Source organism: Triplophysa dalaica, chromosome 10 (genome assembly GCF_015846415.1).
Source record: "Triplophysa dalaica isolate WHDGS20190420 chromosome 10, ASM1584641v1, whole genome shotgun sequence".
In the NCBI taxonomy this organism is placed as follows: domain Eukaryota; kingdom Metazoa; phylum Chordata; class Actinopteri; order Cypriniformes; family Nemacheilidae; genus Triplophysa; species Triplophysa dalaica.
In genome coordinates, this window is record NC_079551.1 from 16,864,406 (window position 1) to 17,002,421 (window position 138,016).

The 138,016-nt window shown below is 39.9% G+C and overlaps 17 protein-coding genes and 1 long non-coding RNA gene across 21 annotated transcripts; 4 read left to right on the forward strand and 14 right to left on the reverse strand.

Annotated features, from left to right (window-relative positions):
- Window positions 1-1,535: 1,535 nt before the first annotated feature.
- Window positions 1,536-10,069, reverse strand: vtg8 (vitellogenin 8). Its single transcript, XM_056758300.1, is given in 32 exon segments — window positions 1,536-1,682; window positions 1,684-1,705; window positions 1,786-1,944; window positions 2,053-2,218; window positions 2,308-2,402; window positions 2,500-2,594; window positions 2,672-2,855; window positions 2,947-3,073; window positions 3,142-3,280; window positions 3,399-3,541; window positions 3,620-3,826; window positions 3,918-3,971; window positions 4,379-4,644; window positions 4,744-4,954; window positions 5,119-5,242; window positions 5,328-5,607; window positions 5,681-5,867; window positions 6,282-6,401; window positions 6,487-6,582; window positions 6,653-6,777; window positions 6,851-6,948; window positions 7,129-7,346; window positions 7,443-7,646; window positions 7,750-7,875; window positions 7,969-8,134; window positions 8,208-8,365; window positions 8,538-8,688; window positions 8,810-8,958; window positions 9,043-9,204; window positions 9,288-9,536; window positions 9,638-9,809; window positions 10,026-10,069. Coding segments are annotated over 32 exon segments (4,773 nt in total). The 3' UTR covers window positions 1,536-1,606.
- A 334-nt stretch (window positions 10,070-10,403) lies between these two features.
- Window positions 10,404-14,861, reverse strand: LOC130430669 (uncharacterized). Its single transcript, XM_056759817.1, has 9 exons — window positions 14,816-14,861; window positions 13,774-14,121; window positions 13,635-13,700; window positions 13,483-13,578; window positions 13,030-13,350; window positions 12,088-12,306; window positions 11,900-11,987; window positions 11,534-11,588; window positions 10,404-11,458 (listed from the first exon to the last, which is right to left on the reverse strand). Exons 1-9 carry the CDS (start codon window positions 14,859-14,861, stop codon window positions 11,273-11,275), a joined length of 1,425 nt encoding a protein of 474 aa, XP_056615795.1. The 3' UTR covers window positions 10,404-11,272.
- Window positions 14,862-15,540: 679 nt separating this feature from the next.
- LOC130430283 (sialoadhesin-like) lies at window positions 15,541-19,795 on the reverse strand. 2 transcript variants are annotated; one of them, XM_056759323.1, is made up of 9 exons: window positions 19,661-19,795; window positions 19,366-19,451; window positions 18,354-18,695; window positions 18,056-18,280; window positions 17,604-17,924; window positions 16,708-16,917; window positions 16,502-16,592; window positions 16,352-16,412; window positions 15,541-16,261 (listed from the first exon to the last, which is right to left on the reverse strand). In XM_056759323.1, coding segments are annotated over exons 1-5 (942 nt in total). In that variant the 5' UTR covers window positions 19,663-19,795; the 3' UTR covers window positions 15,541-16,261; window positions 16,352-16,412; window positions 16,502-16,592; window positions 16,708-16,917; window positions 17,604-17,637. The 2 variants fall into 2 exon arrangements, with proteins under 2 accessions (XP_056615301.1, XP_056615300.1); XM_056759322.1 differs by having other exon boundaries at window positions 16,502-16,601.
- Window positions 19,796-20,091: 296 nt separating this feature from the next.
- Window positions 20,092-24,305, reverse strand: LOC130430430 (uncharacterized). Its single transcript, XM_056759544.1, has 9 exons — window positions 24,211-24,305; window positions 23,916-24,001; window positions 22,893-23,240; window positions 22,601-22,819; window positions 22,146-22,469; window positions 21,248-21,457; window positions 21,045-21,135; window positions 20,903-20,963; window positions 20,092-20,812 (listed from the first exon to the last, which is right to left on the reverse strand). Coding segments are annotated over exons 1-6 (1,041 nt in total). The 5' UTR covers window positions 24,213-24,305; the 3' UTR covers window positions 20,092-20,812; window positions 20,903-20,963; window positions 21,045-21,135; window positions 21,248-21,395.
- Window positions 24,306-33,691: 9,386 nt separating this feature from the next.
- LOC130430452 (uncharacterized) lies at window positions 33,692-36,310 on the reverse strand. Its single transcript, XM_056759566.1, has 5 exons — window positions 36,061-36,310; window positions 35,639-35,986; window positions 34,629-34,743; window positions 34,330-34,384; window positions 33,692-34,218 (listed from the first exon to the last, which is right to left on the reverse strand). Exons 1-5 carry the CDS (start codon window positions 36,110-36,112, stop codon window positions 34,021-34,023), a joined length of 768 nt encoding a protein of 255 aa, XP_056615544.1. The 5' UTR covers window positions 36,113-36,310; the 3' UTR covers window positions 33,692-34,020.
- Window positions 36,311-39,038: 2,728 nt separating this feature from the next.
- LOC130430268 (uncharacterized) lies at window positions 39,039-42,500 on the reverse strand. The gene is made up of 8 exons (XM_056759303.1): window positions 42,302-42,500; window positions 41,514-41,861; window positions 41,229-41,429; window positions 40,816-41,139; window positions 40,476-40,684; window positions 40,033-40,138; window positions 39,829-39,895; window positions 39,039-39,734 (listed from the first exon to the last, which is right to left on the reverse strand). The coding sequence occupies exons 1-5, from the start codon at window positions 42,375-42,377 to the stop codon at window positions 40,524-40,526; spliced, it is 1,110 nt and encodes a 369-aa protein (XP_056615281.1). The 5' UTR covers window positions 42,378-42,500; the 3' UTR covers window positions 39,039-39,734; window positions 39,829-39,895; window positions 40,033-40,138; window positions 40,476-40,523.
- Window positions 42,501-58,665: 16,165 nt separating this feature from the next.
- On the reverse strand, window positions 58,666-61,378 carry LOC130430671 (extracellular serine/threonine protein kinase FAM20C-like). The gene is made up of 8 exons (XM_056759818.1): window positions 61,109-61,378; window positions 60,068-60,156; window positions 59,809-59,924; window positions 59,550-59,730; window positions 59,292-59,401; window positions 59,138-59,219; window positions 59,004-59,063; window positions 58,666-58,912 (listed from the first exon to the last, which is right to left on the reverse strand). The coding sequence occupies exons 1-8, from the start codon at window positions 61,376-61,378 to the stop codon at window positions 58,666-58,668; spliced, it is 1,155 nt and encodes a 384-aa protein (XP_056615796.1).
- A 4,368-nt stretch (window positions 61,379-65,746) lies between these two features.
- On the reverse strand, window positions 65,747-69,150 carry LOC130430672 (extracellular serine/threonine protein kinase FAM20C-like). The gene is made up of 11 exons (XM_056759819.1): window positions 69,082-69,150; window positions 68,379-68,759; window positions 67,973-68,148; window positions 67,789-67,867; window positions 67,149-67,241; window positions 66,890-67,005; window positions 66,631-66,811; window positions 66,373-66,482; window positions 66,219-66,300; window positions 66,085-66,144; window positions 65,747-65,993 (listed from the first exon to the last, which is right to left on the reverse strand). Exons 2-11 carry the CDS (start codon window positions 68,753-68,755, stop codon window positions 65,747-65,749), a joined length of 1,521 nt encoding a protein of 506 aa, XP_056615797.1. The 5' UTR covers window positions 68,756-68,759; window positions 69,082-69,150.
- Window positions 69,151-71,181: 2,031 nt separating this feature from the next.
- On the reverse strand, window positions 71,182-73,028 carry dnal4b (dynein, axonemal, light chain 4b). 2 transcript variants are annotated; one of them, XM_056759352.1, is made up of 4 exons: window positions 72,922-73,014; window positions 72,283-72,362; window positions 72,086-72,169; window positions 71,182-71,885 (listed from the first exon to the last, which is right to left on the reverse strand). In XM_056759352.1, exons 2-4 carry the CDS (start codon window positions 72,352-72,354, stop codon window positions 71,721-71,723), a joined length of 321 nt encoding a protein of 106 aa, XP_056615330.1. In that variant the 5' UTR covers window positions 72,355-72,362; window positions 72,922-73,014; the 3' UTR covers window positions 71,182-71,720. The 2 variants fall into 2 exon arrangements, with proteins under 2 accessions (XP_056615330.1, XP_056615329.1); XM_056759351.1 differs by having other exon boundaries at window positions 71,186-71,885; window positions 72,283-72,365; window positions 72,922-73,028.
- A 2,249-nt stretch (window positions 73,029-75,277) lies between these two features.
- nptxrb (neuronal pentraxin receptor b) lies at window positions 75,278-79,364 on the reverse strand. Its single transcript, XM_056759027.1, has 5 exons — window positions 78,505-79,364; window positions 77,236-77,470; window positions 76,722-76,963; window positions 76,472-76,651; window positions 75,278-76,379 (listed from the first exon to the last, which is right to left on the reverse strand). Exons 1-5 carry the CDS (start codon window positions 79,195-79,197, stop codon window positions 76,146-76,148), a joined length of 1,584 nt encoding a protein of 527 aa, XP_056615005.1. The 5' UTR covers window positions 79,198-79,364; the 3' UTR covers window positions 75,278-76,145.
- A 756-nt stretch (window positions 79,365-80,120) lies between these two features.
- On the reverse strand, window positions 80,121-82,957 carry polr3f (polymerase (RNA) III (DNA directed) polypeptide F). Its single transcript, XM_056759127.1, has 9 exons — window positions 82,750-82,957; window positions 82,329-82,446; window positions 82,172-82,239; window positions 81,973-82,040; window positions 81,781-81,893; window positions 81,341-81,484; window positions 80,959-81,066; window positions 80,668-80,859; window positions 80,121-80,470 (listed from the first exon to the last, which is right to left on the reverse strand). The coding sequence occupies exons 1-9, from the start codon at window positions 82,803-82,805 to the stop codon at window positions 80,393-80,395; spliced, it is 945 nt and encodes a 314-aa protein (XP_056615105.1). The 5' UTR covers window positions 82,806-82,957; the 3' UTR covers window positions 80,121-80,392.
- Window positions 82,958-83,419: 462 nt separating this feature from the next.
- Window positions 83,420-84,367, reverse strand: LOC130430184 (uncharacterized). The gene is made up of 3 exons (XR_008907741.1): window positions 84,150-84,367; window positions 83,816-83,925; window positions 83,420-83,479 (listed from the first exon to the last, which is right to left on the reverse strand). It is a non-coding gene; the product is annotated as an uncharacterized LOC130430184 (long non-coding RNA).
- dzank1 (double zinc ribbon and ankyrin repeat domains 1) lies at window positions 83,835-88,361 on the forward strand. 2 transcript variants are annotated; one of them, XM_056759176.1, is made up of 20 exons: window positions 83,835-83,943; window positions 84,039-84,189; window positions 84,267-84,396; window positions 84,487-84,547; window positions 84,625-84,728; window positions 84,810-84,898; window positions 84,984-85,101; window positions 85,544-85,657; window positions 85,739-85,831; window positions 85,913-86,035; window positions 86,121-86,276; window positions 86,354-86,576; window positions 86,647-86,750; window positions 86,882-86,965; window positions 87,053-87,143; window positions 87,222-87,307; window positions 87,381-87,464; window positions 87,592-87,719; window positions 87,821-87,895; window positions 87,984-88,361. In XM_056759176.1, the coding sequence occupies exons 1-20, from the start codon at window positions 83,835-83,837 to the stop codon at window positions 88,153-88,155; spliced, it is 2,295 nt and encodes a 764-aa protein (XP_056615154.1). In that variant the 3' UTR covers window positions 88,156-88,361. The 2 variants fall into 2 exon arrangements, with proteins under 2 accessions (XP_056615154.1, XP_056615155.1); XM_056759177.1 differs by lacking the exon at window positions 85,739-85,831.
- A 3-nt stretch (window positions 88,362-88,364) lies between these two features.
- On the reverse strand, window positions 88,365-92,490 carry kat14 (lysine acetyltransferase 14). Its single transcript, XM_056759175.1, has 10 exons — window positions 92,232-92,490; window positions 91,896-92,017; window positions 91,538-91,659; window positions 91,260-91,441; window positions 90,715-91,134; window positions 90,056-90,633; window positions 89,752-89,885; window positions 89,178-89,353; window positions 88,910-89,100; window positions 88,365-88,812 (listed from the first exon to the last, which is right to left on the reverse strand). The coding sequence occupies exons 1-10, from the start codon at window positions 92,488-92,490 to the stop codon at window positions 88,639-88,641; spliced, it is 2,358 nt and encodes a 785-aa protein (XP_056615153.1). The 3' UTR covers window positions 88,365-88,638.
- A 141-nt stretch (window positions 92,491-92,631) lies between these two features.
- On the reverse strand, window positions 92,632-93,619 carry LOC130430182 (protein PET117 homolog, mitochondrial). The gene is made up of 2 exons (XM_056759181.1): window positions 93,424-93,619; window positions 92,632-92,781 (listed from the first exon to the last, which is right to left on the reverse strand). The coding sequence occupies exons 1-2, from the start codon at window positions 93,517-93,519 to the stop codon at window positions 92,632-92,634; spliced, it is 246 nt and encodes an 81-aa protein (XP_056615159.1). The 5' UTR covers window positions 93,520-93,619.
- A 2,383-nt stretch (window positions 93,620-96,002) lies between these two features.
- rrbp1b (ribosome binding protein 1b) lies at window positions 96,003-106,589 on the forward strand. The gene is given in 27 exon segments (XM_056759182.1): window positions 96,003-96,120; window positions 98,164-98,902; window positions 98,996-99,144; window positions 99,231-99,353; window positions 99,454-99,618; window positions 99,703-99,821; window positions 99,945-100,098; window positions 101,120-101,258; window positions 101,435-101,538; window positions 101,702-101,739; window positions 101,827-101,929; window positions 102,010-102,044; window positions 102,122-102,159; window positions 102,162-102,208; window positions 102,320-102,412; window positions 102,597-102,689; window positions 103,372-103,461; window positions 103,548-103,637; window positions 103,800-103,892; window positions 103,979-104,050; window positions 104,162-104,254; window positions 104,345-104,428; window positions 104,509-104,574; window positions 105,245-105,328; window positions 105,801-105,881; window positions 105,963-106,106; window positions 106,209-106,589. Coding segments are annotated over 26 exon segments (3,039 nt in total). The 5' UTR covers window positions 96,003-96,120; window positions 98,164-98,196; the 3' UTR covers window positions 106,245-106,589.
- A 658-nt stretch (window positions 106,590-107,247) lies between these two features.
- Window positions 107,248-113,829, forward strand: aars2 (alanyl-tRNA synthetase 2, mitochondrial (putative)). The gene is made up of 22 exons (XM_056759174.1): window positions 107,248-107,510; window positions 107,815-108,003; window positions 108,220-108,365; window positions 108,434-108,625; window positions 108,708-108,852; window positions 109,005-109,150; window positions 109,267-109,375; window positions 109,453-109,491; window positions 109,676-109,790; window positions 110,133-110,260; window positions 110,400-110,544; window positions 110,970-111,139; window positions 111,228-111,341; window positions 111,543-111,683; window positions 111,765-111,902; window positions 112,022-112,125; window positions 112,227-112,335; window positions 112,440-112,565; window positions 112,654-112,764; window positions 112,850-112,933; window positions 113,234-113,347; window positions 113,436-113,829. The coding sequence occupies exons 1-22, from the start codon at window positions 107,253-107,255 to the stop codon at window positions 113,616-113,618; spliced, it is 3,006 nt and encodes a 1,001-aa protein (XP_056615152.1). The 5' UTR covers window positions 107,248-107,252; the 3' UTR covers window positions 113,619-113,829.
- Window positions 113,830-120,327: 6,498 nt separating this feature from the next.
- Window positions 120,328-136,590, forward strand: vasna (vasorin a). The gene is made up of 2 exons (XM_056759178.1): window positions 120,328-120,558; window positions 132,415-136,590. Exon 2 carries the CDS (start codon window positions 132,428-132,430, stop codon window positions 134,510-134,512), a length of 2,085 nt encoding a protein of 694 aa, XP_056615156.1. The 5' UTR covers window positions 120,328-120,558; window positions 132,415-132,427; the 3' UTR covers window positions 134,513-136,590.
- The last annotated feature ends 1,426 nt before the right edge of the window (window positions 136,591-138,016 follow it).

Consider the following 138,016-nt stretch of genomic DNA (forward strand, 5'->3'; position numbering starts at 1 on the left):
TGTCTTGTACTTATTCTGCCAATTTGTATAAATTAGAGTTTTATCTTGAGGCTCATTTATAAAACATGCCCACGGACTGGTATAATATAAATATACGGATAAGTTGGCAATACTCAAACATTTTGAGGTAACTTGTTGCCTCAACATTTTTGAGTTTTAGAGGTCATTGGTTTAAGTAAGCAGAACTTGAATTACAAACTCAAATATGTATAACGGTTAAGTTAAAGTTCACACCAAATCTTAGTAAATTCAACTTTTTATTTAAAAGTTTTTTTAAAAAATGTTTTATTTATTAATTTATTTATTTTACATATTTCTTATTCAAACACTTCAACTTTTCTTCGACTGCTCACTGGGAGAATACACATGTTAGGGGTCAAATGTAGCTTCACAGAGTCTAAGCACATGCACCACTCTTCTAAACAATGGTAACCACAAAACTGAAAAATATGTCTAATTCTTCTAAATATCTAAGAGCAGTGAACATTAAACACTAACAAGTCTTTAACTTTAATAAAAACATTTTTTTTTACTCTCCTAATGCAGTCTGATGCAGAGCATGCTGGGAATTGGAAGTCCTTCTTGACCAATTGTGTTGAATTAACTTGTTTAAATTAAGTAAATTGAACAAGGAGTACATACTTTTTTTGAGTTTTAGTGAAAACTTCAAGTGAATCAAAAATAATCATTGTACTTCACTCAAAAGTAAAAGAGTGTTTTTGGAACTTAAAATATAAGTAAAATTAAGTTTATGTTACTTAATCTGTTTGATTATTTTGAACATTTGGGTTTACAGTGGAAAATATATAAGCGCTCTTCCTACTGTTTTGTCTGTATAGCCTATAGGAGTACGCCGTGTTATAGTTTTTAACAACCGATATTTAGTTGTTTTTATTTATCTGCTGCTTTGCTGCTTGAAAAACGAAATCAACCTTAAACTTTGTTTTTGTCATATAGTTCAGAATTTGAGAACTTGAGCAGCATTAGTAAACAGTACGTGTAAATATAAAGAAATGCCAAATCACATGAAAGTTTTTTTTTTCAGACCAGAGACCATAATCGTGTCATACTTTATTTTATTATGGTTTTAAACCTTTTTTCATAGTTCATTCTTACTTTTGGAAATCTAATTGTTTTATGATTACTATTATTATTATTTGTGTTGATTCTAGAAATAGTAATTTTTGTGATAATCAACAGGAATATATAACCACACACATACTCAAGTTCTCAAAGATCTAACTTTTTCTATGTACACAAAAGGCCTATTTCTCTCAAATATTGTTCACAAATCACAAATCTTGGAGCTTGGGAAGGGGAGAAAGCCGTTTTTTGCAATTCGCAACCTCACAATTAAATTCTGCTAAAATGTATACCTTTAAAGTAAAAATTGATACAAATATATATTTTATTTAACATTTAAAAAAGCTTCTAACATCTTGCTGATTCAATTTATTCAGACGGAGATTAAACACCTTTTCGTTCACGGCATATCATTTGTAACAGGACTACATCATGAGTAATATAATGCTTTTTTTATTACACGTTATATTGCCTTATAAAGAAAACCCTCAAATATGCTTTCAGAAACTGACATAATTGCAGTTTAGACACAGCCTTTAGTGCAACGGCAGGCCACGTGAGCCTCGGTTTCCTTTAGATCTTCATTATCATGTTTGGATTTCAGGATGATTCAAGCTGGAGCCTAAAAACAAAGCATCAAATTATTGTTAATGATAAACAATTATATAAAAAACTGAGGGTAATTTTTGGGGGAAGTCTTACAAGATGTCATGCAGTTGTATCTAAGAGTGATATGGCGGCTTCTAACTGGTGTACAGCCGGGCAGACAGCGCAACACAGGTTCAACAAAGTCACATTTGGAATTATATCCATCCATCATCTGCCTCTCGAGTTTCACAGTTTCTAGTCTCATGTGACACTCTAGGAGACATAGGGCAAAATAAATGGTCCACATTTTGTTGTTCGAAAACATCCTTATTAATACTATGCATGGTTGTTACGTACAGTAGTAAGTATCCAAACACCTACGGCGAGTAGCAAGACAGCTTTCAGCAGTGAGTACCCATGAATGGGCAAAGCTCATTGGGCTTTTTGTCAGATAGCCAGTGGGTGTGCGGTATTCCTGTTTTATTTCTCCATCTGCCTTTCCACAAAGACCACAAGTCTGTCCCCTCATCCAATCTGCAACAAAAATCTACAGAACAAGAAAACTTCTTTTTTATCTTCCTGTACATTTCATGGCAAAGAAATAACAAATGTGTTGACAGTCCAAATCCGGCTTACCCTCCACTGGCCAGTGGCATAAAAGACCTCTTGAAGACCATAGTCAGGGGCATGGAGTGAGATACCTTGACCTTTCTTTACAATCTGTATGTTTCCTACATCAAAAAAGGCCTATTAAACGCACATGCAAAGAAAACAGTAGAGCAAATACAACATACTTGAAAACCAAATGAACATGGAGATGAATATAACCTGTTGAGTTCTTGTATGAAAGATGGTTGATGTGTATTTCAGTTCCATTAATCTGAATCTTTATTGCATTCTTTTGGTAAAGCAGCTCAACATCGCTGTCGCAAAAAAGAAAAGTGATTTTGCAATGATTTCATTCTTTATAGAATTAGGGACCCCAGTAAGCTGGACTTACATGCTGGCCACCTTAATGTTCAGGTGTCCGTGCTCAGAAACGTTATCCTTTCTCATTAGGACCATGAATTTATGCTCTGGAGTACAATCTTGAGCCAGGACTTGGTAACAGGAATGTGGAGCAACATATTTGTACTGCTTGTTGTTAAATGTGGTCAAGGTGTTTCTTATCATACTGCATTTTGCTAAATCACAAGATGAGTAGAACCTTTAATGTACACTTTTAAAACATTACAAGATTAAGAGAAAAGAGAAGTATCACTGCACTTAACTTACCTGAACTAGCAACTACATAAAGTCTCCAAATGATGCCTGTGAAATCTTGTTCTTCACTGGAATATATAGCCTCACTTGTAAAAGGCAAAGCAATAGGTAGAACCAAGCCTGACTTTGACAGGGTCATCTGAAAATTCACAAGTTTTAAAACGATGTCAAAAATCAAATCAATTATAACAATGGATTGTTACTTACTGCTGGCATCTTGATAATGATGTCTAGGGTTTTTTCGGTTTGGATTAACATGATCAGTTCTAACTGTTTTCTAATATTTTTCGCATCGCTAATGGAAAATCCAGTCATTTGTGCCGCTGCAGGAATGTTATTGGACAACCTTGAAAAGGAAAGAAATGGAAGAGGATCTATTCTTGCCATGAGAATATCGGTACAATAAAATGGAGTAAAATGGTTGATGGTACAACAAATGTTGATCAGATGTGAAAAATAAAAACCTCTTGGCATAGGTGATGAGAAGACTGGGCATCTTTCCATACTTCACTATAAGATGGGCCAAAGGACTTGAATCAGAGTGACCAGTCTCTACTCTGATGGATGCTGAATATTGTTGACCCTGTGCACCCCAGGCAATATTTGCCTAGATAAAAGTAAGTTTTCTATGTATCATTATAATGAGAAGGGGTTGCTGAAACACAAAGGCTATGAATTTTCTTACGGCAGCTTTGCACTTGCTCAGCAGAACGGCATCAACAATCATCTTCCAATTGTCCTTCTCTGCGATGGAGGCCACAATGATCTGCACTCTCGAGGTGGGTTTGTCCAAATAAGCAGCAACCTGGTATCCCATCAATTTGTGATCAACTCGTACAACTTGTGCAATGATAGCAAACAGTAGAGGAACAGATCCCCCAAGAAATCTTCCCTACAGTTATGTAAAGACACATTTTAAAGAGGTGTATTCGCCACTTTGAAAGATGAAATGACGATTTGTTAATCAAGTAAAGTAATCATACCAATTCCTTTGAATTAATAATACAACTTTCACTGTTTTGTCGATTGGACAGCTCCTGAAAACAAATAAACTCTTTATTGTGATACATGTACAAAATATCTTCATGGAACATGATCTTGACTTAATATCCTAATGATTTTTGGCATAAAATAAAAATCGATAATTTCGACCCATACAATCCATTTTGTCTTTTACTAAAAATGTTCCCGTGCTACTTAAGACTGGTTTTGTGATCCAGGGTCACATATATTTTCTCCGCAGTGCCGATGCATTAATTTTAAATCTGTAGATTCAATGAACTGAACTATATAAGTACTAGTAATATATGTATGTGAATTGAGCTGATAAGGGCCATTTCAAAATAAGTAATTTTGACTTTGAAATCATTGTGTTTCTTTAATGGAATTGTTATGTATTGTGTAAATAAACTGAAATGGCCTTGGTGATTATGAGAAGACTCACTTTGGACAGATGAGAGTTGGTAGATCTACTAGAACTGCTAGTACTGCTGCTGCTGCTTTTAGGGTAGGAAAAAGTTTTAGAATTGAAGAACCTGGTTGAGTTGATCTTCCTTTGCCCATTCTCCAGGATTTCCCACAGTTTCTGCAGTATGCTCCTCCTTACTTTAGGGGTTTCTGTAATAGCATTGATCTCTTTAAGGAGCATCTTAGCTGCTCTCGGGCCCACTTGGACTTCAAACTCTAGACCCTCAACAGCAGGACCATTGGCTGTCAAAAAAAGGTACCACTGAAGCCAAATACATTACAGTTTTCATTGACATATTTACATGTACGTACATTAACATTTGTAAAAGTTTGGAAACTTGCCTCGAGCTATTGTAATATGTACTCCATGGTGTCCAATCATGTTATAAAGGGCTGTGTTTTGGATAAACGCAGCATTACAGGACATGACCTCAATGCATGCCTTGATTCCAATGTGAGGGAAAGTAGAGCATAGAGTTTTATGAAGTGGAGCACTTGTCCTCAATTCAGATTCCATAACAGGTAACACACCAGATCTATCTGTTTCAGATGTCTATTTAAACAGGGGAAAATAAGACAATATTACAAATATTTTTGTTATAGATCTGCTATTAACAATCCATTCATTTGGCAGTTTGCGCTGCTTGAGAAAAACAAACCATTACATTAACTAGCATTCTCTGCTAGTAAAGCCACATCATATAACCACATTCTTACCAAATCTCCATCAGAACCTGAAGAGCCACGAGTTTCTTGCACAACCACTCTCTCTGGTACTACTAGTATACTCCTTTCAGCATCAACCTCCTCAATGTTTCCAGCTGCTGCCGACATATTAAAACTAATGTTGAACAAAAAATAAAATGAAATGAAACATCCGTTACACTATGTGGATAAAGATATGTTTTTAAAACAATACTCTATACCGTGCAGTTGCAACATGCACCGGAAACACAACAGGAAAGGCCTGTATCTTGAAGTTAGCCTTTGGGATGTCAATCTTTGCCTCCACTTTCAGTGGCAAAAATGTGTGGATTGTTCCTCTAGCAATTAAATTAGCCCCAATAAATCCAGTGTTCATTCCCATGACAGCAAGTGTCTCTAATGCAACTCTTGGTGAAACCTCAGCAGTTAACTTCATGTCTGTCTTCATCAGATGGGCCACACTGATGCTCTCAGTTACAGGTGGTGTAATGATAGCCTTGACTGGACATAGAAGCAAGTTTATGTTTTCTATTTGTACAGTAAATCAAATTATGTGCTACTAAAACTGGTTTACCTTTCAGATTAGCAGCCACAACAGCAGCAGTGTACAAACCGAGCTCCAAGGGCACACCGGCTGCTGATGGGAAGATTCGACGCACTTCTGCTATCAGTAAGGGCTTGGCATATTGAAGGAAAATGCCGTTCTGCAAGGCTTTGAGAGCTCCAACAGCCAGCTCAGATAGATAACCTTTAGAAGCAAACTGTAGAACGTATTTTAATAGAGATTACAGTAATCATAAAGTTTAACCAAAAACTTAACATAAACAATTCTATAGACCACTTCAGAGAATGTAAATAACACTAATCCAACGCTGGTCCAAAATAACTTCCTGTTTCATTTTTTTCACACTACACAAACGTTTGAACAAAATACAACCATCAGAACATGTATGATGAATTTAATATGTTAAATGAATGTCTTTACGATTTACTGTACTAAACTAAAACCGCAACTGCTTCTGCACCAGTGTTTACACCTTGCAAAGTGGTCCATAGAGTTGGCAAAAAGAATACATTGAACTACTAGTTAGAATTTATATTTCTAACATTAGAAAATATTTGCCAATTAATGAGTGATTGTAGTACGTATGAAATCACATGGCCATAATATTTACCTGTGTTGCCTGATCCACAACTGCTTTGTCAACATCTAAAAAAGCTATCTCTTGTCCAAAGACTTTCACATAGATCGAGCCCAGGGGCTTCTTGTTTGGCAGGGCCTTGAACCCCTTTAGCTGCAGTGTACCACAATAAATATACAAGAAAATATGTCATTTTAAAAAGGCATAAACAAATTAGGTGCATTAAATATTTACTTACTGCATTGAGTACTTGTTTCATCTTAACCCGCCAGTCTTCATTCAGGAACTGAGATTTCAAAAGAGCCTCCTGAACTCCATCAGTTCTGACACCAACCTGAATGTAACCACTATTGTGAGGTAATGCTGAAATTAGTAATATAGTCACTGTTTCCGTGGCTACGTACCTCAATGACATCAGCTGCAGCTCCAGCCAAGTAAGCACGGACTTTGGCTACAACAGCTCTGGGCAGGTTGGTGGCGGCATCGTTGATGATAAAAGCACTTCCAGCAGCTCCAATCATTAGGGGATCTAAACAAGGAAACAAATTTGTTAACTTAGATTTCAAAGAAAGCCATTAAGTGACACCATTAGAATTGCTTACACTGATAACCATCCAAGAGAAATGCCTTGCTGTATTGGTAGCTGAGTTTGTCCAGTTTTGGACTTAACATCTTGATAGCAATATTGCAGGCCACAGCACTGAAAGGATCAAAAATGACGTGGATTAATCAAAATTATTAATGTTGTCTCTTTGCTAAAAATTGGGTTTTTGAGACATGCGGCCATTATAATCTTTGCTGTTTATGAACATAAATAGAATTTACTTACAATAACAATCTTATGAGCTGTATTTTAGGCATGTGTTTAGTGTAAACTCACACTGTAGCAAGGTCTGGAGAAGCACTCTTCGCCAAAGCTTTGATATGAGAGTATGCAAGGCTGGCCACCTGTAAATTTGTCTCCTCCTGCAAAGTACGTGCCAAAGTAGTCACCAGACCGATGCTTGGCTTCGTTTCAAAAAGAGCAATCCACGAGACCATGCGCAGCTCTGGGTGGAGATCTTTGTTCAAAAAGATCGGTAGAACTACCCCTTGGACCTTAAACACAAAAACAAATGCACGTAGTGCATAGTGCAAACCCACATGATGTGGATATCATCATTCGCCAGTTTAATAAAGCATAGCATGACTAACCTGTTTGTGTTCTTTTTTGGCAATGACTTTCAGAGCCAAAATAGCATTAACTTGGACTTTTAATGGGAATGCAGATGTAGATAGAATCTTCACGATGGGTTTAATGCTAGCAGGTTGACCAGCATTGCCCAATACCTTGAGAATCAGTGTCATTGCGGAAACATCAGCCTTAGCAGTCACCTCAGCAGCAATGTCATGAATGGGCTTAAGGAAAAAGAGGAATTTTATTTCCAGTTTTATCTCAAAAATTTACACTCATATGACAAGTCAAACAAATCATTTAAATTACAAAACAATCTTTTTTTACCTTCAAAAGTTCCTCTGGGCATACAGGAGCTTCAGCACAGTACCTGGCAATCATTGTCCCATAGCCAAGCATCGCAAATTCACGCACACCTGGTATTTGTTGAACCTTTTGACTCAGAACCAGACCCTACACAGAGGTTTACAGAATATAGGATGTTATCTGGCAAGCTAAGTAAGGAGTTTAATCTTTGAGGTAATATTTAGGTACGAGTATACGCACAGAGTACATCTTAACAGTATCCAAATCAGCAGTGACCGTGTGCACCATGGGCAAAAGGGCCTGAGTAAACTCCAAGATGGAAAGATCACCTGCTAAGAATGTCTTCTTGATGAATTTTAATGCAACGAAGGAGCCAACCGAAGGAACGGCTTCTAGGATCCATTTCCTTAGAAGATTTATAATTGAGAAACAATTCGCAAATTACTATTCTAGACTGCTTACGTTTAACTGGAATGTACCTGAAATTTGGTCTGTTTTTGAACTGAGCCCAGATTCCTTCAAAATCATCCAGACTTCCAAAACGCATAAACTGGATAAGCCTTATAAATTTTAGAGGAACATCTCCATGGACTTCTTCCAGTTTTGTTGTAGCAAGATGATCCAGAGAATCAACAATCTTTATGAAAACAATTATTATGCAACTATTAATAATATAATAAAATATAATATGATGTAACATAATAATGACATTTAAATAACTAAATATATGTAGAATGTTAATATAAAATCTGGAGACAATAATAATTTAGAAATAAATAAATGTTAAGTGGTATCTGATATATTCTCACCTGAGCCTGGGGATTACTGATTCTCATGGGCTGAATGTTGCTCCAGAGAGTCTCTGTGCTAAATTCATATTGTAAAGATCCACGTGCTAAATATTCAGCGCTGATTGGATTTATGTGAGTTGCTATACTGTCTAAAAAACTCAGGGTTTGTCTAAAATATGAAAAATAAACATAAACATTGTTTGTTATTTGTTATATAACAATCTATACGTTTGCACAAAAGTTGAATAAATTCAAAATAGAGTATGCAACCCGATGTAAAACAGACAAACCTAATTTCCATTTGGGTAGCATCCCCGATCTCAGTTAGAAGTGGAAACCGATGGATCTCTTGAACCCTTGCTTCAGTGATCTGAACACCATAGGGAGTCTGATTTAGGATGTAGTTGTAGGTTGCAACTCCAGAAAGGCTCCTTACTTCCTATTTGGGGTCAAATCCAATGTTTCGAAAATCAACAATATCTGAATTGAACGGTTTACATTTAGAATAAGTTCTTAGCCTGACCTCTTGACAGTCAATGCAGTTTTCCATGTATGTCAAGCCAACATCCTTTACTATCCTCTCATGGCAATGTGTAAGATCTTTGGACTTGGTGACGTCAATATTGTTTGTCTTTTCATTTTCACCGATCAGATATTGAGTCTTGCAGATGCCTTGAACTCCAGCCTTATCGGAAACAAGACAATGCATTAAGACCACATAATTAAAATCTAGATCCATATTATTGAACTGTATTCAGCTGATCTCACTTCTTCAGTCTCATAGATGTTCTCAGTGTTCTTGAGGTTGAGCTGAAGAATGTTCAATATTCCCCTGTGCAAGTTGACTATGGTGGTTGGAACTTCTGAAGGAGCGAATATTCCTCCAACCGCACCATTTTTGTACTCAAACTTTATGGGAATCTGCAGCTGAGTGGCAAGTGCTGATGTGAGCTTTGTAGGAGAAAAAGCATTTGTAGGCCAGATTCCACTGTATTCAAAAAACTGAACATGTGAAAGCTGGAAAAAATGTAGTTGAACTATTAGGTACTGCTTTTCTAATTTAAAGTCAGTAAGAAAACAAATCTTTGTGTCGACCCTTATATGTCGGTTTCGGATACCTTAAACAAGTATGTATTTTCAGACACAGCACTAATGAACACTTTGGTGTTGATCTTGATCCCGGCTTTGGCCAGACCCTCTTGGTGAAGACCAGTGAAGAGCAAAGCCTCATATTTGTACACATAGGTCTGAGTACCTGCCAACACAGGTACTAAAGGCACAAAATGTTGAAACACAATTGAAAACACAAAATAATTTTTTACTGGAAAACTCAAAATTTAAATTACATTTTACAATTTGCTTACCAAGATTCACACGATGACTTGCTATAATATCAATGAAAGATTAAAATTAGTTTCGCAATAAGTATTGTGTCAAATTATATTATGATTATTAAATCCTATGATTTAACCTTATAACTCTGTCTTAGGTTGTAGAGAACAGTACTTACCCACAAGGGCTATAGTCAGAGTCATGATAACAGCTCTCATGGTCAGCGGTCAGGCAAAAACACTCGAGTAATGTGATTTAGAGTCAAGCTTTTGTTGGCATAATACTGATAGTGATAGTCATGATGTATGATTAACCAGAATCAGTCTGTCTTTTCTCTGGGCAGCTTACTGGTCTAACATAGAAGTGCATGAAAGACTTACTTGGACTTTAGTGCAGTTACCTGCATTTACATCTAGAGGGAGACTTTTTAATGTTTTATTCAAAATAACAGTAATTTGTATATCATATACAGGCAGCAATACTACTTGCATTCAGGAAATGGGAAAACATTGTACAGTTTTTAAAAATGCAAACGCTGTTGTCAAAGTTGGCAAGCATCTTTTAATACTTTTTATTGGTCAAATGTTTAAAACTCACAAACAAACATAAAGATTAACATAGTAATGATTATATAAAACAATATAGTAATGATTTATTAAACAATAAAAAATAATGAAATATTGACATACTGCATTAGGTTTCTGTCCGACAGCGAAGAAAATAATATATATATGTTTGCGAAAAAAATCTGCATCTAAAAATGCTACTTTGCATGTTAAGCATACACTCACACAGGTGAATTCATTAAATAAGAAAAAAAAATTTTTGCTTATTCACGGGATCTGTATCTCACTAATGTGTGAGTTTTTTAAGGATCTATTGACAGATATGCAATATAATATACATATCAATGTTTTCAGATGTGTTTAAAGTACTTACACAACAAAGCGTTATGTTCTTATTACCTTTACATTAGCTATTTCTATATACATACATGGCCGGTCCCCTAACATAGAATTCGCCTAAAGGAGTTGGAGTGGTGGAGTGAGCCAATGGTTGCAATTCAAAATCTCACCGCCAGATTCCTCTAAATTGTACACACTAGAACTTTAAGGATTGACGATTTAGGTAATATTTACAAATCCACACAATCATTATAAAAAATATGCATTGCTGTGTTAATATGTTAATAAATAAAACAGAAAGTAAAATAGACTGTAGTCGTAGCCACTTGTCGTACACGATTTGCTATCGGCTATTGCTAGTGAAAAGTGCTGAAAATGCTTTTAGCTGATATCTATGCTGAAAAACACGGAAAGGATGTGTTTGTTTTTAGTTTTTGGTGCATGCTTGGGATTGTGCATACAACACAGATAAATAGCAATAACAAAAGATGGCTAAGATACGATTGCAACAGTTTGTCAACTGAAAATTACAGAGGCGTACTGAACATCCTCTTTTTCTGTGGTGTCTGTGGACTCTACAGATGCGTGCTTCGTTTTGAAGCCTCCAAAGTTAATGCTGGAATAATGAATATCCTGATTTTCGTTATTTTCTTCTTTATGCGCGGGCTTAGACGGTGCAGCATTACTGTACACTGACTCATACTGAAGTAAAAAAACAAAGTAAATATGAGAATACATACTTGTGTCAACTAAAATGTTTTTGTCAGGCATTATTACCTGTGCCTCCATCTTGGTGTCCTTCTGGTTTTTAGACAAGGTATACTTTCTTATCCTTAAAAAGAAATAGATCGTATTATGTTTTTAAACACACTGTAAGAATGTTCGGTGAACAGCTTTCTTTTAGCATCTTTCATTTGAATAAAACACATTACAAATGATAATGGTCGTGTATTTTTCTGATTTTGAGAAACATAACTGTTTGCTTCAACGGAAGAAAATCTGACCTTTGTCACAAATCACAATCTCAATGAGCCAGACACGTGTACATTTTATGTCATAATGTTTTTGCGTTGTGTTCTTATATTTAATCTATACATTACATGTATTTCTAGTTTTCTGTAAAACCAATCTGTTTTTACTGACCTGTACCACAGGATTCCTATGAGTGCAATAGTCAGAAATACAGACAGTGTGACCACAATGCTTCGTAACCATATGAGCTTCTGTAGAACTGTGTGTGATCAATTCAAAAACAAAATATACATCAACTACATCCTGACACATAAAGATTTTGAACGAAAACGCATGATGTTTGATGAGGTCTTTGTTACCTGAGATCTGTATGGCACCACATGAATACCGTTGTATCTCCTCTCTGCTGGCTGAGTTCAGGTACAGCTTGTTTAATAATGTGAATCCATCTGTAACCTGTGTTCCATTCTTATACCAGATGTATGTGTGTTTGTTATCCAGAGTGCATTTGGTTGAACAGTGTAATATCACATTTTCTCCATCTACCGCAGGGTCTGGACTGCTTGTCACCTGTGTATCTAAAAAAATAAAAAATGAGTCATGAACTACTTTATGTTGCTGATAATTTGCTTAGGTGGTACAGCATGGCATGAGCAGTGGTCATGGGTTTGATTCAGGGAAAGAATAATGTACTCTGAACACATTTTCAAACACATTGGATAAGCCTTTAAACACAAAAAGAGGAAATAAAGCTGCAAGAATGAGTGTCTTAGTCTAAGCTGTGCTGCTTATTGTGGCCAAAAATTGACTGCATAGACAGGAAGAGAGTGTCTGACTGACAGTGACAAACCTCAAGTTTCATTTTTACTGAATGTGATGTTTGGAGCAAATCTTAATTTAAGTCTTACCAGGAAATCATGTGAAAAATGGTAAGATCATGTCCTTTTATGAATAATACTGTACACTCACACTACTAATCATACAACAATGACAATAACCCATTTAGTAGCCCAACTCATTAACTCAACATTTGCAATTATTTGCTATTATAGTTTACAGTAAAATACTTCTGTCATTCACAATCCAGAAATAATTTCATCAAATTTCTAAAACATGTGTTTCAGTCTTTATATGATGCTTCGGTTGCACAATATCCTCATGCATAGACATTTCTACTCAAACACAGCTTATACCAGCTTCTATTTTAGATCTTGAGTGCTGGTTTGGTGCCGCCTAAACCTGATCATCCGCATGTCAACCTTGGAATGCAGCTTCATAAACCGTTCATTACAAGCAGTTACCTGTAACAGTAAGAATGACTCCAGGTGAACCAGAATATTTGCCTCCTGATGTGTTAGTGATGATTCTGAATCGATATTCTCCAGAGTCGCTCGTCTTGACATCTTTGATTCTCAGTGTGTTTTCATCATACTCCACACGACCAACAAACTGCTGCTCCTCACGCAGATCCAAGTCAAAATTTGAATAATGCCAGAATGTGTTCACTACTGTATATCCAGTGGGATGTGAATATGAAGAGTGAATATCTACTGTTGATCCCACTAAAGCACAAACTCTTCTAGATGTGTAAGTCACATCCCAACAGCTGCTGTTAGACACACCTGAAATAGACATAAAATAACATCTGTAAAATTTACACTCACTTTAAAAAATCTGTACAATCTTAAAAATGGCTTATCAAGCAGAACTATAATACTTGATCTTTTAAAAACACTTTTATGATTTATACTCACACACAGAAGTGGAGGGGTTGTGTTCACCAGACTCAGAGCAGGAATAGCTGTCAGCGTTTCCTCTGGATGACACTAATATGTTTTTTATGTGTAATACTTAATTTTTTGTCCATTCTTGTACCAGTCGTAATTAGATCCAGATTTCAGCTCACAGGAAGAATCACAGAACAGTTCTACTTGCTGCCCTCTAGATTGAGGAATCATCTTCACCTGTAAAACTAAAGGAGTAAAAACATACATTACACAACAAATGAAAAAACTTTAACACACTTGACCAGAATCTAAATGTACCTGTGACTGTTAGATTGACTGTGACTGAGCTGATGTGTTTAACTCCATCCTTCATAATGAACATGAGCTGATATTCTCCAGAGTCGCTCTCTCTCACATCTGTTATTGTGAGATCTGATGGGTAGTAATATAACCACTGCTTCACTCGTCCTGAGTAGTCTGAATCTAACCTCAAATCTTCAGGTTCTTTCTTTTCTCTCCAGTTTTTACTTTGTTTCTTGTTAAACCAGAACATAGTTTTGATGTCTCTGTTTGTGTAAGAGCACCTCAGTGTCACCTCTGTTCCCCTTACAGCACAGATGTTCTTTTTAGTACAGGTTACAGAAAAGCTGTCCAATGTCAGGGACCCTGAAAAAGAAAAAAAAGATTTTCATAACATGTTGTATCATCATTTAAGTGTTCATGAACACAGGAGAGATTCTCTATTCAGACACTCTATTATAAATATAAGCGTACAGATTCACCAAAAAGCTACCAAAGCAGCAATAATTAATGCATAATGATATTTAAAAATAAATAGATTTCATAAAAAGAATATATGCGCAGCATTTAAATACTATTATTTTAGGGAAATAATACATTACATTTAAATTTTACGTTTAGTATTTTAGTAGACGCGTTTATCCAAAGCGACTGTATAAGTTGGGTTAACAATCGAAGCAATTGGGTCAACATCATGACAACAAAAAGCATAAGTGCAATAAAACATGTCTCACAAAGCCTACTACAGTGTACAGAGCTAAGTTTGTACTAATGTACTAAGTTGTGCTAAGTTTACTACTTTACATTCAGTACACTCAAGTCAGGTAAGTTTTGTTAGTGATCTGTGGAAACTGAAGTAATGAAAAGTAAAATTCCTATGTTTATTAAAGTTGCTTCACTGAAACACAGAATGGAATTAAAAACATTGATATGTTAAAATAGATTAAACTGGTCCACTTCACAAAAATATCATAACCGCACAGTCACTGTCAAGACGTAATTCTCGACCTTAGATATGTGAAGAAATAAGAAAATATCTTCTGTTTAATAGTGATCATACCTTGAATGTGTAACAGCAGAATGAGTGACGAGAGTCTGAAGTTCATGATTTTACGTTGTAGGATCTCACATACACTTTTATTAGTCCTGTGGAAAAACATAACCGCCATGTACAGTAGTTTCATTGTGACAACTGAGTGTTATTACAGTTCAGTTTTTAAAGTAAGTGTGTTATTACAGTTCAGATTGCCTTTTTAGAGTAAAACCTACAGTAACACACAACTGTTATGACAACAAACATTCTTAAAAACATTTATTCTAGTGTTACAGTAATAAAAAGATGAACAATACTTACATGACATGTTGCTGTGCAGTTTTCTGTGTTAAAAGTGACTTCAGTGGTTCAAAGTGGTAGATAATCTGCTGATCTTAGTTCCTTCCTTTTTTTACTAAAGCTGGTGTAAAATATCACTTGCTGTCAGTTTTACCGGAATAGTGAATGTACCGTTAGTTCATGTTATTCAGGCTTGCTTCAGTGTATTTGCATTAGGTGCAGCTGATCAATGTCAACCAATAGGGATAACACATACCAGAACTCATGGTAGCTTTTTTATCTATTGTGTGAAACAACTAAGTGGGAAGTAGGCTCTATGATGCCAGAGTTTTCATTTTTGAGTAAACAATCCCTTCAGACTTTACCAAACGACTAAAAAAACCTGGATGAACATGTGTTATTTGTGTGGTAAAATGCTTGACAAATACAGTAAACACAGATACTTTTCAACATAAGATAATGAGTAAATTTAATTCGAAAATCAGCCAAAAATCAGGTAATACACATAACAATTAAGCAAACATCTTGGACATGTAACTCAACATGAAGTTTAGTCTTATTTAAATAAGAAATAAGAACATGTACTGTAAGTCAACATGGACTATTAATCCGTTTTAGTTAAATCCAAATATTCGTATATTTCAATTCTTTGCCTGGCTCCGTTCTCATTACATGTTCTTCAGACATACAGTATGTCAAATTTTCATAGAGGCATGAACTTAATAAGCAATAGCCTATATTTGCAACAAAAAATTCATGATCTCATATTAGGCCAGACATCCAAATATAGTGAAAAATAAAGCTTTATTAAAAATGTATATATGTCCTCTTACTGTACATTTATAGTAGCATGAGGAAATCAAACCTTCAGAAAGATAAACCTCAATTTTGTGTTTTGATCAGACATTGCAACATAAAGACTTTTTGACAGATGTTTCTGTTTATCCAGTACTGACGCAAGACTTGAATGAAGACTTCTATGATTAATTCTATTTGAGAATTGAGATGTACACTGAGAAATCATTTATTATCATTGCATCAGGGATGTTGCTGCTGAAAGCTGTCGCTAAGTGATGACGTCATCACCATGAGTTCTGCACACAATGAGATCACTGCAGCACTTCTGATGGACAGACAGCTTATCTACACAGAAGACATGTGAAGTGCTGGAATCTAAAGATGACAACCAAGGAAACAGAGTTATAAAATGCGAGAGAAAAAATATATATATCTGGAAGTTTCTCTATTTTCAGAATGTCTCACCTGTTCATTTTTGACATCAGATCTGTTTTTAGATGTTGTTTTTTTCATGCTGATGAAAAACCTGTATGATAACCACTAACACTTTATTGTTCAGACTCTTACAATCTGAATTCACAATAACAAGTGTATGTTATGTAGTTTTTTACTTACCACATCCACAGAGCTCCTATAATAAGAAACTGAGGCAGGAACACCAGCAGACAGACTGTGTATTGGACAAATGCTGAGCTGTCCATCGTTTCTTTAAGTGCTGCACAGTGAATGTGACTCAGTGATAATGTCATAAATAACTATTGACAAATCAGCATGAAGGACTTAAACTATTTCATAATTAACACTATAGCACATGATGTTACCTGTGACAGCACATGAATACCGTTGTATCTCCTCTCTGCTGGCTGAGTTCAGGTACAGCTTGTTTAATAATGTGAATCCATCTGTTACCTGTGTTCCATTCTTATACCAGATGTATGTGTGTTTGTTATCCAGAGTGCATTTGGTTGAACAGTGTAATATCACATTTTCTCCATCTACCACAGGGTCTGGACTGCTTGTCACCTGTGAATCTGAAAAACAATGAATGAGTCATGAACTACTTTATATTGCTGGTCATTGCTTAGCTGGTACAACATGGCATGAGCAGTGGTCATGGGTTTGATTCAGGGAAAGAATAATGTACTCTGAACACATTTTCAATCACATTGGATAAGCCTCTAAACACATAAAAAGAGGAAATAAAGCTGCAAGAATGAGTGTCTTAGTTTAAACTGTGCAGCTTTTTGTGGCCTACAATTTTTCATAGACAGGAAGAGAGTTTCTGACCGACAGTGATCAACCTCAAGTTTAATTTTACTGAATGTGATTTTTGGAGCAAATCTAAATTAAAGAAGGTCTTCCCAGAAACGCATCTGACAAATATAAAATCATCTCCCTACAAGACATTAACTCATAACTCATGAACTCAACTTCCGCAATTATTTGTAATTTTTCAAGAAAAGACTGCTGTCATTTAACATCCACAAATAATTTCTTCAATTTTCTTCAAATCATGTGTTTTAGTCTTTATAAGATGCTTTATTTGCACAATATCCTCATGGAGGGACATTTTTGCTCAAACCCAGTTTATACCAGCTTCTATTTTAGATCTTTGACTTGTGACTGTTGGTTTTGTTGCCGCCAAAAGATGATCAATCCGCTGGTAAGACTAAGTTAAGAATGCAACAATAAAAAAACATTTATTATAAGCAGTTACCTGTAACAGTAAGAATGACTCCAGGGGAACCAGATCATTTGCCTCCTGATGTGTTAGTGATGATTCTGAATCGATATTCTCCAGAGTCGCTCGTCTTGACGTCTTTGATTCTCAGTGTGTTTTCTTCATACTCCACACGACCATCAAACTGCTGCTCCTCACGCAGATCCAAGTCAAAATTTGAATAATGCCAGAATGTGTTCACTACTGTATATCCAGTGGGATGTGAATATGAAGAGTGAATATCTACTGTTGATCCCACTAAAGCACAAACTCTTCTAGATGTGTAAGTCACATCCCAACAGCTGCTGTTAGACACACCTGAAAGAGACATAAAATAACATCTGTAAAATGTACACTCACTTTAAAAAATCTGTACAATCTTAAAAATGGCTTATCAACAGAACTATAATTCTTGATCTTTTAAAAACACTTTTATGATTTATACTCACACACAGAAGTGGAGGGGTTGTGTCCACCATACTCAGAGCAGGAATAGCTGTCAGCGTTTCCTCTGGATGACACTAATATGTTTTTTGATGTGTTATTGTTATTGTTGAATCTATGTCCATTCTTGTACCAGTCGTAATTAGATCGAGATTTCAGCTCGCAGGAAGAATCACAGATCAGTTCTACTTGCTGCCCTGTAGATTGAGGAATCATCTTCACCTGTAAAACTAAAGGAGTAAAAACATACATTACACAACAAATGAAAAAACTTTAACACACTTGACCAGAATCTAAATGTACCTGTGACTGTTAGATTGACTGTGACTGAGCTGATGTGTTTAACTCCATCCTTCATAATGAACATGAGCTGATATTCTCCAGAGTCTCTCTCTCTCACATCTGTTATTGTGAGTTCTGATTGGTAGTAATATAAACTCTGTTTCACTCGTCCTGAGTAGTTTGAATCTAACCTCAAATCTTCAGGTTCATTCTTTTCTCTCCAGTTTTTACTTTGTTTCTTGTTAAACCAGAACACAGTTTTGATGTTTGTGTAATAGCACGACCATGTCACCTCTGCTCCCCTTACAGCACAAATGTTCTTTTTAGTACAGGTTACAGAAAAGCTGTCCAATGTCAGGGACCCTGAAAAAGAAAAAAAAGATTTTCATAACATGTTGTAACATCATTTAAGTTGTCATGAACACAGGAGAGATTCTCTATTCAGACACTCTATTATAAATATAAGCGTACAGATTCACCAAAAAGCTACCAAAGCAGCAATAATTAATGCATGATGATATTTATATTATATGTGCATCATTTAAATACTATTATTTTAGGGAAATAATACATTCAATTTAAATTTTACATTTAGTATTTTAGTAGACGCGTTTAGCCAAAGCGATGTATAAGTTGGGTTAACAATCGAAGCAATTGGGTCAACATCATGACAACAAAAAGCATAAGTGCAATAAAACATGTCTCACAAAGCCTACTACACTGAACAGAGCTAAGTTTGTACTAATGTACTAAGTTGTGCTAAGTTTACTACTTTACATTCAGTACACTCAAGTCAGGTAAGTTTTGTTAGTGATCTGTGGAAACTGAAGTAATGAAAAGTAAATTTCCTATGTTTATTAAAGTTGCTTCACTGAAACACAGAATGGAATTAAAAACATTCATATGTTAAAATAGATTAAACTGGTCCACTTCACAAAAATATCATAACCGCACAGTCACTGTCAAGACGTAATTCTCGACCTACGATATGTGAAGAAATAAGAAAATATCTTCTGTTTAATAGTGATCATACCTTGAATGTGTAACAGCAGAATGAGTGACGAGAGTCTGAAGTTCATGATTTTACGTTGTAGGATCTCACATACACTTTTGTTAGTCCTGAGTAAAAACATAACCGCCATGTACAGTAGTTTCATTGTGACAAATGAAGTGTTATCACAGTTCAGTTTTTAAAGTAAGTGTGTTATTACAGTTCAGATTGCCTCTTTAGAGTAAAACCTACAGTAACACACAACTGTTATGACAACAAACATTCTTAAAAACATTTATTCTAGTGTTACAGTAATAAAAAGATGAACAATACTTACATGACATGTTGCTGTGCAGTTTTCTGTGTTAAAAGTGACTTCAGTGGTTCAAAGTGGTAGATAATCTGTTGATCTTAGTTCCTTCCTTTTTTTACTAAAGCTGGTGTAAAATATCACTTGCTGTCAGTTTTACCGGAATAGTGAATGTACCGTTAGTTCATGTTATTCAGGCTTGCTTCAGTGTATTTGCATTAGGTGCAGCTGATCAATGTCACCCAATAGGGATAACACATACCAGAACTCATGGTAGCTTTTTTATCTATTGTGTGAAACAACTAAGTGGGAAGTAGGCTCTATGATGCCAGAGTTTTCATTTTTGAGTAAACAATCCCTTCAGACTTTACCAAACGACTAAAAAAACCTGGATGAACATGTGTTATTTGTGTGGTAAAATGCTTGACAAATACAGTAAACACAGATACTTTTCAACATAAGATAATGAGTAAATTTAATTCGAAAATCAGCCAAAAATCAGGTAATACACATAACAATTAAGCAAACATCTTGGACATGTAACTCAACATGAAGTTTAGTCTTATTTAAATAAGAAATAAGAACATGTACTGTAAGTCAACATGGACTATTAATCCGTTTTAGTTAAATCCAAATATTCGTATATTTCAATTCTTTGCCTGGCTCCGTTCTCATTACATGTTCTTCAGACATACAGTATGTCAAATTTTCATAGAGGCATGAACTTAATAAGCAATAGCCTATATTTGCAACAAAAAATTCATGATCTCATATTAGGCCAGACATCCAAATATAGTGAAAAATAAAGCTTTATTAAAAATGTATATATGTCCTCTTACTGTACATTTATAGTAGCATGAGGAAATCAAACCTTCAGAAAGATAAACCTCAATTTTGTGTTTTGATCAGACATTGCAACATTAAGACTTTTTGACAGATGTTTCTGTTTATCCAGTACTGACGCAAGACTTGACTGAAGACTTCTATGATTAATTCTATTTGAGAATTGAGATGTACACTGAGAAATCATTTATCATCATTGCATCAGGGATGTTGCTGCTGAAAGCTGTCGCTAAGTGATGACGTCATCACCATGAGTTTTGCACACAATGACATCACTGCAGCACTTCTGATGGACAGACAGCTTATCTACACAGAAGACATGTGAAGTGCTGGAATCTAAAGATGACAACAAAGGAAACAGAGTTATAAAATGCGAGAGAAAAAATATATATATCTGGAAGTTTCTCTATTTTCAGAATGTCTCACCTGTTCATTTTTGACATCAGATCTGTTTTTAGATGTTGTTTTTTTCATGCTGATGAAAAACCTGTATGATAACCACTAACACTTTATTGTTCAGACTCTTACAATCTGAATTCACAATAATGTTGTGTAGTTTTTTACTTACCACATCCACAGAGCTCCTATGATGAGAAACAGAGACAGAAACACCAGCAGACAGACTGTGTATTGGACAAATGCTGAGCTGTCCATCGTTTCTTTAAATGAACAGTGAAAGTGGCTCAGTGATGATGTCATAAATAACTATTGACAAATCAGCATGAAGGACTTAAACTATTTCATAATTAACACTATAGCACATGATGTTACCTGTGGAAGCACATGAATACCGTTGTATCTCCTCTCTGCTGGCTGAGTTCAGGTACAGCTTGTTTAATAATGTGAATCCATCTGTTACCTGTGTTCCATTCTTATACCAGATGTATGTGTGTTTGTTATCCAGAGTGCATTTGGTTGATCAGTGTAATATCACATTTTCTCCATCTACCACAGGGTCTGGACTGCTTGTCACCTGTGAATCTGAAAAACAATGAATGAGTCATGAACTACTTTATATTGCTGGTCATTGGCTTAGCTGGTACAACATGGCATGAGCAGTGGTCATGGGTTTGATTCAGGGAAAGAATAATGTACTCTGAACACATTTTCAATCACATTGGATAAGCCTCTAAACACATAAAAAGAGGAAATAAAGCTGCAAGAATGAGTGTCTTAGTTTAAACTGTGCAGCTTTTTGTGGCCTACAATTTTTCATAGACAGGAAGAGAGTTTCTGACCGACAGTGACTAACCTCAAGTTTAATTTTACTGAATCTGATTTTTGGAGCAAATCTAAATTAAAGAAGGTCTTCCCAGAAACGCATCTGACAAATATAAAATCATCTCCCTACAAGAAGACATTAACTCATAACTCATTAACTCAACTTTCGTAATCATTTGTAATTTTTCAAGAAAAGACTCCTGTCATTTAACATCCACAAATAATTTCTTCAATTTTCTTCAAATCATGTGTTTTAGTCTTTATAAGATGCTTTATTTGCACAATATCCTCATGGACGGACATTTTTGCTCAAACCCAGTTTATACCAGCTTCTATTTTAAATCTTGGACTTGTGACTGTTGGTTTGGTGCCGCCAAAAGATGATCAATCCACTTGTAAAACTAAGTTAAGAATGCAACAATAAAAAACATTTATGTTAAGCAGTTACCTGTAACAGTAAGAATGACTCCAGGGGAACCAGATAATTTGCCGTATGATGTGTTAGTGATGATTCTGAATCGATATTCTCCAGAGTCGCTCGTCTTGACGTCTTTTATTCTCAGTGTGTTTTCTTCATACTCCACACGACCATCAAACTGCTGCTCCTCACGCAGATCCAGTGAGTAAAAGTTTGACAAATGCCAGTATGTGTTCACTACTGTATATCCAGTGGGATGTGAGTATGAAGAGTGAATATCTACTGTTGATCCCACTAAAGCACAAACTCTTCTAGACGTGTAAGTCACATCCCAACAGCCGCTGTTAGACACACCTGAAATAGACAAAAAATAAAATCTGTAAAATTTGAACTCACTTTATAAAATCTGTACAACCTTAAAAATGGCTTATCAACAGAACTATAATTCTTGATCTTTTAAAAACACTTTTATGATTTATACTCACACACAGAAGTGGAGGGGTTGTGTCCACCATACTCAGAGCAGGAATAGCTGTCAGCGTTTCCTCTGGATGACACTAATATCTTTTTTGATGTGTAATACTTAAATTTTTGTCCATTCTTGTACCAGTCGTAATAAGATCCAGATGTCAGCTTGCAGGAAGAATGACAGATCAGCTCTACTTGCTGCCCTGTAGCTTGAGGAATCATCTTCACCTGTAAAACTAAAGGAGTAAAAACACAAATTACACAACAAATGAAAAAACTTTAACACACATGACCAGAATCTAAATGTACCTGTGACTGTTAGATTGACTGTGACTGAGCTGATGTGTTTAACTCCATCCCTTATAATGAACATGAGCTGATATTCTCCAGAGTCTCTCTCTCTCACATCTGTTATTGTGAGTTCTGATGCGTAGTAAGTGGAGCTCTGCTTCACTCGTCCTGAGTAGTCTGAATCTAACCTCAAATCTTCAGGTTCATTCTTTTCTCTCCAGTTTTTACTTTGTTTCTTGTTAAACCAGAACATAGTTTTGAAGTTGATGTTTGTGTTAGAGCACCTCAGCGTCACCTCTGTTCCCCTTCCAGCACAAATGTTCTTTTTAGTACAGGTTACATTGAAGCTGTCCAATGTCAGGGACCCTGAAAAAGAAAAAAAATATTTTTATAACCTATTGAAACATCACTGAAGTTGTCATGAACACAGGAGAGATTCTCTATTCAGACAGTCCATTATAAATATAAGCGTACAGATTCACCAAAAAGCTACCAAAGCAGCAATAATTAATGCATGATGATATTTAAAAATAAATAGATTTCATAAAAATAATATATGTGTAGCATTTAAATACTATTATTTTAGGGAAATAATACATTACATTTAAATTTTACATTTAGTATTTTAGTAGACGCGTTTATGCAAAGCAACTTATAAGTTGGGTTAACAATCGAAGCAATTGGGTCAACATCATGACCACAAAAAGCATAAGTACAATAAAACATGTCTCACAAAACCTACTACAGTGTACAGAGCTAAGTTTGTACTAAGTTTACTACTTTACATTCAGTACACTCAAGTCAGGTAAGTTTTGTTAGTGATCTGTGGAAACTGAAGTAATGAAAAGTAAAATTCCTATGTTTATTAAAGTTGCTTCACTGAAACACAGAATGGAATTAAAAACATTGATATGTTAAAATAGATTAAACTGGTCCACTTCACAAAAATATCATAACCACACAGTCACTGTCAAGACGTAATTCTCGACCTTAGATATGTGAAGAAATAAGAAAATATCTTCTGTTTAATAGTGATCATACCTTGAATGTGTAACAGCAGAATGATTGACGAGAGTCTGAAGTTCATGATGTAACGTTGTAGGATCTCACATATACTTTTGTTAGTCCTGAGTAAAAACATAACCGCCATGTACAGTAGTTTCATTGTGACAAATGAAGTGTTATTACAGTTCAGTTTTTAAAGTAAGTGTGTTATTACAGTTCAGATTGCCTCTTTAGAGTAAAACCTACAGTAACACACAACTGTTATGACAACAAACATTCTTAAAAACATTTATTCTAAAGTAACATTAATAAAAAGATGAACTATACTTACATGACATGTTGCTGTTCAGTTTTCTGTCTTAAAAGTGACTTCAGTGGTTCAAAGTGGTAGATAATCTGCTGATCTTAGTTCCTTCCTTTTTTTTTACTAAAGCTGGTGTAAAATATCACTTGCTGTCAGTTTTACCAGAACATTGATATAAAAATAGATTTTAGAAATCATGTATATATTTTGTCCACAGGAACTAGCATAATGGAAAAGACAAATCTGGCCACATCTTTGAATAGACATAAAAGGGAAGTAAAACTGCCAAATTATTATGCAGGCCATAAGATTAGTGATCCATGGACTACTCCTTGGGAAAACGTGGGATGGTCCCTAGCAGGTTTGTTTACAGGAACCGGAACTACTGTTGCTCTGAACAAAATTAATGGTCTGGCATGGCAAGTTCTTTCTTTGGAAAATGACACAGCACAAGCTTTAAACTTAATCTCTAATGAATTAAAGAAAATGAGAGTTGCGGTCGTGCAACATAGACTTGCTTTGGATATATTAACAGCAGAGAAAGCTAGGAGTATCTTGTTGTTTTTCAATTCCAGATTATGTAGACAATGTCACCGACGTTGTGAAGCACATGAGAGAATCAGTTCGTGAACCCACACCGGTAGATGCAACATGGTTTCAATGGTTGGACAGCCTATCCGGGGGATGGGGATATTGGATAACCGGTACAGTAATTCCAGTTGTGATGACCATCTTAGCCTTGTTATTATTTTTGCCATGCATGTTGCAGTGTTGGTCGGATGTGTTAAAAGATTTGTTACTTCCTTTACAACCAAAGGAACCGATCGAATGATGTTAGCAAAAAGAACGACTGACGTCAACCAGGCTATGCTGGTTAGACGCACATCTAAAGGTTATCGTCCGAAAGATCAGAATCAAACTTGGGGATCCATATTTGATCATAACAGCGATACGGACGAGGATGATAATGATTGTGTTCAAACACATGAGTTAGAACCAGAACCAATACCGGTGATAGAAGAACCAAGAAATGTTGATGGACGTGACAATGTAATGGAAGGAGATAATGGGCTTGACGATTCGGTAATTGAGATTGGCACGGTAGATGATGAAGAGTAGATATAATTATGTTTATGTTTTTATTGAGGGTGATTGGTGTTGTTATGTTTTTATTACAAATCAGTCCGATTGATCTTTTACCTCAAAGAGCAGCTTGCAAACCAGAAAACCACATAAAAATACGCAAATGCAACTATCCTTTTATTAAAAATTTTGTATTAACCTTTTGTACTACTCTATATATATTTGTTCTTTAAAGGGACACAGGACGGCTTGTAAGACCGTTGGTCTGAAAGTGCCCATTGTGAGAATCTGGATTTCATCCTGTCCTCCACAAATACTGCATCTGTGTTTATTCCAATATTCATCATATGTATTCATTCCTTTATTTTATTATTCACTTCTATTCATAATATTTGCTCCTTACTTTCTTGTTGTTTAACCTCGTTGAAAGTTGTATCGGATCTTATGCTGTCTTATGTTGATATAAGCATCTGTTGTTCTCCATATCAAGGTTCCTAATGATGCCTATGGACGATTGTTTTGTTATTGTAATATTAAATATGTAATCATATCTGATTGTTCAGGAGGAAAGATTAAACAGAAAGTCTGGTGATTTTCCACTGTTTTGGTGGTTTTATATGACGCCTCCTGGTGCAAACTTATAAGTATTAGTCCTAAAATAATAAACTTTGGACTCTGATTGAACAAGCACTTGTGTCTGTGTCAAACTTTGTCTCCAGGATCCTGAATACTCTGTGTGTTCCGTCGACTAGACTCTTCAACCGTATAATATTGTTAAGACAAGGGGACATAAGAAGTTTACATTCTTTCACAGACTGTGTATTGGACAAATGCTGTACTGTCCATCGTTTCTTTAAGTGAACAGTGAAAGTGGCTCAGTGATGATGTCATAAGTAACTATTGACAAATCAGCATGAAGGACTAAAACTATTTCATAATTAACACTATAGCACATGATGTTACCTGTGACAGCACATGAATACCGTTGTATCTCCTCTCTGCTGGCTGAGTTCAGGTACAGCTTGTTTAATAATGTGAATCCATCTGTTACCTGTGTTCCATTCTTATACCAGATGTATGTGTGTTTGTTATCCAGAGTGCATTTGGTTGATCAGTGTAATATCACATTTTCTCCATCTACCACAGGGTCTGGACTGCTTGTCACCTGTGTATCTGAAAAACAATGAATGAGTAATGAACTACTTTATATTGCTGGTCATTGGCTTAGCTGGTACAGCATGGCATGAGCAGTGGTCATGGGTTTGATTCAGAGAAAAAATAATGTACTCTGAACACATTTTCAATCACATTGGATAAGCCTCTAAACACAGAGGACATAAAGCTGCAAGAATGAGTGTCTTAGTTTAAACTGTGCTGCTTATTGTGGCCAACAATTGCCTGCATAGACAGGAAGAGAGTTTCTGACCGACAGTGACCAACCTCAAGTTTAATTTTTGCTGTGATGTTTGGAGCACATCTTAATTTAAGAAGGTCTTACCAGAAACGCATCTGACAAATATAAAATCATCTCCCTACAAGAAGACATTAACTCATAACTCATGAACTCATCCTTCGTAATAATTTGTAATTTTACGTAACACACATGACCAGAATCTAAATTTACCTTGTTAGATTGACTGTGACTGAGCTGATGTGTTTAACTCCATCCTTCATAATGAACATGAGCTGATATTCTCCAGAGTTTCCCTCTCTCACATCTGTTATTGTGAGTCTTGACTGAAGATTAGAGATCTGCTGCTTCACTCGTCCTGAGTAGTCTAAATCTAAATTCAAATCTTCAGGTTCTTTCTTTTCTCTCCAGTTTTTACTTTGTTTCTGGTTAAACCAGAACACAGTTTTGATGTTGATGTTTGTGTAAGAGCACCTCAGTGTCACCTCTGCTCCCCTTACAGCACAAATGCTTTTTTTAGTACAGGTTACAGAAAAGCTGTCCAATGTCAGGGAACCTGAAAAAGAAAAAAAAAGATTTTTATAACCTATTGATCACTGAAGTTGTCATGAACACAGGAGAGATTTTTTTGTTCAGACCATCCATTATAAGTATAAGCGTACAGATTCACCAAATACATTAGCCACTTTTGTTGGAAGTCAGGCACTTCAGTTTTCAAACAGAAAATGTAAAATCCTGCTTCTGGAGAACACTTGAAACAATAATCTGTACCAAAAAACTGTACAAAAACCCACTTGACCTGTAGCTAAATAACTTTTTTTTTTTTCTTTTTTTTTTTTCATGTTACAATGATTTTCCAGCAGCATTTAAATACAATTATAACAGGGAAATAATACTACTGTACATTCAGTACACTCAAGTCAGGCCATTTTTGTTAGTGATCTGTGGAACCTGTTGTAATGAAAAGTATAACTTATAAAATTACGTCAGCATTAATGGAATAGCATTGAAATTGTTTTCAATTTGTAGCAATAAACAATGAGGTATCCAGCAAATCGCAAGTCCAGTACGGTGTACCACAGGGCTCAATCTAAGGGCCTCTGCTCTTCGCATTATACATGCTACCTCTAGGAGATAAAATAAAGCGACACGGAATTAACTTTTACTGTTATGCTGATGAACTTAATATTTCCTCGAAGCCTCATGAAACACAGCAGTTCCATCGAATAATGGAATGCATAGTCGATTTAAAAAACTGGATGAGTAACAATTTTTTACTACTGAACTCGGACAAAACAGAAGTGTTACTTACTGGACCGAAAACCACAATACGTAACAACCAAGAATACTGCTTAACTATTGACGGATGCTCCATAAAATCCTCATTGTCAGCTAAGAATCTTGACGCCAACACCTGTAAAATTGCATTTTTCCATCTTAAGAATATATCTAAACTACGTCATGTGCTGTCACTGTCAGATGCAGAGAAATTAATTAATGCATTCATGACATCAAGACTAGTTACTGTAATGCACTTTTAGGTGGTTGCCCTGCAGGCCTATTACAAAAACTGCAACTGGTTCAAAACGCGGCAGCTCAAGTTTTTACATTTACAAAAAAGTATGAGCATATTACCCCGGTTCTGTCAACCATGCACTGGTTACCTATAAAGCATTGCATTAACTTTAAGATCTTGCTTATTACCTATAACGCCCTACATGGTATAGCGCCACAGTATTTGAGTGAACTTCTATTGTATCACAGTCCTCCATGTGCATTACGCACTCAGGCGTAATTTCAGTTGGTTACACCTAGAATTTCAAAATCAAGTGCAGGTTGTAGATCCTTTTCTTATCTAGCGCCTAAACTTTGGAATATTCTTCCCTGCACTGTCCGGGAGGCAGACACACTCTGTCATTACATTCACATTTAGGCATTTGGCAGACGCTTTTATCCAAAGCGACTTACAGTGCACTTTATTCAGGGACAATCCCTCTGGAGCAACATGGAGTAAAGTGTCTTGCTCAAGGACACACTGGTGGTGGCTGCTGGGATTGAACCAGCAACCTTTGATTTACCAGTTCAGTGGTTTAACCCACTAGACCACCATCTGTCATTTAAATCTAGACAAAAGACGAATCTTTTCAATCTTGCATACACTACACATCCATAATAATCTTTCTCAGAGGATTTAGGCTGCATTATTTAGATCAACCGGAACCAGGAACACAACCAACAACAACTGATGTACTTGTTGCATCAACGAGTGCAGAACAGTACTCTACTCTCAGCTTGTCTTGTTTCATTGTTCCAAGATTTTCGCAGGATGCAGGTAATGCCCAGACCTGATGGCAGAGCGGAGAATGGGAAGTGGTAACCTGACAAGAGCTGAGATGATAGAGCTGGATAAAGGACGCGGCAACTTGACACTTAGTAAGTTTATTTATTTTTATTTAGCCTTGTTGTGCAAGCACTGTTGAGCTTGTGCAGAGGCAGCAGCTTTTGCCAGAGGGGAACTGGAATCCCCTGATTGGGCCTGGATTCTCCTGAGGTTTTTTTCTCGATTGGAGTTTTGGGTTCCTTGCCACCGCTTGCATACTGTTTGCCTGGCCGGGGGGGCTGCTTTAGAATTCAGAAGTTTTACATAATAAATATTGCATATATGAATTTATAGTCCGTTTAATATTTGACCTGTGGTTCTCTCTGGTATGTATGCATTGTAGTAGAGTAGGCGGGGCGAGACCGTGGTTCGAGTCCGGTGAGTAATTGTGAATTAGCGCCAGCTGTGCGCACACCGGGCTCGAATCACGTAGGAGATGGGAGCATAAAAGGAACGAGCGACCGGACCGTCGAAGAGAGAGGACCGGGCCCGAACTTATGTTATGTTTGTATTTATATTATGTTTTGTTCGCCGGCGGTCGTCCGTGAGGGGCCGCCGGCTGTTATATTTCTTTATTAAATGTTTAAATGTTTGCCGGTTCCCGCCTCCTTCCTTCCATTTTATTGAGATTTGTTACATTGGTGCCGAAACCCGGGAGGAAGGAGAGACATGCTGTCGGAGAGTCCTCGCCGCCGAGTGGCCTCGCGGTGCCGGAGAGTTCGGGCAGCGCGGACGAAGGGCGTCCGCCAGTGGCTGCCCGAAGCGGTGGCTCTGGGGAAACGGAAGTGCACAGTGCGGCCACCGTCAAAACTTCGGTGGAACGGCGACCTTTGCTGCCGCGCCCCTGGGTCGAGGTGGGGTGGCTTTCGTCCAAGTGGGAGCGGGGGGGTTGCCGCCGTCCGCCAGAGGCCGGAGCCTGTGTCCGTCCCCCGAGGGGGAGGAGCAGGGGGCGGAAGTGCCGGGTGAGCCACCGCCTGCCAGAGGCCGGAGCCTGCGTCCGTCCGCCCAAGGGGGAGGAACAGGGGACGGGGAACCCGCCCCGACTCCCGGATAAAGGAGGAGCCACCGCCGGCCGCCAGGGGGCGGACGGTCGAGCCGTCCACCGAAGCCCCAGGGCCACCGCAAGGCACCGCGAAGGAGAGTACTCCGGCTGGTTGAGGAACGAGCGGCAGCATGTCGGGGAACCGGATTTTTTTTTTTTTTTCCTCTCTCCCCTCTCTCTTTCCGGTCGCTCCGAGGGCTCCCGTCTCCGTTGTCTCGTCTCGTCGCTGCATACCCCCCACCCCACCCCCCCCGAGGGAGGGGGAGGGAGCTTGCACAGTCGCGGGGGTATCCCCCGGCCTGTGAGGGGTGATGGGGGTATGTAGTAGAGTAGGCGGGGCGAGACCGTGGTTCGAGTCCGGTGAGTAATTGTGAATAAGCGCCAGCTGTGCGCACACCGGGCTCGAATCACGTAGGAGATGGGAGCATAAAAGGAACGAGCGACCGGACCGTCGAAGAGAGAGGACCGGGCCCGAACTTATGTTATGTTTGTATTTATATTATGTTTTGTTCGCCGGCGGTCGTCCGTGAGGGGCCGCCGGCTGTTATATTTCTTTATTAAATGTTTAAATGTTTGCCGGTTCCCGCCTCCTTCCTTCCATTTTATTGAGATTTGTTACATGCATATTGTGTGTGTGGAGCATTTGTTTGTCTGTCTTTTGTGTTTTCACCTTTTTCTTCTTTCTTGTTTTACAGGTATATGACTTTAATTGTTTTACTTGTAGTTAATATGTCTCATGTACAGCTGCTTTGTAACAATGAAAATTGTAAAAAGCGCTATAAAAATAAAGTTGAGTTGAGTATTTTTATTAATGTTACTTCACTGAAACACAGTGTTTGGAGAATGGAATTAAAAACATTGATATGTTAAAAATCATTTAACTGTTGCACTCAACTTCACAAAAAATTCACAATGACGCACAGTCACTGTCAAGACGTAATTCTCGTCATTAGGTATGTGAAGAAATAAGAAAATAGCTTCTGTTTAATAGTGATATTACCTTGAATATGTGTAACAGCAGAATGAGTGACGGGAGTATGACGTTCATGTTTTTACTTTGTAGAAACACATAAATATAGAAAACAACATATTTTAATCCTGAGAAATAAACTTAACAGTCATTTAGTTTTACGTGACACTCAATTTGTCTGTTCTTATTCAGATATATACCTCATTATAGTAAAATCTAAATTTATACAATAATGTTATGATGACAAATAGGTCTATGCTTAAAACAACATTTTAGCCTAAAGTTACAGCCCAGTGAAGAGATTAAATGTATACATAAATGTGAAGTTCTCTGACTTGAAGTCGCATAAGTTTGTGAAGTTCTATCAGTGTCATAGGCTGGTATGATCTGATGATCTTATTTCCTTCCTTTATTAAATGATCACAGAGAAAAAAATAGATCTGGCGTCTTCCACAGAACTGTGTGTTAAAATAGAGTCTGAAACTTTTTCAAATAATGAGGTTATTAATTGGAAGTGAGGAAATGGTTGGTATAAGTGGAGCTTAACCTTCAGACAATGTGTTCGATGACTTCAGCATGTCAAGTTAAATATTAGCGTATTAATTATATTAATACTTGATACAAACCTGTATTTTTTTTATGACTCAATTGCATTTTTGGCAAAGCCTTGCTGTGTGACCAACCATACAGTGAACTGACTGTGATGTCTCCCTGCTTCTCCACACACTGAACACGAGGCAGGCAATCTTGCGCTGCGATGGCAAGCTTGTTTTAAAATTGCAAAACCTCATTCATTACTTTTTTATCTTTATAGTTCAGTATATTAAGATCATGTTCTTTTTTTACATTTATACATTTAATGGGTCGCTTTTATCCGCAGTGCATTCAAGCCGTACATGTATGTGAGTTCATGGGAATCAAACCCACAACATTTGCTACTACTAACACAATTCTCTACAACTGAGTTATTGTGACACATTTTTTACTTGAGTAAAACTGAAAGGGAAAAAATCAAAACGACTGGTGTAGCTATTACAGACGTAAAGCTTACCCATAAAATTATACGGTGGCCGCTAGGTGTCACTGCGCTGCAACAGAAGAAAACACATGCAAACACAAAAAAACACAAGCAAATTCAGAACGCATCTTCATTAGTTTGGCTACACGTGCCCTGCAAATACTCGCAACACAAACAAACACAGAAACGCGCTGCAAATTCTCGCAACACAAACAAACACGGAAACGCCCTGCAAGCTACACGGACGACAACGGAAGTGTTTCCGGGGGACCCCAAAAAACTGATGCACCTGATTGGGACGCGCTTCATTTTGACTGTTCAAAATCGTTAGTGGAGTTGTCAGCCACATTGACTATGTCGACTAGAATAAGTTGACAAGTTTTTAATCATTTTTTCAAACCTTTAAACTTTTTTGTAGTGGCACTTGTTTAAGTAAGTCGAGCAGCTACTGTACGTCTCATAGTTTTTGTTAAACTGTTCAAATCGACAGGCTAATAATATCCTACGGACGTACGTTGAGAAAGTAAAAAATAAAGTTATAAAGCAATTACTTTCAATATGGCTGACAACACTAACGAATTTGAACAGTCAAAGTGAAGCGCGTCCCAATCAGGTGCATCAGTTTTTGCCTTTCCCCAGGAAACACTTCCGTTGTCGCCTGTCCAGCTTGCAGCGCGTTTATGTGTTTGTTTGTGTTGCTAGTATTTGCAGCGCGTTTCTGTGTTTGTTTGTGTTGCGAGTATTTGCAGGGCATGTGTCGCCAAACTAATGAAGAAGCTTTCTGAATTTGCTTGTGATTTGTTGTGTATGCATGTGTTTCCTTCTGTTCCATCGCAGTGACACCTAGCGGCCACCTTAAAATTCACTAGTAGAGGTAGCTGCAACCTGAATTCTGATCAAGAAAAATGCATGCATGCAAACACACATGTATCTGTGTTTTATGGTCACTTTCCATCGATGTATAGTTGGTAATGATTTTAATGCTATGCAAACTGTATATTGCATTATTTTGCCTCAAACCAAACCATTACAGAAATCGTTCTGGGACCAAAGACTGTTGAGCAATAACACTTACTCATGAGATGTTTCATACTTTCCATGATTTGTTTTCATAAATTCTGATTTCATCAAGTTATGTTTGTTTACTATATTTCTAAAAAGCATACGTTTTGTTTGATTTACACCGAATGAATTCATTCAAACTCACGACCACTTACATTTCCCATGAAGTCAGGTTCTCCAGGTTTTTTTGGGGGTCAGAACCTTTTTTATCAAAACAATTTGTTACATGAAATCTCCCATTATGACTTAAAATGTTTGTATTTCCTTTATTATATCTTAAAGGATTTCAGAACAACGTTTATTTACAAGAGTTCATTTAGGCCACAAGCTTTAGCAAAACCAACCTTACGGGAAATAATAACTATTTTACCAGGTGGGTAATTCGTATGAATAAGTACGTTGTGATTCACACAAAAATGTACAATTAAAAGGAAAAAGCATTACTGAAGCCCCTCCCCTAACACCACCCCTAGACCACTGGCACCAAAGCAAATCTTTCAAAATGTACAAATAAGATTGTTTGTGTTAACCGAATAGCTACCTTATAAAATAGTTACATTTTATGCTGTGAGACTGTGTTGGGAAATTGGCAGTGTGTCATAAACATTTTGATATATAATTACTGTTCCTTTTTCTGTTTATAAGAAAAATCTAACTTTTCACAACTCATGCATCATATCTCATTTTACAAAGAGCAAACATGACCATTTACATTGTTTTGATCAAAAGCATTTTTAATCATATGCCAGACCATAAATCAAGCTACATACACTACAAACTTCTCCTATTTGAAAAAGGAAAATACAGCAACTGATGTAATAGTTGCAGTTGCCTGTTGAAAGTCCCCCAAAACAAGGACTTTATTCTACGTTCATTTTACCTTCACAGTGGCATAGTGAACATCTTCCGCTGATGAATATACAACAGTATGGGCAGAGGATGTGCTCTTGTTAGACTGCTTGAAACTAACACTTGAATAATGAAGGTTTTGCTCCTCTGAGTCAGGCTGATGTGTGAAGTCAGACACTGTGGACTGAGGTGCAGCATTACCCGAAGTAGTCGGCCGAGGCTGAGATTCAGGCCAGAGAAATGCAGATTAAGAAAATATTATCAGTATTTCAGTGTCATACACAACACACAATTCTTAGGAAAAGAGTCTTAACTACATGTGCGCGGTCACCTGAACCTCGGTGTTGTCACGTTGAGATGAATTACGTTTTCTCCTCCTCAGGAATCTGTTTAAATGTGGGAAAAAATATTTGTATGTTGCCTTTTCGAATAGAAGTTAATGTACAGAATATCAAAAGCCCAAGTATTAAAACTATCAAGTATTGAGTAACAAACTATTGTTAAGGTATGCTCAACAGTGTATTTTACTTTCTCAAAAAAAAAACTGTTTTAAGGTTGAGTGTCCCTGCCAGGAAAAAATCTCAACCAAAATAAAAGGGAATAAAATATAATGAAGGACTTAAACATTACCTGTACGTCAGGACTCCTATGACAGCAAGAATCAGTAACATAGACAGCATCGCTATAGTGATCTGTGTTCTCATCCTCTTTTCTGAACTTTCAACATCATCTTTCCTGTCGTTATCTGGGTATTTTTAAAGACATGAACCATAGGGCAGAAGTTCAGATATTTTCATTTTCAACTCTAGAAGATCATCTTAATAATAATATGTTTAATCTATGTAGCCTATAGCGTCTTTGCAGATCTCAGTGATGCTTCACAATCAGGTATAATAGCATGAAAGTAAATGTAGTAGAGTAGGCGGGGCGAGACCGTGGTTCGAGTCCGGTGAGTAATTGTGAATTAGCGGCAGCTGTGCGCACACCGGGCTCGAATCACGTAGGAGATGGGAGCATAAAAGGAACGAGCGACCGGACCGTCGAAGAGAGAGGACCGGGCCCGAACTTGTTTGCCGGTTCCCGCCTCCTTCCTTCCTTTTAATGGAGATTTGTTACATTGGTGCCGAAACCCGGAAGGAAGGAGGCGGGAACCGGCAAACATTTAAACATTTAACCAATTAATATAACAGCGGGCGGCCCCTCACGGACGACCGCCGGCGAACAAAACATGAACATAAATATAAATACAAACATAACATAACATAAGTTCGGGCCCGGTCCTCTCTCTTCGACGGTCCGGTCGCTCGTTCCTTTTATGCTCCCATCTCCTATGTGATTCGAGCCCGGTGTGCGCACAGCTGGCGCTAATTCACAATTACTCACCGGACTCGAACCACGGTCTCGCCCTGCCTACTCTACTACAGTAAACAATCAGTCAACCATAATGAAATAATATCAAATCAAATAGTGTGTATAAGTCACAAACAAGAGCCACTTCGGTTTAACAGCGATTACACATAACAGAGATGATAAAAGCAAAGCATATTAAGACTGATAATATTGGGAAACCGGTTTTAAGACTTGAATTCATAAATGGATTCATTACAAAGACCAGAGACAGAATTGAGATGTAGATTCACCTGTGACTGTTAGATTGACTGTGACTAAGCTGATTTGTTTAGTTCCATCATTCATAATAAACATGAGCTGATATTCTCCAGAGTCTCCCTCACTGACATCTCTTATTGTGAGATCTGATTGACGTGTAGTGATCCTCTGCTTCACTCGTCCTAAGTAGTCTGAATCTAAAGTCAAATCTTCAGGTTCATTCTTTTCTCTCCATTTTTGACTCTGTTTCTGGCTGAACCAGAACCCCATTTTAATGCTGATGTTTGTGTAAGAGCACATCAGTTTCACATCGGTCTCACTCACGGCACAAATGTTCTTGGTTTCGCAGATCACATGTATGGGCTCCGATGTTAGAATGTCTACAAAGGACAAAAAGGACGTTTTTGATGAGACAACAGAAAAAAACTACTATTAACACATATAAATATCTTACCTTCAACGTTCATCAGCAGAATCAGTGAAATGAATGCAGAGTGAAAGCCCATGTTTTATTGTGTATAACCTGACATAAATAGGACTCAATATTTTTCTTAAAAACACTTGCCCTGAAAAAAATACAACAAAATAATAATGATCTTATTCTTCTGTCAAACACACATCAAGTTGAACGATTCTAACAAGGCTGTTACTGTACAAACTGTTGTGTATTCATAAAACTTAAAGCAGTCAAACTGACGATTTTGTTTCTTTCCGGATGCGAGTCACACCTCTTCCACTTTATGGGCCCTATATCGTACATACGGCAATGTGGCGCAAGGCTTTTAAAAGCAAATGTGCGCACTTTTGTGGTGCACATGGGTGTGCTGGTCTAAAAAAAGAGGTGTGATAAAGCCTATTGTAGGCGCTTTGCAAATTTGAGGAACTGAAAATAGATAACGCAATAAAGACCAACTCAAATCGGGTCTAAAGTTATTGGCTCTGTTGGACTTTGAGTGCGCAGTTCACCATCACTCACGTATTAAAAAAACACACGCAACGTTGCTCTTTTATCACTTTTATTCAAGCTTTTTGAATCATAACGACAGCATATGCTTAGTGCAATAGAGACTTAACAAACACGTTAACGTAACAACGTGGTGACGTCACATTAGAACCGTAATACCTTTAATTGAAAAGAATAGGGAATTCGGCTGATGACGTAATACAATAATTAAGAGTGCAATACTTTAACAGGCTAAATATGATTTGGGTTATTTAAAGTGCGCGTTAGTAATATGCAAGGAGGGTACACATCACTCGAACATCCTGCAAATATAAAAAAATAAATGGACTACACTGTAAAAAATTATCATTGTGTACATAAAGATAAAAAATCCGGCTTGTCCTGCAGATGGTGTGCTCGTGCGCGAGAAGATGCATTTCCTCTCAGCGTCAGGTCTTTACTCTTGCAAATTCCGCCGTGTCAATAGCAGAACGCAACTGGCTCTTAAAGTGAATGAGATGAGACTTTGATTGGTTAACGTAGTTTTGACGTTAAACTATTCCGTTTCCCATTGTTAAACTAGCAAAAGTGGATTCAGACACACCCTTGCACATGCGCCGTGCGCTTTATATAGGGCCCTATATTTCCTTGACTTGGGCCTTTATTTTGTGATTTCCAGTCTATAAAAATGATTTGTTTGTACCGACACAGGAGACCAGCAAAGAACAGTAAACCGTGTTGTGTTTTGTCATGAGCACATGAAGGAATTGCATTCACTGATAGCATCATACTCAAAGCTAAACACATTAATAAATTAGTACATTCACATAAAATCACATCGTCTTATTAAAGTTCCGGGTAAATAAAAAAACATAAAACTATTATCCTAAGTATTCAACAGGTGAAACAATCAAAACCATCTGTGAACAAAATTCTGAAAAACCATTTCTATTAGGCCAACTGCATATGAATTTGTGACTTTCCCTTTAAAACGCAAAAAGTGTAGGATTAGAGTATTTAAATGAATCAGCCAACGCAATTTATTAACATTTGCGCTTGTCAAGAACTGTATAATATTATCGTTGTTCCATTTGCGATTAGTTGGTAAATAAATATCATTGCAACATCATCATGGCTCCAAAAGTCTTTCTGGTAGAACTGGTTGTGTGAACTCAATGATACAGTAATCTGACATGTGTTTGGGTAAACTGCTGTAACGAGGTTCAATAAAAGGAAGGAAGGAAGGAGGAGGGAACCGGCGAACATTTAATAATGTTTTAATAAAATAAACAAACAAAAACACTGAAGTAAAATGCCGGCAGCCACCTCACGGTCGACCGCCGGCCAAAAAAACATACATACAAACTTAAACATGTTCGGGCCCGGTCTTCTCTCGTCAGCAGTCCCGTTTCTCTCATCCGTGAGATATCCGGGACCGGTGTGCGCACAGCTGATTCAAACTATCAATCATGCCATGTGCTCCGTCTCACGGCTCTCGTCACATCTTCCTTACCACATACCCCTGTCGCCCCTTACAGGCCAGGGGTACAACCGAGAATGTACCTACTTCCCCCCCTGGGAGCCAGTCTAGGTCTGTTTCCCCGACATGCTGCCGCTCATTCTCTACCCAACCGAGAGGGTCTCTCGGGGCTATGCCGCGGTGCTGGACCTTCGGTGGACGACCTGATCCTCCCCCGCCTCCTGGCGGTTGGCGATGGCTTTTTGGCTCAGGGCAGCCGGTAGGAGTGTCCCGCTTCCTGCTCCTCCCCTTATATTGTGGACGGCAGCACGCTCCGGCACACTGCGAGCGGTGACCACTCCTCCGCTCCCTCACCTTTAACTGTAGCCATCCCACATCGGCCCAGGAGCTCCCCGTCCCAACCGAATCTTTACTCCAGCACCACTGCCTCGGGCAGCTGCTGGCGGACGTCCCTCATCCCCAGGCCCCTCCGCAGCGGGGAACTCAGACAGCATTTCTCTCCTTCCTCCCGGGTTTCGGCACCAATGTTACGAGGTTCAATAAAAGGAAGGAAGGAGATGGGAACCGGCAAACATTCAATACGTTTAATAAAATAATAACAAATAGACAGCCGGCAGCCCCTCACGGACGACTGCCGGTGACACAAACAAACCACAACTAAAATCCAGGCCTGGTCCTCTCTTCTCGACGCTCCGGTCGTTCGTTCTCTCATGCTCCCGATCTCCTCCGTTATACAAGACCGGTGCGCGCACAGCTGACGTTCATTAACAATACTCACCGGCCTCGACTCACGGTCTCGCCCCGCCTACTCCACAACATCTGCATTATTTTATATTTTTATTAAATGTATTCAATTGTATTTCTAAATGTATGCTACAAGCTTTGGGGAAGAGTTCTTTCACTGGGAAATGGCAGTGTCATAACATCATTTTGCAATATTATTTTCAGGAGCGTATTTTTTCATCTAACTCAAGACGGATTTCTTTTCAATAATGCAATAAATGTGTTTGTTTATTGTTTTGTTTGCAGCAAAGTACAAATTACATTACATGAGTTTTTACATTGTTATCCAAAAACTTTTAACAGCATTTTTCAACATGTGACTGAACATTGCCATAAACCAATCAATATGCAGCACATACTTAAATAATGGAATAAATTGAAAAAGATAATACAGTTAATAACTGATACGGTTGCCTGTTGAAAGTCCCTTTAAATAAGTAATCTTGGCAATGTCTACGGACATTCAAATACAGTTTCAATCTGCTTCAGGGAAAGACCTTATACCAAACATGAATATGTTGAACTTTAAAGCAAAGCACATGCAGTTACAAATAAAGAGATACGCTAAATAAGAAGATAACTAACCAAAAAAATCTATAAACATGAACATAAAGGCCCACCATAAAATACCACATAAAGCCTTTCTGGAACTCTTCCTCTGGTTATTAAAACTACCTGTATAGACTTCCCTAGAGATCAGGTATCGGTCATCACAGAATTAATTCTAAGTTAACTTGACAGTGGCATACTGAACATCTTCCATCGATGAATATATAGCAGAAGTGGTGGAAGACATAGTCTTGTCAGAATGTTTGAAACTAACACATGAGTAATGAAGGATCTGTTCCTCTGAGTCTGTCTGGTGGGTGGAATCAGAGACTGTGGACAAGGGTGCGTTGTTATCCAATGTAGATGGGTCAGGCTGAGATGTGGGTTGTAAAAGTGCAGAAGGTAAAAATATAAATGAAAATCACACTTTGTAGGGAATGAGTGCATGTGTGGTCAAATGTTCTTACCTGTACAGATGCATAAAGTGTATTGTCATGGATTTGAGATGAATTACACTTTTTTTTTCTCAAGAACCTTTAAAGGAAAAAAATAAAATATGTAAATAATGGGAAGAAGTAGTTTTATTTTACCTTTCAAAATAGAACTTAACGTAACTTTAATGTAAAAATGATAATTTATTGATACTAAAACATTTTGGAAGGAGCCTTTACCTATACGTCAAGACTCCTATGACTGCAAGCATCAGTATCACAGACAGCATCACAACAAAGATGGTGATTTGTGTTGGCAAGCTCGGATCTTGAGCTAGATTCCTGTCTTGGTTGTCAGGGTTTTAAAAACATAAAGCATGAGGCAAGCGGTCCAACCTGATCTCACAAGAATTTGCATGTATTTTATGAAGTGGCTTATTCAATCATTTGAAAAAGCAATACTGAACCCCTCCCTTAACATAACATCACAGGTGTAAAAGCAAATCATACTAAAATTAGTTAGCATTACTTAGCATGAGATGGCACAAATTAATACGAATTACCCACTTCGTAAAATGGGTACGAATTCCCATGAGATTGTGTTGGAAAGTCAGTTTCTTTTAGAATAGTCATAACTGGAAGTCATTCTAGAGGATCATCTTAATGCGTATATCATGTGTTACCTCCTACAGAACATGAATATTCTTTCAGCACATCTTTGTTGACTGAGTTCAGGTACAGCTTGTTGGATAGCTTGAATCCATCTTTACCGGCTTTCCATTCTTGTACCACAAGAATGTAATGTTGTTATCCAGAGTGCATTTGGTTGAACAGCTTAATATCACATTCTCTCCTTCTGTCACAGGGTCTAGACTGCTTGTCACTTTCGTATCTGTAAAAAAGAGCGGTATGATTAAAATAACCTTTTGCTGCGGGCAAGCAAAATAAGTTTCTAGTTGCAGTTTCCTGAAGAAAGGCCCTTCAAAGTTAGTTCACTCAAGCGTCACTTAGCAGTTACTCTACCTGTAACAGTAAGAATGACTCCAGGTGTACCAGAAAATGTGCCATCTAATCTGTCCGTGATCAATCTGAATCGATATCCTCCAGAGTCGCTCATCTTGACGTCTTTGATTCTCAGTGTGTTCCCCACATACTCCACACGACCAACAAACTGCTGCTCCTCACGCAGATCCACAAATTTAAAGTTTGACAAATGCCAGCTTGTGTTCACTACTGTATATCCAGTGGGATGTGAATATGAAGAGTGAATATCTACTGTTGATCCCACTAAAGCACAAACTCTTCTAGATTTGTAAGTCACATCCCAACAGCCGCTGTTAGACAAACCTGAAAGTGTCACGTATACTCATGTATATTATATATAAAGACACATATAAAGTACTAATGCAATATAAATATTCAGATTTCACACTCACACACAGGTACAGAAGAGATTTTAAAATCTCGAGAGTAATCACAAGAGTAGGCAGCAGGTTCAACTGAAACTAAATTAATATATTGTCCATCTTTTTTCCAGTAGACATACTGAGGCCTTGAGGTCAAAGGGCAGGAAGTGTCACAGGTCAGATATTCTCTCTGGTTTATCACCCCTGTTCGGTTTAACTTCACCTGTAGGACTGCAGAGAATAAAACATTGAGAACATTAACATGACGAATGAAGATACTTAATCCACTGATCGTAAGTGAGACTGTAGATTCACCTGTGACTGTTAGATTGACTGTGACTGAGCTGATGTGTTTAACTCCATCCTTCATAATGAACATGAGCTGATATTCTCCAGAGTCTCTCTCTCTCACATCTGTTATTGTGAGTTCTGATGGGTAGTAAGTGGAGCTCTGTTTCACTCGTCCTGAGTAGTCTGAATCTAAAGTCAAATCTTCAGGTTCATCCTTTTCTCTCCAGGTTGCTCTCTGTTTGTGGCTGAACCAGAACATAGTTTTGATGTCTCTGTTTGTATAAGAACACCTCAGTGTCACATCGTTCTCCCTCAAAGCACATATGTACTTGTGTTCACAGGTTACATATAAGCTCTCCAATGTTAGAATGTCTACAGAAGAAAAAAGGTCACATTTTAGATTAGGGTCCATTTTTTACTGTCTATTACAGATATCTACGACTTTTGCCTCAATAAAGTCCTAATTACAATTTATAAGGTAAGGGTTCAGGTATCAGGAAGGATTAAGGGATGTACGGTCTTGCAGAATAAGGTATTCATATATGTTTTAATAAATAACCAATATGCATATTAATAAGCAAGTTGTTCCTTCGTTTAGTTAGTTAGTTTGTGTACTTTAAATTGAAATGTAACCAATCCCACCTCACTTACATTTCAATTTACGTGGTTTAATATTGATAGGCTTTACTCAGTTACTTACCAATAATTTCGGATTTCAATTCACTTAAAGCAAACAATTTATATTGCAACTCATTTGCATAACAATGCAACATGCGAGCAAAGCTACAATCTATAAACAATAATGATCTTACCCTCAATGTTCATCAGTAGCATCAGTGATGTGAATGCAAAGTTAAAGTCCATTCTTTTACTAGTGTATAATCTCATTTAAAATGCAAAATATGTGCGTAGAAAATGTTTGACCTGAGGTAGCACAATACAATAATAATTAAAACGTCCTTTTATTCTCAATCATGCGTCAAGTAGAAAGATCTCTCACAAAGAAGTTACAAATGTGTCGTAATTTAAAAGACTAGCAGTCAAAACGATGATCTTATTTCCTTCCTTATTTCAAGTGGGTGCAAACAACACCCCTCCACTTTTATTTCCTCATCACTGGGCCTCATGTTGTGGTTTTCAGTTTATATAATCCCTTGTACATTTCTCCCCTGACTCACTAGAAAACCTGTGTTTATGAGCTCTTTTTACATGTTGAAATTTGAAAAAACGTGGTTATCTAGTGACTACAGCTAAATACCATTGAGTAAATAGCCATAGATCAACCTGATCATCACACACTTTTAGTCAAATAATGAAATTGAAATCTTAAAAGAAGTGTCAAGTAAGGTTTTAATCCTTGGAAGGACAGGCAGAGGATACCTTCAACATCAAGACCTAGCACACAGCATTAAGTATATTCATAAAGTACAAATTCTGAACAAAACCGATGAAATGTATAATTTTATTTAAAGACAAAATCCAGAAAGATCTGTTCCAAGGCCAATAACATGTATGTCTGTCCAAATGGTGATTCACTGTGAGCAGGGGCGGAGCCAGCCGATTTTGCCGGGGCTTCAGCCCCGGATGTTTTGAGTGTAGCCCCGATTCCCGAACGAGAAAAAAAAGAAAAAAAAATCCCTTTTTTTTTTTTTTTGAGCCTATGTAAACCCGCGAAATCATAAGTTGTCCTATTTGCGCTTTGGCTTTGCACGTACTGCATAGTGCATACAGCCTGTAAAAATAGACCTTAAAAATAATCTAGCCTAGAGTATAGGCTACATTTCTTTGCTGTCGTTTCTTCCTGTTGAATATCCAGCAGGTAGGGGAGGAGCTAGCAGCAAAGTCAAGTGTCTGAGAGAGTGTTGTTAATAACGACAGACAGCGGGCAGGAAAAATGAAGCAAACGAGACTTTGGGGATTTTTTGGAAAGAAGTCAGTGGGTAAGAATTCATTTTTTTTAATCCTTTAAATCTAAAGATCATCATCTGGATGTCTTCTTTCACTGTATGTCTATTTGTTTAACTAGCTATTAGGGTACTAGCATCACTTGTATGTTACTAGCATCTGATAGAAGTTAGTAGGGGTGTGTGCCAAAAAATCGATTCACAGAAGAATCTAGATTCTCATTTGCAACGATTCAGAATCGATCTGAAATGTCCAATAATCGATTTAATAAATTAATTAGGGCTGGGCAAATTAACGCGTTAACGCGGGCGATTCATTTTTTCAGCTTAACGCATTAAAAATATTTAACGCAAATAACGCAGCGTCCGTTTTTATATCCATTTTGCTTAGCGTTACATGATCATCACGCTTATTCATGTAAATACTTCCAAGCGTGACAAGACACAAGAGAACGCGCTGTATGCCAATGTCCTGTGTGTGTGTGTGTGCGTCTTATGTCAGCTAATCAAGGGACACACACACACACACACACTCCACGCACAGACAGACTCGCGTCAGTTTCCTGCTCACAGTTGCTCACCTGCTCGAGTTCTCTTTTGCTCTTGAACAAACAATAAAATAGAGGATTTTGAGTATTCTCATATCAGGAGTCATAATTAGTTAAATAACGTCTTAAATGAACTTAAAGAGTTGTGAGGAAATGAGATGCGCGGGACATCGCGTGAGATGCGTGGCTGTTCTTAAAGTGACAGGAGCACTGATGATGCCTGTCATTAATGTTCATCACAGAACAAGAGAACAGAGAACGGGAACGGGAACAGAGCGGGAACAGAGAAAATTGAAGCTTTAATGATGATTCATCTATATTTAATTACTAATAATACTAATCATTACTACTAATGAGTAGCAATTGAGAACCAGACTGTTTTTGATAAAAGGCACTTTCCTGAGAATTGAACTTAATAAATGTGAAAAAGACACTTTAATGTCTTCGTTTGTCATTCTGTATAGCAAAGCAGATGAGAGTAGATCATGATCAGAAACCCGATTAGAAATCATTATGGATAAAATCGAATCGTTTTGAATCGAAAATCTTTTTGAATCGAAAATCGATTATGAATCGAATCGTGGCCTCAAGAATCGGAATCGAATTGAATCGTGAGATGGTAAAAGATTCCCACCCCTAGAAGTTAGTGATACTAGCAAGTGATAGAAGATTGCTCAATCCATGCTCAATCAAATATAAAATAATGTGATCATCATCAATTATTAAACAGTGTGTAAATCAAAAGTAAAAAACAAAATAAAACGCTTAATATTACCAGATGAAATGAAGGGTAAGTTAACCCACAAATAGCCTAGAAAACTACTGTCTGTGAAGGTTTGGACTTTGGACTCGATCTACTCCATCTGTGTTTTTATTATTATTCTGAATCCGTTCTGAATCTGATACTGACTGTAATAAAAAAAAAAACCTCTTCGAGTGATCCCTGTATTTGCATTAAATGTTCTGGGCTAAGCCCCGGATGTCCTTCAATGCTGGAAACGCCCCTGACTGTGAGTGACCTCAAGTTCATAACTAAAACTGAATTTAGCACATAACAGGACAGTAGTTAGTTTATGTTTAGTTATTATGACCTCACAATTTTTTTTTACAAATAATTTCAAACACAAACAGCACTCAGTATAACATTATTTATGAATATTTCCCTGAACACTTTTATTACCATTTTTGTTACTTGATGTTCCAATTTTCTGCAACAATATATGCAACATGAACGGCAGTTCAACCGCACTTATCAGAAATGTATTTTTTTTGCACAGCTTTACAAAGCTTAGAACCTTTAATGAAACTTTTACAAATGCTTTCAATCATCTATGAAACTGACCGAGTCACCTGACTTCAGTAAGGAGGCTGAAGCCCTACTGCGGGCTATAGGAGTAAAGATGTCATCTAGAAACCTTTAATACAGGAAATATATTCATCTTCCATTTCCAGTACATGCACATATGCAACAATTGCTCACTTAACAAATAAAGAAGTCAATAAAGCTTTTTTTAGAACATGAAAGAAATACATCTGGCTAAACAAAACACCAAAATGTTGCCAAAAGACTAGTGCTGCTAAAGAGTCTAGTTTTTTACATTAAATGTACAGTGGATGACACTAAATATAAAAACCCAATAAATAAGTTTACTAAAGATGTAATAATGCACATTATACTAACTGAGCCATTATTATTCCACTATGTGAATTTACTGTATTATTGTGTACATGCCACCAGTTCTTGAAGAGACAGCAGATGCAGACATATGAGACATCCAAATCTAAGAGAGGTGCACAAATATTATAATGCATTAGAAATGGATAGCTTTAGATAATACAGTAAAACCATTTTGGCAATAGTTGCATTAAAGAAGATATAAGTAGATCTTACCTCTTTGTTTTTGTCATCAATATGGTTTTTGGATAAGACGTTTTTAATAAAAAACCTGTGGGACCGTATTTAAATACATTTGAGTACTCTATATTACTCAATGTTATGCCATTTTTACGTTTAATTGTACGTAATAATTTTACTCACCACACCCAGACAGCACCTATAATGAGTACTTGAACCACAAACACAATCAGAAAGATCAGAAAGTCAGAATGAACAGACACCAGACTTTCCACTGGTCCTTTGAAACAAAGAAATAAAATATGGGACATGAGTTGGCACTCACGATTAACTAAAAATAATCAATGAAGAACGTGTCAATTTCAAGTGACATTTTGCACTAAAGCACAATAGATCTGTGTTACCTACAGTACAGGAATATTCTTTCAGCACATCTTTGTTGACTGAGTTCAGGTACAGCTTGTTGAATAGCTTGAAACCATCCGTTACCGGCTTTCCATTCTTGAACCTAAAGAATGCTCCTAAACTCTTTGTAAGTCGCTTTGGATAAAAGCGTCTGCTAAATGTCTAAATGTAAATGTAAATGTAACTAACATGATCTAAAGGAAATGGCTTTACTCTATTTACTATCAACACAATATTATTAACACAATGGTTATCTTTAATTTTCATAAGTAGAATCACTGATATGAATAGAAAGTTAATGTCCATTCTCTTACGATTGTGTATAATCTGACATATATAATACACAGAAATGATCTTATTCACAAATCAAGTAGGCCTACAAAGATGTTTAACAAGAAAGTTGCAGTACTGACAAAACTGTTGTTCATATAACACTGTTGCAGTCAAACTTATTCTTAAGAATGATCTTATTTCCTTTTATTCTAAAGCTGGTGCAAGCAACACCTCCTCCATGTCATGTTTCAGCGTCACTGGTCTTCATTTTGTGGTTTCCATTTCATATAAAGTCTCTTAACATGTCTCCTGTTTGTTGACTCACCAGAAAATGTGTAGTGTTTGTGTTTTGAGGCTTTTGTTTGCATCTTCAGTTAAAGAAATAATAAACTTGTGCCTTGCTTTTAATTACCCATGGATGCTAATCATGCACGCTGATTAACTTTAAAATGAACTTAAATCCTAAAGGTATGCACAATTGAAATGAATATTACAAAAAATACACAAGCATTAAACCAGTGTCATAATGATGGCAAAATAAAGGTTACATTTGACAGGTCCATCATGTCTTAACAAGGGTTACAACAAGTTCTTGGTTCTAAGGACGTTAGTTGCATAGCAGTATGGCCAGCACATCTGCGTCATCAAGAATCTGTGTTTTTTGTGGGAACCAGGCAACCAGCACCACACCAAACACTTTAACTCAAATAAAGGAGTTGATAAAAATAAACCAATTTAAATAGGTTAGCTAGTTTCTCTGAAATGAAATTTGGCCCCCACCCTTCTAAAAGCTTATCCAGACTGATCCAACAAACGCCAACAAACTCTAACATTCTGAATTCTCAGAACAAACGGGAGACCTACAAAGAATCTTCAAGAAGGAATTGCAGTCATTCTCATTTCAAACCTGTATGACTTTTGTACGACTATTCTGCAGAACACAAAAGCAGATATTTCGAAGAATGTTGGGAACCGTACAGCGGTGGTACCTTTCTTTCATGTTTTTTTCTACATTTTTACTTCATTGGAGGTACTGAATAAAATTAATATATATTATATTTTTTGTCCTTTTATTTCATTTAAAGCTGTTTTGAAGCTTGTAACAAAATTGTAAGAAGCACAATATAACTTAGATTGAATCAACCATAAATCAACGTATCTTAAACAGGAAGGAAATTCTAAACCATCAATGGACAAAATCCAGACAAAGTTGTTCCATGACCAATAAAGTTGTGTCTGTTCATGTGGCGATTCATTGTTGGTGACCTCAAGTTCACAACCTGACCTTAACATAACAGGACGATACCCATGCAGTTCATGCTTCATCATTATGACTTCATAAATTAACTCTTAGTACATTAAGCCCATAGTTTTGGACAATTTCAATGCCATACAAAGTTTATGAAGTTTTGAATCTTTAATAAATTTGATAACTTAAGAAACGATTCAAGTCAAATGACATCAATACTGTTATGTATATTTACTTTCATACACTTCTAAAATTAATTGATCAAAAACGACTTAAATTGCAGGTTTATTTCCTTTGCATTTTACCACAATAAAAGAAAAACGTTGATTTTATACCCTTTTTAATAAAAAGGTGCAGGTGCTTAAAGCAGAAAAAACACATTTCATAAGTGACTTTGTTGTTAGTTAAAATGACCAAGAGGCAGCACTTCAGGCCAGACGGGTAAACTGGGGGTCACCTAGAGACTTTAATACAAGAAATTTATACATTTTCTAATACACATGTGCACATATGCAGTAACTGCTCACTTAACATATTAAGCAGTCAATACCATATGGACACAAAATTTGCACAAATTGTAAAAAGTAATACTTGTGATACGCTGTATACAGCAGAAATGTTTTAGAGTTGGTGTTTTATTGCACAATAATAATAAAATGTACTTTTGCAGACTATGCAAACTGATAATAATAATTGTCTAAGTGTATGTGATATTACTGCATTATTGTGTTCACGCCACGGTTCTGTTGGAGAGACCTCAGATGTACTCGCAGACATATGAGACATCTGAATCTGAGATAGGCAGACAAATATTATAATAAATGAAAAATAAATAACATTTTATATTGTGAAAACCAATTTGGCCATGCAGTCCAAAAGACATTACTAGGAGTTCTCACCTTTTCATTTTTGTCATTATTCTGGTATTTAGACAAGATAAATATTTTCAAGAAAAACCTGTGGGGCATATTTCAATACTAAATTCATTTCAATACTGTATATTTACTCCAAGTTTTGCAATTTTAATGATTATCAACATTATTTAACTCACCACACCCAGACAGCTCCTATGATGAGTACTTGAACCACAAACACAATCAGAAAGTAAGGCACTACACTTTTCACTGGTTTCTCTAAACACAAAGAAATTCAATATGAGACACAACTCAGAAATAAACTAAACATAATACAACAAAAATAAAAATGTAAAGTTGAACCAAACAACATTAGAACTTAAACACAAATTGTCTGTGTTTCATGTTTTATCACCTACACACATTCTGTATTAAACCACATTATAAAATGTGTTACCTCTCTTATCTATGACGGTGCATGAATATTCTTTCAGCTCATCATTGTTGACTGAGTCCAAGTACAGCTTGTTTAATATCGTAAATCCATCTATTACCGGCTGTCCGTTCTTGTACCACGAGAATGTCATGCTTTTATCCAGAGTGCATTCGGTTGAACAGCTGGTCAATGACAGCTGGCTAGCTCAGGCCCTGGCTTCACATTTCACAAGCACTAACCTGTAACAATAAGAATGACTCCAGGTGAACCAGAATATGAAGTGTTAGCGATGATTCTGAATTGATATTCTCCACAGTCGCTCATCTTGACGTCTTTGATTCTCAGTGCATTCCTCACATACTCAACACGACCAGCAAACTGATGCTCCTCACGTATATCTATGAATCTCTCGGGACGAGAATGCCAGAATGTGTTCACTGTATATCCAGTGGGATGTGAGTATGAAGAGTGAATATCTACTGTTGATCCCACTAAAGCACAAACTCTTTTGATGAGACAACAGAACAGACACAATAAACAGTATAACACAATAATGATCTTACTTTTAATGTTCACCAGTAGAACGTCTTGGTTACGTATGTAACCTCAGTTCCCTGATGGAGGGAACGAGACGTTGTGTCGAGAACGACAGATGGGGTTCGCTCCTGAGAACCTATCAACTCTGACTACTATAGAAAAGGCCAATGAAATTTGGCGAATGAAATTTGCATGCCGGGCTCCGCCCCCGGATATCCGGTATAAAAGGAAGCCGGCGTGCAGCATTCATTTACCTCTTGTTCTGAAGAGCCTGAGAGCCTCCCACAACTACAACAGAAACGATACAGGTTTGTGGCATAAGGGACACAACGTCTCGTTCCCTCCATCAGGGAACTGAGGTTACAGACGTAACCAAGACGTTCCCTTTCTGTCGGTCTCTCGACGTTGTGTCGAGAACGACAGATGGGGTTATCAATGGAAAACACCACAAACGTGTATCGCGTCACAACCTCAGCGAAGCGACGGTAACAAGCCGGGGCGTGTCAGCTCGAAGCTTTCGTGAAGCTTGTAACCTTCCAGTGTGGTGGTCGGGGGGTTCCAGAGCTTTCAGGAGAAAGATGGGAACAGCCCTGACCGGTAACCAAACACGGACGGGGCCTTAGCTCTCTATAGGCGAGAGGCCGTCCGGCTCGGTTTACACTGGGAAAGCGCAACTCTTAATAGAGAAGCGCTGCAGAGGCCACCTCCTACCCGTGGGGAGGAAAATGGTGGGGAAAAAGTATGGTCTCGTCCTAGGAGGAGAACGCATGGAACGTGCGGACTGGAGTTAACCGTGAGGTGGAGGTCCACCTGGAGAAGCTCATGGGTTACCAAGCGTGGGAACCATTGTCATGAGGGTATGGCAGACGGAACAGCCCTCGGTGGGGGTGTTACTGCGTCTGATAGCACAGGTCCGGTTAGAACTATGTGAGATAGGTCATAAGGTTTCCCGGCCTAAGGGGGAAGGCTGCTCTGCCCAGCCAACCCCCAGGAGTGCTTGCTTAGTGATGGAAGGAATGCCTGTTCTTAACCAGGGTGTGGGTAAGAAAGAAGGCTGGTGAGGTCCCAATTTTCTTAGCCAGAATGGGTAAGAAGAAAAGGGGATAGATAGCACACTGACCCAACCTCGGGGAGGGTGGGAAGGTGCTTTCGCAGGCATACGCCCTCCCGGATGTCAATCCTACATGTCGCCACGTAGGACGTGAGCTGATACCGGGTTTACGCGAAGATTGTAAAACCTTGCGAAGGTGGTGGGCGTAGCCCAACCCGCAGCTCTACAAATGTCTGCCAGAGACGCGCCTCTGGCCAGTGCCCATGAAGTGGCTATACCCCGAGTGGAGTGAGCCGTAACCGCCAATGGGCATGGCAAATTCTGTGATCGGTATGCGGTAGTAACGGCATCTACGATCCAGTGCGCTAGTCTCTGTTGACAGACAAAGAGCTGATCAGAACTGCGGAAGCTCTGAGTGCGGTCCAAGTAGAGGCGCAGTGCGCGTACTGGACACAACACAGACCGGGTTGGGTCTTGCTCCCCGGTGGGGAGCGCCTGCAAGTTCACCACTTGGTCCCGAAAGGGAGTAGTGGGAACTTTGGGCACGTATCCGGGCCTGGGTCTCAGGCGAACGTGAGAGTAGCCAGGGCCGAAATCAAGGCAGTCCGGGGACACAGAGAATGCATGGAGATCCCCTATCCTCTTAAAGGATGCGAGCGCCACAAGAAGAACCGTCTTAGTCGTTAGGTGAGTAAGATCGGAAGCTTCAAGGGGCTCAAAGGGGGGCTCGGCTAGGCCCCTCAAGACCACGTTAAGGTCCCATGAGGGTATGGAGCGGAGACGAGGCGGGTTGCGTCGTCTTGCGCCCCTTAGGAACCTAGTGACCAGGTCGTGTTGCCCTAGAGACCTTCCGAGCACTGAATCGTGATGAGAGGCGATAGCGGCTACATACACTTTCAGTGTGGAAGGGGAGATGTTAGTCTCCAGTCTCTGTTGTAGAAAGGACAACACGATCCCGACCGAGCATCTCTGTGGGTCTTCTCCTTGGGAGAGACACCAGGATGAGAAGAGGCGCCATTTGTAGGCGTATAACCGCCTAGTGGATGGCGCCCGTGCCTGTAAGATGGTTTCAGCCACAGCGGGGTGTAACCTACTCAGGGTCTCCTCGTCCCGTCCAGGGACCAGACATGGAGGTTCCAGAGGTCTGGCCTGGGATGCCAGAACGTGCCCATCCCCTGAGAGAGCAGGTCCTCTGTCAGGGGAATGGGCCAGGGGGGAGTTGTTGTCAAGAGCATCAGCTCCGAGAACCAAGTGCGGTTGGGCCAGTAGGGCGCAACCAGTACCACCTGTTGCTCCTCTTCCCTGACCTTGCACAGGGTCTGTGCAAGGAGGCTCACTGGGGGGAAGGCGTACTTCCGCTTGTCTCGTGGCCAGCTGTGCGCCAGGGCATCCATGCCGAGGGGGGCCTCGGTCAGGGCGTACCAAAGCGGACAATGGGTGGTGTCGCGGGAGGCAAAGAGGTCTATCTGTGCCTGTCCGTACCGCACCCAAATAAGCTGGACTGCACGAGGGTGGAGTCGCCACTCTCCGCAGGGTGTGTACTGTCGAGAGAGCGCGTCGGCTGTCTCGTTCAGTACGCCTGGGATGTAGGTGGCACCCAGGGAGCGGATCACCTGCTGACTCCACAGGAGGAGGCGTCGGGCAAGTTGTGATAGTTGCCGTGAGCGCACGCCACCCTGGCGATTGATGTACGCTACGGCTGTGGTACTGTCCAGGCGAACCAGTACGTGCTGACCTTGCACTAGAGGCCGGAGCCTTCTCAGTGCAAGCAGTACAGTCCACAACTCTAGGCAATTGATGTGCCAGCGCAGTTGGGGGCCCGTCCAGCGCCCCGCTACCGCGTGCCCGTTGCACACTGCACCCCAACCCTGCAGCGAGGCGTCCGTCGTCACCACGACGTGCCTCGTGGGCAGCCCGAGGGGAACCCCAGCTCGGAGAAAGGTCATGGAAGACCAAGGGGTTAGGGTGCTTCGACATACAGGCGTTACCACCATACGCCTGCTGCCGGTGTGCCACGCCGTCCTCGGAACACGACTCTGTAGCCAGTGTTGGAGCGGTCTCATGTGCATCAATCCGAGGGGTGTTATAGCCGCGGAAGATGCCATGTGTCCCAGGAGCCTCTGAAATAGTTTCAGGGGGACCGCCGATTGCTTGAACTGGTCCAAGCAATCCAAGACTGACTGGGCGCGAGCTGCGAACAGCTGCGCCGACATGGTGACAGAGTTGAGTTCCATACCGAGAAAGAGGATCGTCTGCACTGGGGAGAGTTTGCTCTTTTCTCGGTTGACCTGAAGGCCCAATCGGTCTAGGTGCCGGAGCACCATGTCCCTCTGTGTACACAACAGATCTCGCAAGTGCGCCAAGATAAGCCAGTCGTCGAGATAGTTGAGTATTCGCACACCCCTCTCCCGGAGAGGAGCGAGGGCGGCCTCCACGATCTTCGTGAAGACTCGTGGAGACAGGGACAGACCGAAGGGGAGGACTTTGTACTGATATGCTCGACCCTCGAAAGCGAACCGTAGGAACGGTCAGTGTCGAGGAAGAATCGAGACATGAAAGTAAGCGTCCTTCAGGTCGATTGCCACGAACCAATCCTGACACCTGATAGATGTCAGGATTCGCTTCTGGGTTAGCATCTTGAAGGGCAGCTTGTGAAGGTGCCTGTTCAGGATACGTAGGTCCAGAATGGGGCGCAACCCTCCGTCTTTCTTGGGAACGATGAAAACCGGGCTGTAAAACCCGCTGAACATCTCGGCTAGTGGGACGGACTCGATCGCCTGTTTCGCCAGGAGGGTGGATACCTCTGCCCGAAGCACGGAGGCGTCTCTGCCTCTGAGAGAGGGGGAGATGATGCCCCGGAACTTGGGAGGGGCCCTGGCGAACTGGATCGAGTAGCCGAGACGGACCGTCCGCATTAGCCACCGAGACAGTGTGGGCAACCTTAGCCAAGCTCCCAGGGACTGTGACAGGGGGACCAAGGGGACGGCCTGTTTCACCATTCCCACGGAGGGTGGTTCGTTGGCGGGTGGAGTCAACCGTGTGTCGCCGGGGCTTCCCCGGAGGGATGGTTGGCTCCACCTGTTTTCCTGCCTGGCGGGACAACGGCACGCACTGTCGGGTCGAGAGTGGTGACAGCTGTCGGATGTGTGCGGCCTCACACCTCACCAGGGTGTGAGGTCGGATCGCCGAGCACAGTCCGGGGGAGTGTGCGAACGGCTGGGGTGAACGCGCGGGGGAAACAACTCTCTTTGTGAGCAAGTGGGCGCCAGGCCCTGATAAGGGCCCGGCTTTGGAAACGAGGCAGGATTCGTCCCATACCGACCTGTCAGAGGTGGAACTGTGACGGTCGGGCCAGATGTTGCTTTCCCCGGCGTCTTCTCGTCAGGGGCGCTTCCTGGAAGGCTGCTGGCGAGGAGGGGGCCTAGCCTTCGGAGTCCTCTTCCGGGGTGCAGCCTGGGGGTGCGCCTTAACCGGTGTCGGGTTCGAAGAGGCCCTGGGCTGTCGGGGAGCAGGAGGTGCGCGGGAAGTCGAAGGCCGGGGGGCCGTCGATTCACGGCGCGGTAGAATGTGGCTTATCGCCTCAGTCTGCTCCTTGACCGCCGAGAACTGCTGTGCGAAGCTCTCGACGGTGTCCCCGAACAGCCCACCCTGCGAGATGGGTGCGTCGAGAAAGCGTACTTTGTCGGCGTCATTCATACTCGCAAGGTTAAGCCAGAGGTGTCTCTCCTGGACCACCAGAGTGGACATCGTCCGACCCAGGGCCCGCGCCGTCACCTTAGTCGCCCTTAGAGCGAGGTCAGTGGCGGCGCGGAGTTCCTGCATGACACCCGGGTCGGCCCTACCCTCGTGGAGTTCTCTCAACGCCTTGGCCTGATGGACCTGCAGGATGGCCATGGCGTGGAGAGAGGAGGCAGCCTGGCCCGCAGCACTGTAAGCCTTCGCCACCAGAGAACCAGAAGTCTTACAGGCTTTGGACGGGAGACGAGGTCGGGTCCTCCAGGTGGCAGCCGTTTGCGGGCATAGGTGCACAGCAATGGCACGCTCCACCTGGGGGACTTGACGTAGCCCCTGGCTGCCCCACCATCGAGGGAGGTGAGGGAGGCGGTGCTGGTCTGCGAGGAACGAGCCGTGAGAGGGGCGCTCCAGGTCTGACACAGCTCCTCATGCACCTCCGGGAAAAATGGAACCGGGGGTGGGCGTGGCTTGACACCACGTTCCGACCCCAGGAACCAAGTATCCAACCGGGAGCGTTGGGGTAGAGGCAATGGCGTACATTGCAGCCCAATGCTGGCGGCAGCCCGGGTTAGCATGACCGACATCTCGACTTCTGCTTCCTCCTGAGCTCTACCCCCCGGGGGGGGGGAGTTCGGAATCTTCATTGTCGGATGTCGGCATCTCTCCCTCCGATGCTGCGATCGACATCTCATCCGCTCTGCGATCCGTTGCCGAATGCGCAGAGGAGGATCCAGACGGTGTGCCACCGCTGGGTGGGGAATGGCCAAAAGAGCGTGCTGGGGTGCGAACGGCCCGTGAGCGCTTGGCGGGCGGGTTTGCGTCCGCAGAAGTCCCCAAATGACTAACGCCGCTAACCGGTCCGGAGATCTGGGTTTTAGCCACAGATGTCACGGCCCGGGTAGCAGACGAAATGTTGGCTGGTTCCTGTAGGAAGACAGCCAACCGTGACCGCAACTTTTGCATGACGATCTGCCCGCAGTGCGGGCAAGATGCGTCACTGAACGCTGCCTCGGCGTGCTGGACGCCCAGACACCTAATACAGCGCTCGTGTCCATCCCCCTCCTCGATGAGGGTACCGCACCCAAGAGAACAGCGGGACATGCCACGCTGTAGAGTTGTTAGTCCTGAAAAGGACTTTTGTAGAAATTAGCTCTGACACCACTGGAGCCGCCGAGACACCCAGGGGAAGATCGCTGCAGGAGGGACGATCCGCTGGGACAGGTCTTAGATCCGGCAGTGTAGTTGTAGAAGAAGAAGAAAATACTTCAGTTTTTGTACTCATGAGTCGATGGCTCTGAAGAACAAAAGGTAAATGAATGCTGCACGCCGGCTTCCTTTTATACCGGATATCCGGGGGCGGAGCCCGGCATGCAAATTTCATTCGCCAAATTTCATTGGCCTTTTCTATAGTAGTCAGAGTTGATAGGTTCTCAGGAGCGAACCCCATCTGTCGTTCTCGACACAACGTCGAGAGACCGACAGAAAGGGAATCAGCGATATGAAGGCAAAATTAAAGCCCATGCTCTTACTATTATGCATAATGTGATATAAAGAGTACACTAAATGTTTAGAAATCCAGAAGAGCAAAACAGCAATAATTCTGACAATATTCTCTTCTTAATCAACAAAAACAAAAAAGATTTTCAAAAAACTTACAGCGGTGTATTACAAAGGTCGTATTTCATCATAAAATCGGAGGCAAGCAAACTCGTGATCTTATTTCCTTCCTTCCTTAAAAAAACAAGTTGTAGTTAAACCGAGAGGGTTTTTATCCTCTCTACTTTTCTGTAACTGTTTTGTAACATGATCTAGATGTCCATCCATCCATCCATCCATCTTCTTCCGCTTATCTGGGGCCGGGTCGCGGGGGCAGCAGTCTAAGCAGGGATGCCCAGACTTCCTTCTCCCTAGACACTTCCTCCAGCTCTTCCGGGGGGACACCGAGGCGTTCCCAAGCCAGCCGGGAGACATAGTCCCTCCAGCGTGTCCTAGGTCTTCCCCGGGGTCTTCTCCCGGTGGGACATGCCCGGAACACCTTCCCGGGAAGGCGTCCAGGGGGCATCCGGAAAAGATGCCCGAGCCACCTCAGCTGGCCCCTTTCGATGTGGAGGAGCAGCGGATCTACTCTGAGCTCCTCCCGAGTGACCGAGCTTCTCACCCTATCTCTAAGGGATCGCCCGGCCACCCTGCGGAGAAAGCTCATTTCGGCCGCTTGTATCCGCGATCTTGTCCTTTCGGTCATGACCCACAGCTCATGACCATAGGTGAGAGTAGGAACGTAGATTGACCGGTAAATCGAGAGCTTCGCCTTGCGGCTCAGCTCCTTCTTCACCACGACAGACCGGTACAGCGTCTGCATTACTGCAGAAGCTGCCCCGATCCGTCTGTCAATCTCCCGCTCCATCCTTCCCTCACTCGTGAACAAGACCCCCAGATACTTGAACTCCTCCACTTGAGGCAGGAACTCTCCACCTACCTGAAGTGAGCAAGCCACCCTTTTCCGACTGAGAACCATGGCCTCAGATTTGGAGGTGCTGATTCTCATCCCAGCCGCTTCACACTCGGCTGCAAACCGTCCCAGTGCATGCTGAAGGTCCTGGTCTGATGGGGCCAGCACGATGACATCATCCGCAAAGAGCAGAGATGAAATCGTGTGGTCCCCAAACCCGACACCCTCCGGCCCCTGGCTGCGCCTAGAAATTCTGTCCATAAAAATTATGAACAGAACCGGCGACAAAGGGCAGCCCTGCCGGAGTCCAACATGCACCGGGAACAAGCCTGACTTACTGCCGGCAATGCGAACCAAGCTCCTACTCCGGTCGTACAGGGACCGGATGGCCCTTAGCAAAGGGTCCCGAATCCCATAGTCCCGGAGCACCCTCCACAAGATGCCGCGAGGGACACAGTCGAATGCCTTCTCCAAATCCACAAAACACATGTGGATTGGTTGGGCAAACTCCCATGAACCCTCCAGCACCCTGGAGAGGGTATAGAGCTGGTCCAGTGTTCCACGACCGGGACGGAAACCACACTGTTCCTCCTGAATCTGAGGTTCTACTATCGGCCGGATTCTCCTCTCCAGTACCCTGGCATAGACTTTCCCGCGGCGTCTGAGAAGTGTGATCCCCCGATAGTTGGAGCACACCCTCCGGTCCCCCTTCTTAAAAAGAGGGACCAAGATCTAGATGTTGCAATGTTAATTTCTCTCTCTGTGTTTATATGTTTATAATTTAAATGAATACTGAAATTTATTAAACTACAGTATTATATATACAGTAAATTGGGTAGGAAGCCCCTTGGCAAGAATCAACAACTTCGCATGCATCCGAGAAGCTGTTGCTTGCACAAAAGAAACCTTTGCACGCTTTAAAGAAACTTTTGCTTGCTCCGAATGTGCTCCTTGAATGTGCTAGCGTTAATTGAAGCAGTGACAGTGCCAACATTAAAAATCTAGTTAGCTAATTTAATTTATTATATTATAATAAATGTAATACGTCTCTGCTCTCTAATCTAGTATCTCCATATTTTGTGATTTTTATATTTGGCATGAATCATTATTAGTAGCCATCCTTTATGTCTGTTAATGGGTATGCAAACTTTATAACGAATAAAAAGTATTAAAAGTATTCGTAAACTTTGACAACACAGTATTCTTCATTTAAAAAATAACATTCCATTCCATTCCATTCCATTTCCGAACTACCTCGGGTCACGGGGAGCCTGTGCCTATCTCAGGAGTCATCGGGCATCAAGGCAGGATACACCCTGGATGGAGTGCCAACCCATCGCAGGGCACACACACTCACTCATTCACTCACGCACTCACACCCTACGGACAATTTAAATAATAACATATTTCTCTTATTAATTTCCTGAAAAACAGTAAATTTGGACATTCAAATTCTGGAGCTGGTTGAAGGGAACTTTTATCAGGTATTACTTCAACAAACTATGCTATTTATAAACTCAAGTCTAGGAGAATTTATCTATATGAGGTTACGCCAATATAGATGGTTCGATATACAGTACATAGTTTAAATAGCCAATAAGGATAAAAAGTGTTCCAGTTTGAAATATCTATGTTTATTGCTTAAATAAAAGCTATGCTGATTGGCTGTTGCTCGTTGACGGATGTTAAAGGGTCTTTAAATATTAAGCAGTATATCTCATCCAAAATCAACAAAAATGTAACAGCAGTCATTGATATACAAAAAAATACAATAACCTTTATTTCATCAATACTTCTTTGGTTAACCACATTTGCAAGTCGATTTGGATAAAAGCGTCTGCTACATGACTAAATGTAAAAGATTTTAGTGGCACATAATATTAGCCATTGTAATCGGTGATGTCATCATATATAACGTCACTGTCCCATTGATGCTGCTGTAAACAGTCATGAATGGTTTGAATGACTGTTGCTAGGCGACGGTCGAGAGCAGATAGATGTGGCTCAGTGAGGAGTGGGGCCACGGATGCAAGGGGATCTTGAGACAAAGAAGCACGGATGACGTCACTCAAGCGATACTGGGGGAGAGAGAGCAGACGTAAACGAAGCAAGGTCGAACGACGAACCCTGAGAAAGTGAGAGAGAATATGATCAGATGGTTAAATGGAAAGTTTGGTTTCATTAGACACATATAACGTGTTACCGATGCTTGTTTTACCTGCAACATTGCTCAAGGGGAGCCAGTATAGAGGGTTCATCTTTAGAATAACGTCCAAACCTACAAACACACAGATCAACTGTACAACTCAACCTGTGTTATATCTTACTCTCAGCTATTGACTGAATACTCACGCTCTTCCGTTGTCTAAGTGTATAAGAAATGTGTCATTGCCAAACTTCTCAAATGTTTCATAGTGATGTCTATCCATGTTACCTGAGGAAGGTAAAAATAAAATAGCAAGCAAAGACATCAACAGGGAACAATACAAGAAAGTGTAAGACTTACTCATGAGAAAATCAAGAATGCTCATGTCTATCAGATCCACCAATCGTGTGCCTTGATCATATGGAGGAGTTGTTTTCACTGAATCACAGTAGTTGGAGTCCGTCTCCCACCTGACACAATAATAACCATCAATGTGTTGTAGGTGCTGTCCCTACAGTAAATAAATAAATGTTCCATTGTTCACCATATCACGTTATCTAAAAAACAATGCATTTATAGCCAAACCCAGATATTAGATAACTCAAACACATCACCCACATTGCCAGCTTGCTCCGGCTGTAGGACCGTTTCCACGGGCTCCGCCAGGAGCGGCGAGTTGCCAAAGACAGGTCTGGCAACATAGCGGCCATAGAGCCCTCTATCATGTGTGGACGCCCACAGATGGCATGCTCCGGAGAACAATAATAAGAACACTGGCCATGAAAACACCAATTTCCAGCTTCAAAAAAAGAAAACAATCTGATGTATCAAAACGACAACAGTTGAAGATCTAGAACACCTTTTTGGTAAAACAAACCTGGGGAAGTATAGAAAGTTTTGACGAGTTTATGATCTGTGGTGATGTCTTTGATCTCTTTAATTATATTGACAAGTCTTCCGACCACCGGAGGGATTCTTCTGAATCCCAGTATCCTTATCGTGAAAGAATGCATATGATAAAGAGGCTTCTAAACATCATATTGGGATAGCACTCGTACTTTGTATCTCAATGCAATTTAATCACATGTTTTATGTACAATATATTGTCAAACACTAGTATGAAGCGTTAATCTTACCTGTCCAGGTGGAACGCTGAGATCTCTGCATTGTGCCTCTCAAAGTCAGAGAAGTAGTACAGATTCACATCGGTCTCCTCATCGCGATCCTGTCTTCAGTTACAAAAGTTTTACAAAAATATTAAAGCTTTGTAAAAGCTCCAATTTGTAACCTTTTTCGCTAAACGTAAACAACAAGTCAGTTTTTTAGAAAGGAAATTAAAAAGATGATCAAAACTGATGAATTATCTCCTCCGCAAAAATGCACAACGTCAGGTTTCATAAACCGAGCTGTCGGTTATAAGTTCCATAAGGTCCAGAATGGGGCGCAACCCTCCGTCTTTCTTGGGAACGATGAAAACCGGGCTGTAAAACCCGCTGAACATCTCGGCTAGTGGGACGGACTCGATCGCCTGTTTCGCCAGGAGGGTGGATACCTCTGCCCGAAGCACGGAGGCGTCTCTGCCTCTGAGAGAGGGGGAGATGATGCCCCGGAACTTGGGAGGGGCCCTGGCGAACTGGATCGAGTAGCCGAGACGGACCGTCCGCATTAGCCACCGAGACAGTGTGGGCAACCTTAGCCAAGCTCCCAGGGACTGTGACAGGGGGACCAAGGGGACGGCCTGTTTCACCATTCCCACGGAGGGTGGTTCGTTGGCGGGTGGAGTCAACCGTGTGTCGCCGGGGCTTCCCCGGAGGGATGGTTGGCTCCACCTGTTTTCCTGCCTGGCGGGACAACGGCACGCACTGTCGGGTCGAGAGTGGTGACAGCTGTCGGATGTGTGCGGCCTCACACCTCACCAGGGTGTGAGGTCGGATCGCCGAGCACAGTCCGGGGGAGTGTGCGAACGGCTGGGGTGAACGCGCGGGGGAAACAACTCTCTTTGTGAGCAAGTGGGCGCCAGGCCCTGATAAGGGCCCGGCTTTGGAAACGAGGCAGGATTCGTCCCATACCGACCTGTCAGAGGTGGAACTGTGACGGTCGGGCCAGATGTTGCTTTCCCCGGCGTCTTCTCGTCAGGGGCGCTTCCTGGAAGGCTGCTGGCGAGGAGGGGGCCTAGCCTTCGGAGTCCTCTTCCGGGGTGCAGCCTGGGGGTGCGCCTTAACCGGTGTCGGGTTCGAAGAGGCCCTGGGCTGTCGGGGAGCAGGAGGTGCGCGGGAAGTCGAAGGCCGGGGGGCCGTCGATTCACGGCGCGGTAGAATGTGGCTTATCGCCTCAGTCTGCTCCTTGACCGCCGAGAACTGCTGTGCGAAGCTCTCGACGGTGTCCCCGAACAGCCCACCCTGCGAGATGGGTGCGTCGAGAAAGCGTACTTTGTCGGCGTCATTCATACTCGCAAGGTTAAGCCAGAGGTGTCTCTCCTGGACCACCAGAGTGGACATCGTCCGACCCAGGGCCCGCGCCGTCACCTTAGTCGCCCTTAGAGCGAGGTCAGTGGCGGCGCGGAGTTCCTGCATGACACCCGGGTCGGCCCTACCCTCGTGGAGTTCTCTCAACGCCTTGGCCTGATGGACCTGCAGGATGGCCATGGCGTGGAGAGAGGAGGCAGCCTGGCCCGCAGCACTGTAAGCCTTCGCCACCAGAGAACCAGAAGTCTTACAGGCTTTGGACGGGAGACGAGGTCGGGTCCTCCAGGTGGCAGCCGTTTGCGGGCATAGGTGCACAGCAATGGCACGCTCCACCTGGGGGACTTGACGTAGCCCCTGGCTGCCCCACCATCGAGGGAGGTGAGGGAGGCGGTGCTGGTCTGCGAGGAACGAGCCGTGAGAGGGGCGCTCCAGGTCTGACACAGCTCCTCATGCACCTCCGGGAAAAATGGAACCGGGGGTGGGCGTGGCTTGACACCACGTTCCGACCCCAGGAACCAAGTATCCAACCGGGAGCGTTGGGGTAGAGGCAATGGCGTACATTGCAGCCCAATGCTGGCGGCAGCCCGGGTTAGCATGACCGACATCTCGACTTCTGCTTCCTCCTGAGCTCTACCCCCCGGGGGGGGGGAGTTCGGAATCTTCATTGTCGGATGTCGGCATCTCTCCCTCCGATGCTGCGATCGACATCTCATCCGCTCTGCGATCCGTTGCCGAATGCGCAGAGGAGGATCCAGACGGTGTGCCACCGCTGGGTGGGGAATGGCCAAAAGAGCGTGCTGGGGTGCGAACGGCCCGTGAGCGCTTGGCGGGCGGGTTTGCGTCCGCAGAAGTCCCCAAATGACTAACGCCGCTAACCGGTCCGGAGATCTGGGTTTTAGCCACAGATGTCACGGCCCGGGTAGCAGACGAAATGTTGGCTGGTTCCTGTAGGAAGACAGCCAACCGTGACCGCAACTTTTGCATGACGATCTGCCCGCAGTGCGGGCAAGATGCGTCACTGAACGCTGCCTCGGCGTGCTGGACGCCCAGACACCTAATACAGCGCTCGTGTCCATCCCCCTCCTCGATGAGGGTACCGCACCCAAGAGAACAGCGGGACATGCCACGCTGTAGAGTTGTTAGTCCTGAAAAGGACTTTTGTAGAAATTAGCTCTGACACCACTGGAGCCGCCGAGACACCCAGGGGAAGATCGCTGCAGGAGGGACGATCCGCTGGGACAGGTCTTAGATCCGGCAGTGTAGTTGTAGAAGAAGAAGAAAATACTTCAGTTTTTGTACTCATGAGTCGATGGCTCTGAAGAACAAAAGGTAAATGAATGCTGCACGCCGGCTTCCTTTTATACCGGATATCCGGGGGCGGAGCCCGGCATGCAAATTTCATTCGCCAAATTTCATTGGCCTTTTCTATAGTAGTCAGAGTTGATAGGTTCTCAGGAGCGAACCCCATCTGTCGTTCTCGACACAACGTCGAGAGACCGACAGAAAGGGAATCAGCGATATGAAGGCAAAATTAAAGCCCATGCTCTTACTATTATGCATAATGTGATATAAAGAGTACACTAAATGTTTAGAAATCCAGAAGAGCAAAACAGCAATAATTCTGACAATATTCTCTTCTTAATCAACAAAAACAAAAAAGATTTTCAAAAAACTTACAGCGGTGTATTACAAAGGTCGTATTTCATCATAAAATCGGAGGCAAGCAAACTCGTGATCTTATTTCCTTCCTTCCTTAAAAAAACAAGTTGTAGTTAAACCGAGAGGGTTTTTATCCTCTCTACTTTTCTGTAACTGTTTTGTAACATGATCTAGATGTCCATCCATCCATCCATCCATCTTCTTCCGCTTATCTGGGGCCGGGTCGCAGGGGCAGCAGTCTAAGCAGGGATGCCCAGACTTCCTTCTCCCTAGACACTTCCTCCAGCTCTTCCGGGGGGACACCGAGGCGTTCCCAAGCCAGCCGGGAGACATAGTCCCTCCAGCGTGTCCTAGGTCTTCCCCGGGGTCTTCTCCCGGTGGGACATGCCCGGAACACCTTCCCGGGAAGGCGTCCAGGGGGCATCCGGAAAAGATGCCCGAGCCACCTCAGCTGGCCCCTTTCGATGTGGAGGAGCAGCGGATCTACTCTGAGCTCCTCCCGAGTGACCGAGCTTCTCACCCTATCTCTAAGGGATCGCCCGGCCACCCTGCGGAGAAAGCTCATTTCGGCCGCTTGTATCCGCGATCTTGTCCTTTCGGTCATGACCCACAGCTCATGACCATAGGTGAGAGTAGGAACGTAGATTGACCGGTAAATCGAGAGCTTCGCCTTGCGGCTCAGCTCCTTCTTCACCACGACAGACCGGTACAGCGTCTGCATTACTGCAGAAGCTGCCCCGATCCGTCTGTCAATCTCCCGCTCCATCCTTCCCTCACTCGTGAACAAGACCCCCAGATACTTGAACTCCTCCACTTGAGGCAGGAACTCTCCACCTACCTGAAGTGAGCAAGCCACCCTTTTCCGACTGAGAACCATGGCCTCAGATTTGGAGGTGCTGATTCTCATCCCAGCCGCTTCACACTCGGCTGCAAACCGTCCCAGTGCATGCTGAAGGTCCTGGTCTGATGGGGCCAGCACGATGACATCATCCGCAAAGAGCAGAGATGAAATCGTGTGGTCCCCAAACCCGACACCCTCCGGCCCCTGGCTGCGCCTAGAAATTCTGTCCATAAAAATTATGAACAGAACCGGCGACAAAGGGCAGCCCTGCCGGAGTCCAACATGCACCGGGAACAAGCCTGACTTACTGCCGGCAATGCGAACCAAGCTCCTACTCCGGTCGTACAGGGACCGGATGGCCCTTAGCAAAGGGTCCCGAATCCCATAGTCCCGGAGCACCCTCCACAAGATGCCGCGAGGGACACAGTCGAATGCCTTCTCCAAATCCACAAAACACATGTGGATTGGTTGGGCAAACTCCCATGAACCCTCCAGCACCCTGGAGAGGGTATAGAGCTGGTCCAGTGTTCCACGACCGGGACGGAAACCACACTGTTCCTCCTGAATCTGAGGTTCTACTATCGGCCGGATTCTCCTCTCCAGTACCCTGGCATAGACTTTCCCGCGGCGTCTGAGAAGTGTGATCCCCCGATAGTTGGAGCACACCCTCCGGTCCCCCTTCTTAAAAAGAGGGACCAAGATCTAGATGTTGCAATGTTAATTTCTCTCTCTGTGTTTATATGTTTATAATTTAAATGAATACTGAAATTTATTAAACTACAGTATTATATATACAGTAAATTGGGTAGGAAGCCCCTTGGCAAGAATCAACAACTTCGCATGCATCCGAGAAGCTGTTGCTTGCACAAAAGAAACCTTTGCACGCTTTAAAGAAACTTTTGCTTGCTCCGAATGTGCTCCTTGAATGTGCTAGCGTTAATTGAAGCAGTGACAGTGCCAACATTAAAAATCTAGTTAGCTAATTTAATTTATTATATTATAATAAATGTAATACGTCTCTGCTCTCTAATCTAGTATCTCCATATTTTGTGATTTTTATATTTGGCATGAATCATTATTAGTAGCCATCCTTTATGTCTGTTAATGGGTATGCAAACTTTATAACGAATAAAAAGTATTAAAAGTATTCGTAAACTTTGACAACACAGTATTCTTCATTTAAAAAATAACATTCCATTCCATTCCATTCCATTTCCGAACTACCTCGGGTCACGGGGAGCCTGTGCCTATCTCAGGAGTCATCGGGCATCAAGGCAGGATACACCCTGGATGGAGTGCCAACCCATCGCAGGGCACACACACTCACTCATTCACTCACGCACTCACACCCTACGGACAATTTAAATAATAACATATTTCTCTTATTAATTTCCTGAAAAACAGTAAATTTGGACATTCAAATTCTGGAGCTGGTTGAAGGGAACTTTTATCAGGTATTACTTCAACAAACTATGCTATTTATAAACTCAAGTCTAGGAGAATTTATCTATATGAGGTTACGCCAATATAGATGGTTCGATATACAGTACATAGTTTAAATAGCCAATAAGGATAAAAAGTGTTCCAGTTTGAAATATCTATGTTTATTGCTTAAATAAAAGCTATGCTGATTGGCTGTTGCTCGTTGACGGATGTTAAAGGGTCTTTAAATATTAAGCAGTATATCTCATCCAAAATCAACAAAAATGTAACAGCAGTCATTGATATACAAAAAAATACAATAACCTTTATTTCATCAATACTTCTTTGGTTAACCACATTTGCAAGTCGATTTGGATAAAAGCGTCTGCTACATGACTAAATGTAAAAGATTTTAGTGGCACATAATATTAGCCATTGTAATCGGTGATGTCATCATATATAACGTCACTGTCCCATTGATGCTGCTGTAAACAGTCATGAATGGTTTGAATGACTGTTGCTAGGCGACGGTCGAGAGCAGATAGATGTGGCTCAGTGAGGAGTGGGGCCACGGATGCAAGGGGATCTTGAGACAAAGAAGCACGGATGACGTCACTCAAGCGATACTGGGGGAGAGAGAGCAGACGTAAACGAAGCAAGGTCGAACGACGAACCCTGAGAAAGTGAGAGAGAATATGATCAGATGGTTAAATGGAAAGTTTGGTTTCATTAGACACATATAACGTGTTACCGATGCTTGTTTTACCTGCAACATTGCTCAAGGGGAGCCAGTATAGAGGGTTCATCTTTAGAATAACGTCCAAACCTACAAACACACAGATCAACTGTACAACTCAACCTGTGTTATATCTTACTCTCAGCTATTGACTGAATACTCACGCTCTTCCGTTGTCTAAGTGTATAAGAAATGTGTCATTGCCAAACTTCTCAAATGTTTCATAGTGATGTCTATCCATGTTACCTGAGGAAGGTAAAAATAAAATAGCAAGCAAAGACATCAACAGGGAACAATACAAGAAAGTGTAAGACTTACTCATGAGAAAATCAAGAATGCTCATGTCTATCAGATCCACCAATCGTGTGCCTTGATCATATGGAGGAGTTGTTTTCACTGAATCACAGTAGTTGGAGTCCGTCTCCCACCTGACACAATAATAACCATCAATGTGTTGTAGGTGCTGTCCCTACAGTAAATAAATAAATGTTCCATTGTTCACCATATCACGTTATCTAAAAAACAATGCATTTATAGCCAAACCCAGATATTAGATAACTCAAACACATCACCCACATTGCCAGCTTGCTCCGGCTGTAGGACCGTTTCCACGGGCTCCGCCAGGAGCGGCGAGTTGCCAAAGACAGGTCTGGCAACATAGCGGCCATAGAGCCCTCTATCATGTGTGGACGCCCACAAATGGCATGCTCCGGAGAACAATAATAAGAACACTGGCCATGAAAACACCAATTTCCAGCTTCAAAAAAAGAAAACAATCTGATGTATCAAAACGACAACAGTTGAAGATCTAGAACACCTTTTTGGTAAAACAAACCTGGGGAAGTATAGAAAGTTTTGACGAGTTTATGATCTGTGGTGATGTCTTTGATCTCTTTAATTATATTGACAAGTCTTCCGACCACCGGAGGGATTCTTCTGAATCCCAGTATCCTTATCGTGAAAGAATGCATATGATAAAGAGGCTTCTAAACATCATATTGGGATAGCACTCGTACTTTGTATCTCAATGCAATTTAATCACATGTTTTATGTACAATATATTGTCAAACACTAGTATGAAGCGTTAATCTTACCTGTCCAGGTGGAACGCTGAGATCTCTGCATTGTGCCTCTCAAAGTCAGAGAAGTAGTACAGATTCACATCGGTCTCCTCATCGCGATCCTGTCTTCAGTTACAAAAGTTTTACAAAAATATTAAAGCTTTGTAAAAGCTCCAATTTGTAACCTTTTTCGCTAAACGTAAACAACAAGTCAGTTTTTTAGAAAGGAAATTAAAAAGATGATCAAAACTGATGAATTATCTCCTCCGCAAAAATGCACAACGTCAGGTTTCATAAACCGAGCTGTCGGTTATAAGTTATTAGGTTAAGTCAGGTCGACTTTAATAAACAGATACATAAGCCTATTTTTTAGCATTTGATGTGTTGCTTGACCTAAAGAGTCCTATAAGGAAGTTTTTAAGCTGAATCTTTCACATCCACACAAACTGTTGCACAAAATGTTAATGGCAGTGGAAAAAGGGTCTTTAGACTAAAGCTAAGAAAGAAATGCTTCTTTGGGGAAGCAACAAGGTTCTTATGACATCACTGCTATGAACCTTATTTAGCACCTGCCTACATGTTATTGAATATCTTTAAAAACAAATTAATTTTCTTATCTGTTGAATTATATAAGATAAGGATTCCATGTTGTTTTATGTTGTTTGGTTCTCACTTCATGGGTTTGAAGAGGGCCTGTCCGTAATTAGGAAATGACATCGCCAACTTCAGCTGTGTCCCGCCAGATTTCTGCACTGAGAAAATCGTCACAGATAACACTTACGAAGCACTTCTGTTTCTCTCGTCCCGTTCCTTTGGCATATAAAACTCCTTAGGTTGCAAGATGTAAGGTCACCTACCGGCACTCACGATGCGATGGGCTGCCAGTTGCTGAATCAGCATTGGCAGGTTGTGGTCTTTGTGCCCATACATCTGCCAGCGTGATATACCAAGGTGAAAGCGTAGCCAGGGTGGATGTGTCTCAGTGCTGGAGTTCCACTGGACTGGATCATAACCGTCCTCATTGGAACTCAGCCTAGGGAGGAACAATGTTAACAGATGGGATGAAATTAGCTTTTGAATTATTTGAGATTTTGATTTATGACATTAAATATGATCACAGTATAAATCATCAAATCATGTTTGTCGACCAAACTTTAACAGATTCAATTTATAAGCTGTTTATTATCCACGTTATAAAAGAAAATGATGAAATTCTATTGCCGGCGAATACAAGTGATTTCATAACAGTCATGGCGCACTCACCACTGTTGCGTGCTATGCAGTTCCTTCTTCGTCTTTGTTCGAACTTTCAACAGCCAGTCACCATCAGGCACCGGTGGGGTGGGCAAATTATACAAGGGGTGGGAGAACAGAGCAACGAGTTTGGCGAGGTCTTCTGCTGCACCTTTTAATTCCACTTCCATGATGTCACTTCCTGCTGTGGCTACCTCGCTCACTGATGTGGATGCGTTGTGTATGGAGACGCTGATGGAGGCCTGGGTGTCCGGGTTTGAAAGGGATTCACAGGGAGCTTGGTTCATGGACAGCACCATCAAAACCAAGAGCAATTGGAGAGTGAGGAATAAAATAGCCAGCCAAGCACGCAAGGTCCGGGAGCGCCGGCCCATACATACTCTCATTGTGCTGAAATAAGATGGTGAAGAGTTTTAAAGGGATATTTTATCCAAAAGTACGATTTTTGTATAATTTACGGATCCATGTTGTTCCAAACATATAAAGCCAAAATGTTAGTGACTGACAACCTCAGTCACCATTCACTTTCATTACATCTTTATGTCTACAAGTAAAAGTGAATGGTGACTTAGTCCCTAACATTCTCCAAAACATCCCTCTTACAGTAGTTTAAAAAGTCAGTGGTTACAAAAGCATGAAGGTAAGAAAATGAAGAAAATAAGTAAATGGGTGAAGTAGCCTGTACTGTTAAAGAATACATAGAAAAACTTACCTGGATTCAAGTCTTTCTCATCCGACGGTTTGGACAAAAAGAAACCTCTGTTTGTCCTTTAGCCTTTCATTCCTCTGTTTGTTCTCTTACTCTTTTGGTGCCAGGTTAGGTTGATCTGAATTGAAGTGTGTGTTAACCCCCCCACTCTCACACACACACTGTCCAGTGGATTTCTCTATTAACAAAACAATGTGTATTCAAGTTGGACTCTAGGCCTCAGTTGTATTCAAATGTTTTAAATGCAGAAAGGAATATCAAATATGACGATCGGCTTGCAAAGAAAACCTTAACAAAAACAAACGTAATTGTAATGTATGCAGATTTATAGTTTGTTTATAATTATAGAGAATGTCTTCATTATTTGGTTTAGGAAACAGTAATGTACTGAAACTGTTTTAAACCTTTTCTATACTGTGTTCTCAAAAAAACTAAACATCACTTTATACATTGTCAGTTCAGCACAACTTAAAAGGGAAAGTTTGCTTTGAAAAACATCATCTCATGTAGGGAATTCACTTTAACTATCTACTCTTTCTATCCATTAAAAAATGCTTAGCTTTGCATATTGTGGTGGGCAATATGAGAACAGTTTTTACTGCACTTTTGCATTTTGTCGTCATTATGTTGTTCCATTTGCTTTTATTGTTTACATCATTTGTAATTCACTTTGGATAAAAGCGTCTGCTAAATTACGAAATGTAAATGTAAAAAATACAACGTGATGTTGTGATGTTCAATAATGGCCAATATAGAGAATGATAGGCTTCTTCTAAAATATTGTGCTCAAACCACTCAAACATTTCTTAAAATATATTTTTTGTGTTCCAAAAAAGAAAGATCAAGATACAGGTTTTGATTGACATGAAGATGAAAAGATGGGCGTTTAAATAAAAAAAGCCCTTGCAATCTCACCCAAGCAACAACCCTGAGACAGAATGGCACACATGTGACTGGCAACACGTCTCTCATGCATAAATGCGCCCACAATCGTGTCCCATCAGATGAACAATCGTACTGGAAAACACCTCACACCATCTGCGATCCGAATAACTTGCACGATACAGTAGAAACAAAAGAGAGATAAACAGATCTGTGGTATGACTAAATGCTTATGACAGAAATTACAGATCTACAAAAAAAAAGGCACATCTCTGTCATGTACCCGAGGATGCTCGATTATATTTTGTGCGTTGCTAAGTAACAAACAAGATCCAAAGGCCAAACTCCTCAAGCACATAAATCCTTTAAAAAGTGTTTCAGTGGGAAAGTGGGGTTGTCCAAAAGGTTGACTGTGGTTGATATAGATGGTATATATCAATGAATTATAAATAGGCAATGCATTTAAAAAAGTAGTTTAGCCAAATAAATTCATAAATAAATAAAAGTCATTACTTACCCTTATGTCTTTCAAAACATTTCATTCTTGGAACACAAAAGGAATCGTAAAGATTATTTCATATACAATTAAACTAAAGTCAAATCTTCTGAATGTGTAGTCTTTATATGTTCATGTTATATGCCTTGTTAAGATTTCAGAACTTAATAATAGAAAATATTATCAATAAGAAATAACTTCACCAAGTCATACAAGTTTGCAGTGTCCAAATGACAAATAGTCTAATGTTAAAAAAAGTAATAAAAAGACAAATAAAGGTAAATGTGTGTGTATACACATTTACATAAGGGCACAGTAACCTGACAGCCGGTCAGTCTAAGTCCGTCTCTCTTGAGTAAACAGATGCTGGGATTCAAATTTGTGCACTCGCTTGTGCAATAATCTGTCAATGAAAACACGCCTCTAAAACTTTACACACAATATGTGAACACGTTCAAAGACAGTTTGTCAAACTAAGTTGAGCCAGTGTTGCTTGGAATACTCAAAGCAAACAAATGGCACTAGTATTAAAATGAATTGCACAACGTATTTTACATTTATCCATTTGGCAGACGCTTTTATTCAGCTTTAACACCATTGACTTTCTAAGTATATCCCCCTCTACAGTCTTGTTATTATATTACATCATATCTGTCATCCAGCCAGATCCAGGATGTGGTTTAGAGGCTTTACCCACTGGTTATCACACAATCTCAGTCTAAAGAGCAAACAAGAGAATACAATAAACAGACGCTTCACTTCTTATGGGGTTTTATTACACAAGATAATTAATAGTGATTTTCATTTAAAAAAAAAAAAACTTTACAGCTGTACAAAATGTACAACTACAGCCTATAAAAAATTAGATGTTTTAAAAACAGATAATACATATTCACAGATTCATTAAAAATAGCATTTTATCTTATAAAAATACATTATATGTCAGAAAACATGAAAAGGATGGATTTTAGAAACTGTAATTGAGTAAAAAGTGGAATAGATGGACAGAGATGTGACAGATGGTGAGAAGAAAAAGACAGACAAGATGGAGTATCGGCAAAAATAAGGAGCACTTTCAAAATGTCCCTGTTCTGTACTGAAATGACAAAAACTAAAGAAAAAATATTTATGAAAAAAATATTTTCTGAGAACACACACAAAGTGTGTAAGTGTAACATCCATTATCAAATTGGAGAGTCCAGGACAAACTTTAGATTTGTTTTTGCCAGTTGGTTTTGTGTGTTTGGCGAACAGTTTGTGAGGGCTAGGAACACTTCCATACACACACGGCCAAGCTTCCACCAAAAAACATGTACAGTAAATTCTTCATTTCGTGTGTGATTTCAAAACCGAAGCCCTCGCCAATAACCACATGCCAAGAGCTTCCAAACTTCTTATCCATGGACTCTTTTATCATTTTAGCAGCACTCTGTTAGGAGAGAAAAGACAAATTGGATCTTGCTTGGTTCTTCTTGATGGCCAATAGATTAAAAGGAGCTTCAATCTCACATTGTTTGCCAGTTTTGCCAAAATACGTAATGAAATACGAGAAAATAATTGATCATATCAGACGTAAGAAAAAAACGTAACACTACAATTTTCTATAACACTGAATGACTACAGAAATACCTCATTATTAGTGGCAAACTTTTCACATGCTGTAACGCACAGCTCCATGGTCTCTACCCTCATCTCTTCAGACATATCTGTGTGCTTTGGAAAAACAAATGAAGCTTGATACAGTTTGAATATTTCATATGCGATATAACAAGGATCATCTAGTACAGAGTCAAATTCATTCATATGGCAGATAAATGAGGTTTTACCCGTATAAGAGGGAAGCTATGCAGTCTCTTGTAGTCTGCCTCATCTTTCTTGCTGTCAGCAGTCTCTGCCATTGTGTTGTCTTCTGGGTGAGGACACAAGAACGGGTTTGCCGGTATTAAAAAGGTCACATGAAATGTATCTGACCCATATCCTAATTCTTTTCATCTTTTGACTCTGTTGCAGCTGGATCATTGGTTAGCATTAACAAACAGACTATGTAGCTTGTTGTTGTTGTAGTAAAATAATAATAATATTTACAACAAAACACAAATGCCTATATTCAAGTTTAATGCCTGATAAAGTATTGTGCTTATGAATGAGGTTTTACCATACAGTGACAGGTGGTACTGTGATACACATAATAATATATCAAGCAACATTAGACAGTAAAATAGCATAACAGTGTTAAAAGCAAGATGTTAATATAATCCAATGTTAAAACATCAGTGTTTGTTATAATGAAAGTACCATGGTTTAAAGTGAAAAGCAGTCATTATGACCAAACTGCTAGCAAGCTAGCATTGTTAGCTAACCTGCTTGGCTAGGCTGCTTTGCCTGCCATTACAGCGTTTTCATTGACTACTTGTTTAACGTTTTAAACTGTTTAAAAAGAATAACAGGATGAGACCTTTACGTACCGTAATGAAGGACAAATGAAGTCCGATGCACTTAAAACAACGTCGCTAAGGAGACATGTCCACCATGGCAACCGCTCCTACGCGACAGTAGTGTACGTAGCCCCGCCCCCTCCAAACGTTATTTGTCGTGATTGGTCCGGGGACCTGTCATTCATTCATTCACTCGGGCAATATCGAGTGCTAAAATAAAATAAAATAAAATAATAAAATAAATTAATAAAATAAATTAATAAAATAAAATACACACAACATAACATAAAACTCTATAGCAGCACAGAAGTGCTATTAAAAGATGTAATATTTCAAGTCCTTCTGAGATTTAACATTATATTCAAGCATATTCAAATGTATTTCAATTTTGCACAAGTGTTTTAGGACTCCAATGCCTTTACTCTTAACTTTAATGAGCACATAAATATTCTAGCTTACATCTAATTTTGATTTGTGTGGTACAGTACATCAGAGGACACATAGTATATGATGATAGAATTGTCATTTTTGGGTGACCTGTGTCTTTAATCTTGATTTTTTAGGCACAGATGTGGTCTGTGGCATATCCCCATATAACCCTCCTGCAGTCTGACCAGAGGATGAATCCTGGAATCTAAATGACAGCAGCTCCAGAGACCTTCTGCTGCACAGGACCCATTACATTCATCTCTGTGTTGTTGTTGTTTTGTCTTACTCTTCCCTGACCTGTGTTAAGCTCCAGCCACATCTGTGCCCGGCGGTTGATTTCAGTTGTGCCCCAGATAGCTGACACTGATGCGCAGAACAGCTTACTCTTGCAGTTCTGTAGTTTTCTACAGTCATTTATTTTTTCCATAAAAACAGCCAAATCAAAAATGATAAGAATTATACAAAATTTTCAAGAAATGTGCACAAGCAATAGATGTGCATTACGTTTAAACAGTAAGTTAAAAATAAAAAATTGTGTTTGTGTATTGAGTCTTTTCATTCCGTTGAACATTGCTGATATGTAGGCACATCATCTCACTTGATCATCTAAAAGCTTTTTGTGAGTATCCCACAGAGACAATGCTTTGATTCAATTTTGTGGATTATATGGGATTTTCAGTTTCTAGATAAATTACACATAAAGGCATGGGGGGGGGAAACTGACCTCTATTCGGGGCACAAATATAAGAGTTGGTTAAGAGTGGTACCTCTGGAGGACAGTAATGGAGATGAGAAGAACTGAGAGATGCTGAGATGAAGGAAGAGGAGAGACAAGACGAACCAATCGAGTGATGGAAAGGCTCGCAACAGATGGGAAACTGTGAAAAATGGCTTAAGTACCGGCTGTTCTGTGAAGGAAAATGAATAGGACAAAATGTCACTCACGGAGCGTTTACTACCCAGAAAATCTCAACTAATTCCAAGTATCACTTGAACGTGTGTAAGAAATGCTGTGGGGAATAAAGGCATTGATCATCATCTATGATACAAATCTACATTTAGTTTTCTTTTAAGAATTTGAAATAAAGCAATTTTTCCAATATATAATGGCAAAGTCCGAGTGATGTTTGTAGGAAAAAACAGAGATGTACGGAGAGAGAAGTAGGTAGAGGATATGCAGCAGGGGTCAATGTGATTGAGGGGGATGAATAACACACATCTATAATTCAACAGCAGCAGCCTGAAGAGAGAGAGAGACTGCGGTTGCAAGCAGGCAAAAGCCGCCTTACCCAGAAATCACATGAATTTGAATTATTCAAGTCATTGAAGAACAACATAATCTAGTTATTGTGCACATACAACCGAGTGTTATTTTCTGTTTGGGTATGATTTGCTTTGTTTTGCATCCAGTGGAGTTGGTCAAATTTGCCTTAAAGGGACAGTTCACCCAAAAATTCTCTCATCATTTTATCACCTTCGAGTTGTTCAAAATTTGCAAAAATGTCTTTGTTCTGATAAACACAGAAAACTGTATTTGGGTGAATGCTTGTAACCAAACAGTTCTAGGGCACCATTGACTACCATAGTAGGAAAAATGACAATAGTAGTTAAAAGTGCCCCAGAACTTTTTGGTTTCCAACATTCTTCTAAATATATTTTTTAGTGTACAACAGAACAAAAAATTAATCAAACAATTTATCCAACTGTGGTAGTCAATGTTGGCGAAGAACTGTTTGTTTACTAGCAAGTTTTCAATACAAAGAAATGTATTCAGATGTTAAACAACTCGAAGGTAAATGATGACAGAATTGTATTTTTGGGGTGAACTGTCCCTTTAAGATCAATATAAAATCTTTGAAGACAAAGTAAAAATCTAATAAATGTTCAAGAGAGGCTTCAATTCAGTCTCTCTTTCACACATACAGTAACTACATGTTTATAAAGACAATACAACCTGTCGTTTTCATCACAGTTTTATTTTCATCCACATTTTTGACAATATCTTTGTAGATCCTTGGTGGTGCACATATGATGCAGCACTTACAGTGACATCACAGCTGATCATCAATCGATAGTGATACTCAAATAAATAGACAGGCACTTCCCTAATCTTTCTATATGATAGCCAAGGACAATGCAATGTGAACACGACAAGATGCTGTAAGATAGTAAATACTGTTTTGCATTCCTAATTTTAAAGTGTTAAAATATTAAAACAATTTTTTTTTATTTGATGCAGGATAATATAAAAGAAAAACGTTCATGTTATCTAATGATGGATGAATGGAAAAAGGGGTTGTAAAAAAATATTGGTGATTGGAAAAAAGTGCATTTTAACTTGTTTTGTAATAACATGCACTTCTACATTTTTTTATTATAATATCAAGTATGTGCTTTAAAGTAAACAGTGCCAATTTAGATTTCATGTTGAATGACATTGTACTGTTAAAGGGGTAGTGCAGTGGACACGACTCCAAGGAACAGAGACAGTAATAAACAAAGACATTGAGACCGCTTTGCAAGACACAAAAGCTCCACTTTACACAAAAAATGAGACAAGCATGTAGATAACCACATGACAATGAGCCAAGTCTTACAAAAAAAATCTCTGAAGGAACCACAGTGCAGTAATGTTCATAAAAAGACAACACCAGACAGACCTTAAAGCTTTTGGCAGCAGCTCTACAGATCCAAATTTACACAAGCAGATCTCTTACCTGCAGCATACTCGCGTGTAGATACAAAACGATACAATTGTCATATTTGACATTTCAAAACTCTCTTAGCCTCATCTTACCCCATTTCTCAATAAAGTAAGTCCCCGCTCACTGTCGGGGATGAGAGGTCTGAACACAAGGATCCACGGGTTCCTTCACAGCCCCCCCAAAAACATCCACATCACGATCAGTCCAAGGCACCACGTTCCCGAGTAGTGCTGATTCAGCGCAGGCTGCCAAAGCGGCGACTTCCATGGGTGATAGCACACGGTCCCAAAGGTTAAACAACGACAGCTCTCCAACCAGAGCTTGGGATGCGTCAAACCGCCCACCGAGGGTGTCCTGCACCAGAGCCAGGAGGAGTAGGTGGGTTACACATGGACAAACACAATATGGCACATTAAGACTCTTCCAGCATTAACCGACCCGCTTACCTGTTCCTGTCCCAACACCAGCAGGCCCCCGGATTTGATCGGATGCCACGCTGACAATCCTTCACCCCGTCCTCTTAATTTACCGCCCTGGTATGCTTTCCAAACCCCATCCCGTAGAGTCCAACTCACACATATGTGCTGCCAGATGCCCTGGGGCAGTGACAGGGGCAGTTGTGCCACCTGCGAATGACTCGTGTTAAAAATAAGTTTGCAGTCTGTGCAGTCTCTCATCGAGTGCGATGGGTCTTACCTTATCGTTGATGAGAAGTTCGGCCGGGTTATGTATTCCTTGCAGCAGGACAATTTGGTTTGGTTGTTCCGGCACCGCGTAGGAAAACGGCGTTCCGATTCCGCGCTCGGACGGTTTGAGCCACAGACACGCCGTGAAGGCGTACATCTCGGGAATATTCCGCCGGACTAGCCCATACATGTAGTTAGTCCGCACAGGGAAGGAAAGTTTATACCCTTGTGGGTAGTTGTATTCTGTAAGACCTGGGAGGCGAGATTGAGAGAGATTGAGTTTGTGAGAGTGAGAGAGACAAAGAGTGTTTGTAATTGAGTAACTAGCTTAGAATGGTGCACACAACTAAATTACTTGTTTCGATTATTAGATTTTCAATTTGTCCGACAGCCTCTTCATGCCAAATTACAGGCATTCATAATCTTTTTACATACAAGCATCTACATCTTAATCCAACACTGGGCTTAACATTTCCCAAATCTCATTCCCTTTGCCCCTAGTTTGACCCGTCCTACATTCTTACTCTGTTCCAGCTCTGCGATGCGCTCCTGCAGGGTGTTGAGACCCTGGTCGATGTGCTGGTGGTGGCCCTGGGTCTCTTTACGTAGATTCTTCCTCTCCTTCTCCAGCAGCCGGATCTTCTTTTCCAGCTCTCCCTCCAGATCCTCAACGGGTCTGCCGGGTTCACCCACCACGACGCTACCCACTGTGCTGGCAACATGTTCGGTGTGGTTCAACGCAGTGGGGCTTATCTCCAGCTGGGAGAGAGAAAGATGAAGGAAGGGAAATCATTATTTAACTCATCAGTGTGAAACCCAGATCACTTTGCATCCAACTAACATCATTTAAGGACTGCATCACAATATCTAAATTTAGGTGGCTTGATTAGGCTTCACAAATTACAATCTGTGACTCTAAAGAATTATGTAGAGGCATATAAAATCAGAGAACATTTTCTGAATAGTGGACAATTCAGAAAATCTATACTTTCTAATAACACGTTTTAAAACTAAAAACAATTGGGATTTACCTAATTTTTAGTTTGTGTTAATTTGCTTAATTGTTTAAAGTTTTTTTTTAAATAAAAATCTTTTTTTCATTAAGCAAATTAACGCAAAATATTAATCCTACTTGTTCCTACAAAAAAGCTTTTTATTGTATCAGAGTTGTATTTGTTTTGTTATGGCCTTAGTTTTGTTGTGTTTTGATTATAATTTTAAATTTTATATTTTTGTAATTTCAGTCCAAATTTAGCAATTTTGTTATTTTATTATGTTTATGTTATATAGCCTATTGCTGTTAAAAATCAGTAATATTTCTAAAACATTTTATTTTACAGATTTTTGTAGATGAAAATAATACTGTAATAATAAACTGTAAAAACAGTAATGGACAACACATTTACAAGATGGTTGTAAAATAACCTGAAATATATAAGAATAGGATTAAAATAGGATTTTTTTTACAGTGTAAACCTAATTGTTTTTTCTGTTTTCGGTTAATTTGTGTTTATGTTGAGTTGATTATTGTCGTAAGTAGTAAATACCCTGATTGTATTTCTTTCAGTTTAATGCCGAAGTATTTCTTTTTACATGACATATTTCTTTTTTTTTTCATTTGTTTGATTTTTCAAAAAGTATTAACACTGATATTTTATTTTATTAACAGATTAATAAAATATATGTACCGTTTTTTTCAGTTAACAGATCAAATATTTTAATAACCTTATATAGTTACCATTTCCTCGACATTTTTATTTGTACCATAAAATCTAAAGCATTATCATACCAACCTCCAACTTCTCTATACGGTCTTTCAGCTGTAAAATCGCTCTTTCCAGTTCCTCCACAGCCCGGGCTGTCTGCAGCTGCAAGGCAACCGAACCGCTCACATCATCCCCGGCCATGTGGCGACGGTTCCCCGCCCAGACTCCCATACTCCTCTCGTGGAGACTTGTCTCCTCCAGCCCATTCTCACACTCCGAGAGCTTCCCGGTGAGCTCGGTGATGGTCTTCTGGTCCACGAGGATCTGATCGTTCTGTTGCATGACGATCTGCCGGAGCTCCTCGGCGGCGGTGCGTAACCTCCAGTCCTCCTCATCCCCGAACGGGTCGTCGGCTTGTTCCCTCAAAGCCCTCGATTTGCATTCACCGATGGGAACGGGAGTGCAAATAAGTCGATTGAGGTTGAACTGTTTCGGACTCGGGCCTGTAACGTCGCCAGTACTGAGTTCATTGAGCGTTGGTATCTCAAGGCCGATGTCCAGTCCGCCGCCTTCATATGATTCAGCACCATGGAGAGCGCCCAGCGGGCCGGCGCGCGCGACGGTTCCCGCGAGCGGCTCGAGGAGCGACACTGTGCGGTTGTCTGATAACGCCTCGGGCGCGGCGGCGGATGATCGCGAATACACGCTCGCGATAATGCAGATGACCGCGCCAAGAAAAGCCAAAAGGCCAGCTGCGACTATAACCAAGACGAACTTCATAGCGTCACTTTAGATTTACAAATCAGTGTAAACGATTAAAGAACGAAACTTAGTTTTACCTAAATAACATAAACTGTCTAACGTTGTTCAACACGTCTCGATGAAGTGACGCTCGTACGCATCCGTTATTTTTCTCCACTCTCGGCAGCTGACACCGTCTCGCGCGCTCTCTCCTCCTCTCTGTTGCTAAGCGCCCCTCTGGATGGTTACTATGGCTACAGCTCGCGCGAAAGAGGGCGGTGAGAGACTGCGATGAGAATGCGTGATGGGTCACGTTGATGTAAACACCGTTTGTTCTCTCTATTTGGGAATGCTTTGGCAGAAGACGTGCACGAGAACAGGCTGGGAGATGACACGGAAAACTGAACATTATAATGTTGAACAAATGTTATTAATGGCATCATGTTTTTATATTTACTCATTCAAATAATTGAGGCACACTCAACTTAAGCACTAGGCAATATTTAAGATGAGGTGATGTTAAATTATTTTGAATTTAAGTAGACCAATATATACAATTTAAGGGCAAATGAGCAAATAAACTTACGTTTTGAGTTTTTTATGAAGAAATGGGTTGAGTTTAGTTTAAAGGGTAGATTAAAAAAAAGAAAAAAAAATGACATTTTCCTTTGTTTATTTATTAGACGGCTTTTGTTTCGTTTGGAACACATATGGACAAGTTACAGATTTCAATCAAATTTGTGTATATGACTACAACGTTTATAAGTGCATCAACCTATAAACGTATAAATATGCACATTTTTTATTTAAACCAATTTGTTTTATTCTACTCCAGCATGTTTTGCTTGTAGCGTTTACAATCTTCTTGTTATCCCAAACCATCTTCTATCCCAAGTCTTAACCTTAGACTTTGGGTTAACAAACACATACTCACACAAAGTCAAATACATGTAGCCCTCCAATCAACAAAAATGAACTTTTTATTCATGGATAGATGTAAAGGTCAGACAAAATAATCTATGTGGGGAAAAAAAGAAAAATCACAGTCTTTCTATGATGCAAAACATCAGTTAAGACCAGATGGATGCCGCTTCATGTTCAGTCAATGTAGTTCTGCTTGGGTTATTAAAGCTATAATTGTTAAATATAAATAAAAAGATATACACGGTTGCATCGAATCGTGCATGAAAATTACACTTTCTCCACAGAGAAAAACAGACATCCGATTGGCGGATCAGAAGTCCAGCCACTCAGCCATGTAAACGCAGTTAGATGGAGAGATCTCGCCCCCTTCATGGCAGTCATTGAACACCTAAGGGAAAACGTTACCAAGGTTATAATATTGCTCCTTTTTTTACAATAAGAAACCCTTTATTTGCTCTATAGACCTCTAAACACACATCATAGGATATAGAGGGTAAATCTATAGACCACATGAACCTAAATTGGGTCACAAATGTACGAATTTCATTTCAATATAAATTAATTGAATAGCAAAGTTAAGTTTACCGGACACAGTCCACATGGCGTTTTGACCAGGCCAGTGGGTTGAATGATGGGGTTCACCCCTCTGTAGAGTTTCATCTGTCCATCGACGCATCCTACTGTCCCCTCCTTAGCAGCGATTATAGTCATTTCCACCTTCCCATCAAAGATCAGTGTGTTTAAGATGGTCTCAATGTCCTCCATGGACAGATCCACCTAAACACAGGCGCAGGATTAAACATACAGGCTACCTCACATAACGTGAGCAGAATAATAACACGTTAAACCACTATCGTGTCATTTTCAGATTCTCACTTTGCTGATGCCAAGCTCACAGATGTACTTCCAGACTTCATGAGATGTAGCAAATGAGCTGTTTCTCTGCACCATGGGGCTCTGCTTACTGTCTTTTGCTGCTTCTGCCTATAGAAACACAGACATTTCAAAAACACTAATTATCTAAATGACTTTGAAGTTCAGATTATCAAACACACCTAAACGAACACTTAATGATAACATGACAGACTTCAAGAGGTATTGACTGTCATCTCAATCATTTACGGACCTTTTGCAGTGAAATCTTTTCTTTTAGAAATTCATTAGAAAACTTGGTTCCGCTTGATTTTCATGAAGAACATGTCTGTATGACAGGCACTGAGCAAAATGAAACGATGTAAGGTTCTACGTGACATCTCACCTTACTCTGCAGGAATTTGAAGCACTGCTGGTTCAGCACCTCCACAAACTCCGACTCAAAATCCTGATCGCTGTACCATGCCCCTCCTGTTACAGAGCGGTCGGGCTGCAGGTTATACAGCATGTACACCTTCTTTTTAGAGGCCTGGATGAAAAGAAAAATGTTTTTTACACCCAATGCCGCAGAGGTTACCGCTCATACAAAAGCAACAAAAAGTGTACAACAAAAACTTTCTTTTGAAGCCACCGAGTTTGGTTCTTTTCCTCTCATGCATATGACATACATGTCACTCCACACTCATTTTATAAATTTCATATTTGTATAGCCTTGTCTACGAAATAATGAGTGAAGTACTGAGGCTAGATTAAAATACACAAATTGTAAAGTTTGTTCTGTTTAATTGTACTTATTTTTGTTAGAATTTGTGGGCATCAGCTTACCGCAACAGATTTTACTGCTTTGATGAGTTTCTTACTCTCAAGATTCTTAAGGATTTTGTTGATTTCTGTCAGGGGGAGGTTACTCTTATACCTTATGTCTCGGCTCCAGATTCCTTTAAAAGCAGAAGAAGCAGTCGATATCAAACCCTTAATAGAAGCCAATACAGGAAGCAAGAAGTATATTCACCTTACCTTTATTCCCAGCATCCTCTATGATCTGGTAAACTAATTTTTCTTGATTATCAGAGCCTTTTACTTTGCTGTAAAACAGACATACAAAAATGATGTAACAGATGTGGACATTCGATGCACCTACAAGATATTTTACTTAAAAATAGGTGCACTGCTGCTTTAGGATAAGCAGAATTTTAATCATTGAGCTTGCTCTCACCTGGCAGATTGTCCATCTTTGAGTCTGTATAACAGGCCATTGGTGCTTCTGAGAAGGTCTAACTGCCCCTAAAAACACAACAGCAGAACCTGCCATGAGTATATAGGGCAGGAATTTAGTATTAATCGCTGTCATCATTAACAGGTCACTATCTCACCACAGACAGCAGTCTGTTGATGGCAGAGGCTCGCTGCTTCGCCTCCACGTGTGGCATGTCATTCTGAATGACCTGGTCAGTGATCCCATGTGGAAACTGCTGACAAAGCTCTTTTATCCTTTAACAGAACAATACAAGATGCATAAACTATATTCACACGAGCAATAGCGCTAATGTATTGCATGTCAATAAACATATTGATGCTCATACACAGTAGCATAACGGTGTGTGTGACAATTCTTTTGAATAACATTTCTATATACATAAAGTTAACATATAGTAACTAACATTTAAAATACAACATTGCAAGCTATTTGTATAAATGCACAAAAAAGCGAAATAAGGTAAGAATTAGATATGAAGGTTTGGTAAGAATTTCTGAAAACTAACGCTGCACCAGAGACAGCTGTAAGTTACTCACCTGTTCTCGATATCAACCGGATCTGTTGACTCTTTTTTTACTTTAACTTCAGTCATTGTTCATGTGAAATAAATGACTTTTTGATTAAAGTGAGGAGAATGCTGACAATGCTGTACATTTAAATATCCATTTAGAAATAAAGATTCAAGCAACGCAGTGTCAACATTTCAGCGTGCACTAGGGGTCCTGCAACCGCAAGGAGCTTCCGCATCACATATTTAGAAGTCCAAGTTTATGCCTGTATTAAACTTTTATGACAGATGTTGTACAAGTATTATATATTTATTAGCTTCACGTTAAATAAATTAAAAAGATTTATTATTATGTTCGTGTGTTTATATTTGTATTTGAATTGTTATAATTATTTTTGCTTGTGGAACTGTCGCTTGTGGAAATGTTCACACCGCCGATCGGAGGCTCTCGTTAATTTTAATAACCTCAATGTATGAAATACAAGAAAGTTACAAATCCATATTAAAGTCATCATTATATAAACACCCCAAGTCAATTCTAACCATTACTATTACTATATTTTTCAATTATTTTGTATCGTTATATTAAATATATTCTACCCAAAAATGTGTTTAGTTTGCTAGGTAAATACAACAATTCTATTCCATTGTATTTAAAGTGTATTAACTATTTTTTTATTTCATAAAAATTCAACTCACCAGTGGTTCACACGGTTGCTATGGGTTACGTGACGCACACCGATATCACGTCCAGCTGTCTGTTGAGTGTTGCAGCGTCGTTGGAAACAGCGTTGTTTTTTACAGCAGGTAGAATAAAAAAGATATATATATTTATCATTATAAGATACTAGTCGTTTTGTATCTCTCTGTTAACATACATTTGGTATATTCCTTATATTTAATTCAGACCAAAACTCGTTCATCTACAGTAATCGCGTGTAGGACACTGGCAGCTTGCAAGCTCACGTTTCCTTCCGATCACCTCTCGGTTAGCTATATTAAACATGCTGATTGTGTCAACGACTTTATGCATGCACTAAATTAAATATTTCTGTAGTTACGAATGTCTTTGCCAATACACTCATCTTGTTTACCAGGTAGAAGAGTGCAAACATGACTGCAGGTTCACTAGCAGCCCCACAAATAATTCCCATTCGCATTCCTCCTCCGGGGAAAGCTAAGCATGAAATCGACTCCTGCACCCCTGTTGAAATCAAATCAGGTGAGTCGGTGCCCCTGTAACATTACATCATCATATGTTTCAGGGATCTGAATCATGAGATCAATATGTGCTGTGAATGATGGCTTATATACTAGAGTCCTCTGATGTGAGTATCCTGTACACACTGGATGGCAGTAAGCCTGAGATTGTAAGGAGAACAGGTTTTGCTGACAGTACTCTGAAATACACTGGACCTATTCGCCTACCTGTGGGAAAAGTGTCTGTGAGAGCCATGGCAGTCACCGGGTAGGTTCATTTAACAGAGCCGGGTGTTTCTTAAACTTATTGTACGAAGGTCATGCATTTTTTCTCTCCTAACACAGTGATGGACGGCAGAGCTCTGTTGTCACCAAGATTTTCCTCGTGGAATCTTCTCCTTTAGATGAGCAAGACCTGACTGAGAAACGTGAAGATGATTCACTGACGGATGACAGACAGATCAACGGCAAAGATGTCAGTTTTAAACCTACCCAGGCTTCTATAGTTGATAAATTTGCTGTGGACACATTTACTAAAATGTATTTATTAATACTGTTTCAACAGGACTCAAATATGAATTTAAAGGGAAGTGAAAATGGAGCCAATTCATCTGTTAAATATTTAGGTATATTGGGTGGTATTTTCACATTTCGCATAAATAAGTTAAATTCTTATTGTCTTATGGTACTGTGATGTTTTCAGATGTTCCCAGCATTGAACCCCAGAGAGCACTTAAAGGCCCTCGATTCCTCACACAACGCCTGGGTTCTGGTTCCTCTGTACGCCTGTCAACACAAAGCCCACGAGTAAGACATTGGCTATGTTATGTTAAACTGTAAACAAATCACATCCTGTTTTATAGATCATACTGTGCTCAATACTAACAGAGCCAGAGAGCAGATGTTGTGCAAAGCCCTTTCAAAAACCTCACGAGCACTCAGATGTCTCGGATTCAGCGAGAAACAGATTTTCTTAGGTGAGCTGGAAGAGGTCTAGAGATGTTTATGCGGTTTCTGTTATGAAATACACTGTTAGTACATCCATATAACATTTTTATGTAGATGTCCTAAGTGCCTGAGTCATCGGCCTTCAGACCCTTTCGCCCGATTCTGCTTGAACTGTGGAGCAGCAGTGCACCCAATCCCTGGACAGAGACTGCCCCCTACTGAGGGAGGACAGGTACTACATATCCTGTTACTGCACAAGACCAAAACAAGTACTGTCTTTTTCAAAAATACAGTAGAATCTAACATTAAAGTCACCGTGAGATCATTTTTACTATTAATGGTATTAGTAATTATAGATGATTAAACCGTGCAGGTCATTTTCATTTGAATTCGTAAACTTGTATTTAAAAACATTTTCGTCTTCCTCCAAACATCTTTCCTCTAAACCAGTCTCATTTATTTTCTTATTCAAGAAGCCATTTCACTCAAATGTATGTCACAACATGGAAACAATTTTAACAGCCAGTTTGTATTTTAGGGAGCATAATAATAGACAGAACCCCTCGTTTTTTGCTATTTTCAACTAAACAGTACTAAAACATAACTAAATATTTATTTTATTTTTAAGGAAGTACTTAATTTTGTCAGTGTACTTGTTTGGGATTTTTCCGCAGATGGGTCTGTGTGTGAATTGTAAATCCATGGTGCCTCTGAACACGCCCACATGTCTTGTGTGTGAATCTCCATTGGCCCAACAGCTTCAACCTCAAGCTAGTCTAAGACTACAGGTAAATATTTTATGTATTGTGAATCACTTATTGGAGAAGACGTGTCATTCATATTGTTAATTTAGCAGTGTTTTACTTTAGAATAAGATCATTTGTCACTCATGTGGCTCTGGAAACCCTCAACACATGGCAAATTGCGTCACTTGTGAATCCAAACTTGTTCAGGAAAGCACAGTAAGAGACACGCCCACAATACCTGCATATTTTCTTAGGATCCAAACAGTCTGCATTATTGTTGTGACTATCAATCCACAGCCTGTTTTAAGTGGACAGAGAGCTGCACCTCAACCTTCCACAGAAGGAAAAATGATCTCATGCTCCAAGTGCAATAGAATCAACCATTCAGATGCTCGATTCTGTGACTGGTGTGGGGCGAAGGTGACAGACCCTTTAAACTTCTTATAATTGCCTAAATTAGATCTACATCCGTGCTCAAATGCTGTCTGGTTTATGTTCGTTTTAGCCTGGCCACGCGACCAACAATCTGAAATGCACTCAGTGTGGGGCGAGCTGTCACCCTTATGCAAATTACTGCGGGGGCTGCGGTGCCTTTCTGGACGGACCACCCAGGACGCCCTCCAAAACCAGCCCGGTACAGATCACACAGGAATCAGATCAGGTACAGTACACAGTGTATATGTACCAGTACACAGTAACATTCATTGATTCACATATTGACCTCCGTTTCTCATATAGACCTCAGCCACCTGGCAAGCTGTGCCTGCTCATGAATCGACAACTGTGCCTCCGCCTGCAAGTCTGCGCACTTGTGCGGATGCGCAGACACAAACTCAGGGACTTTTTTTTCCATCCAGTACCGAGATGAAAAAGCGAAGCCAACAGAAGGAGGCGGAGCTAAGCAGAAAGGAACACATGAGTGACAGGAAGCCACTGCTTACTGCCATCAGCCCAGGCAGAGGTTGGTTTATATGCGATTCAGGTTTTAAAAGAAATAAATGTGCAGTACTTTGATATGTGTATGATTCCAGGGTTCTGGAGGAAGCAACTAGATCACATTTGCGCTCACCTGCGCAGTTACACTCAAAATAATACAGAGTTCAGGGCTCTGATTGGAGAACCTCGTCTGGGCAGAGTAAGAATTTTCCAAAGCACAAAACATGACAAACAGACCATATACACTATAAATCATTATTAATATCTTAGAATAGTACATTTTTACATTAAAATGATACACATTAACATTACTGTTAATCTGCTTTTTAGATGATCTCTGCTGTGATTCAGGAGGACAGCTATGAAGTCAGTCTGCGCATCAATTTCATCTCTGCTTCACCTGAGGCGTCCAGGGTATTAAAAACTCCTTATTTTGTGTCTCTTGAGCTTTTTATGTTTTTTGCGTTTGTGATCGTACCAACATGTGATGCGGTTTTCCAGTCGTCTTCTGCTGGACAGCAGAGTAGATCCGTGGCGTCTGAGAATCAGAATCTCAGTGCTGTGACAGAGGGGAGAAATTCAGCCAGTCCAGGTACAAACAGACATTAATGCCAATTCGTTTGACCGTTGCATATTTTTTGATCAACCCATGCATCTTACATGTGTACAGTGAATGACAGTAGCACAGCAGCATCTTCAGTCAAGAGAAAGAAGCAGAAAAAGATCTGGAGCTCAGACGCAACAGAAAAGCATCCGGTCTGTCTCGCACACACAATGGCATGTTTATAAGAAAAAGGAATGTAGTGTCATAATTGTTGTTGTTTTTAAGGAGTCTAAGGATAGTCTGCTGCTTAAAGAATTGGGGCCGGAGGGGCGGGGCCAAATCTCTGTGGTGCAGCAGCTGTTGGATGAGGTGAGGGATGAGAACCAATCACACACATTAAAGGAAAAACAAGCCGCACAAATTACACTGCAGTAACTGCAATTTCATACTTTTTTTTTTAAGTATATTGTTATTAAGTGAGGTTGTGTGTTTGCAGGGTGCTGACCCTGCATGCCTGGGCAACGATGGGCGTCCTGCTCTTGTTGCCGCGGTGCTAAATGGACATCATGATGTCATTCCTGTGCTGGTGCAGAGAGGTGCCAATGTTAACCAAACATCCGGACCGTGAGTTTTAAACCGAACAGCGAGCTTCCTTTCATAAGTACGATAAAAATCAGGGGGCTTGGGATAAATGCATATTGTGTTTTTGTGTGATGCACACACAGGTTGAATAATGCCGCCCTTCATGAGGCTGCAGCTCTGGGAATAGATTGCCTGAAGAATGTTGAGATATTGCTGGGGTAAGAGTTTATGTGGCGTCTAATCCATGCAGTTTATCCTAAAACTTGAAAGCATATTTTTTAATTAATGAAAGAATTTTTTGTGCAGGTGCAATGCAAGTATCAGAAAGCAGAATGACAGAGGTCAGACGGCATATAATATTGCAGTGGCCACAGGAAATATCTCCGTAATCTCCCTGATGGCAGCTCACATGGGTCAGGGTCTCCTGCAGCGGCACACGAAAACCAGGAGCCCCTTACAACCGGATACATTCTCATGAGATAGATCACAAACTCAACCAAAGTTAACCCTATACATACACTGTAACTACCAACTAATATTGATAATAAGAGAATTTCTATGTTATCCTTCTGTTATGAATATACTCCACACGTCAAATGTTTTATCTATAGAAAGACACAAATAATAATGTTCAATCTATTTTGAAACATTCTGACAATATTAAACCCCGAGATATTCCATTAACAGTTATTTGCCAGCATTTTTATTTGTACTATTGCAAACGGATACAAATATGTGACACATCACGCCGGTCTATGAAAAGAAACACGAAATTCTCCCCTTTCATTGACACATCAAGACAAATAGAAAATGACATCACACATCATATTACACCTCAAATGTGAGTAAATGTGAGCAAGTATGACTATGTCTCCAGTTTGTGCTGTGATTCATAATGTGGCTAGACAAAGTGCCTGTTTAGAACAACTGGCACCAACCTTAACCATCAAACCTGGAATCCTCAGCGTCGCAAGCGTAGGAAGAATGCATGTCTGCACTCTTTACTGTCCACTGGGTAGTATTTGTCGTAGAAGTCCAGAATGTATTCCTCAGTCTTAAAACCGAATTTTTGGTAGAGCAGCATGGCAGGGTTGCTCGCCGATACGTGTAGAGTAACATCCTTTCCCATGCAGGTCTACAGATAGGACACAGAAAGAAATTCCTCAACTGTTTCCTGAATCAACATAGGATATTAAAATTGGCGTTATTTATTTATTTAGAAGTTGTCTGACCTGAATGAGATGGTAGATCATGAACGTGGCGATGCCGGCTCGCCTCCACTCCGGATGCACTGATAAGAAGGAGATGTAGGCCTCGTTGTACTTCACATCTGGGACCATGAAACCAAAACCAATCACAATCTTCTTGTAGAGCACCACGACACTAAAGTCTGGGTACTGCAGGCACTCTGATAAGTCGATACCTGTTGGGTAGAGCAAACTATTTAATATTTTTTTCCAAAAATAATACAGTGAGAAAATCTGGATTGAAGTTGTTCACCAGGCCAGAAGATGTCGTGGCACATGGAGTTGACAGAGGGGATGTGATTAGGCCGCACATAGCAGTAGTCTATAGGTGCGTCAGATTCAGGGACCCATGATGGATCCTTCCTGTGAGGATAGGCACGGATCTCTGAGAGCAAACGGAGCTTCAGTGGTCGATTCTCATAATCTCTCCTGCAGAGACAGAAACACATTATGGTTTCTCATTGTTTTCTGTCTTACTACTGCACTTTAAAGACCTTTTTATATGAAAAGTTATTCTTCAGAATGAAAATTCTCTCATTATTTACTCGCTATTTTGTTTTTTTACATTTAGTAAAAATGTTGGAAACCAAAAACAATTGGGTCAATGGGAATCAGGGTTTTCTGTTATCAACATTCTTTACAATATCTTCTGTTGGGTTTTCCAGAAGAAAGCCATACAGGTTTGATACGACAAGAGGGCGTGTAAACAATGACAGAATTTTTCTTTTGTAGGTGAACCATTCCTTTAAATAAACTTCAATCGTTTTTTGCTAATTGCTAATAATAGTAACAAAAGAATGTTTATATTTAGAATGGATATACTGTACCTGATGTACGGCTTGAGTACTCTGGACGTGTAGGGGCTCTTGATGTTCTGATCCATGTAGACATCAGAACCCATCAGCCTGTGGCAGAAAGACACAGTGGTCTGGTAGAAGCCTTTCCTTACGGACACTGATGACTGCACAACAACAAAAGCATGTTTAATTCTAAAAGTGCACCATTAGGATATGTTTGACTGATATTAATACATTTAAACGTATTTGATTACTGCAAAAAATCATTTTATTGAACATAAACCGGATCCTTTTAACAGGCTAACATTAAAAAAACTAAAACTTTTGTTTTGACCTGAAAGCGATCAAGAATACGAAGGTCCTGGCTTGTCGTCCTATATTTCTCTCCTCCGCTCGTCCTGTGGCTGGCCAGACCCCCCTGTGCCCCATACAAGCCCCCCACCAGGCTAAGCGTAGCGCTAACAGCCTGATCCACATCAAGCAGGGGAAGTCCTCGCTCCCTTTTGGCTTGTCGCACCAGCAGCTTGCGATGAAGCCTTTTGGCTTGCGGCGTGACGGCTAAGGCTTGTGGACACGCCTCCAGCTTGTGGAGCAGCATGCGTTCCTCATATAAGCTGATGAATGTGTAGTGTGGTGTGGGCATAGACACACATCCCTCGCCCTTATCCTGAAGTATCTTCCTTCGTTCTGCACCACGTCCCCTTGTTGCCAACAAGCCTTCGTCCTGACCCTCGTCTTCCTCGGCATCTCTAGCCCGTTCTTCATCTTCGCTCTCCAGTTCTTGTTTGATCAGCTCAGCTGGACGCAGCTTCTTTCTGACCATGATGGTGCCGGTTGCCAACGGCATGCTGGGAGGGGGGATATACTCCATGCCGGGGTCAATAACGCCCTCTGCGTCCAATTCTTCATCATCTGATGGGAACCAATACGATAAATATCCGTAAATGACAAAGTTTACAAAAGTAAATAAAAAAATAACGTGTTTCATCTCACCATGGAACAGCGCCTGAGGGGGCATGACATCCGGAATAAGATCAGCCTCCGACAACAGGCTGGGTGTAGCAGAGTGCGAGGCGGGCGTCCCAGGTGCAGAAAAGTCGGGCGAAGGGGAGGGCGAGGGAGAAGTGAGAGGGGTTCTGTCTGATGAGCTGAGGGAGGAAAAGTCGATGACTTCGCCTTTCTCAAGATAAGGTTCAGACCGTCGCACGCGGTTACCCATTTTCACAGGTGTGGATGAAGCGCTGCGGTCGAGAAAGCCGGCAGCCTCCTTCTGCGCACGACGGATCTCCTTAGCTTCCTGTGTACGAGAACGCTTCTCTTTCAGCTGGATGGCGCTCTCTACTGGGTTTCGACCTCCACGCTTCCTTAAACCCTCTACTGTGATGATGGGGTCCAAGGATGGCTTTGACACAGCTGGGAAAACAATAGCAAACTGTTAGATGGAAATCTTTAAATAAAAGATGATAAAATGATGACAAAACTACTGACAACAAAACGATGTCTGGTTATTCTGTTAATGTTTTGTTAACATCTACTACCTTTGGCCTTTAGTGACGCGGCAGAGCTCTTTTCCCCCTCAGGTCGTAGCGTAGGTGGCCGGTTCTGAACTAGCTTCCACCAGCCGGGCTCTCCAAACTCCTGCGCTCCAGAACGGAAAAACGTTGGGCTGCCGACAGACAAACACCCCGCCACAGTGCTCCACCACGTGGACGTCTTCTTTCTAAATGTGATTTAAACAGAATATAACCAAGTTAGCCCTGGAACACAAGAAGTTAGATAAAACTAGTCTAAATAAAAGATAATGATTCTCTTGCACCTGGAGCCAAGAAGGAAGGTCCAGTGCCGACTGATAAATGCGCAAATGTCCTCCTTCCATCTGAAATAGCCTTGGCGTCCTGTGCCTTCTAGAGAAAGGTTATACATGGCCAACATCACCACCTATAAAACAAATTCAGATTTTGTGAATTGAACGATCCCCATATACTCAAAAAAACACAACTCTGCTTTCTATTAGATTTTTAAGGATGCTAATATTTTGTGACATTAATTGTATCTTTGCTGCAATTCAGTTACATTTTTTTAAACAAGACCCAAAATGCATTTTTGACATTAGCTTAAGTCCACATGGACGCTATTTTGGTCGTTTATCTGAAGTTCCTGAGGTCTTCACGTACCTGCTGCCAGGTCAACCTCATTCTCTCAAAACTCTCCTTTCCATCTTCTGCGCAGTCCGAGCAGATAAACTTAAAGAAGTTGTCTCCTTTCAGGTAGCTGGGCTGCTCCCCACGAAGCTGAGCTGAACCACACAAAGAAAATAAATAAAGAGGAAAAAGACAGCTCTGAGACCAAGGACACTTTTTCCTTTCAGGAAGAGTCTTTATTGAGACATTAAGTGCACAACATGTTACTCTGAAAAGAGCATTCAACATTATTTCATAAAACGCATGCACTTATATGTGGCCATATAAAGTGCTTTGTCTTGTTGTGTCGGAGCTGAATTGTCTTCTCACCGGACGGGATCCACTTGTGGCACTTGTCGCAGTAAAAGGACATGTCCTCATTCCAGCTCCCCTCTCCGTCCTCCCCGACATCACTGTTCAGAGAGTCTCCGCTCTGGTCATGGGACAAATCGACAGACGCCTGGTCCTCAGACTCCACGATGAGCAGAGTTTCACCTTCAACCTCACCCTCCTCCAGACCCTCGGAGGCAGATGTGCACATGGTCTCCTCATCCTGTGCCGCATGGCCCCTTTGGTCCCCACTATCCATCTCTTTATCTAAATGATAAAACAATCCTGATATTTTAATTAACCTTTCTTAACTGTTTTTGTGAGGGTCCTTGCTGTGCCAAACAAATAAGAGAAGGCTAAAAAATAATGAATAATTTAAGTTACCGTTTAAACTGTCAGTTTATGAGCTGTGTGTCTCCTTGTCGGTCTCCCGTCTCTCTCGCTCGGCCGCGAGCTCTCTAGTCAGCTGGATCTGCTGCTCGAGTGCGCGCAGGTTCTCGCGCTTCCGCTCCACGCGATCCAGATCCCGCAGCACTCCCTCGTGCAACCTCTGCCAATTCCACAGTCGGTCATATTAAACCAACAACACATGGGAAATTACACAAAATGCACATTTTACATTAGTTTTACGTATAGCATTTGATGTTTTGCACATTTATTTCTCATTTTAAAGCCAGTTTACTATTTAAAAATGAAAATAAATAGAACATTTACGAACAAATTTACATTAACGCGAAAAAAGCATTTCTAGAGATACTTACGATCCGGAACATCAAATTTAGTTAAAGTAATGGCAATTTCAATGACTATGGGAATATAAAGTAACGTTATCTCTTTGTTGCCTAATTGTAATATCGTTTCTACAACATGTCTGCCAATTTACCATAGTTTATTATTTTACCATAGTAAAACGATCCTTTGTAAGGTGAACATTATATAAAAAATGTGTTCTCTTTATTTGGGTATGAATCTAACGAGCATTCGTGCATCAAAACAAGCATGTATGTTTCCAACTGTTGGTCATTGAGTCCAGCGTGCACTCAACTACAATCGATACATAATACCAGATCAATCTTCTTTAATGGTGTACAGTTATATCTATATACACAGTTATATGGCATTCTGAATGCACGAGATCAATAGAAATGCATGCTGTTGGCTAGTAACGTTACAAGACTGTTTTTGACGTTACCTGTCTATCCCAGTTCTGCTTGATATGGACGCCTGCGACGGTACTGAAAGTGAGAACTATCGATAATCCTAGAACAACCTTAGAGATCGTAGACATTATTAAACAGCATTACATAATAAGACAACGGCAGTATATTACTCGGCTAGGGCACTTTGGAAACAGTAATGAGCAGAGTTTCTTCTGGAGTGTTTACAGTGGTGTGTCAAGCGCTTTACTGCCACCTAGCGGTCTGGATGGACAAAATAGCAATACCAAACACGACTTAAAATGACAGTTCACCCAAAAATGTATTATATTGTATTATATAGTGTTTTGCGATTATATATTATATACATTTTTGTAGCATTTTATTTATTTTGTTGTATATTATGTTCCCAGGATTATTGCTGGAGCAGTATGGGAAGTTCTATCATTGATGCAAACATCTTGAAGGTCACATTGGATATTTTTTTTTACCTGTCATTAGAATGGTCTTCTACAGAAATAACTGTGAAAATGCCACATAAATATACTAGTTTTATTATCTCTGTCGTGCATAATGTATTTTACAGCTCATCCTCTTCCGCAGAAGTGTGGTAGATTCATTAGAACAGTCAATAAAGTTCACTTAGTCTCTGACGTAGGTGTGTGTGTACCCTTACACCGTTTCATACGCGATTACAAGGAAGAGATGTGAATAAGAGCTTTTGTCAATGACAACAGGGGCAGCTGCAGTATACATATGAAATAGATTTTTTGTCAAAATAGTCATTGTAATGATGTGATGTTTATAATGATTTATATGAATTTGTCTGTCTCTGAGCAATAGTGATATCCTGAAGGAATTAGAAGGATGAACATGCACATCTGGTGCTTCAGAGCTCCTCGGCCGCGTGTCCTGTGGGGCTACCAGTAAGGTTTTCTTTGATGGGCCAGCCCTGGTCAGTTACAGCTAAAGCAAACATCCAGATTTGCCCGCATACCCCACCCCCTCACTTCCACTGCTATGTAATTGTGCTCACCGCTGCTGGCGTGCTTGTTCCCAAATTGCTTCTGGTTGAGCTTAGTAGTTATCTAAATACCAGGCTTCAACAGCAAGAATACTGTAAAATAACTATGTTATAGTATAAAAAATGTAATGAATTATATACTTTTGGGGGGTTTTTGTTTGCTGAATATCAAGTTTAGTGGCTTCTAAATGATGCAGCTTCCGGCTCCATCTTTCATAATTTTGTTATTTTGTCTGCCTGGTTTCAATGTATCATCAACAGACCCCCAAAAAAGGAGTTAGCAGTTGGGTGTAAATCAGCATGGGGATGTATTGCCTGGTACTAAGTAAATAGGTTCCCTTGCTGTTTGTTCATCTAGACACTGTCCTTTTCTTCATCACGTCTGGAAATGTGTGAACTTCGCTAAGTCAGTTCTGAGAAGAAGAAAAGTCTGTGTTTGTGGGTGTGGGCGGTTGAGCATGTGGGTGGAAGTGTACAATGTTTGGATGTATCTTCAAAAGTTTAGTGACCTTTTGAGCCAAGCTTTCGGTGAGCATGGAATGATATTAGGATCAAACAGCTGAATACATAGAAGCTGTCATATATCAGATGAATGAATGGTTTAGCACAGTAGATCTAAATAGTGTGAAGTAAATGTGAGTGTCTGAGAAAGAACATTGATCCAAGATATAATTAGACAACTGATAGCACAGGCATACGTTATCAACTAAATTGATCTATGCAAGCTTGCTCAATCAATAATCCAAAGAACATACTTTTAGGAGGAGTTTCAGTCAATTATTTCCCATCGATCACAAACTCATAAACACAATCTGTACTAACACGAGTCTCTGTGAACCTATTGTACTATTGATTTTTTGACAAATCTGTTATGGTGACATGCAGTGGCCCTTAATCGGAATCTTATCTTTTAATAGTTATCTCAGATTAGTGGATACGTTTTTCTATTGGTTTAAGAGGATAATGGGTTTTGCAATTGCAACTGAACTGAAATTACATTTTTTTAACAAAACACTTGAACTATTGAAGCATGCTGTTACATTTAGGAAATAAGTCAACTGTTACTTGGTGATTAATCTCAAATTCACCAAAAAGAGCCAAACACTTACTGACACATACTGATCAAAATAAAATAAAATGAATATACGTTACTACGGTATGAACAAAAATACCGTGGTATAAGCATGTGACAACAGTAGTCCAACTTTATAGAAAACGTGAGTGTGTGTCAATTACCAGTATTTATGAATTACATCCAATCTTTTACTTATTTATTTACATCATACAGAGACCGCTTTGCAAAATGTAAACACCGGTTTCATTTTTATTTATCTTTCATATATGATTAAATCTTAAAGATATGCGTTTAACATTTTGATTCGGTTTTACGTGTTCTGTTGGTTGTATTTTGATGTTAAAAACAGAAACCGGAAGTTCTTTAATTTTAAAGTTGTCTTATTAAATTTTCTATACTTCCTACATTATTTATCAAAGAACGCTCGCAAAAGCCCTCTATGCGCCACACATCTCGCGGATACTACTGGTGACGTATTGGTTTAAAGGGCGTTGACTGACGTGCGTTCATCCAATCAGATGTGAGCTTCGTTCCGAGTATCATCTTCAGAGTCGGGCAGAGTGCCAGCTCGCAGAAAGTGCCACGACTCCAAAAGTCAGTGGTGATTGTGAAGTACTGAAGTTTTAACCGCAGGTAAGCGCGTACATTTATATCACCGCTGATGTTGCGTTTAACAGTGCATTTATTATGTTGCTTTGAGTTTTTTTCTTTATAATTTTCGGTCTATTAGAAAGTTGCTGTAACAAAGTTACGTTTTTCGAGTGTGTTTGATAATATTTTGTATTTTCAAAGTGTTTGAACTTGTGTGTGTGAGGACCTAATAGCGTTTTTCTTCCCTGCAAGTGGGTACGTGTCCTTGAGTGTTCACTGTCTCGGAAGTATTTTGTTTTCTTCTTTGTTTCATTGAGCTCATAACTGTTTTTATACAACGGTACGGTCTGTCTGTTCTGCGTTAGTTAAACGCGGAGTTTGGTTAGTTGAAATATTAAAAATGCTGGCAGGGATCAAACATCGTTATAAAGGTTTGTATAAAGAATAAAATATGGCTTTGAGAGCGTATCACTCCTGTTGATCTATTCCCCTCTGTTATCTTATGTTCATGCAAGGAAAGGGCTCTTAAATAGTTTAATACGTCTGATTTAATCAAAAATAAAAAATCGCTCTTTAATTCCAATGAATTGAGTGGATGAGGTATGTATTTCTCCAAAAAAAAACGTTTTTACTCCGGGATTAGTTTCATAAAAAAATTAAACATATTTTAACAAAACTATTTAAGTATTAAAAAAGTATGCAAACGCTGTATGTTTGAGGATGTTAACTAGAGTACGTTTATTTTAAGCCGAAGGTAAATTGTTCCGCTAGTGAGATATTAATGACAGGGCAGATGATCGGAAATGCTTGCACACAGACACAGTTGTTATGTAATGTCTGTGATGTTACTTAAGGGGTTAATGTCTGACACAGAAAAGAAGCCCACTTTCTTTGAGATGTAGGCTTGTGTATGTGCACTGGATATGGCAACTCTGCATAATATATTAGTGATGATGCTTCTACTGTTTGGTCTTCACATGTGGATGCAGAAATTGTGATCCTGGAATATGCATGCACTGCCTATCTTGCAGCGAATTGTTGTCTAAATATAATAAGTTCTGTGATGTTTAAAATGAAAATTACAGTATTCCATGCTACCACTTCAATACGTTTTTAGGGTTATGCCACACGAACCTAAAGTAAGTTTTAATTTGAAGTTCTGTTAGCCTTCTGCATTTTTGTGTCTGTGGGAAGTCGACAAATTTACCTGTGGCAGACCCCTCCTCAAACATTCCAGTCAAGAATTGCTCTGTCTGGCTCAAATGTGAGGTTGGGGGAAGGTTATTGTGCGTTACTGCGCACAGACCTTTTCCCTGGACACTGAATGTATGCCTTTGTGTGTGTGAGGGAATGTTAGTGGGTCTCTGTGGGGTGTTGCATAACATGAACTCCATTCTGTTATAAAGTTTTTTTTTTTTTGTGAAATTTACTTTGCAAATGTTTTCTGTTGGCAGCTCAGCACTTGGTGAGCTGTAATAAAAAAATGACATGGTTTTATTTCAGTAAGTCTAACACCTATGATAACTGACCAGCACTGGCCCCCATTCACATTTATTGTATTGACACAAAACCAATGCAAGTGAATGGGGCAGGGTTAACAACATTCTTCAAAATATCTTCTTTTGTGTTCTGCAGAAGAAAGAAAGTCATACAGGTTTGAAATGACAAGAGGGTAAATATTGACAGAATTTAATTTTTTTGGGTGCAGTATCACAGTATCGCAAGAGCATTTCGAAAGCTGTGCTTGCCACGTTGATAATGTGCGACATGACATTTCTATCAGTCAACACAAAAAAGAATCGGTAAACATTGAAATACAAATGTGTGATGCTTCATCCGTGCAGATAGATGGCAGTGTGAAATCCAAGACTTCTGCCGTATCAGACAATAAAGTTAACTAAACTTAAAAACACTTTTGGTGTGAAATTACCTCTGGATAATTTTTGTAATAGTTCTGTTCTGTCCCCAGTTGTGACCACTTGTTTAGTAATGTTTTCATCCATTACAATTGAAAGCCCATGTGTGCCCTATAAAGTATAAATACATCAATAATTTGAGGTGACAGTGACTTTTGTTCTTTTGTAGGATCAGGATTAGGACGGTCAGGACTAGGCAACGATGGATGTTTACGACCCTCAAACTCTGGGCATCGTGGTGTTTGGTGGCTTCATGGTATTTTCTGCCATCGGCATCACACTTGTATCAACTTTTTCCATGAAGGAAATGTCTTTCGAGGAAGCTTTAGCCAAACAACGACAAGAATCAGGTAAGACTCAACCCCAACGTGCAGACAAGAAGAAAAAGGCATCAGAAAAGAAAAGCAAGGCCAAGAAGAAGGAAGAGAAACCAAATGGGAAGCTTCCTGAATCTGAGGCCGAGTCAGGCTCTGAAGCTGTCATTGAGCATATCGAGCCCGAACAGTTACCCAAAGTGGAGCCAGAACCCCAACCCGAACCTAAACCTGTGCCTGTTGCTGGGCGGGAAATGAATCCCAACCCAGCTGTTCCTGAGCCTAAAGCTATTCCCCAGCCATCTGCTCCCAAACCTGAGGTTGTTAAGTGTTTTGCCCCTGCTGTTGTAAGTGCCGAAGCTGCTCCACTTGCTCCATCCCAGAAGGAGAAAAAGAAGAAGAAGGTTGCCAAGGTGGAACCAGCCCCTGTCAAGCCCATGGAGGTTCCAGAGGTCACAGTAAAGGAGGTGCCAAATGTTGCGGAGGTGAAAGTAGAAGCAAAAATTGTCTCTGAAGTTGCTGCTCTCCCAAAGGTTGAGGAACCTAAAACTGAAGGTCCAACCAAGAAGAAATCAAAGAAAAAGTCTGAGCCAGGTGAGTGTCCGTTGCTCCTGAAGCTTCTAAACTGTGGCTATTCATATGATGGCTGAACTCAAGACCATCTTTAACCAAAATTTGTCTTTGAAGTGGTTCCTGTGGAGACGCTTGACACCCCCCAGCAGTCACCATTCAAAATTCTGATTTCCAGTCTGAACAATGCTTCATTTAGTGAACCTGAAATGCAGAAACTTATTGAGATCATCAGCAAGAAGGCAGGAAAGGACTCCTGGCAATTGGTATGAAGTCTCAACTTGTCTTGTACACTAATCGAATACCCATATTTCTCTTTTGGCATTCATGTCTTTTTCTCTCTGAATGTCAGGCATCTCAGAAGGGCGACCCATTGGCGGCATTGAAGAAGCAGCTGGAAGAGAAGGAGAAGCAGTTAACAGCTGAGCAGGAAAACGCAGCTGCAGCAAAGACCCGTGTCCATGAGCTTACCAAGGTAACGTCTGTCAATACACTTCCAAGTAAATTAATGGACATAGCTTCAAACTATGTTTGACGAGAAGAAGAAAACATTGTCCTCACCTTCTCCATACTAGGAGCTGAACTCTGCAAGGAACAAGATGACATCCGTAGAGACCCGCATGAGCTCCGAGTTAAGTGCCCGTGAACAGAGGATCGCAGCTCTGCAGGCCAGCCTGCAGGAGCGCCTGAAAGCATCCCTCCAGGAGCATGTCCTCGAGAAACAGCAGCTCAACAGCAAGGTCAGAGGTCACCAGCCTCTCACAGTTTCTCTTCTCCGTAATATGGGACGTGTTAGTAAATATGTGCTTTGTATGTGACCTCAGATCCAGAGCCTGCAAGAGCAGTTAGAAAATGGACCAACCGCTCAGCTGGCCCGTCTGCAACAGGAGAACTCCATTCTCAGAGATGCCCTCAACCAGGCCACAAGTCAGGCGGAGAGCAGGTATTGCACATGATATTGCCCTTGCGTTGCTTTTTGTTTGATATTTGTGACGTGCATCCAGGTGAATAATTTGTCATTTGTTTCTCTTCACAAGATTTTTTTGTGGCTTGTTTACATCTGCAGGCAGAATGCAGAGTTGGCCAAGCTGCGTCAAGACTGTTTACATCTCAACCAAAAGTTGAACGAGCGTACAGTCGCACAGCATGCCGAGGAAGACCGCAGGAAGGCTCTGGAGGCCAAGATGGCTGCCACTGAAGAACAGCTAACACATACAAAAGTAAAGCCCTCACCTCTGACCCCTTACTTGTTATCTCATCTTTATGAAGTGGTTGTGGTCTTTGTACCACGGCAATTCTGAATGGCCATGGTACAAAGACCTCAACTTGATGAGATATTCTTAACCATTATGAGGAGTGGTTTCTGTCTTTGGGAACACTCAGAGGACATTGTGTTTTTTTGTATCTCTGTGTGGGTGGAGATTTTCTTAGCTCGGCTATGCAAACAATGTAAACCCCTGTTGATTAAAGAGGTCCCATATTGATAATTTTGTCGATAGACTCTTCTATGTAGGCATTTAAGGGGCGATTCATACTTTGTGTCTGTTGCACGCATATTCGTTATTTTAAATGTAGACTCGCAACAAACGTTCTAACATAGGCAGCAACATGCTCACAATGCTGTGCGACGCTCCAGTCGAAGCTTTCCTGTAGCTCAGTGGTAAGAGCATTGCGTTAACAACGCAAGGTTGTGGGTTTGATCCCAGGGGATTGCAAATACCTTTGTTAAATGTATAGTATTAAAGCAATGTAAGTCGTCTGCCAAATGCCTATATGAAAATATTTCAACTTTTCAAAATGCCGCACGTGCACCGCAGGTCATGTGAACAGAACCAACCAGCCAATATAGCAAGCTCAATGAAGATGGACACAAAGATGGTCACAGCATAAATAAATATAGTAGTGGACTTGTTGCAAGGTATTTTCAGTGCAAATAATCTATATATCCTTTGTTTATACCTCCTCGTCTCAACAGCTATGGTGGCCCATGGTTGCTTAGCGACGCCAGGAGTGCACAAACCAGTGCGGCTTGCGTTTTCTGTGCGGTTTTAGACGCAAAATGTGAATCGCCCCTTATGTTCCAAACCCATATGATCCATGAAAATGAGCAAGTTGGTCCACAATGAAGGTGGAGGTTCTGTGAAGTTGTATGAAGGACAAGCTCTCTGATGCATGTCGTTCATTATTGTGTTCAGGTGTGTCACGAACGATCAGCTGGTATACTGTTTTATGTGTGTACAGGTGTCTCGTGTGGACGGAGAACAAGCTCTGCAGCAAAAGTTAGATCGAGTCAGCGAAGAACTTCGGCAGGCTCAGAACAGCAGCAACACCCTACAGACTCAACTAGACACAGTTAAAGAGCAGGTCAAGATCGTTGATGGTCAGTAGACATGAATGCATCTCGTTTACAGAGACTGTTGAAACTCTGTATAGAATATTGAATGTGTTGATGTTTGTGCTCATGGGCGTGGCGCCATGACCCGTTTCGCAGCTTATTGTTAAAATTGTATCATGTTTTCTGTATGTGTCATGTCTTCTCATGTGTCTTGTATACAGAGCTACAGGAGCGTATGCGCGTTACAGAAGCAGAGCTACAGGACAAGTGCAAAGAGCTGGAGACTATGAGAGAACAGTTGTCTCAGACACCAAAAGAGACTCAGGTATAAATATTTGAGATTCTGGTCATAGTACAGTGCCCCAAAATTGTGTTTTCGAAACTATCACCTAAATTTTTAATATCAAATACCATATGGTATGTCAGTTGTCAAATTATAGTAAAACTACTTTGGATTCTTAAACTGTTCACTGTTTGATTCTGTACAGACTGACAATTCAGAGGAGGTTCAACAGTTGAAGAGCAGGTAATGTGGATGTAGATATGATTGATTTATCGCATTTTCATATTCAAAGTTTAATGGCTTTGCTGATGTGACTATATCAATGTGCAGTCTGAAAGAAAGGGAGGATCAGCTGACATCACTGGAGGCAGAGCTTAGTCAGTTAACAGAGGAGCTTGACACTATAAAGAATGCCACGGGGACTCACACAAGCGTAAGTTCAGCGTTTGATAAATAATGTGTGTGTGTGTGTGTAACACGTGTGCTTATGGCTTCATAATTTTATACCAACAGGCCAACAACATTGAAGCAGAGCAACCATTTGAGAAGTAAGAGATGAGTTTTCAGATAAGTTTCCTCATGTATATTTTTTAATTTGCCTTATCACAGAGTTTTTGTTTTTTAGTTTGGAAAAGGACGCTCGAATGATCTCACTGGAGGAGGAACTCAGCAGCTGAAAGAAGAGATGGAGCGAATGAAGACCAAGAGCAATGTGAGTCCATGCATCTCTCTATACAAGTACAACACCTTCATCCATTTCCTACATATACCAAATTATCTATCAATTGCATTATATTTAACTATATTACTGGTGTGTGTTTAGGAACTGAGGGAGAAGAACTATGCTGCAGTGGAGGCACTGGCTGCTGCTGAACGGTTGGGTGAAGAAAGATTTAGTCAAGCCAGGGCTGCACAGGTAACCATGATATATATATACTGCATACACACTAAAAACATGCTCACTTGTATATCTACATAATACACAAAGTATGAGGAATGAGGAGTTGATCCTTCAGATTATCTAAAGGCTGTAGCTGGTTAAAACAGTGTATTTTTTCGCCAAAATTCTGTTTAGTTATCAAAGTCTTGTGTTTGTGCAGAGTGAGGCAGAACAGCAGCTAAACTCCTTCCAGAATGATGCCACAAACGCACTTCAGACTCTTTTTCCTCAGGTCGCTATAGAAACGCATCAGGTAAGAATTCCCCTGTGCATTTGTTAGAAAATACAAATGTTTTTTAGTAATCGATTCAAAAGAAAAATGTTTGCATCAATTCACAGTAATTAATATATACAGTAATACAAATATTTCATTTTACTTTATTTAATGTATTGTTCCAATAGGAGACATATTTTTTAAATGTTTTTTAAAGTTTTTTAAAACTGATTGTTGTTACATTTTATTGGTATTGAACATACTTTATTTACAATACATATACAATAAAATATGCAATATGAAAATAATTTAAGGTAAGAGTCATCTTTTAATCGGAACAGTATGTTATTTTTAAATAATATAAGGACTGCTTGAGTATGACAAAAATATACATAATTAAGATTATAATGGCCAATATTGAGATCACGATTTTTTTACATAATTAGTCACTGACTTTTGACACATATAAAAAATTAATTGTCATTTTAACTGGAATTCAACTGTAAAAAAACAAATTAAATTAAAGTAAAAAATATAAGCTGCACCGCTGTAAATCCTTACAAAACGGAACGCTACAATAATTGTTTCACCTCGATTATTATAGCTAAATGTTTTGATTAGGATTAATTATGATTGATTGCACAGCCCTAATATGTATTAAACCTTATTCTGTTTAGTTGTTATTCATTTGTTTTTATTAAATTTGACATGTGTTTTGTAGAGTAACTGGCTGGAGGCGTTTACACATGAAGCACAGGCGTCCCTCACTCACATACAACAGATTCCAGAAGTATCAAGCTCAGAACTGACGGTTAGAGATCATCACTACACACACACATACCAATATAAGTATAGCCAATGACATCCTTAGATAATCCATGTTTCTGTGTCATAAAGGAACTACAACAGAAGCTTGTCCAATCAGAGGAGAGGGGGCGGTTACTGCAGGCTGAGTGTGAAAAGCACAAATCGACTCTCAATGAAACGGTATGAAACACTAAAAGTGCTACGATAAAATTGCACACTTAGTTTAATACCAAAATAAATGAATTGTCTGTTTAATAGGCGGGTCATGATAAACCATGATAAATTAGACAATTATATTCTAAATCTGGTAATTGGTTTGAAACATTTTGTGTGTGTGTACAGGAAAGCATGCTGAAGGCATTGCAAAAGAGTGTAGGGGAAGGAGAGCTGGCATGGAAGTCAAAGATCTCAGATGCAGAAGAGCAAAGACTGGCGGTAAGAGCCTGTCTCAGTGATTGTGGATTTGTGTCATGGGTTATTTGGCTCAGCTGTTGTGCTAAATTTGTGGGTTTCTCATACAGACCCTGGATCGGGTGAAGGACCTGGAGGAGACGATAGAGAGAATTAAAGCCGACACACAGGACACAGAACAGGTTCGTGTCAACAAAATCGTCACTGTTGCTTTTTCAGCATTTTCATTTTTCTTAGGCTTTGAGCATTTAAATTGTTCAAGTTTTCGCTCATGATTTCTCTCTTCTCTACAGCTGAAGGGTCAGGTGATGCTGATGGAAGCACAGCTGGAGAAACAGCTGGAGTCCATAACCATCAGTCAGACATATGAAGAAGAGATGTCTCAGGTAAAACATCTAACCAAGGTGCAGTTTTCCAGGGTTAGGGTAAAGTGCTTGAATATTTTAGCATATCTTAATGTTTTTTTTTTATTGTAGCTGAAGACATTGTTATCAGAAGCTCACAGTCAGCTGATGTCCGCCAAAGCAGAGGCACAGGAGCAAAAAGCAGAACTTTCATTGGTAGGTGAAACATCTTGTCAACCTTCCCCTTTTTAACGCACATGTGGCTTTTGGTTTTGAATGACAGCTGTGCGTTGCAGGTCAGACAGAAGCTACAAAAGGTCACACAGCATATACAGAATGAGGACACCACACGGTTTACTCAGGTCAGGATAGGGAAAGGCCATGGCATCCTCTGGCTTTATGGGAACCATCAAATTTTCTCACCCTTGTGTACTTTCAAACCTGTTAAACTTCCTTTTTCACAAAAGAATATATTTTAAAGAGGGTTGGTAACCAAAGACATTGACCCCCGTTGTCCATTGTATGGACACAATACCACAAAGAAATTTCTCAAAATATCTTGTTTTGTGTTTCACAGAAGAAAGAAACATATGCAGGTTTGAACAACTTGATGGGGAATAAATGATGGTGGAACTTTACATTTTTGGCTGCTCTATCCCTTTAAGAATTGAAGCTATTCTCTCCATTCTATTGGTCCCCATAAAGTCTCGCAAGAATCGCAATTCGTTGGCTTTAACTTTGGTGCAGGTGTAGGCTTTTTTAACCTTTTTCTTCTTCTATTGTCAGCTGAACCTTTTTTAGTGTGTGCGGTGTCAAACAAAATACTTTAAATGGTGGAGGCGTGTCTAATTCAGTTTAATGTTTTATGCAGTGTTGGTTTTCTTCATTGCAGTTACCTGACAACAGACTTCCAGGGTGTTTGGTTATCATTTACATTTACCATCAACGTATACATGTACAGTTCATGCGGTTGTGTCCGGATACTGTAATGTAATGTTTGTATCTTAATGATCTTGCTGTCTACCTCTACAGGCACAGATGCAACTGGAAGAAGCCACAAATAAACTTCAGACAGAGGAGAACACTAGACAGCAGCTGACAAGCGATTATGAACAGGTGACATATGCCAGAGGGCTTTCGATGTGACTTGATGCTGAACGAAACCATTGATTTAATCCAATGGGAATAGTCTATAAATTAGACTTTTTGCCATTCATTTGATTTGAAATGTTTTAAAATTATTTAACTTAATTAAATAATATTAATTAATTAAAAATAATTAATTATTTAATTTAATTGAATTGGATTGTAGCATTTTATTTATTTTCAATAGAATATATACATATATATTTACAGTAATTATATTTAAATGTATTTTAATAAATTATATATAGTTAATTTAGCATTTAAAAATGATTTAATTTACAGATTGATTCAACAATTGTACATTTAAAATTGAATCCTTGAATTTTCCTTTACTTGGTTGTCTTCATTTTTATATTCTATTTTCATTTAATATTCCATTAATATAAATAATAACAAGTAGTGTAGATTGTTATTTACAATTTTAACTTCTTGAATATTTAAGGTGCAGAAGTGTGTGAGGGATCTCGAGGCCAAGCTAGAAGAGCTCAAAGCTCCTGGAGACGGACCAAATGAAGATCTAAAGGTTATTACAACAAATACAACACCATTACCTTGAGATGTTTGAGTTAAAGGACTGTTATCTTAAATTTTGTTATAATGTTAGGAGAGACTGGAAAAGGAGATGAAATTGACACAAGACCACAACCAGGCGGCCACTAAACTGCAGGATCTCTTGAAGATCACTCAGGAAGAACTGACCAAAGAGAAGGAGACTGTAAAGACCCTGCAGGAGCAGATACAGGGCAAGGTACTTAACCAACATCTCTATTAGTCATTCTAATAAAGATTCAATGATGAAAACATCATTCACTGTGTAACGACTTTTGCATTCTTTTCTCTTCGTCTACAGGAAACTGAGGAGTCAAAAGAAGGGACATCTGTCTGATCAAAGAGTCAAGCAAAGCAGCCCTTAATTGTTCTTATGTATTATTTTGTATTCTCTGCTACTGTAGCAAACATGATGATTGTTACGAAATGATGCTTGTAAAGGAGCATTTTCTATTTTGTTGGAGTCCATACTAGGTCACTAAAACCCATCACCTCCTGCAAAACCGTTTTCAGTGTTAAAAAGGAGAAGTGTTCGTGAGAAAGACACATGGCTTGTGCAATCACTCTTTTTATCTTTTGTTTGCATGTTTTCATGGGAAGAAACATTTCATAATGCCACAACTACTTGCATGTTGTTGTCGGTTGCTAAAAATGTGATAAGATAATAAAAAAGTTCACGTGATTACTTGGTTATTTTCCTTTTTATGAACATATATGTTATAAATATGTGTTGTATTGTTTAGGTAACGGATTAAATTTAGTCAGATCCTGTAAGGAATCTGTATGGCACACATAAGTTGTTGTTTTGAAATAGGCTTACACATGGATGTAAATTAGGGTAAATAAGGTAGGACAGTTATTCAAACATGTTAAGAAAAAGTACTGTGTAAAAATGACATAGCAAATACTTGCTATGACTTCAAACTGGGATGTTTAATAATAATAAAAACTATTAAATAAAACCGTTTGTGCTTTAAAGTCAATTATAAAGTGACATGTTAAAGTTTATGTTTTTTTTTGTGGTGATCCAGCAAGATTTCAGGGTAGTTTTTGACATTTACTTGAAAATGTAAATATACTTAAATAATGTTAGACTTAATATGATAATATTGCTTACAATTATAATTGTGCACGTTGTCTACCATATTTATATATTTGTTGCATTTTAATTTACATACAATGTAAGGTATTCGCGGAGGGGTAGAAAAAATATATATACACAATATATATTTTAAAGAAATTTTATATTTAGACATTTATTTCTGTGTCCTCAGGTTCAGTTTTTGTTTCAGTTTCGTTCTCGTCGCTGATTGGCCGCAGCTTGGTGACGCAGTCGGCCACCAAGATGGCTGCGCACATACGGCTTGTGAAACAGCTTCACTGTGCACTTTTAAATACGAAATTAAGCGCTTTCTCGACGAGCTTAAGAAGATGCTCTGCGCTATCATACCCACGGCCACATAAAGAATTCACATCTAAAAGAGTACGTCAAACATATATTGACTTTTTTAAGGATGGTCATGAACACAAGGAGGTGTCGTCCTCTCCCGTGCGTCCGAGAGGAGACCCGAGTCTACTGTTTGTCAATGCAGGAATGAACCAGGTACAAATCTTAGTTATTTTTGCATTGTCCGCAGAAAATACATGTTAGTAGAAACAACCGAGACGTGGGAATAAACCTGTATAAAATAAGGAAAATTATAGGAAAATATAAAGTATTATGAAATACACAGTAGTAGTGTTATATAAAATAAAATATGACAGATGAGCAGACCATTATATATAATCGTATCTACCTGTTATTTAATAGTTAAGTACAAGAAACTCTAATTAAAGCTTTCTTTTGGAAAAGGGGTGTTTGTAGTATATCTTACTGTAAATCTTAACATATGATGTCATTATGCTAGTTCAAGCCAATTCTACTGGGCTGCGCAGACCCCCGCAGTGAGATGGCATCGTACCGGCGGGTGGTGAACAGTCAGAAGTGTGTCCGGGCAGGAGGGAAACACAACGACCTGGAGGACGTGGGAAAAGATGTGTACCACCATACCTTCTTCGAGATGCTGGGGAACTGGTCATTTGGAGATTACTTTAAGGTTTGGTGGAATTGTTGTTGCTATTACAAATTAGTTCCTGGGGCTCAATTGGCGGAACATTGTGTTACCGGCACAAAGGTTGTGGGTTCGAATCCCAGTGAACACGCATACCAATAGTAAATGTGTGGCTTGAATAGATGCATAGAATGCCTCTATGTTAATTTATTATATATCTGTGCAGTGCACTAAACTCACTGTAAATCAATAACTCATCAGGTGGAGGCGTGCGCGATGGCTTGGCGTCTTTTAACAAGAGAATACGGCATTCCCGCAGAACGACTGTATGTCTCATACTTCTCCGGAGATGCGGCGAGCGGTCTGCCGGCTGATGAAGAAACAAGGGAGATCTGGCTCAGTATGGGGTATGTTCACTGCCGACAAATTTACGGATCAGTTTCTTGTGTGAGATTTATCGTCATATCTGTTGAAGACTGCGACCCGATCACGTGCTGCCATTCGGAATGAAGGATAATTTTTGGGAAATGGGCGAGATGGGTCCGTGTGGCCCCTGCACGGAGATTCACTACGATCACGTTGGGACTCGGAATGCCGCGTCGCTGGTCAATGCAGACAGTCCGGATGTTGTTGAGATCTGGAACCTGGTATTTATGCAGTATAACAGGTTAGAGATACTAGTTTGTGGAATATTTAAATGTGTGTGTTATTACATGTGCCTTGTGAGATTGTGAAATTGTGTTTCAAAGGGAAGGAGACGGCAGTTTGCGATCTCTCCCTCAGTGCAGTGTGGACACTGGGATGGGTTTAGAGCGACTGGCTACTGTCCTACAGGGAAAACGTTCCAATTACGACACAGACCTCTTCACACCTCTATTGTCTGCTATCCACCAGGTGTGTTGAATCTTCATCTGACAAAACAAATTGTAAACATGGACATTGAGACATTATTCTGTGATGTATCTTGGTGTGATACGAATATTGTAAAGTTTAATATTATTCTCATTCATTACCGTACTAAAATGTGTGTGTGTGTGTGTGTGTAGTGCTCTAAAGCTCCAGCGTATCAGGGCAGGACCGGTGATGCTGATGTGGGTCGGGTGGACATGGCTTACCGGGTTGTTGCTGACCATATTCGCACGCTCTGTGTATGTATTGCCGACGGAGTTTATCCAGGCATGACTGGCGCAGAGTGAGTTTTAAACCAGATTTCTCATGAAATGAGAACTATCTTGTGAATGTGTTTTGTGTGACCTGAAATGTACGTTCAAGGGTTTTTCCATCTTGTTATTCATTTGTTTGTCATAGGTTGGTGCTGAGACGTATACTTAGACGTGCGGTGCGGTTTTCAACAGAAGTTCTGCAGGCTCCCGAGGGTGCACTGGCAAGCCTGGTGCCAACTGTAGCTCATATACTGGTGAGAGGACACTGATATACTCCCATTACTATTTTGTTCTTTCATAAATTAAAGCTTTCTTATTTTCATTTTCACAGGGTGATGCCTATCCAGAATTGCACACAGAATCTGAACGAGTAAGTATGTTAGAATGATACAACAGGATTGTATATACATTATACCTGAACTATGTAAATATCTGCTGAAAGGTACTATAGCATTTTCATATTTTTCTATAGTGCCACGTTAGCACTATAGCAGTGCCTATAACAGACTTTTATCATGTTCTTCACATTTGATTTAACTGTATTTGCTTTGTAGATCATGGATCTGATTCATCAGAATGAAGTCCAATTCTTGACCTCGCTAAAACAAGGCAGAAGAGTCATCGACAGGCATATGAACACAATAGATAAAGACACGGCTGTTTTTCCAGGTCAGGACTTGATTTTCTTAACCTTCCTAGTCAATTCAATGAGGCATTTAAGAATCAGCTGCTCTGTGCATTTCTGGATCCCCTCCATAAACTTAATCCAGAATTTGTTTGTACATTACATTAGTACCTAAGTCGTGACTGTAAGGTCGGTGTTGGGGTGGCCACTAAGGTGGCAAAACTCATTTTTATAGGGGGGCAGCTTCCACCCAGTGCCACCCTTGTGGACACACCACTGCAGTCCAGACCTTTAACTGCTTCACCATAACACCTCACATAGCATCTGCATGGACGTTGTATTCATGTGTTCCTCTCTTTATATCTGTTGTTGTTTCTGTACAAAAGCGTCAGTTGCGTGGTCCCTGCATCGTAACCTGGGCTTCCCACTTGACCTCATTGACCTGATGCTGGAGGAGAGGGGCAAGATGGTCGATAAGAAAGAAATCAAGGTGCTCGAAGATGAATATGAGAAGGTAACAGTCTTGTCTAGTAAACAAAGGGCCATTTCTTAATCCAAAATTTTATTGGCTGATAAATGATGGGCTTGTTTATTAATAGGCTCTCTGCAGTTGGAGTTTTATAGACTTTATAAGTTGTTGTTTTTTCTTTAAGTTGAGGTGTCAGTCAGAAGAGGATGATGGAGACAGGGTGGACCAGCTGGATCTTCACAGCCTGGCGGAGCTGCAGAGCCGAGGAGTTCCTCATTCTGATGACTCGCTGAAATACTCCTACAGTCTGGGGCAGGACGGGCGATACGGTAATGGATGTGAAGGAAATGTGTGCGTCACAGTCTGTTTATCTAAATTAAGCAAACCAAGTAAACCACTTTTACTATGTGAAAAATCTCTAACCGTTCTAGACAACTTTTAACTCTCCTACTTGGATATAATGTCAGACTGTCAAAATTTCAGGGCAAATCGTTCAACCCCGACCTCAGCACAGACACATTATTTCACGTCGCAAATTTGAAGTATCCTTACCGCATGAAATTCATGCAAGCAATTTGTTTTAATTTCTTGTTTGTTTGTGCCACAAGAACAGTTTTCAGTGTCTTGTGGTGACATCATGTGGTAAATTGAAGTCGAAATTGGACATTTCAACTCAAATATTCCCACCTCCGACGGTTGTTGCTACATTGGATAATACCCGGTTGGTTCGAGACTAACTCTACTCCCCTCTCAGTATTTCCGCCTTGCAGAGCGTCTGTCCTGGCGTTGTACTCTGAGGGATCTCTAGTGTCAGAGGTTGGTGAAGGTCAGCGCTGTGGTGTGATCCTGGACCGTACCAATTTCTATGCAGAACAGGGTGGACAGGCGCACGACCAGGGTTACTTCACCAAAGATGAACTGCAGGTTATTTATCACCTCCTCTAACTGAGATTTGTTTCAATTGTTTATATTTAAAAAATCGGACTGGATCGTGTTTGGGATTGTTTTTCAGGATGTCCTGTTTCCAGTAGAATGCGTCCGTCTTGCTGGAGGTTACGTGGTACATCAAATCACTGCAGCTGAGACTCTGAGAACTGGAGACCAAGTTTTGCTTCATTTGGATGAGGTGGGAGTTTAGAGTTTTTTTAAGACACATCAATTGGTGATTTTGAGTCTATCGGAAGGAACCTGAAATCCAAATACCATGTTAATTGAATATAGAGATGATCATTCAGTTCTATGGTCTATATGAAAGTAACGTAATATTAGCGCCTGATACAATCTTGGTACCATGGTACCTAAAAGCTTGGTTTGTTTTTTGGTGCAGACTCAGCGTTTGGGCTGCATGGTGAAGCACACCGCTACACATATTCTGAACTTCGCCCTGCGAGAGCTGCTGGGTCCTGGTGTTAATCAGCGCGGGTCTCACGTTGCCGCCAATCGACTCCGCTTTGACTTTAGCGTGAAGGTATAAAACCTGCATGGGCATCTTGAATGAAAAGGAAAATTATTGATCAGATATGAGAATTAAAAGGTGTTTTATGTTCAGGGTTCTCTGAGCGTGTCTCAGTTGCAGCAGGTCCAGGCGTTGGTGCAAAACATCATTCAGCAGAACGCAGTGGTGCACATAGAGGAAATCCCACTGTCCAGAGCCAGTCAGATTGCAACCCTGAGGACCATAGATGAGGTAACCAGTCTGTTACATTGATATTAAAGATGAAAATATCTAGTTTTTAAACTGCAGGGGAGACCGACACATAATCTCAAAACATTTCTCTTTTTAGTCGTCTGATGTGTTTGTTTCAGGTGTATCCCGACCCAGTGCGCGTGGTGTCCGTGGCTGTGCCTGTTTCAGATCTCCTCTCTTCAAACACAGACTGTAGCACCTCTGTGGAGCTCTGCTGTGGCACGTAAGACCTCAAAAATCAATACTTCATTGATAATGAGATAATGCTGGCCCATTTTCCCCCTCAAGCTGCAATCATGGTGATCGAGGTGTCTTTTTCGACAGGCATTTACTGCGGACTGGAGAAATCAGGGACCTTGTAATCGTGTCTGAGCGTCAAATGGTCAAAGGCATTAGTCGTATCATTGCCGTTACCGGAGACGAAGCCAAAGCGGTTAGAAATACAAAAACACTTAACCGTTGATACTGCTTCCAGTGAATTCTTGTTTGTTTTTATTTGTTTGAGAGATTATCTATATTGTTGTTTTTCTGACCCAGGCTCGGGAGACGGGCCAAGTCATGCAAGAGCAGGTGAAGTCTTTGGCGGCCCGTGTTGGTGTCGACAACGCCCTCTCTCTACCAGCAGCACAGAGACTCTCCAAAGAAGTCGGCCTTCTGACCGATGTACATATCTCTCAACACACTTTTTCATATTCAAACATTTCTTTTCAGCTGCATATCAAGTGCATAACTGCATGTGTGCATGTTTTAGGCGGTCGAGAGAACATCGATTCCACAATGGCAGAGAAGAGAGCTGCAGTCTCACTTAAAGGATCTACAGAAGAGCAGCAACACGGCCATCAGGAAGCTGGAGATCAGAGAGGTGGAAAATCTCCAAATGTGATCTCAGCTGATATTCGCTCTTTAAAATCCGTTTTTTTTCTTAAGATGAATTTTGTCTGTTTCAGGCCACCTTGATAGCAAATGACCTGCTGAAGAAACACTCAAAAAAAGCTGTGCTGGTAGACTTTGTCCAGACTGACTCCACATCGGTAATGATGTTATCATGTGGAGGGGGTTTTCAATTATAGGAGTAATACATTTTATTCTAAAATATATATATTTATAAATGATATTAGTTGTTGTTTAGTTAAGCATTAAATTATTAAATTAAATAATATTTTAAGTTAAACCTGTCAAAATACCTGTCATCTTCCCATACATGCACTGCCCTCTACTGGCGGTGCTTAAAAATACATTGAACATCACATTTGCAGAATGACTTCATTGAACACAAACAAATTGAACTGGTTCATTGAAAAATACTTGCATAAATTATTATATTTGTTTAGATTCTAATGAAGACCGTGAACCAGTTGAGCAAGAATACTCCAGATTCTTTGGTCATGTTGCTGTCTCACCTGCAGACATCTGAGAAGGTGCTGTGTGCCTGTCAAGTACCAAAGGTAGGGCAAAAATACACAAACTGTGTATGCAAAGACAGTAAATTAAGGATAATTACATGTTTTTATACCCGCTCTTTTTTTTTAACAGGGCTGTACGAGTGTTTCTGCGTGCGAGTGGGCTCTCGCAGTGTGTGAGCAGTTTGGAGGAAATGCAGGCGGCTCTGACGTGGTCGCTAATGGTGTTAGCAATGCAACCAATGTCACTGATGTTTCAGAGATCCTGAACTGGGCTGAAAAATTTGCTTGTGGCAAAATTAAGTATGTGGACTGAACAAGCTAGGTCTGGATAAATGGACAGTTCTACTATGATGAACTCAACTTCATCGATAAAGAAAAGGATCAAATCAAGCTTTAAAAAATACAAGATGTGGTAGTTTTCTGGTTCTATTCCTTTATTTTAAAAGGGTTGGGCACATCTGTAGTCTTGATTGTATTTTTTTGTGGATGGAGTTGTGTTGGTGCTATTAAATTATTTATTTCTGTTTTTGTGTACTGTGTTTATAATATATTAGACAATCATTATGATTTAAGAATTGTTACAAAAAAATTCTCACACTTGCTCTGTGCACACTTTTTATGTTAATTCATTTTTATTGAATTGTCACTAAATTCATTGTTATATTTTTTCTATGAGACAAATATTGCTATATCTATGCAAACAGCAATAAACAGCCTAAACTCATGTCTAAATGCTGTCCCCTAGAGGTCATTATAAAATACTTCGAATACAGTCGAATCAAAGGTATTAAAAATGTAAAATGAGAATGCAGCCATGTTATCTTATCTAGGATTCAAAATGTTGAACGAACACATGCACCCATTATTATGTAAATAATAAAGTTATCCTTAAGCAAAGTGATAGATTTGTGACAAAAGTAATATTTTGATCTAAGTGAAATTGAAACATCCAAGCACTAAATTCAAATATTGCAACACTTCAGTATCTTTAATCTCACTTTATTCTGTGTCTGGCAAGAACACCTTTTGGTAGTTGTATGTGCTTTTCAGGTGTTCAACAAACTTATTCATAAGATAACATGACAGCACCTTTAAAGTTTAAAAAATAAAAACTTTTGGGGGTTACTGTTGTGCTTAAAGCAATGGGATCAATGGTGTAAACCAATTAAACATGAATCTAGTAATTTAAGATTTCAAGATTTGACTGGTCTATATTCTTATACTGTATGCTGCCTCATGTGAAACACAAAAAGAAGAAATATATCCACCTCTGTGCACATGCATTACTTTTAATGAAAAGTGAACAATTGTTTATATACTCAGTTTGTGTCCCCTGCTCGAATTACAGAAAAACTGGAAAGGGAAATCGGTCTTGGAAAATGTGTCCACTCCATACACAACAACAGACCAGGGAACAAAATATTGTGACCTCGGAGAACCTTGAAACCAAGGCTTTAATTTCTCTCTTACTCAAAAAGTTAGACAAACTAGCTGTTGAATAGTGTGATAGTAGTAGTATCTGGATTGAGTGTTTTAAGTTTGACCTCTTGAACCTTTCTGTTTTTACCATCACAAATTACAGAATTAGCATTAAAGAATCTTATTAACATGTTGCTTTTGAACTACATCCCAACCTTCAAAAGTAACAGTTAAAAGCCACACCAAACAACAGATCCGGTTTTAATTCAATTTATTACCAGTGTGTGAACATGCTGCCTTCAGAAAGGTGTGAAGTGAAGATCAAAATCACGTAAATGAGACCAGAACATTCTCTTGTTAAAACGCAACCTGTTTTACATTTAATGTGTGTATGAGCCTGCCGAGACCTGCACAGATTTGTGTTTTTGCATTTCGGGGCATTTAGTACTGGCATGTTTGTGTATTTATGTGTTTTTAAATACATTCTCTAGTCCCATCCAAAACCACAGTCATGCCCAAATACATACATACCACTCTCACACACAAGTACAACATAGACAGATCATCCTGATCTCACGGGAATTTGTAACTTATTTCACGAGGTGGCTTATTCATATGAATTTCGGACGATTAATAGAAAATGGCAACACTGAATAGGGAGGGAGGGAGGGAGGGAGGGAGGGAGGGAGGGAGGTAGGGAGGGAGGTAGGTAGGTAGGGAGGGACGGACGGACAGACAGACAGACATATAACGTAGATAGACAAACAGAGAGAAAGATAATGTAAACAGACAGACGCGTTAGATAGACTGACAAGAACAGTAGAGAGACTGACAGACAGACCGACAGATAGATACTGTAGACAGACAGATACTGTAGACAGACAGACAGCCAGATAGACATACAAACAGACATATACTGTAGATAGACAGACAGAAATATACTGTGAACAGACAGACAGATGCTGTAGACAGACAGACACGTACTGTAGACAGACAGACATAGAGACAGACAGATACTGTAGACATAGAGACAGACAGATAGACAGATATATACTGTAGATAGACAGACAGACAGAAAGATACTGTAAACAGTCAGATAGACGCTGTAGACAGACAGACAAGTACTGTTCAGAGACAGACAGATGCTGTAGACAGAAGGATAAGGACTGTAGATAGTCAGACAGACAGAAAGATACTGTAAACAGACAGATAGACGCTACAGACAAGTACTGTAGACAGACAGACATAAAGAGACAGACAGACAGTAACTGTAGATAGACAGAATGATACTGTAGACAGACAGACAGACAGGTGCTGTAGACATACAGACAGACAGATACTGTAGACAGACAGACAGACAGGTGCTGTAGACATACAGACAGACAGGTACTGTAGACAGACAGACAGGTGCTGTAGACAGACAGACAGTTGCTGTAGACAGACAGGCAGACAAACAAACATACAGACAGCTGCTGTAGACAGACAGACAGACAGTTAGCAAAACATATTACAGAGAGTCAGACAGATAGATACTGTAGATAGATACACAGACAGATAATGTAGACAGAAAGACAGGCATACGGATAATGCAGACTGAAAAACATACAGACAGACAGACAGATACTGTAGATAGATCGACAGAAACACAGACAGATAATATAGACAAACAGACAAATACACAGATAATTTAGACTGAATAATAACAGACTGACACGTACTGACGAAAGGCAGATATACAGACAGATACTTTAGAGAAAAGACATACAGACAGGCCGGCACACAAATACTGCAAAGATAGCTGCAAATCTATTGAGTAGTCCGTGTCATAGGAAAACATCAGCACCACTGAAAACAACTTCACTGATCTGAGACCTGTTTTACTCGTGCAGATAAAATATTTACTCAAGAGGTCTTTTCACTCTTCAGTAATGACAGGCAGTGGGAGGGGCTTTACATTTCCATAAAGTCTATGGGTTCCCATGGCAAGTAGTGTAAACTGGGGATGTGGGAACGAAGGTAACCCTAAGGTCACAGACACACAGGCAGCAGCAGGAGGGGCTGTATACTGCTGCTACTGTCATTGCTATCAGCTGTGTGTCCGTGGACAGTGTGTACAGTCATTAGAGGGATCACACACACATGCAGAATGGTGTATTGATCATCAGTTACGCCGGTCTCACATGCACTGAAGGAGTCAGAACAAACACAGCTGTTCTCTGATCCTACAGTAAAGCTCTGCTGCTGTCTTACACACACAAATAAAAATTGAGACAAACCTGGGAAATAAAATCACTGCTGTAAGACCCTAGTATATAGTAAAAAGTGTGTGTAGTGCTATTGCGAGTATTAATAATGATTTTAAATACGGTATAAAGAGCATACAAACGCTTATGCGGCTCACATCATCATGACTATTGATGCATGATTAAATCAGTCAATTGCTTTTTTTTAAATCAATAGAGTATTTCTTTCATACATTCTGATGGATCAGGTGTCAGAACTGCGGACAGGAACAAACTTTGCTGAATGTAAACTTGCTCCTGTTAAGATTCGTGGGAAAGTGTGTCTCCATGTTTGTGCACAGATAAGAAGATGAATAGTAGTTTTTATTAATGGGAGCAAAAAAGCATGTTGGTGTGACAGAACGAGAGAGAGAGAGAGAGAGAGAGAGAGAGAGAGAGATTGTGTGTATGTGAACCTGTTACAGTATTTCCGTTTGTTATGTTTTTGCCAGGTGGTAATATCATCAAAGACTGTACTAATAATAAGCAGAGATGCTTTGAAAATGAAACATGTTTTCAAACTGTAAGAGAGAAAAAAAGAGACAAAAAATTATTTCATTTGATTTCATTTTTATTACATAATTTTCTTAAAAAAATATATTTTTAATATATTTATTTTATTGTTAAACTTGTTATACTTTTATTTTTTCAATACATTTTCCAAGTGCTTTTTTTTGCTGTCTTTACTTGCTTTGTCCCTTTTGATTTTATGTATTTTCTTACTCTAGTATACACTTCTTACTCTAGTGTACACGGACATGTGGTTCTTGCTTTTGCAAGCAGTATCTGGCAAAGAACCAGATACAGTTAAACTGGCTCCCCTGAGAAACACACACACGCACATAGCTGCACGCCGCAGGCCAGATTCCATTCAGCAATTTAACCTTTTTTCCTTGATATAAATAATTTAGCTCATGCTTTTGCAGAAAGGAACCATCCAGTTACCAGTAACCAAGCACTGTATTTTCACAAAAGCACTTTCATCACAACATGATCAGAAATGCTTTTGCACATGAGAGACAGATTTGAGTCAGATTCGATGAAGGAGAAGGGTTACACAGAATAGTAATTTCCGCTATGCTGGGAAGTCTGGCAGAGGTCGAAGACTTTTAACACTGTTTCTGAACTTTATATATCAACAATCACAGAAAAAAAGAAGACGTTACATTAAAACAAGCAGCTGTGCTCTCAGATTGGACCTATTTATAGCAAATAATATTTTTCTTTTTATGAAGAAAAGTGCATTGTCCTCACAAATATAAAGGTTTGTGTATGTTTGCTTGCTTGCATGTGAGCGGGTTCATGACATGCAAGCATAAACTTTGGGGGAATTTATAAGCACTGAAAGCCTATGCCTAATGCTAGTTGAAAAGTTCACTACGATTACTCATTCGGATCTACTTTAATATAACATCCTGATATACAGAATAGCACAAATGCTTTCACACTAGTTCTCCTTTAGATAGAAATAATAGCTGAGTTTGTCAAAGTCGCCTTATAAATACCTCAGACTATAAACAGAAAGAGCAAATCTGTTCATTAATATGGCTAAAGATAAAATCCCAGCTTTGATTCAGTGTACAAAGTGATGTTTAGGCTAAAGCTTCAATTATCATGTGTTATGTGCTGTTGAGAAAAGAATGTATTGGGGGGGGTGAAATTCACTACTTAAGATAAGATGTAAACGTATGAATGGCAATACATGTCTGACAATATTAACTAACATCACTTTTCCCAGTAAAAATAACATAACCAATATAACTTTATAAAGTGATGCTGCGTAAACCATGGTTAGCTAAATTAAACATCATGATGTTGCATGAAAAAAGCATTTGAGAAGGTGGATCATGTTTCTCTATGCAAACTTGGCACGGGCAGACCTAAACAGTGTCTTAGCAGTACTTTGGATGAGCATCGGAAGTGTACTTTGATACCATTGACAATTTTCCAAGACACCGGCTATAAATAACTGTTTTCACACTAAGACAAACAAGCTGTCGCACTTCGAGCTTGACATTACAAGAAAACTTATGCATTTAAAAAGTGAGACACAAACATTTTTCATTGTTTTTGCCGTATACAAGTTACTGCAATTATTTCAAGCTTCGTAAACTGCATGACACAAAATGACAGTTTCACAATGCAAACTGTTGTGGTGTTTTGGTGAAGCAGTTCATATAATTTCCAAGTCATTTTTGTACAATTAAACTGAGGTTTGGAAAGATTGACTGAGGGTGTTTGTCAGAAAGGCAAGACTGAGGTTAACATAATTAATGTTTTCACTAATGTGCATAACTCATAAATATAAATATGAATGGAATCATTTGCTTGCATCTAAAATGTGTCTGAAATTAAATCAATCGCTTTTACACTGAAATATGATCAAAGGTAGCCTATAAACCAAACTATTGGTGAAAATATATTACAGGATCTTATTCTTATTACAAAGAATTGTTTTATTAAATAATCTTTTAAATTGTTTTATAAAATAGAGGACTAAACGACAGGGTCATGTTTGCCAAAATTAAAGGGCAGAAGACTACATAACATTTTACATTTATGCACTTGGCAGACGCATGCGACTTACATTGCATCATACTATACATTTGTTTCTCAATATGTTCAATCCCTGGGATCGTACCCATGATCATGGCGTACAGGAAAGCATTAAAAACTTGAGGGCATAGTGACTATAAGAACATATTCAACAGGGCAGGATTTATTTATCAATGCTTGATTTTTCATAGTCTGTAGATGGCACTGCATGATTTGTCTGTGTACTGATAACATAGTTCATGCAGTGTTGGTTTCATGGAATTAAAACACATTGTTTAGTATAAAGATATAAGGAGGCAATCTGTATAAAAATATCAAAAACAATATAATACAGCTGTTTATAATGTTTTTTAACAATGATTTGTATATCAGCCTCCCCCTGGGTGTACAGACTGCCAAGACTGAGTTCATTATCACAACTTCATTTAAATTAAAATATATTTTTAATGGATGCTTTATACATTAAAGGAAATGTAATGAAATATTTCTGCATGATGCATTTGTTTCACATGAACCTTCTAATTTGACCATATATTGGTTTACCGTAGTGCGGTATGAAACACACCAGTTTTAACTGCAAACATAGTCTAACATATCTCATAATGCACAGTACTCTATTCCATGTAAGTAGTATTATTTTTTAACATGTCCCATATCACCACTGCCCTGCGACGGAGAGCGGGAGCAATGCAGTCAGGCCTGAAGAGTTTTGCTCCTCCTTCCCAAAACTTTGGAGGTGTTGCGCTCTCGCCATTCAGTAAAACACGAGCGTGTTTAAAGCGCAGCTGTCTGGCTGGACGCAACCTGTTCGGATCGTCGGAACTTCATAAATACGCCGCGTAGTAATGTGTGTGAAAGACTGCTTTCAAAAGAAATTATTATAGTCTGTGTGACGAGTCTAGTCCGTCTACAAGAGCTTTAAGCGTCATTCGTTCACTCCGCGTCTCTTGTGGATAAAACACCGCACCGATCGCGATTCTTCTTGTATTTCTACAGGTAAGCAGCTCTGTGAATTACGCACTCACTAAAATATTGCGTACACTTCCTTTTTAGGGTGAAGATATTTAATAGACCTGCAAAAAAGTTTAACAAGATTAATATGGGCATGGACAACTGGGAAATACCAAGGAATTTTAAAATGGCGTTTTTACGTCTTCAAATGTTTTGGAAAACTAGAAGTAATGTAAATGTTTTTTTTATATATATAATTAGGCTTCTAAAACGTTTGATTTGAAATTAAATGCTGATTTTGAGCGTCATAAAATCCACTGGAACTACTGGAGATGTATAAGATCATAATGGCATAAATGCATAGTTTACATTTGAATATGTATGAATTAAACAGCTGTTTGTTTTCATTGTGGACACACACGTGCTTTTCATTTTGAGCGTTTGTGAACGTAAATATGCCCGCGCTCGCGCTGTCAAGCCTTCACCAAAGCACGTCCAGTTTAAACATATGCGCTTCGTACCAGGTAACCGAAGCCGGTAAATTATATCTTCATGACGTTGTGAACTTCCTGTGAACTTAAGTTGACACATTCCTCTGATTATCATTATACGAAGGGCAAATAACAAAATGTTTCTTATTTAGCATCTGCAGTGCATTTCTAATTGTTATTGTCGGCTGATGTTGACCGCCTGTGTTTACTTTAGTCCTCACGTGAATGGCGCGAGGCTTAAATAGTATTTTCGAAATAAAACAAATATCAGTGAAGTCAGTGTAGATCAGATGGTTTCAACCATCTTTGCTCTCATTAAACGTCCATCTTCTCTGTCAATCCGCTGTTAGGGCACTGAAACGGATGAGCGATATCTTGCATGCGTAATGCGTAAATCTGTTTAGTTACACGGTGCGTAAAGGAGATTACGTTCTGTTATTCCGGTTTCAAACCCTTTATTCCCGTTTCTTTAGAGACATCAGTGAAGTTTTTTTTCTGCTTTGGAGAATGTGCTGAATGACATGCTGGGCTATTTATTTTAGTGGATATGAATAGTTCTGGAAATCTCTACACATTTGTTTTAGATGTTGAAATGTTATATAGTGGGTGGATAAAACTTATGAAAAACATATAAGGTGTGTAGTGATCGATTATATTTTTTAGCTTACACTTAAAAATACACTCATAATAACTCAAAAAGTTTTTTGCACAACTGTACCGCTTAAGGCTCGTACCGCTTTATTGCATACCACAACATTACAACACTCAACTAGTCCCTGAATGCAAAAACCCAAGTTATTTGTTTATTTTATGAGTTTTTGTTTACGTATGATGTCAAGACCAAACCAAGGGCCAAGCTGCGAGTAAAATTTGACCCGTCATTAGCAATTTGCTCTAAGTTCAGCTGCATTCTTTCATAATTTGCGGTAATAACCACTGTGCATGTTAACGCTTTCGTCTTGTTTTCGTTCAGAGATAGAAATCAACTGGCAAGCTGCCAGTCATTGCTTTGCAGGGGGGAGGGGGTCAGGCTCTGAAGAAGGGATGAGAGTTTGAGAAAAGCAAAGATAGAGAGATATACAGAAGGAGACCAAGCAAAGAAGCAAACATTCCTGACACGGTGTCTCGGCAATTTAATTAAGGGGCTTGTGGGATGTTGGAGTGGGCACTCGGAGGTGAAGGCTTAACCCCCCTAGCGAGGCTTGTACTAATCCCAAGGGTCAGCTAATAAGTGCTTGGGTCATGCCACCATGACAACTAAATAGGGGAGTATCTTGGGAGCTTCCCTACCATGGAGTTAATAACTGCATGATGGACGTTAAGAGGAGTAAGTGTGTTCAGATGTTGGGGGAAGAATGATTTTAATTAGTCCACGGTAAAGAGTCAAGTGTCCGACGTGAAGAATGTTTAGATAGAAACCCTTTGATTGTAAAGTTGCATGCTTTTGTGTCTTGAGTGGAGCTCTGGCTCTCATTAAAGGTCATGGGCGTTCAACGGACTCTGAAACTCTAAATAACACTTCACTTGTTGTTTGGATTAAACCAATCACTCAAAATCCTGAAATCTGACTCAGCGGTGTAGTTGCCAGAGAATAGCCCCACCTCCTAAGGCGGTATTTAATTTTGCATTGCTTTCTTCCTCAGTGGAGAAATGGTGAGGTTGCGAATTGCAACCAATGGGTCACTCCACCCCACCCTTTTGCAGCGCTGCAGCAGCTGACACAGCAAGATGTCATGTTTTCGCTTCTTTCTTGAAGAAAATACGAAACGTACTCTCACTACTCTGTTCTGTAGAGCAGTTTGTCCGTTTAGTGCTACCGTAGAGACAACATGGGGAATTCCAAGTAAGCAGACCCACGGTGTATGTAGATAGAAAAAGCTCATTCTAAGAAATTAACATAACGCTTCAGTATGTAAGGTCTTTAGGTCTTTAAGGTCTGCACTAAATCAGATTGCAGAATTTCAGCACCTGTCTACCTATATCCTGCCTGCCCTATTGCAGATCTCTTTTAAAGCTGCAATCTGTAACTTTTGCCTACATATCGCCATCTCTGTTTGAAACATAAAATTGCGGGTAACTTTATGTACTTTATACGCACTGTCAGGTAACATCAAATTTACATTCCCCATAAAATCATAGCCAACAGCTCAACATACATGGTAAAAAACTTTAATTTGACATAATTTTCATGAATTGTTTAAATACAAATTAAAGAAATATAGTGCAAACCTGTAATTTTACTTTACAAATACTTATTTTAATGTATTTTTCAGGTGCCCCAGAATATAGTCTTCTTTTGTGTACAAAACCCCACACAAACACAGACAGGTATTACAGATAAACAAAAAATAAAAAAGCGATACTGAAGTTAAGAAATAACTGTAGGTCCTGTAATTTCTAAAGTTGTGGCTGCCCTGACTTGGATCTATTTGGTGTATAGCTATATTTTGTAGTGGCGTCCAGTTGTAATAACAGTATAAGTTGTACCCCATCCATGTGTATGAACATAACCGAAAGGCAAGGACCAATGCCAAGATAAACAAGATAGTATAAACACTCGCACAAAGCAAAATAAAAGCCAGTGAGGTTGCAGAAAAAATGTAAGCATGAATAAGACTAGATTTCATATTACGCATACAAAGAAAAGTTGCAGCTGCTCCAAACACGTGCAACTCTCGGAAAGTGGCCATCATGTAAGTATCTTTTCGAAAGAGAATGCAAGGGAGAGAGAGCGAATGAATTATGGAGTTTCGTGGAGTGTGCCGAGTGGTGGTTCAGGTTTTCACAACTCAAGAACAGCAAACATCCGTCTGCAGTCCTTCAAACAAACTAGTCCAGAAGTGCGCTGTTTGATCTATGCTTTTTTGGTTACTTTTGCTGATACATACTGAGTTTACTAAGGCCAACGCTTGGTACGAAACTTGTATGCAAGTTACTCATTGGTGAGAAATATGTTAAAATTATGGCCAGGTGCATTCTTGGTAACTTACACATTTGGTAGATACCCAAAAACCATCTTTCATTATGTTGAAGCTATGCGTTTTATGACAGCATGCATGTTTTGGCAATGGTGGATGGCGCCGTGTCATCCCTGAATTAATATGTCAAGACAGGGCCATGTTGATCACTATTGTATCTGTGTCTATTCGTAATTTCTATTCAGAATCTCGGCTTGAAATCGTTGCATTATCATTTGTTGCAAATTGCCGACTAGCCGCTTCGTCTCTGTACATGTCAGTGTAAATGCACCTTTACTCAAGTGCCATTTCTTTTGTTATGAAGACATTGTGTAACAAAACGCGATGTTGTGCCAGCGCATTCACGCAACTACGCCAACAGGTCGTTCTGCTTCATTTGTCACATTTGTCATACACACGCACAACAGAATCTGTCTGGGCGGCGTATTTACGCTTGCGAGCACATCATTCTGAGGAGGTAAACGTTCCCCCCTAGAGAGCCCCGAGGTCACTGTGGTACCCGTTAGGCAAACAGGTCGGGACAAGCAGCCAGAGAAACTGATTTGGTCTTGTTCCAGCATTCCACGGCATCACTGGAGGCGAATAGATTCTGGTGTCACATCCGTTTATTTGTTGTAATGGGCTGTCAACAGGTGTAAACAGATCTGTTACAAAACAAACTCTGGGATGTTGGGACTGAGGTGTTGAGCTCTGGATGCTGGGCTTTGCTGAGTGATCAAACACACATTCACACTTTTTGAGGCATTTGTTTTTACTTTCCCTAATATAAGGTATTTAGTTTAATTTATCTTTAGGATCTTTTTGAATTGAGAGCGAATATGTCAAATGGGCATCACTTTTGAACACTACTGTACAATGATACAGAAAGATCCCCATATGAATAACGTTATTTTGTATTTATGATCGAAAAAAAAAAGACAGTTGCACCATGACCTAAAAATATGGTGATATCGTGTTACTCCTTTGGTTAGTGTTTTTGTTATAGTCATGACTTATGTACTGACATGAATCAGAGGCTCTAGGAAAGTGAATCAGTAATGTGTGTTTGCGCTGCTGACACATTGAAAACTTCAGAGCCCCTGAGACAGAAAACATTGAAGCTGACACAGCTGGTCTGAAGACAGGACCCCTTGGGGGCAAAAGGGGGACGGTGGGGCAATTTGTTCCAGCATGTCCTAGAGACACAAACAGAAAGGTTCTCTCGCTTTTCTGTTCAATTGAATTGAGTGTGATTGATATTATTTCAGTTCACATTCTGGTTCAATTTCAGGTCAGGTTTGCATCAAAATCAGATTAAATAATTCAATAACATAAAAATATATATAAATAGTGACAGCATTGTTCACCAAAAATAAAACGTATTTTTTCACTCATGTTGTCCAAAGCATGTATATGATTCTTTATTCACAAAAGAAGATATTTTAAGAAATTTGGCTTTGTGGCCACACAGTGGAAGTCAATGGTTGTTTGGTTATCAACGTTCTTAAAATGTCTTCCTTTGTGCAGAAGAAAGAAAGTTAAGCAGATTTGAAAGGACATGAGGGAATAATAAATTATTAAATAATGTTCACTTGTTGGTCAATTACCCCTTTTTGTATAATCCCTCAGATGTATAATCTGCTGCACCTTCGCATTTTATTGTGTGTACATAATGCAGAATGTGTACATATGGTGTATAATGTGTATTGATAACTGTAAGTATGTCTAATAGTACACTGTGTGTAGTGAGTGTATATTGCACACTGTCATGTGTATAAGTCTGTACGTATGTAAATAGTACTATCTATATTTAGCACGCTCTCAAGAATTTCACTCACCAAGGCCCTTGTGCTGTGGTGATGTGACAATAAAAGTGATTTGATATGATTTAACAATATTGGCGTATCAGTATGAGATCTGCTAAAACAATTTCACTGCAAACCATTTTCACACAAACCATCGTTCAACACTCAACTTTTTGACTGTTGATACACACTAGCACCTGAAAACAATGCAGGCTTATGAGTAATGTTGTTAAGATCTGTGGCAAAAGGCCAAGAGACTTTTCTTCACACTGTTGTGTGTGGGTTGTAACAGCACAGGTGCTGCTTGACTGTTGTTAACAGGTGTATGAGTGTGCACCTGGGGTAGATGAATCTGTTTGTATGGAACGTACGTGTTTATCATTTTTTTTTTAAGATGTCAAGGTGAAAGCTGCCATGCCCCATTGAACACTGATTTGGCGTGAGGTTAAGCCTGAAAAACAGGTAGAGCTTAACACAATAATAGCAACCTGTCTGGAACTTACCATACCTGTAAAAAGAGAGAAATGGCGAGAGACAAGTATAGACAAGAACAAACAGTTCTCTCTTCTCCTCATTTGTCATAAAATGAGGAACGTTTTACCAGTGAATAGATGAATGATTGATTGTAGGTTTCATTGGCCCAACAATATCATTTTTTCTCTCTTAAAAGTCAACCTTGAACCATATTACTGGCATAGACACAACCAAAGATTACTTGTTTTCCAGTATAACACACAATTAAAACAAAACATTTTAAGCATTTTGCTTGTCAAATAAATTTATCAAGATATGGTTACAGAGAATACAGAGTTTATTTTGGACCCACAGGTCCTATAATGATAATAACCATATTATTATTATTAATAATATGTATATAATAATAATAATTATGCATTATTTTTAACTGTATTATTATTATATATTTATAATCATGAGTATTGTTATTATTATTACTGATGATGATGATAATACTACATTTAAAATAATTCATACACAATATTATTATTATTACATCTAGATGTATGCATTGAATAATAAGAAAGTTTCATGTTTTAAACAAAAATGCAGTAAAAAAAATTAAATTAAAATAGATGAAAAATTTTGAACAAAAGATCTGTGCTCTAAATAGATCCTCAACTTTGCTAAGGTGAAGTGTGGCATCTATAACTGGTGGAATGAATCAAAGAGGTGATGCGCACAATGCCATGGTTGTACGTTATGCCAACTGACAGCATGTCAGTCATAGCGCAGCACGTTTTCCATTATTCCACTCTAATGCTGTTTTTTCTTTAGATGGAGCCCTTCAGAAAGAACGGTACAAAACAAAAGGATGGGAAGAAGCGTTCAGTTCAAAAACACGCACACACCTTAAAATGCTTTTCATTCCTAACATGTGCTGTAATCTACGATAGATAGATAGATAGATAGACAGACAGACAGACAGACAGACAGACAGACAGACAGATAGATAGATAGATAGATAGATGCTAAAACTCAACAATATTTGTTGTATAATATTGTAATAATATTTTATACCGGTAATAATCTACATTTTACATCTTGGTGAAAACTACAGAGGCATTGTGAGGACCCTGATTTCAACTCAAGATCATCTTTGTAATCGTATATGACGGCCTGGCGTGTGTCTGTGGCATGTTTAAGTTGGTCTTCTTTGGTCTTCTGTCTTGTTACGTTTCTCACATTTCACACAAAAATGCGACGTCTACCGCGTTGCATGGCTGACTGCGGGATGGAGCGGAGGGAACCCGATCCAGGTGTGCACACGCAGGCACACAAACACACACACACAGCGCGTAACCTGAACTGCACGGTGCCCCTGGGAAAAGCTGGAGGAGGATCTCATACTTTTATTGTACCCAGCCTGGGCTAAGCCTATCTCCTCTCACCTTTTCAATGTCTTTTTGTGTGCGTTCGAGTGTGTTTGTCTGGAGGGCACAAAGTGCATGTGTCTGCATTACTGCTATGACTGAAACTACTTGTTAAGAGGCCAATATAGGGTTCTAATAGCGATATCCAATGAAACTCACGCCTAAAGGTGAGATCTTGTCATTTCAGCATTAATTGAAGTACATATAGTTGAGTTTAGAAAGTTTCTAACTTTTGCTTCATAGTTCTTTAAATAAAAGAAGGTTTAGCAAAGGACCCTCCTAATGAGCATCAATTTTTCATTACCTGGAAATTCTTCGGCGAACAAATACAGTCTTGATGTTACATTGTAATTTGATTAGCTAAAGAAAAAAGAAAGATGTTTATTTTACATTCGAAACGCCTTTCTTGCTTGTATGACACCATCTAGGTTGAGCAGACTATTGGATAAGCTATGTAGACATTGTTTAAGAGAATTTAGCCAAAAAAATCCTGTCTTTTCTCAGAACCTAGCGTTTAAAGAAGCTTTTCCAATAACTAGAGAATAAAAGGTTGTTTAAAGAATGTAATAACGTTCCCCTGTGGCATCAGGCTATAAAATTCTTTATGGTTCAAATTGGAAACTTTATCTTTACGAGTGTGCCATGCATGCACTTTAGTTTCACTAAAATCGACAATCCTTGTTGGATGACAACAAAGAGGTTTGCATTGGCTCCGGCTCCGCATTAGTAGCTTCTGTTGTGGTTTAAGTGAAGCATGAGGAAATCGCAGTTGTCCCCGTTGAATCTGTTTCATATTTTAAATCACCCGCATGCACATGTGCTTGATTCAAACATGCATAAACAAACAGGCTTACGGGCACGCACCCACTCAAACAAAATACACATTTAAATAGTGCACATGTCTGTTTCTCCTTTAAATCCTCCCCCTACCCTAATCGTGAAACAGTTGCTTTATGGGAGCGGTCTGTCACACAGAGAGACTGCCCAAATGCATTCTGGGTAACACAATCCAGCTGTGCTCGAGAGCTGCTGAAGTATGTGTCTATTCTAAGAACACAGGCTGCAAAATGATGGCAATTAAGTCAATTATTAAAAATATTGATAACACTAGCAACACCCTTATTTAAATAACTCCGTCATACACATCTTAATAAACATTAGTGTTCATTTAAGCTGCTTTCGGTAACTTTTGGTTAAAGGTAAATAAAAGTGAGTTTTTTGGAGCAGGTACATACAAATTTCCAATACCGTTTCAAAACGCAATGCTTATTAGAAAGATTTTTTTATGAGTGTTCGCGTACGATTTCAAAGGAAATGTCAATTAGATGTCATTTGACTTCAACCAACATAAAGATAATGCAAAGTACCCTGTAATTTCATATTGTAAACAGAGATGGCGATAGAGAGGCAAACATTACAAATTGCGCCTTTAACTATATAAAAATATATATTTTATTTTATTTGATATTAAAATATAAAGTTATGTAAAAGATGCAGAGATTTTGTTAATTATTATTGTTTACATGAATAATTATGAACAATAACAATTATTGTTATTTTTATATAGTGCCTTTAAAAAACAGTGCTTTTCGATTTTCGATTTTCGAGCTTATATTTACAGAAACAACATCAATAAAACACACATACGTAGTATATGAATCAAAAAAGCTATCCTAAAATATATTATAAAATTTAAAATACGTTTTATAATTTTAAATATAGTATAAAATAAGTTTTAAGGTGAGAGTTGTTTGAAAAAACTTCCAGATTTTGGTTCCCTAATGTCACCTAGGAGTGAGTTTCATAATTTGGGGAATAACAGGAAAAGCTCAACAATAGTGTTTTTAAGCCAATTTTGTTCAATGAAATCATTGATTCACTAAAGCTCTAAATATAAGAGAGAGAGAACAGGTTAGAAGATTATTCTTGTTTATAACCTGATTTAACCCTCTGAACCTGTTTTAAAAACTGAGCTACTATCATACTGATAAAACCAGTACAGTTCAGTTAGTAGCGTCACTGCTTATAGTTAGTCTACAAAACACACGCACCTAAATACTGTTGAGAGTCTATTTGGCATCTAAGCTTTCGGTTTCGGCTGTATTTATTTAGAATTTTGCTATTTAAAAGGAGTTACTCGGAGGAAAGTATTAGATGGATCAATGGGCTAATAAACAAAAGCTAAGCTAACATGAAATGCTATTCAACCAGGGTCGTCCGAGATCTCTGGTATTGTTTCTCTCTCATTCTCTTGCTTTTGTTTCATCTTCCTCTGCAATTCCTCTCTCTCATCACCAAGTAATACTTAAAAACACACCGTCAGAAGTAATGCGAAGTCTTAAAGGAATGCAAACGGATGTTTTGTGTGTTTCTCATTCGACCGGGCATTTATTCATCATAAATTAAGAAAAGCTTAGCCAAGCCTTGAGGGAATGTGGCTTGTCGAGGAGATACCCGTCTATTGATTGTTGGGTGTGTGTGTAAGCATGTCAGCGCTCTTTTGTGTGTTTATGTGTTTGTGGAACAGACTATGCCAAACAGAGAAAACTTTTTTTAAAGTGTATCTCTGAAGGCTCTCCTTATAAGTCTTTCAGTAAATAAACGTAACCGCGGTGTTAACCGGTTTGCCTGATGTACCTGCCGAGTAGCAGGTGGCACCTTAAGTCGTGTACCATTGTTTCAGTGTGGTACAACCTGGACTGCATGAAACCTGGCCAATATCTTAAGGTTATGTAAGGGCTCTCTTAACAGGAGACGCTGTCCACAGTTGTTAAAGTTTCTTTTGCCTAAAATTCTTTAGGATAAACAAAAGAGAACAAAAGAAACAATTACAGACACTGTACTGTATGAGTACAGAGCTAAAAAATGAATGTGAAGATGAGGAATATTCTCTCAGTTTTTGAGATCTCGCTTGTCATCAAATCTAAGTGGATTTAAATAAAAATGTGCATTTCTGATATCAATTTGAAGTGAAACCGATCATTTGAAGCTGATGCAAAGTTTAATAAATACAGATACTCACTAAAATAACTGATAAAAACCCTCTCAAAACTATCACATTTGTGGTTAGATTAAAGTAATGTAGATCAGACTGTACTGTAGAAATATCACCGTCATGTTCGATACGTCAAAGAAAGAAACTGTGTTTTGTGTTCTGCTTTACCTGTGGCCATCTTTTCGGTTTTCATACTATTATTTTTGAGAGGGCAAACAAGTACAACTTGTCTGAGTCTGAATACGAATAAAAGAGACAGAAAGTGTTCAAAAGAGAAATGTCTGAGATCACATTTATAGTTTTCTTCCTGAAACCCTTTGGTGGCCCCATCCCTGCAATGAAGATGGATTTTTGGGGTTATTGCAAAATTCCTACCGTGCCGGTGGGATTGTGAATGTACAGGAGAAAAAATAAAGGGCAGGAGAAAAAAGGACAGAAGAGAAAAAGTAAGGGTATCATGCCTGCATTAATGAAAAATATATTTTCATATAAGAATATCCCGGAACGCATTTTTATTAAATTCCAACCTGTTGCGTTTTAGTGTCAGCGAGGTCGCATTACGCCGTTTTAAAAAAAATAGAAGGAAAAATGTATGTAAGTTTTATGAAAAACTCTGAAAACAAAGTCAAACTGCAACATTTGTTGGATGTTTCATCACATTTTAAAAACATACTAACAGTAATAAAACGCCAAATCACAATAAATCATTTGTGGACCTTATTTGTGTACCTATCGCCATAAATAGGTAGGATTAAAAACAATTTTCATCATTATTTTCACAACATGAATCAAAAGTACTGAGTAGTAGAACAAAACTACACAGCTGAAACTAAGAACTACTGAGTGTAATGAAAGGATAATTGATAATTTTACTAAGATGAAACAGTCAAGTAATTATAACTCAACTAATAGAGCCAAATTGAACCTCACATTAGCTAAACACAAAATGAAGTGCTTACATGTACCCTCCCAATGTTTGATATTTCCATTAAATAAATTAAGAACACAAACGACTACTACACAATCCAAGGTCACTTCTACAGAAACATTGTCAGATAATTAATACCAAATTATGTGTGAGAACATATAAGAACACGACTATTAGCAGTTTTCCCAGCAAGCAGCCATTGCCCGTCACCTTCAGGTTGGAAAGAAAGAGCTAATGTGGGAGAAAAAGCTCACAATTGAAACCTCAGACAGACAAATAGATGAATAGTCTGTGTAGAGCTGCCAAACCAATGGCTGTTCATTTGCTTCAAAAGACTGTGCCTTGAGCAGCCAGATCTCTTGTAGAACAGTAAACTGTTCTTTGTATCCACAGACGTACACATTGTTACCTCAGAGGTGAACGAGATGGGCAGAGGCTTGGCCCGGCTCTTTGTTCACAGGAAAATCAAAGGCATCTGAGAAATTGTCTAACAATTAGCTTACTCGAACTACACAGTCTCCAGACTTGAAAATCAAGAGGCTTAAAATGGTTACAAAAAGACCTCGGCCTGATCTGTTTCAGTTTTAAATAACTGCTTTAGAAAAGCTAAGCTGTGTTAAAGAAGAATCAACAATGGTCCACAACAGTTTTGCAATTATTTTATGCCTCAAACCCCCATTCATCGACATCAAACTAGAAATCAGTTCATTATTTCCGAAATCAAAAACTGACTGTATCTGTTGCCATAAAAATCTAATGTTTTCAAAGATTAAAGATATAGTGAAGTGTAAAATTTATGTAATTTTAATATAAAGTTTCTGTTTTTGGCATCATAGGTTTCATCCTCAAATGCCAGACACGACGATGCGGGTCCTGTGTTTCCTGTCCCATCTCATTTTGTTGCAGTTACTGTGTGGGTCTCTGAGCAGCGGATGTCCTCAGATATGCACGTGCAACCCCAATAACTACATCTTATGCGTCCAGCGGAACTTGGTCTACATGCCTCGTGGTCTCCCCTCCTCCACGAAGGACCTCTATTTGTTTCAGAACAACATCAACACCTTGAAAAAGCAGGATTTCATAGAGCTTGAGCAGCTAGTAATGCTGGACCTGAGTCAGAATATCCTCAGTGAAATCCCTGATGGGGTTTTCAAATCACTGTCTTCCTTAAAAAACCTGGATCTCTCCTCAAACCGCATCACCCATATTTCCAAAGACTGTTTTAAGGGGCTGCTTAACTTGGAAAGGCTGTATCTCTACAACAACCAAATTCGGAGTATTCACCCAGCTGCTTTTGAGGGATTGGAGAACCTACTGGAGCTAAAGCTTCAGGGCAATGAAATTAGTGTGTTGCCAGCTCTTCGACTGCCTAGACTGCTCCACCTGGACCTTAGTTATAACAGTATCCCACCGCCACGACTTGATGATCTACAGACCCCGCACCTTGAGTCCCTTAAAGTAGCTGGATTGGGTCTGGTCAGTCTGGATGAGGGACTGCTTAAAAGTCTGGTGAACCTACATGTTCTGGATGTCTCTCAGAACAAGCTTCAGGAGATACAACCTACACTGAAGGCAATGGCAGGCTTACGAAACCTCAATTTATCCGGTAACCCTTTGGGTTCCCTTAAACGAGAGGACTTCAAAAATCTGGTTTATCTGTCAGAACTTGACTTGAGCAGTCTTAACTTGCATGGTTTCCCCGACAGATTCTTCAACCTTTTCCCCAGACTCGAGCAACTAACCGTAGCTGAGAACCCCTTTAACTGCATCTGTCCTCTGGCTTGGTTACCTGCATGGCTGAAGGATGCAAAAGTTCAGTTGTTGAGGACTAAGGATACTCGTTGCCACTTTCCTCCAATAAATTCAGGCAAGGAATTGGCAATGCTGGAGCATAAAGATTTTGGCTGTCCCACAACGACTATTGAATTAATAAGTGCAGGGACAAGCAGTACCACAAACAAGCCAACAGACCCTACTACACCATCAGGTACAACGCATGCCATTCCCCCTCCACCACCAAGTAAGATGCCTTTTATAGACAGCGACAGCCTCCTTCCCTCTCATACCACTGCCTCCCCCAGCAGAATCATAGAGGAGCCTGAGGAAGAAGAACAAGAAGAGCTTATGTGCCCTTCCAGTATTTGTCTTAATGGTGGAACATGCAAATTTGACTCATATGGACAATTTATTTGCCTGTGTCCACCTCACACATTAGGACACTACTGTGAGGTTCAAAACGAGGCTCGACCTCCTCCATCTTCCCCAAGAATTTCCATCGAAGCCATTGCAACAGTTCAGCCCAAAACAATCAGCTCCCATCATGTAACCAGCACTTCCATTACACTAGACCTTCACCGCTACATCGAGACACGGCCACAAATCCGTGGTGTTCGTCTGACTTATAGGAACTTGTCCGGCCCTGACCAGAGGCCGCTGTCGCTAAATGTGCCTGCATCCTACCCTGAGTACACACTCAGAGGGCTTCAGTCCAATAGCACTTATTCTGTATGTGCTAGCCCACTGGGTGAACCTATCCATTCTTCCATTGATGCCTGCGTGGAGGTTCGCACAGCAAATACACCGCCACCCTCCCATGAACCCAGCGTTGACAAGACTGAACCGTCATCCTCTCTCATACCCATCGTGGTAGCCGTTGCGGTGGTGATGGTTGCAGGTATTGTAGCCGCTGTGGTGGTCATCCGTCGCAGGAAGAGATCCAAGGCTCCTATAGAAATGGGTTTACATGAGACCTCCCCTCTGGAGTTGGAGGGAGTCAAAGCCAATCCAGAGAATGGGGTGACGCATTCAAAACAACCCGACATTACACCCTGCCCATCTTTAACTCTCAACAGCTTAGAATACGATGCACTGTTAATACAAGGACAGTGTCCAGCCAACAACAATTTAGGCTGCAATAAACCCTCTTATGTGTAAAAGCCATAATGTGCTACTCATACCACCACTCCATATGGAGCAACGTGCTCCGTGACTCCTGCAGGCGGGTGGGATGCCAACACCAGATAGACTCTGGTTGGTTGGTGAACATTTTAATGCCTCCCGGCCAAATGCAAGTTCATACTGACTTTCAGTATTTAAACTAGGTGCCTTTTATTACAGCAATATTAGAGCTTAATGAGGATTTCTCTCTCAAATGAAAGAAATTGCTGGAGAGTAGTGTTCCTAGGATATAAAACAGGACGCTTTAGAGGTAAATTGTGTGGCTGGCTCTTCAAGCGATAGATATGAGTCAAACGTTCTTGCCTGGACGCCTGGACATCTTGGTCCAGAAAAAAATGCACTGATCGAAAACACTGTGGGAAAGAGGTGCTTATTAGCTGAACCTCTAAAGAGATGCTTCAACATCAAAGCAGCCCCTACCCTCCTCCGTCCTGCACAAGAGATTATTTGCTGTGAAAAAGTGTAATGAAGAGACAGTTTTCTAACATTTAGTTTATACAGTTTGCTGAAGCTGATGTTTTGAAATTCTCATTTTTTGTATTTTTATGACATTTATGAAATTATGTGTTTGTTTCTGTTGAAACAAGGGTCCAAAATTAACATTCCCCAAGTGCCATATGTGAGTACAAACTGACATTTTCTTGAGTAAATAGACATCGGTTCATCGCTCCAACCGACAGATCATTTTATTTTTTTAACTAAATTATTATCATACTAATCAACTAAAATGTAATAATGATAAATTTGTAGTTGACCAACACAAAAACATTCCCATAAGACCAAAAATATAATTTAATTAAAAATATGCAAGACATTAAGTGCATATTTCAGTATTACATGAGAAACATTACCGTTGGTACGTTCTCTCAATTCACACACCATTGGCACAAAGTTAATTTTGGATCCTGCTTGAGACTGTAGCATCTTGTTCTTACTCTTCTGACTTGAGCGCAACAAGTTAAAATGACTTTTCTTTTTCTGAATGAAAACAAACACGCTATACTTGTGCTTAGTTCGGCGAACGTCTGGCAAAGAAACACTTTGCGAGACTATAAACACCCACAGCCATTTTGACCTCAAACAAATTCCACACATTGACAAACAGACTGGTACTATATAAGGAGATGGATAACAAACGCTTTCAGCAAAGCTGTTTTTTGATGTGCCAACGTTCTAAAAATGTCCCGTAGCCATAATTCAAACAGAGACCTAAAAGAGAGAAACTAGAAGGAAGGATTCAAAGCAAGGTTTTGTTTTTGTATGCGTTTCCAAGCTGAGCCCAGTTTATGCCACACAACGAATCAAAGCCAGATGGCTCGGATCACCAGACCCAAAACGTACACAAAGTGCTGTGGCGGCACCATGGTAAAGTGATGGTATCAGGTGGTAATGCATGGTACTTAGATATGGAACTGAGTGATTTTGATCTTCACATTCAAACAGGGTACTTATTTAAAAAAATATGTTATTACCATGGAACTTTTTTAATCTTTGAGACTGAAAACAGCAGTTTTGTTGTACTCCTGAAATGTTCATTTGAAACAGCCTTCACGTGAATCTTAAACTTTTAATAATGAAAGTAATAACCATGGTAAGCCTTTTTTCTTAAAAGAGACGTGCTCTGTGAAAGCTCAAATGTGTCCAGACCAAATGTACAGTAGAGTTGCATGTTTATGTGCATTATCTTGTGGTTGTGTAAAGGGGAAAAGAGCCAATACTCATATCCAAAGTGAGAAAAGGTAAATTGTCAAAATTCTTTTTTTAACATGCAACTTTCATATTTATGAAAGTATGAAGTATGTGCACTGAAGACGCCAGCGCTTAGCACATCCAAACATTTGAACTGGAATGAGGTGCAGCTTTACACAGCATGAGGGGCTTCAGATATTTGAAATATTTTCAAACCTTTATCAAGTTCCATGCTTATCTTGGGATGATTGCTGTTTTTGTCTTTTGTTGTGCCAAGTTTTGATATTTTTTTTGTTTGTAAAATTTGAATCCTTTGGAAGAAAATGTGATGTATTTTGAAAAAAATAAAATAGAAAAAAATCTCAGTATTATGCCTGTTCTTCCCTGCTAAGATCTTTTGCTTGACTTAAAACAGCAGGACCTCAAAGCTTTAATGTAATTTAACAAAACTGTTCATATTTATGGATTCAAACAGTGTGAGGGGAATAACATTGGTTGTAACTTCATTGCTTGAGTTCGGAGTATCACGAATAAAAACTAATGTCAGACATTTTTAGGAATAAGGCCACTTATTCCAGTAAAAACAGGCTGGCCAGATGCTATTCTTTAATAACCCAAGCTTAATGCATGATTATAGACTCACATTTAGGACTTTGTATCTTTAAATCCTAGTTTCACACCCTTCATACATTGGGCGTTGTATATAGGTGTGAAATATGCTCTTGAAGTTCACCCAATAGAAAAAAATGTTGTTCAAAACCTGTATATGACTCTTTCTGCTGTGCAACACAAAATAAAATATTTCGACAAATGTTTTAGGTGTCAATGTGGCTTTATGTTCTGAAGAAGAAAGAAAGTCAAAGAGGTTTGAAATGAAATGAGGTTCAATAAAAATCCCTACTTGATTCTTATTTCACCACAATATACAAGTCAATGTAGTTACAAGACTAGAGTTGTAATGCAGATAATCATTTTGGTTCAGAATGTCACGTTCATTTGTCGAAGATGCGTGTTCATGTGCACAGAAAACTGTGAAACTGAATCGGTGGACACTGTTCAAAATGAGACTCGCATCACTGAGTGCAGCAGCACGTCTAACATGGTTCCCATTATGGCGCGGTCAGTGGGGAAAACCAAAAAAAGAGGAATTTTATTTATTTAAAAGAGCTGGTGCTGATAATGTAAGGCCAAGGTGGCTAGGGTCATAGAGTGAAACAAGCTAGAGAAGAGGGAGAGAGGTGGAAGGAGGTGCCGGGGAAGGAAAGATGGCTGTAATTTGAGTTGAGACTGATGGTTGGGTCTGATAAATGCTCGAACGGCCCCTCGCTTGGCAGCCCCCCGTCCTGTGCTTACATAGCACCGATAGGTAGCAAATCATCAAACTCCTCACTTAATACAAAATTCGAAAAGACCAAGAAAGAAAACACTAAATAAAAAAAATATGAGGACCATATTCGTAGATTAGATCAGACTGGTCATAACATAATCGTCTGTTTACATCGAGCTGAGTTTTGCAAATTCCATCCAGAGGTCACAGTAAATAAGCAAACGTTCCTGCATCTAGAAAAGCATTAAAACTTAAAAAGACGATTGGACAAGCACTGTTTTAACAAGCGGGGCTGTATGCAGCTGTTACGGTTATGGATTTAGATAGCAAAAGGTTATGAGTGTTTAGCAGTATTTTATAAGAGATGACAACTCTAAACAGACCAAAATTACAGCAGCACACACAGGACACAAATGACAATCACAACCTCTGTGCATTAGATTTACATTCCATCCCAGTGATCT

What these genes read in the sequence shown, in the direction of transcription:
- dzank1 (XM_056759176.1), top strand. Translation starts at nt 83,835, where the DNA reads ATGACTGCAGGTTCACTAGCAGCCCCACAAATAATTCCCATTCGCATT. An exon ending in AAGCTAGTCTAAGACTACAG is followed by an intron (nt 85,658 to 85,738) that starts GTAAATATTTTA and finishes GTTTTACTTTAG; the next exon opens with AATAAGATCATTTGTCACTC. An exon ending in AATGTTGAGATATTGCTGGG is followed by an intron (nt 87,896 to 87,983) that starts GTAAGAGTTTAT and finishes TTTTTTGTGCAG; the next exon opens with GTGCAATGCAAGTATCAGAA.
- LOC130430268 (XM_056759303.1), bottom strand. Translation starts at nt 42,377, where the DNA reads ATGAGATTATACACTAGTAAAAGAATGGACTTTAACTTTGCATTCACA. An exon ending in GCTACTGATGAACATTGAGG is followed by an intron (nt 41,862 to 42,301) that starts GTAAGATCATTA and finishes TTTCTTCTGTAG; the next exon opens with ACATTCTAACATTGGAGAGC. An exon ending in AGTCATTCTTACTGTTACAG is followed by an intron (nt 40,685 to 40,815) that starts GTAGAGTAACTG and finishes TCTTTTTTACAG; the next exon opens with ATACGAAAGTGACAAGCAGT.
- LOC130430430 (XM_056759544.1), bottom strand. An exon ending in TCTGCTGTTACACATTCAAG is followed by an intron (nt 23,241 to 23,915) that starts GTATGATCACTA and finishes TTTCTTTTTCAG; the next exon opens with GGTCCCTGACATTGGACAGC. An exon ending in AGTCATTCTTACTGTTACAG is followed by an intron (nt 21,458 to 22,145) that starts GTAACTGCTTAA and finishes ATTGTTTTTCAG; the next exon opens with ATTCACAGGTGACAAGCAGT.
- LOC130430182 (XM_056759181.1), bottom strand. Translation starts at nt 93,519, where the DNA reads ATGTCTACGATCTCTAAGGTTGTTCTAGGATTATCGATAGTTCTCACT. An exon ending in AGCAGAACTGGGATAGACAG is followed by an intron (nt 92,782 to 93,423) that starts GTAACGTCAAAA and finishes TGGAATTGGCAG; the next exon opens with AGGTTGCACGAGGGAGTGCT.
- LOC130430671 (XM_056759818.1), bottom strand. Translation starts at nt 61,378, where the DNA reads ATGAATGACGCCGACAAAGTACGCTTTCTCGACGCACCCATCTCGCAG. An exon ending in CACTTAGACAACGGAAGAGC is followed by an intron (nt 59,064 to 59,137) that starts GTGAGTATTCAG and finishes GTGTGTTTGTAG; the next exon opens with GTTTGGACGTTATTCTAAAG. An exon ending in CCCCTTGAGCAATGTTGCAG is followed by an intron (nt 58,913 to 59,003) that starts GTAAAACAAGCA and finishes TCACTTTCTCAG; the next exon opens with GGTTCGTCGTTCGACCTTGC.
- LOC130430283 (XM_056759323.1), bottom strand. An exon ending in TCTGCTGTTACACATTCAAG is followed by an intron (nt 18,696 to 19,365) that starts GTATGATCACTA and finishes TTTCTTTTTCAG; the next exon opens with GGTCCCTGACATTGGACAGC. An exon ending in AGTCAATCTAACAGTCACAG is followed by an intron (nt 18,281 to 18,353) that starts GTACATTTAGAT and finishes TTACTCCTTTAG; the next exon opens with TTTTACAGGTGAAGATGATT.
- aars2 (XM_056759174.1), top strand. Translation starts at nt 107,253, where the DNA reads ATGGCTGCGCACATACGGCTTGTGAAACAGCTTCACTGTGCACTTTTA. An exon ending in TATTGTCTGCTATCCACCAG is followed by an intron (nt 108,853 to 109,004) that starts GTGTGTTGAATC and finishes GTGTGTGTGTAG; the next exon opens with TGCTCTAAAGCTCCAGCGTA. An exon ending in TCCAGACTGACTCCACATCG is followed by an intron (nt 112,934 to 113,233) that starts GTAATGATGTTA and finishes ATATTTGTTTAG; the next exon opens with ATTCTAATGAAGACCGTGAA.
- dnal4b (XM_056759352.1), bottom strand. Translation starts at nt 72,354, where the DNA reads ATGGCAGAGACTGCTGACAGCAAGAAAGATGAGGCAGACTACAAGAGA. An exon ending in ATAGCTTCCCTCTTATACGG is followed by an intron (nt 72,170 to 72,282) that starts GTAAAACCTCAT and finishes GTTTTTCCAAAG; the next exon opens with CACACAGATATGTCTGAAGA. An exon ending in AGTTTGCCACTAATAATGAG is followed by an intron (nt 71,886 to 72,085) that starts GTATTTCTGTAG and finishes CTCTCCTAACAG; the next exon opens with AGTGCTGCTAAAATGATAAA.
- LOC130430672 (XM_056759819.1), bottom strand. Translation starts at nt 68,755, where the DNA reads ATGAGAGTATGTATGGGCCGGCGCTCCCGGACCTTGCGTGCTTGGCTG. An exon ending in CACTTAGACAACGGAAGAGC is followed by an intron (nt 66,145 to 66,218) that starts GTGAGTATTCAG and finishes GTGTGTTTGTAG; the next exon opens with GTTTGGACGTTATTCTAAAG. An exon ending in CCCCTTGAGCAATGTTGCAG is followed by an intron (nt 65,994 to 66,084) that starts GTAAAACAAGCA and finishes TCACTTTCTCAG; the next exon opens with GGTTCGTCGTTCGACCTTGC.
- LOC130430452 (XM_056759566.1), bottom strand. Translation starts at nt 36,112, where the DNA reads ATGGGCTTTCACTCTGCATTCATTTCACTGATTCTGCTGATGAACGTT. An exon ending in TCTGCTGATGAACGTTGAAG is followed by an intron (nt 35,987 to 36,060) that starts GTAAGATATTTA and finishes TGTCCTTTGTAG; the next exon opens with ACATTCTAACATCGGAGCCC. An exon ending in GTGACAACACCGAGGTTCAG is followed by an intron (nt 34,219 to 34,329) that starts GTGACCGCGCAC and finishes CCTGAATCTCAG; the next exon opens with CCTCGGCCGACTACTTCGGG.
- LOC130430669 (XM_056759817.1), bottom strand. Translation starts at nt 14,861, where the DNA reads ATGAACTTCAGACTCTCGTCACTCATTCTGCTGTTACACATTCAAG. An exon ending in TGGTGCCATACAGATCTCAG is followed by an intron (nt 11,988 to 12,087) that starts GTAACAAAGACC and finishes GATCACACACAG; the next exon opens with TTCTACAGAAGCTCATATGG. An exon ending in ACACCAAGATGGAGGCACAG is followed by an intron (nt 11,459 to 11,533) that starts GTAATAATGCCT and finishes TTTTTACTTCAG; the next exon opens with TATGAGTCAGTGTACAGTAA.
- polr3f (XM_056759127.1), bottom strand. Translation starts at nt 82,805, where the DNA reads ATGACTGAAGTTAAAGTAAAAAAAGAGTCAACAGATCCGGTTGATATC. An exon ending in GTGAGCTTGGCATCAGCAAA is followed by an intron (nt 80,860 to 80,958) that starts GTGAGAATCTGA and finishes GCCTGTGTTTAG; the next exon opens with GTGGATCTGTCCATGGAGGA. An exon ending in CGCCATGTGGACTGTGTCCG is followed by an intron (nt 80,471 to 80,667) that starts GTAAACTTAACT and finishes GTTTTCCCTTAG; the next exon opens with GTGTTCAATGACTGCCATGA.
- nptxrb (XM_056759027.1), bottom strand. Translation starts at nt 79,197, where the DNA reads ATGAAGTTCGTCTTGGTTATAGTCGCAGCTGGCCTTTTGGCTTTTCTT. An exon ending in ACCGTATAGAGAAGTTGGAG is followed by an intron (nt 77,471 to 78,504) that starts GTTGGTATGATA and finishes TCTCTCTCCCAG; the next exon opens with CTGGAGATAAGCCCCACTGC. An exon ending in CATCGCAGAGCTGGAACAGA is followed by an intron (nt 76,964 to 77,235) that starts GTAAGAATGTAG and finishes CTCGCCTCCCAG; the next exon opens with GTCTTACAGAATACAACTAC.
- vasna (XM_056759178.1), top strand. Translation starts at nt 132,428, where the DNA reads ATGCCAGACACGACGATGCGGGTCCTGTGTTTCCTGTCCCATCTCATT.
- kat14 (XM_056759175.1), bottom strand. Translation starts at nt 92,490, where the DNA reads ATGGATAGTGGGGACCAAAGGGGCCATGCGGCACAGGATGAGGAGACC. An exon ending in TGAGGTTGACCTGGCAGCAG is followed by an intron (nt 91,660 to 91,895) that starts GTACGTGAAGAC and finishes TTTGTTTTATAG; the next exon opens with GTGGTGATGTTGGCCATGTA. An exon ending in CCCTCAGGCGCTGTTCCATG is followed by an intron (nt 90,634 to 90,714) that starts GTGAGATGAAAC and finishes GGTTCCCATCAG; the next exon opens with ATGATGAAGAATTGGACGCA.